Raw genomic sequence first — 144,179 nt, forward strand, 5'->3', positions numbered from 1 at the left:
GGAGGACTCAGGCAGGTGACAGGATGAGGAGAAGAACCTGTGGCAGATCACAGCACCATCAGGCACAACGGAGGCGCAAGCTGACAGCTAATTAGGAAAGACAGGGATTTCTCCCCATGTAACAGATGTTGTCTAATCAGTCCAGCTCGGGAGAGCCCAGCGCCAGCGACATTTCATGCACAATTTAACCATCTAAAAGGGATGAAATACTTAATGCATTGTAAGGCCAGCACAGCTGTTTCTCTCTCTCTCTCTCATCAGAATAAAAGAATCTCCCATGCAGTCCAACAAATATACATGTTTTATGTCCCTCCAACCAAGTGTTTATAATGCTATAATAGCTGATGGGGAAAATGAGCTTCTGCACATCTGCCAAAAGATTTCAGCTCTGTAAGTTACTAGTACAATGTTAATAGACCAACAGATAAACAGCAGAGTTTTGACTGGGTCTGTTTGACACTGCATAGCTTCTGTCTCACAGATAATCAGAGCAATTTGATTCTGAGCTTCTGTCTTGTCTGCACAAAGCAAAAGCATTATAATTTCAAACCATTTCAAGCCAGAACCGTCATGTCAATAGATTTGGAAACACAATGATTGCATATAAGTTTCATGAAACAAAGATATTTCTCCTCATGTCACCTTTTTCACAAAATAAAATTAGGGTCACAATCAGTTGTGATCCAGGATCAAATAAGAGTCTTAAAATAATTTAAGAGACTATTGAACAAAGCTTTTTAACAAACTATCAACAAGCTATAGGGGCTGCTAAACTGATGCATAGCCAGAATGAAGGGACTCTAAGGAACAAACCAACAACAACAGCCCACGCTGTATGAAAGGGCAGGACTATTGTAGGTCACAGATAGACAGACTCATAATGATGTCCCTTTCTTCCACGCCACTATCTACTCTTTCTCTCCCTAGCAGCCCTGCTATTGGCTGGATCCCATCCCCCTGATGTCCCAGCTGTGCATGTTTATCTGATGTTCTGGATGACAGGTCATCTGGCTGAAAGTTCCAACAATTGGAGAGAGAGAGAGAGAGAGAACCTGGCTGATGAAATCTATGCAGTTATCACGCTAGCCATTTCCTGTCAAACCCTCCGCTTCAATTTAAGGGTGCATCAATTTTCTGAGGAGGAAATCAAGGACGAGGAAGACAAGCAGAGCAGATAAACAGTGACAAAGGCACCTCTCTCTTTCTCAGCTCACTATTTTATTTATGATGGGTTGTGTGTGTGTGTGTGTGTGTGTGTGTGTGTGTGTGTGTGTGTGTGTGTGTGTGTGTGTGTGTGTGTGTGTGTGTGTGTGTGTGTGTGTGTACGTGTGTGTGTACGTGCGTGCGTGCGTCCGCGTGCACGCAGCCAGAGACCAGGCAGGCTGACGGCTTCATCAGACCCAGTGATACATCTCTGATAGCCAGGACGCAGTCAGTCTTCACCCTTGATGAAATGCTGCACTTGCCAAGGAGGATTTCCAACTCTGATGGCTTTCCTGGAAATCCCTGATAGATAGAAGGTGGGGAAGGGGAGTATGAGTGTGTGTGTGTTTACTGTTTGTCTTTGTCCTCACATCTATGCGCGCCTGTGTGAGTGTGTACAGTATGTGTCTGTGTGAGTGTGTACAGTATGTGTCTGTGTGAGTGTGTACAGTATGTGTCTGTGTGAGTGTGTACAGTATGTGTCTGTGTGAGTGTGTACAGTATGTGTCTGTGTGAGTGTGTACAGTATGTGTCTGTGTGAGTGTGTACAGTATGTGTCTGTGTGAGTGTGTACAGTATGTGTCTGTGTGAGTGTGTACAGTATGTGTCTGTGTGCCCGTACATTCATACGTGAGGGTTTGTGAGGGAGGGGAAGGAGAGGAGGGAGGGAGGGGAAGGAGAGGAGGGAGGGAGGGGAAGGAGAGGAGGGAGGGAGGGGAAGAAGAGGAGGGAGGGAGGGAGGGGAAGGAGAGGAGGGAGGGGAAGGAGAGGAGGGAGGGAGGGGAAGGAGAGGAGGGAGGGAGGGGAAGGAGAGGAGGGAGGGTAAGGAGGGATGGAGGGTAAGGAGAGGAGGGAGGGAGGGAGGGAGGGTAAGGAGAGGAGGGAGGGAGGGGAAGGAGAGGAGGGAGGTAGGGGAAGGAGAGGAGGGAGGGAGGGGAAGGAGAGGGGGAGGGAGGGATACTCTGTTAAACTCATTGGGTCCCATCAGTCTGAGGCTCTATCTGTGATTCTCCATGCAAGCTTTCAGCCTCCCAGTATAGTTACTAATGTCCTGTCCAGGAAGTGTACTGTACATCAAGCTGGCTCACTACAGGAACAGGAGATAGACTAGTGTCCTGTCCAGGAAGTGTACTGTACATCAAGCTGGCTCACTACAGGAACAGGAGATAGACTAGTGTCCTGTCCAGGAAGTGTACTGGTACATCAGACTGCCTCACTACAGGAACAGGAGATAGACTAGTGTCCTGTCCAGGAAGTGTACTGGTACATCAAGCTGCCTCACTACAGGAACAGGAGATAGACTAGTGTCCTGTCCAGGAAGTGTACTGGTACATCAAGCTGCCTCACTACAGAAACAGGAGATAGACTAGTGTCCTGTCCAGGAAGTGTACTGGTACATCAAGCTGCCTCACTACAGAAACAGGAGATAGACTAGTGTCCTGTCCAGGAAGTGTACTGGTACATCAAGCTGCCTCACTACAGAAACAGGAGATAGACTAGTGTCCTGTCCAGGAAGTGTACTGGTACATCAAGCTGCCTCACTACAGAAACAGGAGATAGACTAGTGTCCTGTCCAGGAAGTGTACTGGTACATCAGACTGCCTCACTACAGGAACAGGAGATAGACTAGTGTCCTGTCCAGGAAGTGTACTGGTACATCAAGCTGCCTCACTACAGGAACAGGAGATAGACTAGTGTCCTGTCCAGGAAGTGTACTGGTACATCAAGCTGCCTCACTACAGAAACAGGAGATAGACTGTCCTGTCCAGGAAGTGTACTGGAACATCAGACTGCCTCACTACAGGAACAGGAGAAAGCTTGGGCCGTTCTGGCTTGGACAAGGCTTAATAACTTACTAACTTATAGCTACTAGTTAGTGAGGTCAGACTGAGAGGGACTGGATGACTCTGAAGATGGACAGTAATGAAAGATGGCCAATAGAATACAACACAACTTTATTTGTTCATTTGTTACAACTTCTGCTTCTTCTGCTTTGCACTCCCATGCACCAACATATTGTTATGACCATTCCAAGATCCCATGTGTGAAATGCACAGACAGATCTCACTGACAGGACTAGAGAGATAGGAGGAATGTGGTTTACAGTAATCATCCCTAGAACTGGTAAGTGGACACTTACACCATGCTTCACTGAGCCATCTCATTTCACCTACCCAGGCAAGACACGTGTCATGACAATGACATCACTTGTCATAAAACTATTTGGAATGTAAATTAAATTAGTTCCAAATGGCACCTTATTCCCTATATAGTGCACTACTTTTGACAACAGTTCTATAGGCAAAAGAAGTGCACCGTAAAGGGAATATGGTGCCATTTGGGATATAGACATTTACATTCCTAATAGTCTAAATTAAATGTTTAGTGTTCTGCTGTATGGGAGCATTGTGAATGGTTTATGACCTGGGTTAAAGGAGGGAGGTGGGAGACTAACTACTAGATTGTCCTAATGTTGTGACGTCTCCCTCCGGGGGCTGGGCTTGTTAAGAGTTCCCGTGGTGACAGTAAACAGGAGAACCAGAGAGGAAGCGTAATTAGATGAATCTACTGCTATTGACAGACAACAGGAGACCCTCAAACTGATCAATATATAGACACACAGTGTTCACATTGTCCCAAATAACCAATAACTCCCAATAGTACTGTAGGACCAACTGAATTAGTTAGAATGAGATGAGTAAACCAGCTGGGATGAAAGTGATTCAATAGCCTATACCTTTATGTGCCAATACAAAGACAATATGCATAATGGGTTTCTGTGCTATACCTTGGCGCTGCCAATACAAAGACAATATACCTACGTGTGTCTGTAATATACCTTTACATGCCAATACAAAGACAATATACATAAAGTGTGTCTGTGCTATTGACAGCACAATGAGTAATGGAATATTTAGCTCGAAGAGAGACGAGCCTACCAGATGAGCTAAATGTCTTTTATGCCCGCTTCGAGGCAAGCAATACTGAAGCATGCATGAGAGCACCAGCAGTTCTGCACGGCTGTGTGATCACGCTCTCCGTAGCCGATGTGAGCAAGACTTTTATACAGGTCAACATTCACAAAGCCGCGGGGCCCAACGAATTACCAGGGTGTGTACTCAAAGCATGCGCGGACCAACTGGCAAGTGTCTTCACTGACATTTTCAACCTCTCCCTGTCCGAGTCTGTAATACCTACATGTTTCAAACAGACCACCATAGTCCCTGTGCCCAAGAAACCGAAGGAATCCTGCCTAAATGATTACCGCTCCATAGCATTCATGTCGGTAGCCATGAAGTGCTTTGAATGGCTGGTCAGGGCTCACATCAACACCATCATGCTGGAAACCCTAGACCCACTCCAATTCGCATACTGCCTCAACAGATCCACAGATGACGGAATCTCAATCACACTCCACATTGCCCTTTCCCACCTGGACAAAAGGAATACCTACGTGAGAATGCTGTTCACGGGCCTCCCGAGTGGCACAGTGGTCTAAGGCACTGCATCGCAGTTGCTAGCTGTGCCACTAGAGATCTTGGTTCCAGTCCAGGCTCTGTCACAGCCTGCTGCGACCTGGAGACCCATGGGGCGGCGCACAATTGGCCCAGCGTCGTCTGGGTTATGGGAGGTTTTGGCCGGCAGGGATGTCCTTGTCCCATCGCACTCTAATGACTTCGGGACGGGCGCATGCACGCTGACACAGTCGCCAGGTGTACAGTATTTCCTCCGACACATTGGTATGTCTGGATTCCGGGATAAACGGGCATTGTGCCAAGAAGCAGTGTGGCTTGGTTGGATCGTGTTTCGGAGGACGCATGGCTCTCGACCTTCGCCTCCCCGAAGTCCGTACTGGAGTTGCAGCGATGAGACAAGACTGTAACTACCAATTGGAGAGACAAAAAGTATTTTTTTTTAAAGAGAATGCTCTTCATTGCCTACAGCTCAGCGTTCAACACCGTAGTGCCCACAAAGCTCATCTCTAAGCTAAGGACCCGGGGACTAAACACTTCCCTTTGCAACTGGATCCTGGACTTCCTGATGGGCCACCCCCAGGTGGTAAGGGTAGGTGTCTGCCACGCAGATCCTCAACACTAGGGCCCCTCAGCGGTGCGTGCTTAGTCCCCTCCTGTACTCCCAGTTCATCCACGACTGTGTGGCCAAGCACAACTCCCAAACCATCATTAAGTTTGCTGATGACACAACAGTGGTAGGCCTGATCACCGACAGCGTTGAGACAGCCTATAGGGAGGAGGTCAGAGACCTGTCAGTGTGGTGCCAGGATAACAACCTCTCCCTCAATATGAGCAATAAAAAATGAGCTGATTGTGGACTACAGGAAAAGGCCCCCATTGACATTGATGGGGCTGTAGTGTTGTGGGTCGAGAGTTTCAAGTTCCTTGTTGTCCACATCAACAACAAACTATCATGGTCCAAACACATCAAGACAGTCGTTAAGAGGGCACAACAACACCTTTTCCCCCTCGGGAGATTTAAAAGATTTGGCATGGGTCCTCAGATACTCAAAAAGTTCTACAGCTGCACCACCGAGAGCATCCTGACCAGTTGCATCACCGCCTGGTATGGTAACTGCTCGGCATCTGACCGTAAGGCGCTACAGAGGGTAGTGCGTATGGCCCAGTACATCACTGTGGCCAAGCTTCCTGCCATCCAGGACCTATATACTTGGCATGTCAGAGGAAGGGTCAAAAAATTGTCAGACTCCAGTCAGCCAAGTCATAGCGTTGGGCCAGTAACCGAAAGGTTGCTGGATTGAATCCCCGAGCTGACAAGGTTAACAATCTGTCGTTCTGCCCCTGAGCAAGGCAGTTAACCCACTGTTCCCCGGGCGCTGAAGACGTGGATGTTGATTAAGGCAGCCCCCTGCACCTCTCTGATTCAGAGGGGTTGGGTTAAATGTGGAAGATACATTTCAGTTGAAGACATTCAGTTGTACAACTGACTAGGTGTCCCCCTTTCCCTTTCATGGACTGTTCTCCCTGCTACCGCACGGCAAGAGGTACCGGATCGCCAAGTCTAGGACAAAAAAGCTCCTTAACAGCTTCAAACCCCAAGCCATAAGACTGCTGAACAACTAATCAAATGGCCAACCGGACTATTTACATTGACCCCCCTGTTTTTACACTGCTGCTACTCGCTGTTTATTATTTATGCATAGAGCAAATTACCTCAACTAACCTGTACCCCTGCACATTGACTCGGTACCGGTACCCATTTGATATACAGTTGAATTCGGAAGTTTACATACACTTTGGTTGGAGTCATTAAAACTTGTTTTTCAACCACTCCACAAATTTCTTGTTTTGGCAAGTCGGTTAGGACATCTACTTTGTAGTCATTTTTCCAACAATTGTTTACAGACAGATTATTTAACTTATAATTCACTGTATCACAATTCCAGTGGGTCAGAAGTTTAGATACACTAAGTTGACTGTGCCTTTAAACAGCTTGGAAAATTCCAGAAAATGATGTCATGGCTTTAGAAGCTTCTGAAAAGCTAATTGACATCATTTGAGTCAATTGGAGGTGTACCTGTGGATGTATTTCAAGGCCTACCTTCAAACTCAGTGTCTCTTTGCTTGACATCATGGAAAATCATGGAAAAGACCTCCACAAGTCTGGTTCATCCTTGGGAGCAATTTCCAAATGCCTGAAGGTACCAAATTCATCTGTACAAACAATAGTAACAACAAACACCATGGGACCACGCAGCCGTCATACCAGTCAGGAAGGAGGCGCGTTCTGTCTCCTAGAGATGAACATACTTTGGTGCAAAAAGTGCAAATCAATCCCAGAACCACAGCAAAGGACCTTGTGAAGATGCTGGAGGAAACAGGTACAAAAGTATCTATATCCACAGTAAAAACAAGTCCTATATCGACATAACCTGAAAGGCCGCTCAGCAAGGAAGAAGCAACTGCTCCATAAAAAAAGACAGACTACGGTTTGCTCCTGCACATGGGGACGAAGATTGTACTTTTTGGAAAAAAAGTCCTCTGGTCTGATGAAGCAAAAATAGAACGGTCTGCCCATAATGACCATCGTTATGTTTGGAGGGAAAGGGGGAGGCTTGCAAGCCAAAGAACACCATCCCAACCGTGAAACACGGGGGTGGCAGCATCATGTTGTGGGGGACTGGTGCACTTCACAAAATAGATGGCATCATGAGGTAGGAAAATTATGTGGATATATTGAAGCAACATCTCAAGACATCAGTCAGGAAGTTAAAGCTTGGTCGCAAATGGGTCTTCCAAATGGACAATGACCCCAAGCATACTTCCAACATTGTGGCAAAATGGCTTAAGGACAACAAAGTCAAGGTATTGGAGCTGCCATCACAAAGCCCTGACCTCAATCCTATAGAAAATTTGTGGGCAGAACTGAAAAAGCGTTTGCGAGCAAGGAGGCCTACAAACCTGACTCAGTTACACCAGCTCTCTCAGGAGGAATTGACCAAAATTCACCCAACTTAATGTGGGAAGCTTGTGGAAGGCTACCCGAAACGTTTGATCCAAGTTAAACAATTTAAAGGCAATGCTACCAAATACAATTGAGTGTATGTTAACTTCTGACCCACTGGGAATGTGATGAAAGAAATAAAAGCTCAAATAAATCATTCTCACTATTATTATTCTGACATTTCACATTGTTAAAATAAAGTGGTGATCCTAACTGACCTAAAACAGGGAATTTTTACTTTGATTAAATGCCAAGAATTGTGAAGAACTGAGTTTAAATGAATTTGGCTGAGGTGTATGTAAACTTCCCACATCTGCTGTAGCCTTGTCATTGTTATGTCATTTTCTTGTGTTACTTTTTGATTAGTTTATTTAGTAAATATTTTCTTAACTCTATTTCTTGAACTACATTGTTGGTTAAGGGCTAATAAGCATTTCCCAGTAAGGTCTACACCTGTTGTATTTGGTGAATGTGACAAATATTTGAATTGATTTCACATTGTTTCGTGACAAGAGTCAGAGCACAAAATCAGAGCATGGTTTCTTCAATTCGTCCTTTGTGATTGTTGGCACTTGTATTTCCTACTGCCACTGACTGTGCTGATAACTTCTTTATTGAGGGAAAATGTACAGTACTTACTGCGACTGTGATATGTGGCTGTCTCACCTACCTATCTTACCCATAAGAGTCTAAGCCGGGGGGGGGGGTTCTACTAAACTGTATGGAATTTTTTTAAGAAGGTCATACCAAGGATCATTTAGCTATTTGACTTTGAATTCTAAGACCCCTTGAAGTATCCTAATAATATTTTGGCCTTACTGCTATTAGCCCATACAAACACATTGAATTACAGATTCACTACATGGAACAACAGGTAGTCCCAAAACAATATCATAACAAGGTTTGTTCTGAAGTGTCTGTCGTATATCTGAGAGATATAAGATCAGGATCATCCAAAAAGAAGATTAAAAAAATAATTCACTAACTAAGTCACTCTGGGAACGAGCTTCTGCTAAATTAATTAAATGTCAATGTAAATGCTGGCTATATTTTGTGCTTCTCTCTCCAGTCCAGACACTGATGGAAAAAAAGCAAGACATATTTCTGTAACCTGACGATGTGTAAAAAGTCAAGCAACAAGAGCTCTCTGACAAGTCCTCTGGGAAACCATATGAATGGGTCATTACAGAGAACGCTTGAGTGAGGTTGATTGGCCAAAATGGCCTCTCTAGTTGGGTAACCCTTGAACTGATTCAGAGTACAAACTCTGATTTTGAGTACAGACTCAGTGTACAAATTCAAAGTACAAACTTGGTGCACTAAAAGCCACCCTCGGTTGACAACAAGATTATAATGTCATGTAATATATTTTCCATAAACCAAAATCACAATGTTTAGGGAATAAATACTGTGTAAATAAAGACCTTCCTCAATTGATAGTATACTGTATTCAGAACAGAGAGCAGTGAGATTATACAGGATCTTATAGTGACTTTACCTTATACCGTCCCTCTGTGTGTGTGTGTGTGTGTGTGTGTGTGTGTGTATGTGTGTGTGTGTGCGCTGCATGTGTGTGTACATGTGTGTCTGCATGTGTGTGTCATATACGTGTAACCTATCTCTCCAGAACAGCACTAACCCAGCCGCCCCCCCAAAGCTCTTTCCTCAGACTAATCTCTCTCTCTCAATCACCCCAAGCTATTATTGATAACAATCCCTCCCTCTCTGATAGTCGCTGCCATTGACGTCTGACCCCTTTAGTATTTTCCCTCTATTCAGTATCACTGATGCTATAACTGCCCTACACTTATGCCTCTGCAGATAGAGTCCTGCATTGATTGGCTGAGTGACTGAGAGCCGATAAGATAGCTGCAGGGAACACAGTGCATAACATATAATAGATGTGATATTTTCAAGCCATTTAAGAATAGACTACTTCACAGTTAAAATCAGTTCAACACTGAAGATCTTCCATGAAAAAGGAGGTCAATATGTATTTTGTGTAATTTGAGACACAATTAGTTTTCCCAGCAAAATGAAAGGCACATGGTAATTGATGGCGCTCAGCTAAAGGTATGAATTGTTACAGCGAGGGCTTGTTGTGTACCTTATCTTTTTTAGGGGATTATTTGTGTCTTAACTAATGAGTGAGCTTTGCATCAACACTTGACTGTATGTTTGTTTTACTCCATGTGTAACTCTGTGTCGTTGTATGTGTCGAACTGCTATACTTTATCTTGGCCAGGTCGCAGTTGTAAATGAGAACTTGTTCTCAACTTTCCTACCTGGTTAAATAAAGGTGAGAAAAAAACATGTGCAAAACATTCATACTGTCAACAGGTAGACAGACACTAACACATACTTCACACTGTCAAACAACAGGCCTGATGTAAATCACTGCTACTCAGCTAGATAAAAAGATATAATTGCAGTCAGTGTACATTTACCATATAGTATATAGATGTTCTAAAGAAAACATTTCATTCAATGGACAAGTTATGATTTGAACTCAAATGACATAAATAATAACATTTTCTTCCTTTCAAAAATAATCTATTTTCTCAGAGTTCCCCAAGTTGACGACCACAAAGTCAGATGAAGAAAACATAGCAGCGACAGAGACATGGAGTGTAAATCCTTCGAAACATGAAAATAACGGACCAACCAACTTTTAGTGCGGAGTCGGCATGCAGAAGTTGATAGCGCAGGGCTTTTTGTCACGGGGCTGTCGGACGTTTAAGCTTTAAAAAATGCTATGTGTAGGTTGAGGTTAGTCACTGTCTGACCAACTGCACTGGGCCTCAGGGTTCACAAGCTGTAACAGGTGATTGCTCATACTAACAGCTCTTTGTGAGAGGCAGGGAGACGTTCATATTTGATGAATGATTCATTTGCGTTTTAATTTCTTCTGCCCTCTGACCTGTAAGGCAGGCTAATGTCTTTGGGGTCAGTACACACACACACACACACACAGACACACACACACACACACAAACACCCCACAGAGAGAGAGAGAGAGAGAGAGAGGGAGAGGGGGGGCGGAGGAGTCACATTTAATGGGATTACCGGGGCAGAGCAGGGCCGTTCCTAACCTCCCAGCCCACCCCTCCTCTCCCTCCCAAGTCCCAGTGTGCCAATCAGCCCCAGCAGTTCAGGGATCGCCACCTCTCTCTACTCTCTATCGCATCATGGAGAGTGCTTGTGTTAGCCCGGTGTGGGGACCCACTGCTCTCTAACCTCTTCACCACAGCAGCACTATGACTGGAGTGACCTCCGTTAGCAGAGAGAGCAGAGCTAACCGCTACCCCACCCAGAGGAGACTTAAACACGGCACCCTACTGGGTCATAGGCTAGTGATCTAACTATTAACCCAAACCTCTCGGCTCAGTCTGGACTCAATATGCACTGCCTTGTTCAGACATCCCTTCTTCCGCAATCACACTACCATCAGAGTCCTTTGGCTTGACCCCAAGATATTACTCTGACGTCTGCAGGAAGCAGTAGGTGCAGACAGTAGATTTGTGACAGGAAGGTCAAAGGTTGACTTCTCTAATGGGCTCTGGACTTATAGCGTGTCGTGATCCAGGCCGTGGTTGACTAAAACGGCAGCTTTTTCCCCTGCTGTTTGGATACGTTCAACAACACAGCCTGGCCAGTAGGCTGGTCCTATAACACATTCCTTCCACCCTTCTCTCCTTTTCCGGATTTCCCCCCGTCGCTGATCCCTCGGCGACGGCTTTGAAACGAAGCGGAAAATGGAAGCGATTTATTAACGAGACATTAGGGGCACTTTTTTTAATAACCTTCCCATCCTGCCCAGCGGGGTGCTGGGGGATTACACCACACAGGTTTCGGTGACACCAGAAAGGAAGTATCCCGCCAGGCGTGTGAAGAGTGCGGAGCAGGGCACAATGGCCGGCCCGGGGTTCTCACATCCCGCGCTGGGCCCTCACCCCGGGGGAAGGACAATGGGCTAAAAAGGCATGAATGTCCCTGCCCTTCCAGGACATAATGTAGGTGCTGCCACCAGGCTGAATGGGCTGACAGAGCAGCAGAGGAGGGAGAGAGAGGCACAAAGAAGGGCCATAATAAAGGAGATTCCTCGGGTCAGTAAAGCATTGCATTCACCTCTCCTCTAGGCCTCTACAGCTAGCTCTCTCTTCTGTTGGCTCTCTCTTTCTCCCTCTCTCTTTCTCTCCTGTCTTCACTCTCTCTCTTTACTGTCAGCTCTCTCGCTCACCTCTTTCTCGCTCACCTTTCTCTCTCACCTCTCTCTCTCTCTCTCTCTCTCTCTCTCTCTCCCTGTCTTCTCTCTCTTCCTCTCTCTCTCACACACTAGGCTGCATTCTAAAGCTACTAGCTAGATGCTGGATAGAGACAGAGCCAATGAGGTGGACTTGCTGCCCTGAGATCAGTGGGCATGAGGATAAGTTATGGGCAGCAGTAAGATAAGTATGAGGGTAAACTACAGACAGAATTAGTCCTAATACATGTCAAATATCTCAGCCTTTGACTCCTGTTTATTACTTACCAAATATTTGTGAATCAGTCTGAATTTTGTTCACAGATTTGTTCGGATGTACATAACAGGCTATTCAAGGAAAATCTATTTGTCATGAAATTGAACAGGAATTAGGTTGAAATCAGAAGTCTGTCTAGTGTTTCTGACAGATTATGGTCAGTCTCTGGAGAGAGGGTGTTTGACAAAGCACAGTTAGAGAGCTGCTCCACTCCCTTCAAAGCAGGAGGAAGGATTAGAGACATTCCTTCCTGGGTATCAGATGGCATATGTTCGTGCAGAGGTGTGAGAAATGAACAGCTTTACAACAACACATTACTTCCCCTGTTAGAGGCCTGTGCTTATTCACAACACTGTAATTACTAATCCTTTGTCTGTGTCCATCTGTAGCTGACATTTCCGTCAGTAGGTTATAGAATTCCCTATCAAAATTAAGTTGATTACATTTGCTTTACCTAGTTCAAAAATAGTACTGAACGTGTTATAACTTGTAAATTATGCTTCTAACTTTGTATATTTAAAAAAAAAAACAGCAATATGTTTATTATTTTCATTCTTCAACGTATTGAAAACATCAACCTAACCCATGAATGGCATTGACCACCAATACGTGTCACTGAGACTGAGTGCGTAATCTTTCAAATGTTTAGCCATTGTCTGATTCACTGGCCGGATGGATCAGATAATGGAAGGAGACAAGGGAGCTGTTCTCAGACAGACGCATGCCTTTAGCACACTTTAATCTGACTCAAGGAAATTAACTTACAACTGATCACCTTAGTGACAAAACGCTGCTGAGAAAGCTACTTTGCTTCCTCCCAATGGCTCCTGCAACAGATAATACAGTTTTATTACACAAAGGTCACTGGGGAAATTAACTTCTGGGCTAGCAAATAAAAGAAAGGCCCTGGCACTCAGAATAACAAGTATATACTGATTACATTGAATCAGGAGAATCCCAGTTCGATTGCGACACTGACCTTTCTGCCAACTCCAGAGAAGATCAGATACGTAGAAGGACAGGACAGCAGGATAGACCACAGCCACATTACAACCATATGTGTTGTATTGTGGGAATAATCAACCAGGGCAGCGACTACAAGGTAGATTCTACAAGTTATCAGTTTGAAAGTGGCTCGATTGTAATGCTTGGATTGAAAATTTGTGGTTTTTGGAGAGTCTTGAGAACACTAAATTGGATTAAGGATCATCAGTTGAATTCACAACAGAGAAAGTACAAAAAAGTGTACATTTTTTGGTTGCTGTTTTTTGTTTTAAGAGTCGGTTGCATTGGACATGTTGCTGTTCCTGTTTTTCCAACATTAATATAATGTATTTGACCACTACAACCAGGCTACCAAATTAATTATTTTTGATAAAGTGCAGTTTGTTTTTTAAACTTGAAACTAATACATCCCAGAATCATAGCACCCTTTCATTTAATCTTCTGGCTTTCATCGTGCTGATAGCAGGCAATCAATGTCTCCTTTGGTGTCTGTGATTCATGCTAACAGGTCATTGTAATACTCTTCACTCATTAGTTAGAAAGTAACAGAGGAGAGCACTTGCTGCAGTGAGGTATGGCTTGAAATAAAGGGAGTGATTTCACTGGAGAGAGAGGGGGAGAAAGAGAGAGAGAGGAGGGGGGGGAGAGAGGAGGGGGGAGAGAGGAGGGGGGAGAGAGAGAGAGAGAGAGAGGAGGGGGAGAGAGGAGGGGGAGAGAGGAGGGGGGGAGAGAGGAGGGGGAGGAGAGAGAGAGGAGGGGGGGAGAGAGGAGGGGGAGAGAGGAGGGGGAGAGCGAGAGAGGAGGGGGAGAGAGGAGGGGGAGAGAGGAGGGGGGGGAGAGAGGGGGGGGAGAGAGGAGGGGGAGAGAGGAGGGGGAGAGCGAGAGAGGAGGGGGAAAGAGAGAGAGGAGGTGGGGTGAGAGACGAAGGGGGGAGAAAGAGAGAGAGAGGAGGGGGAGAGAGGGGGGGGGGAGAGAGGAGGGGGGAGAGAGGAGGGGGAGAGAGGAGGGGGAGAGCGAGAGAGGAGGGGGAAAGAGAGAGAGGAGGTGGGGTGAGAGACGAAGGGGGGAGAAAGAGAGAGAGAGGAGGGGGAGAGAGGAGGAGGGGGAGAGCGAGAGAGGAGGGGGGAAAGAGAGAGAGGAGGTGGGGAGAGCGAGAGAGAGGGGGAGAAAGAGAGAGAGGAGGGGGGGAGAGAGGAGGGGGGGGAGAGGAGGGGGGGAGAGAGGAGGGGGAGAGCGAGAGAGGAGGGGGAGAGAGGAGGGGGGAGAGCGAGAGAGGAGGGGGAGAGAGGAGGGGGGAGAGCGAGAGAGGAGGGGGAGAGAGAGGGGGAGAGCGAGAGAGGAGGGGGAGAGAGGAGGGGGGAGAGCGAGAGAGGAGGGGGAGAGAGGAGGGGGAGAGCGAGAGAGGAGGGGGAAAGAGAGAGAGGAGGTGGGGTGAGAGACGAAGGGGGGAGAAAGAGAGAGAGAGGAGGGGGAGAGAGGAGGGGGAGAGCGAGAGAGGAGGGGGAGAGAGGAGGGGGGGGAGAGCGAGAGAGGAGGGGGAAAGAGAGAGAGGAGGTGGGGTGAGAGACGAAGGGGGGAGAAAGAGAGAGAGAGGAGGGGGAGAGAGGAGGGGGAGAGCGAGAGAGGAGGGGGAGAGAGGAGGGGGAGAGCGAGAGAGGAGGGGGAGAGAGGAGGGGGAGAGCGAGAGAGGAGGGGGAAAGAGAGAGAGAGGAGGTGGGGTGAGAGACGAAGGGGGAGAAAGAGAGGAGGGTGAAAGAGAGAGAGAGGAGGCGGGGAGAGGGGGAGAAAGAGAGGAGGGGGAAAGAGAGAGGGGGGAGAAAGAGAGAGAGAGAAACGTAGCATCAGTGTGATAATAGCCCTCTGAACTATTGCATGTTTCAATCAATGGAGACAGAAGTGAATAAAAAAGCCGGGAGGGAAGATTCACAGACATCGATCCCGTCTCAACACAGAGAGAGCCGACAATCTAAGATCTGGCCCTGTTAATGCTCCCAGTCATCCACCAAATCAATAGAAACTCATCCTTTCAATAGCATCCAATTATTAGCACAAAGTAAAGGCAGGCTACCACAATAAATCAGCAAACTTTATTGAAAAGAGACACAGACAAGATAAATGTTGATTGGAATGCAAATAATGCACAATACTGTGCTAAAAGATACAGCCTCCGATTTATTACTTACCATTTATTTGAGATGGTTATGTTTGATGAGATAGTAGTACAATTCAGTGACAAGTAGTTCAAGATGAATGAACAGAATGAATATGATCGTTCATCAATCTCTCCAACTCTAAGTCATAAACTTAATGTCAACAAATGATTTAAAAAGGGAACAGGTTTACCGCCGGCTTCTCTAACACCATCTCCATGATACTGTACTGTCAGTGTGTCTTTAGAGGCTTCTCTAACACCATCTCCATGATACTGTACTGTCAGTGTGTCTTTAGAGGCTTCTCTAACACCATCTCCATGATACTGTACTGTCAGTGTGTCTTTAGAGGCTTCTCTAACACCATCTCCATGATACTGTACTGTCAGTGTGTCTTTAGAGGCTTCTCTAACACCATCTACATGATACTGTACTGTCAGTGTGTCTTTAGAGGCTTCTCTAACACCATCTCCATGATACTGTACTGTCAGTGTGTCTTTAGAGGCTTCTCTAACACCATCTCCATGATACTGTACTGTCAGTGTGTCTTTAGAGGCTTCTCTAACACCATCTCCATGATACTGTACTGTCAGTGTGTCTTTAGAGGCTTCTCTAACACCATCTACATGATACTGTACTGTCAGTGTGTCTTTAGAGGCTTCTCTAACACCATCTCCATGATACTGTACTGTCAGTGTGTCTTTAGAGGCTTCTCTAACACCATCTCCATGATACTGTACTGTCAGTGTGTCTTTAGAGGCTTCTCTAACACCATCTACATGATACTGTACTGTCAGTGTGTCTTTAGAGGCTTCTCTAACACCATCTCCATGATACTGTACTGTCAGTGTGTCTTTAGAGGCTTCTCTAACACCATCCATGATACTGTACTGTCAGTGTGTCTTTAGATAACACCATCTCCATGATACTGTACTGTCAGTGTGTCTTTAGAGGCTTCTCTAACACCATCTCCATGATACTGTACTGTCAGTGTGTCTTTAGAGGCTTCTCTAACACCATCTCCATGATACTGTACTGTCAGTGTGTCTTTAGAGGCTTCTTAACACCATCTCCATGATACTGTACTGTCCATCTCCATGATACTGTACTGTCAGTGTGTCTTTAGAGGCTTCTCTAACACCATCTCCATGATACTGTACTGTCAGTGTGTCTTTAGAGGCTTCTCTAACACCATCTCCATGATACTGTACTGTCAGTGTGTCTTTAGAGGCTTCTCTAACACCATCTCCATGATACTGTACTGTCAGTGTGTCTTTAGAGGCTTCTCTAACTCCATGATACTGTACTGTCAGTGTGTCTTTAGAGGCTTCTCTAACACCATCTCCATGATACTGTACTGTCAGTGTGTCTTTAGAGGCTTCTCTAACACCATCTCCATGATACTGTACTGCCAGTGTGTCTTTAGAGGCTTCTCTAACACCATCTCCATGATACTGTACTGTCAGTGTGTCTTTAGAGGCTTCTCTAACACCATCTCCATGATACTGTACTGTCAGTGTGTCTTTAGAGGCTTCTCTAACACCATCTCCATGATACTGTACTGTCAGTGTGTCTTTAGAGGCTTCTCTAACACCATCTCCATGATACTGTACTGTCAGTGTGTCTTTAGAGGCTTCTCTAACACCATCTCCATGATACTGTACTGTCAGTGTGTCTTTAGAAGTTCAACACTATCCTCTCTTTAAGTTGCTAATCATTCTCTCAGCGGATTGGACCTAAACAGATGACTGGATGCACATGAGTGGCTCTCGTCTGATTGATCCCCAACAGCTATGAGTTGAGGGAAAACAACAGTTATTCATGTTCACAGTATAGGCTTTGAAGTCATGGAGATGGATAATTACATTAAAGGTGGCCATTTGAAGTTGTCATAGAGAACTCTCACTAAATATGACACTATTAAATTCTGTATGTTTGGATTTGCACACGCTCTCTTTGTCCTGTATGGGGGGTGGTGGGGTATAGGGGGAGGGGGGGTGTCATCCCTTTGCTGCCCCCCCCTCTAATAATCATTAATATCTCATCATAGTTTGTGTTAATTAAAAAAGCTGCAAAGTGAATTGGCGTTAAATGTAATCATGTTGGATCTAATGTTCCTTTGTGAGGATCCCATCTATCATGGCTCTGGTTATTGAGACTTGGTTTAATCAAATAGAGAGGGAAGTCTTCTCCCCCTTTATGTGGAATGATCAGTTCTACTTCATCATCTCATCTCACGCCGAGACACAACACACCACTTTTCTACCATCGACTAAGACTTGCCAATATTCATATTTGCAGAGCTAAAGAAATTATTTAAGTTGACACCAACAAACACATCGTAGGTAGTAGACATTGGATGGGAGTTTAGCAGCCACGTTTTGCATATTGGGAATCTTGGTTTGTTTGCCAGTGAGGTATTGTTCATCAGGATATGTGTTTGAGTAGTTTTATTAGGATGTATATGAGTTTGGAAGTTATAATGGTTTGGACAAGTATAGAGTGCATTCGGAAAGTATTCAGACACCTTGAATTTTTACACATTTTGTTATGTTACATCCTTATTCTAAAATGGATTAAATTAAATAAAAATCCTTACCAGCACACAATACCCCATAATGACAAAGCAAAAACTGTTTTTTAGACATTTTGCAAATATATTACAAACAAAAAATGGAAGTATCACGTTTATATAAGTATTCAGACCCTTTACTCAGTACTTTGTTGAAGTATCTGTGGCACTGATTACAGCCTCAAGTCTTCTTGTGTATGATGCTACATGCTTGGCACACCTGTATTTGGGGAGTTTCTCCCATTCTTGTCTGCAGATACTTTCAAGCTCTGCCAGGTTGGATGGGGAGCGTCGATGCACAGCTATTTTCAGGTCTCCCCAGAGATGTTCGATCGGTCCAGGTTCTGGCTGGGCCACTCAAGAACATTCAGGGACTTGTCATGAAGCCACTCCTGCGTTGGCTTGGCTGTGTGCCCTGGGTCATTAACCTTTTGGAAGATGAACCTTCACCCCAGTCTGAGGTCCTGAGCGCTCTGGAGAGGTTTTCATCAAGGATCGCTCTGCTCTGTACTTTGCTCCGTTCATCTTTCCCTCGATCCTGACTAGTCTCCCAGTCACTGCTGCTGAAAAACATCCCCACGGCATGATGCTGCCACCACCATGCTTCACCGTACATATGGTGCCAAGTTTCCTCCAGACGTGACGCTTGGCATTATGGCCAAAGAGTTCAATCTTGGTTTCATCAGACTAGAGAATCTTGTTTTTCATGGTCTGAGAGTCCTTTAGGTGCGTTTTGGCAAACTCCAAACGGGCTGTCATGTGCCTTTTACTGAGGAGTGGCTTCCGTTTGGCCACTCTACCATAAAGGCCTGATTAGTGGAGTGCTGCAGAGATTGTCCTTCTGGAAGGTTCACCCATCTCCACAGATGAACTCTGGAGCTCTGTCAGTGTGACCATCGGGTTCTTGGTCACCTCCCTGACCAAGGCCCCGATTGTTCTTGGGGACCTTCAATGCTGCAGAAATGTTTTGGTAACCTTCCCCAGATCTGTGCCTAGACACAATCCTGTCTCGGAGCTCTACGGACAATTTCTTCAACCTCATGGCTTGGTTTTTGCTCTGATATGCACTGTCAACTGTGGGACCTTGTATAGACAGGTGTGTGCCTTTCCAAATCATGTCCAATCAAGTTTTAGAAACATCTCAAGGGTGATCAATGGAAACATGATCCACCTGAGCTAAATTTAGACTCTCATAGCAACGGGTCTGAATACTTGTGTAAGTAAGGTATCTGTTTTTTTACTTTAAAAAAAATTTGCTCAAATTTCTAAAAGTGTGTTTTTCTTTGGCATTATTTAAGACATTTTTGAATAAGGCTGTAATGTAACAAATGTGGAAAAAGTCAAGGGGTCTGGATACTTTCCAAATGCACTTTGTGCCGGACCATTTTTAATAAAGAGTAGGGAAGGGTTATCCCCAAGGGGTTCAGGAGTGTTTGGTCTAACAATAATGGCTCCCGCTGTAGGATGGTCAGCCTACCAGCAACCAGCCAGCCACTCACTCTCTTTGATCCCCTACTGTCAGAGCTCCAGATAGATATGGATGTATTGACCTGGGTGGGACACAGTTACCATGAGACACAGTAATGTTGAGAAGCAACCAGATGAAGAGTAACAACTCCCAAATAAGTCAATTGAGTCGTCTGGACACTCAACACAAGGTAACAAATGGTTCTGTTATCGTAGCCTTGTAAAAAGTAAAGACATTGGTCTGACACTGCATAATGATATTGGCAATGTGCAAGATTGATGCTCATAGCATAACGTGCTTGGTGCTTTTTTCATATACATCATTTGGCTATTTTAATGATGTAATGTGTTTTCAAACTAAGTTTGTTGCTCTTTTGTTCCTATGTCCTTCACTTACTGTATGTCAATCAAGTCAATCATCGGCCTACTCCAGAATATTAGGCTAGCAAGCTAACAGAGATGCTAAGTGACTATACTAAGTGGCTATGCTACTATTATGATTAATCTGGTTCTTCTGGCTAATGTGGCGTTCACATGCTGTCGGGGTTAACGGAAGTTCGGAGTTCTCCACTGGGAAGTTTCACTTGATCAACCTTTAAAGTCGTAACTACAAGTGGGACACCCTGAGAAAATGTTGTTACTGGAGTTGCCGAGTTGTGACGTTTTCACTACTGATCTTTCACCTTTTCAACAAAAATCTGTTTTTGACAATAACAAACTTAGCAATGTGGATAATGTAGCTAGTTTAACCATATTGTCAATGTTAAGTAAGCTAGCTAACTTTATTATTAGCAATGTTAGCTAGCTTATCAAGCTAGCTAAAATCGTATTGGTTGAAGAATTGGTCTGACTTCAAAAGCACTTGAACACAATCAAGTCATACTAATGACTTCCCAATTCCAAGTTTCCCACTTCCCAAAAGCACACGAATGCAACATAAAGGCTATAGCTCTGTAATAATGAGGTGTCTTCTCAATACCCACTCTCGTGACACAGCATGAAATATATCAGAAATATATCCATTGTCCTTCATCCTCAATAACCAGGTGTCAAATCCCATATTCTTAGTGTTTTCAAGTCCTGTATTTATCAAAACAACAGTCCTGAGGGTTTCTGTACTTACTACCCAGACGATAAAGATCATGTCATTCACTTATAGGATAGAAGGAGAATGCTGTAATACTGTATACCATAGAATCTCTATGACCCATATACTGTATGGGTAGAGTTGACATGATTGCAAACATCCCTTTACAACATAGCCTAGTCTCCGTTGTGATAGCCTAGTCTCCGTTGTGATAGCCTAGTCTCCGTTGTGATAGCCTAGTCTCCGTTGTGATAGCCTAGTCTCCGTTGTGATAGCCTAGTCTCCGTTGTGATAGCCTAGTCTCCGTTGTGATAGCCTAGTCTCCGTTGTGATAGCCTAGTCTCCATTGTGATAGCCTAGTCTCCGTTGTGATAGCCTAGTCTCCGTTGTGATAGCCTAGTCTCTGTTGTGATAGCCTAGTCTCCGTTGTGATAGCCTAGTCTCCGTTGTGATAGCCTAGTCTCTGTTGTGATAGCCTAGTTTCCGTTGTGATAGCCTAGTCTCCGTTGTGATAGCCTAGTCTCTGTTGTGATAGCCTAGTCTCCGTTGTGATAGCCTAGTCTCCGTTGTGATAGCCTAGTCTCTGTTGTGATAGCCTAGTTTCCGTTGTGATAGCCTAGTCTCCGTTGTGGTAGCCTAGTCTCCGTTGTGATAGCCTAGTCTCCGTTGTGGTAGCCTAGTCTCCGTTGTGATAGCCTAGTCTCCGCCCTAATATTTTTGGTTAATGAGCCATAAAATATGTTCCTTTACTGTAATGTTGACCCCTTAATTATAAAGTATTGCTGCTATTAAAAACCAGTATATGTCATTCAGACAAAATAGTGGAGGAGGGGAGGAGGAGGGGATTAACATTGTTAATTTGTAAGCCTTCTCTCAATGCGATAAATCAACTACAGATGTAGGATCTTAATTTGATCAGTCTTTTCTTACTGATCTTTTTTTTTAGATAAGAAAATGGGATGATTATACAGTGCATTCGGGAACTATTCAGACCCCTTGACTTTTTCCACATTTTATTACGTTACAGCCTTATTCTAAAATTGATTAAATAAAAAAAATCCTTATCAATATATACACAACACCCCACAATGACAACGGAAAAACAGACTTTTAGAATTTGTGCAAATAAAAAATTACAAATAAATGAAAAATCACATTTACTTAAGTATTCAGACCCTTTGCAGTGAGACTCAATATTGAGCTCAGGTGCATCCTGTTTCCAGTATTCATCCATGAGATGTTTCTAGAACCTGATTGGAGTCCACTTGTGCTACATTCAATTGATTGGACATGATTTGGAAAGGCACACACCTGTCTGTATAAGGTCCCACAGTTGACAGTACATGTCAGAACAAAAACCAAGCCATGAGGTCGAAGGAATTGTTCGTAGAGCACAGAGACAGGATTGTGTCGAGGCACAGATCTAGGGAAGGGTACCAAAACATTTCTGCAGCATTGAAGGTCCTCAAGAACACAGTGGCCTCCATCATTCTTAAATGGAAGAAGTTTTGAACCACCAAGACTCTTCTTAGAGCTGGTCGCCCAGCCTAACTGAGCAATAGGGGGAGAAAGGCCTTGGTCAGGGAGGTGACCAACAACCCGATGGTCACTCTGACAGAGCTCCAGAGTTTCTCTGTGGAGATGGAAGACACTTCCAGAAGGACAACCATCTCTGCAGCACTCCACCAATCAGAGCTTTATGGTAGAGTGGCCAGATGGAAGGCACTCCTCAGTAAAACTGCCCGCTTGGAGTTTGCCAAAAGTTTGCCAAAAGGTACCTAAAGGCCTCAGACAATGAGAAACAATTTTCTGGTCTGATGAAACCCAGATTGAACTCTTTGGCCTGAATGCCAAGTTTCACATCTGGAGGAAACATAGCACCATCCCTACGGTGAAGCATGGTGGTGGCAGCATCATGCTTTGGGGATGTTTTTTAGCAGCAGAGACTGGGAGACTAGTCAGGATCGAGGGAAAGATGAAAGAAGCAAAGTACAGAGAGATCCTTGATGAAAACCTGCTTCAGAGCGCTCAGGACCTCAGACTGGGGCGAAGGTTCACCTTCCAACAGGACAACAACCCTAAGCACACAGCCAAGACAACGCAGGAGTGGCTTCGTGACAAGTCTCTGAATGTCCTTGAGTGGCCCAGCCAGAGCCCGGAATTGAAACCCATCAAACATCTCTGGAGAGACCTGAAAATAACCATGCAGCGGCTCGGGAGAGACGAAGGTTGAAAGTCATGCGTCCTCCGATACACGACCCAACCAAGCCGCACTGCTTCTTAACACAGCGCACATCCAACCCGGAAGCCAGCCGCACCAATGTGTCGGAGGAAACACTGTGCACCTGGCAACATTGGTTAGCGCGCACTGCGCCCGGCCCGCCACTGGAGTCACTGGTGCGCGATGAGACAAGGACATCCCTACCGGCCAAGCCCTCCCTAACCCGGATGACGCTAGGCCAATTGTGCGTCACCCCACGGACCTCCCGGTCGTGGCCGGTTACGACAGAGCCTGGGCGCGAACCCAGAGTCTCTGATGGCACAGCTGGCGCTGCAGTACAGCGCCCTTAACCACTGTGCCACCCGGGAGTAGCAAACATTTCTAAATATCTGTTTTTGCTTTGTCATTATGGGCTATTATGTGTAGATTGATGAGAGGGGGAAAACAATTTCATACATTATAGAATGAAGCTGTGACATAACAAAATGTGGAAAAAGTCAAGGGGTCTGAATCCTTTCCGAATGAACAGTACATCATGATCTGATCCACCTTCTATCTCACCCCCCCCCCCAAACACCACCTATCATCATAACACAGTGATTGTGTCCCAAATTGCACCCTATTCCCTATATAGTGCACTACTTTTGACAAGAAACTTGACAAAAGAGGTGCATTATATAGGGAATAGGGTTCCCCACTGTGTGAGCCTCTGCTGTATTAATGCACAGTGCTGTGGATGAGTGCACAAGAGAGTGGCCTGACTTTTAGTTAACGGTGTTGTGAGGGGGAAAAAATCAGATTAAACAATTAGTGTCAATTAGCCGGCGGCCAAATCATTCTGCAAACAATTGGTCTCTAGTGCCCTGCTTAATTACGGACGACTTTCAGCTCCTTATCACGGCGCGTCGCCCCGTGATTCATGTCCAACTCACGCCTGTCCCTCAAGCACCATCAATTATCCGCCAGTAAACAAATCCCCCAGAAGAAAAAATCACAACCACACCGGGTGGGATGCCTGATTAGCATAGCACCGTTTGCATCCTAAATGGCACCCTATTCCCTGGAGACCCTGGTCAAAAGTAGTGCACTATATGGGGAATATGGAGCAATTAGGGACCTAACCTCTGTTATTTATGCAGGTCTGGCTGTCCTGTCTCCTGGCTGTCCTGTCTCCTGGCTGTCCTGTCTCCTGGCTGTCCTGTCTCCTGCCTGTTCTGTCTCCTGCCTGTCCTGTCTCCTGCCTGTCCTGTCTCCTGGCTGTCCTCTCTCCTGGCTGTCCTGTCTCCTGACTGTCCTGTCTCCTGGCTGTCCTGTCTCCTGGCTGTCCTGTCTCCTGGCTGTCCTGTCTCCTGGCTGTCCTGTCTCCTGACTGTCCTGTCTCCTGGCTGTCCTGTCTCCTGGCTGTCCTGTCTCTGGTTGTCCTGTCTCCTGGCTGTCCTGTCTCCTGGCTGTCCTGTCTCCTGCCTGTCCTGTCTCCTGGCTGTCCTGTCTCCTGACTGTCATGTCTCCTGGCTGTCCTGTCTCCTGGCTGTCCTGGCCTGTCCTGTCTCCTGGTTGTCCTGTCTCCTGGCTGTCCTGTCTCCTGGCTGTCCTGTCCTGTGACAAAGATGGACAGTGGATGTAGTTAGTGTCCATCCTGCCCTGATGACAGAGATGGACTAGAGTCCATCCTGCCCTGATGACAGAGATGGACTAGAGTCCATCCTGCCCTGATGACAGAGATGGACAGTGGATGGAGTCCATCCTGCCCTGATGACAGAGATGGACAGTGGATGTAGTTAGAGTCCATCCTGTCCTGATGACAGAGATGGACAGTGGATGTAGTTAGAGTCCATCCTGCCCTGATGACAGAGATGGATAGTGGATGTAGTTAGAGTCCATCCTGCCCTGATGACAGAGATGGACAGTGGATGTAGTTAGGGACCATGACAGATAAGAAAGGAGTCCATGACAAGGAGGAGGAATAGTGACCTTCTGTGGCCTGGTTCTGGTTCTGGTACTGGTTCTGAATATGTATTGTACCGTGTGCATTTAGTCTGGGTTACAGCAATAAAGATGCACTTTAAATTGAGTTCAATAACTGTATAATCAAGTGTCCAAAAATGTTATGCACCGTATGCATTGCATCTGAAAATGTGTGAACGTAATGGAAAATAACATGTCAAACCAAATCAAATTTGATTTATCACATGTGCCGAATACAACCTTACCGTGAAATGCTTACTTACAAGCCCTAAACCAACCATGCAGTTAAAAAATAAAATAAGAGTTAAGACAAATATTTACTGGATAAACTAATGTAAAAAATAAAAGAACAACAATAAAATAACAATAACGAGGCTATATACAGGGGGTACCGGTACCGAGTCAGTGTGCGGGGTAGAGGTTAGTAGAGGTAATTGAGGTAATATGTACATGTAGGTACAGTTGGGGTAAAGTGACTATGCATAGACAATAAAATAATGAACAGCGAGTAGCAGCAGCGTAAAAAGGGGGGCGGGGGTTAATGCATATAGTCTGGGTAGCCATTTGATTAGCTGTCCTACAGTCTTATGGCTTGGTAGTAGAAGCTGTTAAGTAGCCTTTTGGACCTAGACTTGGGGCTCCGGTACCACTTGCCGTGCGGTAGTAGAGAGATCCGTCTATGACTGGGCTGGCTGGAGTCTTTTTGGGGTGGCTGGAGTCTTTTTAGGGCCCTCCTCTGACACCGCCTGGTATAGAGGTCCTGGATGGCAGGAAGCTTGGCCCCAGTGATGTACTGGGCCAGTACGCACTACCCTCTGTAGCGCTTTGTGGTCGGAGGCCGAGCAGTTGCCATACCAGGCACTGATGCAACCAGTCAGGCTCTCGATGGTGCAGCTGTATAACTTTGAGGATCTGAGGACCCATGCCAAATAATTTCAGTCTTGTGAGAGGGAATAGGCGTTGTCGTGCCCTCTTTACGACTGTCTTGGTGTGTTTGGACCAAATCAAATCAAATCAAATCAAATTTTATTTGTCACATACACATGGTTAGCAGATGTTAATGCGAGTGTAGCGAAATGCTTGTGCTTCTAGTTCCGACCAACATGATAGTTTGTTGGTGATGTGGACACCAAGGAACTTGAAGCTCTCAACCTGCTCCACTACAGCCCTGTCGATGAGAATGGGGGCGTGGTCAGCCCTCCTTTTCCTGTAATCCACGATCATCTCCTTTGTCTTGATCACGTTGAGGGAGAGGTTGTTGTCCTGGCACCACACTGCCAGGTCTGTGACCTCCTCCCTATAGGCTGTCTCATTGTTATTGGTGATCAGGCCTACCACAATTGTGTTGTCTGCAAACTTAATGATGGTGTGGTGACTTATGACTATAATACTATCTCTGTCTTCTATACTGATATGCACTGCACTAAGTTATGTGTATTTCTGCAATAAGCTATGTGCATTACTGCACTAATTCATGTGTATTAATGCACTAAGTCATATACGTTTTACTGCACTAAGTCATCTGTATTGCTTCACTAAGTCACGTGTATTGCTTCACTAAGTCATGTGTATTTCTTCACTAAGTCATGTATATTACTTCACTAAGTCATGTGTATTACTGCACTGCTTCACTAAGTCATGTGTATTTCTTCACTAAGTCATGTATATTACTTCACTAAGTCATGTGTAGTACTGCACAAAGTCATGTGTATTAATGCACTAAGTCATGTGTGTTACTGCACTAAGTCATGTGTATTGCTTCACTAAGTTATAGGTATTGCTTCACTAAGTCATGTGTATTTCTTCACTAAGTCATGTGTATTACTTCACTAAGTCATGTGTATTACTGCACAAAGTCATGTGTATTAATGCACTAAGTCATGTGTGTTACTGCACTAAGTCATGTGTATTGCTTCACTAAGTTATAGGTATTGCTTCACTAAGTCATGTGTATTACTGCACTAAGTCATGTGTACTACTGCCATATACAGTATAAATAAAGTTTCTGATATGTTATTCTGTAATGCTGCCGTTAGACTCTAGTCTTTATCCCAGTAGTTGTCAACATTGATAACTGGGGGTTAGGTTGGTTTGGAGATTATACAGACTGTCACAAAGGGGGGCGACGGGCCGCATCCTCGTCCATACCCTCTGAGACTGTGGCTGCATGTGTCATCCGTTGCAAATGACCATGGGGAGCACCTCAGACACACACACACACCACACACACGCGCAAAACATGTTGCGGGAAGAGACCGCAGCAGGCGTGATGACATGTTAAATTACCCCGGTGATGTATAGCTTAATGAACCCCTTGTGTTGATCAGGCTCCACATTAATCAACAGCCATGAACAGATTCCCTTGATAAACTGCAATTTCATTTAACCTTGGACAGCAACTTTAATAGCTTCCACAGGACAACTGTCAATACTTTCCTGGGTGTACAGTGATTAAATTGCAGGGCGAGAAGTGGGTCCCAGCTTCCTCCTCATACTCATCCCTCTATCCTCTCCCCTTCCTCCCTCCCCACCCCCCTTTACTTCAAATCACAGTTTGTACTTCCACACTTGCACAGTCTGCATGTGTAGGTGCCACGGGAAGTGAAAACAGAAAACAGACATTTCGTGAAATCATCAAAATAATCCAAAGATGTGCATTGTGGGTTTCTCTTTGACACATAAATGATGTTGTCATTCTAGCAACAGCCCATGAACATGACATGAATGTATTGCGCCCAAAGGAGTGAAAGAAAGCCAGCGAAACCTGTTAATGTTTTGGCAACCTACAAGACTGTGTTGCTGGGGTTACAAACCAACCTCACAGTTTATGTTTCTCTCAGCAAAGCAAAACATTGCTCCAAAATACCCCACACCACTTTGCTATTCTTCAAAGACGAAACAACACCAGAGACGTATTGGCTGCCACGGCAACACATATCCTTGTAGAGAAAATATAGATGTGCACCAGGATATGCTGTTTAAAAAGCACTGAAGCCAAAGATATTGACGCCAGTGTCCTTAGCCCAGTGGCCTTAGCCCAGTAGCCTTAGCCCAGTGGCCTTAGCCCTGTCATAGTGATTTTCAGAGGCATCCACCACCCTTGTCAATTGAGCAGAAATGATCAGCCTGGAGAGGCATGCTAGCTGATTAAAACCAATTGTCAGGGAAGGGAAGGACAAGGCAACCTCTTTACTGCATGATGAACTAACTACATGGAAGCAGACAATCTCCCCCCTCAGGGAAATCACTCCAGGTCTTAATTAAAGCATTGTGTTTTCGCTCAGCTTTCTGTATTATCACCACGTGTACGTACTTGAGAGAAGAATAAGGACGTTACCAGGAAACCAAGACATCAGATGAAGAGAGATGACAGCAGAGGACCGGCCCTGTTGTCTGTCAATGTAGGATAATAGAGAGGTGAAATGTTTAGTACACATTCAGTAACTAAAACTGAATAATGTTCTCCAAATGTGATAATTGTGTCACTGCTCACTCCCTCCTACTAGAATATGTTCACAGGTTGTAACAATTGATCCTCCGTCACAATAGAATATGTTCACAGGTTGTAACAATTGATCCTCCGTCACAATAGAATATGTTCACAGGTTGTAACAATTGATCCTCCGTCACAATAGAATATGTTCACAGATTGTAACAATTAATCCTCCGTCACAATAGAATATGTTCACAGATTGTAACAATTGATCCTCCGTCACAATAGAATATGTTCACAGGTTGTAACAATTGATCCTCCGTCACAATAGAATATGTTCACAGATTGTAACAATTGATCCTCCGTCACAATAGAATATGTTCACAGATTGTAACAATTAATCCTCCGTCACAATAGAATATGTTCACAGATTGTAACAATTGATCCTCCGTCACAATAGAATATGTTCACAGGTTGTAACAATTGATCCTCCGTCACAATAGAATATGTTCACAGATTGTAACAATTGATCCTCCGTCACAATAGAATATGTTCACAGGTTGTAACAATTGATCCTCCGTCACAATAGAATATGTTCACAGGTTGTAAACTTTCATCCAATGTTGTAGAAAGATTGACTTACCTGAAACGTGTGTGACATGGCGTTTCACAAGTCTATTATCACGTCCACAACATTGTTTCCCTGCCGTGCTGCAGCTCTAAAGTCACCACTAAGGCAATGTGAACATCATTGTTGATATCGATTCATTGGCTACAGTTCACAAGTATAAAGAACCTACCCATTGGGGCAAAAACTGGTTGAATCAATGTTGTTTCCACATCATTTCAACACAAACATTTTATGTGATGACGTGAGGTAATTTCGTATGTTTTTCACCCAACTTTCAACCTAAATCCAACAGCGTGACATTTTTGGTTGTTTTTTTTGGGGTTGTTTTCGTGTCAACTAATGTTTCATTAGTTGACAACTCAACCAAATGTAAATGAAAACTAAACTTTGATGTCTGTGCCCAGTGGGTAGCAAAGTACTTTCTAAGCTAGCCATACTTCAGTCCCCATCCGTTCCGTTCAGTGAACTAACAAAACAAAGTAATGTGTATCTATTGTGTTCCATGGGTGACGTAACAAGGAAAGCAAACATTTCTCTCCTCTCGCTCGCCTTCTCCACCCACACTTGAGAGGTGATGGGCGAACACACAGACTTCCATTATTATCCCACACGGCCAGAATGCCTGCAGGAGGATAATTAGAGAAAGTTGAAGGGCTAGGGCTAATCCTAGGTACTTGACTCTGTATGCCTGCCTCCCTCCTCCAGCCCGCCTGTCTCTTAGGCTGCCGCTCACACAGACAAAGTGTAACGCTTCGGCTCGCTGAATGCCAATAAGAGGACCTCGTGGCCTGCAGACGCACTAGTCAAACCAAATGGCAGCACAATATACTGTAAACTGCCTTATTCCTGGCAGCGCCTCAGACGCAGCAATCTATCGCTCCAGTCATGTACCAAACACACAGCTACTAGACATAGAAAAGAGTGAACAAGGCGTTATCAGCTAGGCCAACAGTTAATCAGGACTCGCTATGCGGATAACGCAACCACTTTGTATCTATCGTAGATGGCCAGTCATTTGCATGAACTGTGAAGCGTATGTCAAATCAGAAGAAAACAGTAACTTCACGCTGAACACACTACTGGAGAAGCTGTCTGAGTGTCTCCCAACAATGATACGTATTGATCCCGAAGTGAGAGTGAAACACACAGGCAGCTTGGGGGATCAACAGCGTGTGGCTTCATAGATAACAATTATTATTATATCATATACTGTATGTATGGACCATACAACCAACATTAAAGCCGAAATACGACCTGAAAGTAGCAACTAAACTTCCATAATGTCTCTTTTGTTCCTTCTGTTCCTTTCCCCTTGGTTCCTACAGTTGGATCTGCCCTACATGCCTAACAGCCAAAGCAGCTGGAGACATGCATCTAGGCTGAGGTACATAGTCCCAGTGACAGACAGGTGTTAAGAGTGATCATTAGCACACCATCACTGCCATCATGGTCTTACAGCCTCCCCCAGCCTTCACTTCAGCCTCTGGGGACATGTGTTGTTTAGCGTACAATTAGCTTGATATTATACATAGGACCAATTATGTCCATGTAAATTACCCAGTAGCTCTCTTGGTGTTGAATCTTTTCCCTGTAAACTTAGAAACGTACTGCGTTGCGTCAGCAACACCTGTGCAAGGAACAGAGAATAAGGTTCTGTTGTGGCTTGTTAAAACTCTAAAAATAGAACCATGGAGCTAACTAGGACATGGTCCGCAAGGAAGTAAAGCATTTATTAACTATCAACTATATTCCATTACCTAACTATTACATTGCCAAAGAAAAGCTCTTTTTAAAAATGAAACCTAAAACATTTTATTACACTATTTCCCACCTCCAAAAAAAGCTAAGATAAAAGGAGGATAAAAAGCCTTTGGAGGCCCCAGCCCCAATCCATTCATCCCTGAACCAAAGAGGTCCCGCTAGACAACACCGCCAGCAGCTGGCTGATCGATATGTCACAAAAGATCAGAGGTTAAGGCAGTCAAAAGATTGTTAACTAGCCATTTTATCTGCCAGACATTTATATCATTGTTTATGGTCCAGTGCTTCTCTTCAGTACCGGCCATGCTGCACACCTGTGCCTGGAACACTATGAGGGAACACTATTTTCCCACTGTTGATGACCTCCTGACCTGGCCCAGAAAGCTGCCTGCCACACCACTCTCTCTCTGACTGAAGTGACATCCCAGATAAAGTAGAGTACTTCAAAACCTGTACAAAATAAATAAAGAGAGTTGCTCTCTAAAATCTCCCAATACTGTAATGGGGAAACTCCAGAGTTTCAGCACACAGTGTCTTGTTCAGAGTTGGTTTACATGAAAACAAACATTTTGCATGTCTTTGAGAGCTTTTAAAAATATAATCATTATGATAGCTTTGCTTGGTTTTTGAGAATGCTAGCTACAGTTTCAATGTTATTTCTTAACAATGTCTTCAAGTTGTCTGATGTCTGTAATGGCTATACGTAGGTAAATCTAGCCAACTCACCGTGATAAGATATTTAGGAGCTTTTAAATCTCTTCTGAGCGGAGCACCACCCACTGATACTAATTTACTGACACAGAGTTGGATGGGATGTGAAAGCCACTGAAATAAACTCAATTGCACTGTATGTTGCATTGTTGCATGACACTGTGATTATAAAGTATATTTACTCTCAATCAAAATATGGTCATCTTCGTCACCCATTGGTGTGTGTGTGTGTTGTGTGTGTGTGTGTGTGTGTGTGTGTGTGTGTGTGTGTGTGTGTGTGTGTGTGTGTGTGTGTGTGTGTGTGTGTGTGTGTGTGTGTGTGTGTGTGTGTGTGTGTGTGTGTGTGTGTGTGTGTGTGTGTGTGTGTGTGTGTGTGTGTGTGTGAGTGTGTGTGTGTGTGTGTGTGTGTGTGTGTGTGTGTGTGTGTGTGTGTGTGTGTGTGTGATACTTGAGTGCTCGAGTGCAAACGTCTATACATGCATGTGAGTATCTCTGTGCATGTGTGTATGTGTTTCTATGTGTTTATGTGTACATGCATCTCTGAACCACAAAAGTATGCTGTGTATCACATGGGTTTGTTTGCTGCCCCGACTCTGTCTCAGTCTCTGTCTCTCTGTGTCCCTAGCTCTCTGTGTCCCTGGCTCTCTGTGTCCCTGGCTCTCTGTGTCCCTGGCTCTGTCCATCTGGATGCATTCCAAATGGCATCCTTTTCCCTATAGGGCTCTGGTCAAAAGTAGTGCATTATATAGGGAATAGGGTGCTATTTGGAACACACAACCTCTGTGTCCCTGCTGGCTTGCTGGGAGAGGGGAGGCCCTCAGTGAGTGTGGCTCACCCAGGCGGAGACAGGCTTCCTGCACATCCTTTGTCACACCATTTGGACCCTTGTGTCTGTGGCTCCACTGCTTCAGACCTACTTGGCAGCTCACAGGGCAGACAGACATCTGCTCCTCCTAACCTCCTGCATGGTGAACAGAGAGGAGAGGAGAGGAGAGGAGAGGAGAGGAGAGGAGAGGAGAGGGAGAGGAGAGGAGAGGGAGGAGAGGAGAGGAGAGGGAGAGGAGAGGAGAGGAGAGGAGAGGAGAGGAGAGGAGAGGAGAGGAGAGGAGAGGAGAGGAGAGGAGAGGAGGGAACCACCACTAGCCCACACCAGCAGTCAGTCAGTCAAAAACACTTGTGTCCCCATATCCTGTTCTGTCACTTGAGTTAACACCATGCTATAGATATGATCACATCTATGGGCAGAGTGAGTAACAATAGTGGAATAGTGGAGCCACTCAAACACACTGTCCTGAAATCCTATTATGTCACTTGAGATATATTGCATAAAATAACATATCATAGGCTAAGTATGGCAGGGTTGAAACATGGGTTTGATAGGCATCTGTAAGCCACCCTAGGACACTCAACTGTTTATTTCTCTTCATTTAACATGAGGTGGTGCCCCTAAAGCCACAAAATGGTTTTGTTTTTGTCATTCTTCCAAGACAATTATTTGCATGGTTTTATGCAAAGATCTAATTTCACCATGATAAGTCGACTAATTGCTGTGGCAAGCCTCAACCTGCAGTTTACTTCCGAGCATGGATCTTCAGCAGTAAGACCCTGAGATGATCAAGTTGCTTTGTAAATCACCACATTTAGAGTAAAGTTCTCCATCCCTTTCATCCGGCTACTTCCCCCTCAGACTCTCCTTCCCCTCATTTTCTACGCAGAATAATTCTAAAGAAGACAATATTGAGCACATTTTGTTTGTGCTCAGCGGCCCTGAATAACGCGGTCATTATGGCGGTGAAAGCGACAGGTTTGGAGTTTGATTTCATGATGGTAATATAGTCCATGCGTGTAGGAGAAAGAAAGCCCTAAATGGGGACATCTGTTCAATGTGACGTACAGTTAGTGGGGAGATAGGCGATCAGAAAGAACAACCTGTGCCCGGCCTCACCATATGAACTCAGGCCAACCCACCCTCACTGTGACTGGAAGGTTTATGGGAGAGAGTCTGTGCGCACAAATTGCCGACAAAGGGAATTGTTTTAATTGTAAAATCCGGATGGGTAAAACCACCCTAGTAAACATGTGAAAGTCAACTGACCATTTGGAAGTGTCCAATCTCTCTCTACCATCAATGATGTAGTTGTCCATCAGTGACATGTTGAAACATGTTGCATGGGGAACTGTGATCTTGCTGACCTATCAAATCAGCCTGCTTGATAATACAACCCAGCAATTTGTCAATGTGACATACCATGGTTTCCACACATGGGGACTTGTTTATAAAGATAACCTCTCCATCTTTCTCCATCATAGAAAAACGCAGCATCACATGTTTGCATCCCTTATGTTAGCTCTCATACCTACCTGGGATATTTAGGTAAGCACGTGACTGCGCAACCTTGTCAGTTGGCTTGAACACATGTTGTGATTAGACCACCGGTGGACGAGCAAGCCTCTCTCTCCTCAGTTATTCCTAATTAAACGCAATTCCCAAAGTACCATTTATCTTGCAGGAGACAGGGTCTACTGTTGTACCGCCTGCGGGTGGAGGGGATGCAGCGCTGCGCTCAGCCTCGAGCACTACAGACAGAAACATCGAGGGTCAATCGATATCAATATGGCGCCGAGTGGAGCACGGTATGTACGCCTCTATCTAGGCTACACATTGTATTTTTCAAATAATTTGGTGTATCTCTTTAACGTTTTTGGACTTTTTGTTGTTGTTGTCGTCATTTGAGCTAAATTGTTTCGGGAGAAATGACGTCAACTAATCAACTGATTGAGTTCTAGTATAGCTTCTGTTCTTATGGAAACTCTGTTTAGTTTTTTTTTATGGTTATCATAAATGTTAAATAGCATATTAGTGAGTTTTAAGTTTAATATTGGAGACCCAGTTTTCCCGAAATTATAAGCTAAATGAATGGGTTGCATTAATTAAGCTACAGGCAAGTTTTACAAATCTAAAGTTTGATTTATTTTCAAAGAAGGTTCTATTTCAAAATTTGCAGAAATTACAGTCAATAATAACCAATGATAAAATGTAAAACTGAGATGTGAAGAACTCAAAAGACGTGTTTTTAACATAGGCCTACTACAATTGTTAAACTATTTCTACAGTTATTGAATGAACACGAGAAATGATTATGTCAATATTAGACTGGTGCATAGACATGACACAGCACAACTGTTACTTAGGTGATATCAACGACATGTTTAGTAATCATTTTTAGTCCAATGCTCTCTGTTACTTAGCCTAGATATTTATTCATTTCATATTTTGTTTTTCCAGCACTATGGACACATTTTGACTGCACCTTGTTCGCTCTAGCAGCGTAAATTAAATCCAAAAAGCTGTTGTCCAATCGAAGAAACAGAGGAATTAATCAGATAGTCCATCTATCACACAGTGTAATAAAGGAAGAGACATGGGTTAGGCAGATGATGTGATGAATAATCCCTGGTCGTTTTAATTAACTTTTCGCTGTCTTGTAATGACCAAGCTGGTCAACAGACCCGGTCAATAAGCATGTTAATATCAAACATATAAAACTACGCATGATTAAAAACCTCCTGCGTTATTAAATTTGAAATTCAAATGAAATTTATGCTGCCAATGCACATTGCATGCTAATATAGCGAGGGGAAGAGAGAGAGAGAATGACAGAGAGAGGGAGAGCGACAGGGGAAAATGAGAGAGAGAGTCCCCGGGTTGTTATGGCCTTCAAGTCCCTGTTATGTAACGAACGGAAGCTATTATTATTATTATTATGTACATGTACTCAGCTACATGGGCTCATAACAGTTGAGATGTGATGGAACATATTCGATATTATCAAAATAGCTTTTAATTTTATATTTGATCGAATGTGTAAGATCCGCAAAGGCTGTACGAAAACAGACAGAAATGTGCATTGTATCGTTGTAATGCGCCTGTAGGCTACACTGTTTAATCTAAGATCCCATTGATTAATTATCAACGATATAATGAGGCTACACAGATCTCACCTGGACACACAAAACAGGGAAAGGTAAGAATGATTAAATTAAATGAAGCTAATTTCCTTTTATTTGAGATGTGGTCTGTTCTCCTTTATGCCTCCTCCATCTCTCTTTCTACACACACACACACACACACACACACACACACACACACACACACACACACACACACACACACACACACACACACACACACACACACACACACACACAGTAACTCCGTGGACTGATGTACCAATGTAAACGAACTACCTAAATGAAGTGTATAATTATTTTGTCATACTATGAAGTTAATGATAAAGTCAGTCATCTATTTTCTGGAATGCAGTGCATTGTAGTTTTAATCAAAATTGTCAAAATAATTGAATGCAATTACAGTAAAGTGACATTTTCAAAAAAGGTAATATTGGTCCTGCATGTGAAAACAGTGGAGTCTTTTGTAGGCTTCATAATCGTTGTTCGCATGAATTATTTAAAAGTAATGACAACAACATTAATGTAAAACTTCGAAGGGAAATACGCCACAGAGGGTTAGCTAAAACATCTGTGTCCTCAATGTAACACTGGTAGAAAGTGAAGCAAAAGCTTTGAAAAAAGGGATTTAAAATCTCCTAAATAGTCATATACAAATGTTTGATACCACTGTAATAACCACAAAATATAAATAACCATAACAGCAACAACAAATAATAACCTAATAACAATAATTACGATAACAATAAATAATAGCACAAGTAGTCTCATTTTAATCGTAAATAAATACAATTCCCAAATTTCCTCTTTCAAATTTGAATAAGTAATTATTTTCACTCTCATTTAACTTTACCTTCTTCCGTTCTTTTATTATGAAGAGGGTGGTGAAGGGGTGGAGAGCTGTCTGAAGTAGTCTACTGATGACCTCACGTTAGAATGTGGCAGTGTGGTGGTACAGAGGCGCTGATTGGTCGCCCGTGTCACAGCGGTACTTCAAAGCCGGAGAGGACCTACAATTGTGGTGGAATGGGCGGAACACATCATTGTATTGCACACCTCTAAAAAAACACTGCTGTGATTCATAAATATAAAAAGATCCTCTGAGGAGGGCACTTTTTGTGATGGCAACTTCACTTCTAGGGGTGAGTCTAAGGGGTTTCTTGCTGGTTTAATTAGTTATTTTATTGTCCAGCGGAGGGGATTAACATTGCTTCCGTCACACTAGGAAAGACAGTTCGTTGATTATGTTTTAAGCAAGTGGGTCACGAGTAAAAAGCTGAGATTCATTTCGCAACGACAGAGAGACGCGCGCGGGATATAACTTTCTACTGATGTGCACAAGACGCGCATGTTGTTGTACATGTCATATGTAACGTCATTTAATAGTTTTGTTATAGCTACATTTTGGTGCGTTCTATTTCATCTCAGTCTACAGGTATGTTATGACTCTGTTATGACTTGGAAAAGATGCCTGTTTAAACTGTCCCGCTAGTTGGCCTATTGCAAATGGAAATAGTTTACAAAGTAGCTTTTGCATTAGCACGGAATGAACTTTTCACCGACCAAATAATCATTGTTATTAGCCTACTATAGGAAAGGCTATTAGGCACCAACTGACCAAGCAAACTGAAAGGTTCGTTATCGATATCAACATGTTGTTTCTTGTCATTTCAGGAGGAGCCGAGGCTAGGATCGACTCCTTTAGCCATGTTGGCTGCGACATGCAACAAGATAGGGAGTCCGAGCCCATCACCATCCTCCATTTCGGATAATTCTTCATCTTTTGGGAAAGGCTTCCACCCGTGGAAGCGAGCCACCGCCAGCAGCTGCAGCCTTGGGTCCGGCCTGTCCGGTTTTGGAGTGTCCCGTAACGGAGCTGGTCTATCGGACTCGTTTGGCACCAACAGCTCGCCCGGATCCAGTGCCTTCTCCCTAACGTCCGGCAACTCATCCACGCCGCACTTTGGAAACGACTATTCTGTATTTCAGGCCTCCGTTACAAACAGTTCTCAAGAACCCAGCCATCAGCCCGTCTTCATTTCCAAGGTTCACTCCTCAGTGGACAGTCTGCAAGGCATCTACCCGAGAATGAGCGTTGCACATCCGTACGAGTCCTGGTTCAAGTCGTCCCATCATGGTATCCCCACAGGAGAGGTTGGCACCACCGGCGCGTCTGCATGGTGGGATGTGGGAGCGGGTTGGATTGATGTTCAGAACCCGAGTGGATCAGCTCTACAGTCCTCGTTGCACTCCGGTGGACTCCAGACATCGTTACACTCTCCTTTAGGGGGCTACAATTCCGATTACTCCAGCCTAAGTCACTCAGCTTTCAGTACAAGTCCCTCTCCACACCTTTTGACAACCGGACAACACCTGATGGACGGTTACAAGCCGGTGTTATCCTCTTATCCGGACTCCAGTCCGTCTCCATTAGGCGGAGCAGGGGGGAATATGTTATCTGGGGGGCCAACGGCCTCTCTAGCGGGGTCTCCCCGGTCCTCCGCACGGCGCTACTCTGGCAGAGCCACCTGCGACTGTCCCAACTGTCAGGAGTCGGAAAGGCTGGGGCCGGCAGGAGCAAGTCTGCGGAGGAAAGGGCTCCATAGCTGTCACATTCCGGGCTGTGGAAAGGTTTACGGCAAAACGTCGCACCTCAAGGCGCACTTGAGGTGGCACACCGGAGAGAGACCGTTTGTGTGTAACTGGCTGTTTTGCGGGAAGAGGTTTACGCGCTCTGATGAGCTCCAGCGACACTTGCGCACGCACACCGGGGAGAAAAGATTCGCCTGTCCGGTCTGCAACAAGAGGTTTATGCGGAGCGACCATCTGAGTAAACACGTAAAGACTCACAGCGCCGGGGGCTCCGCCGGGTCTGGCTCTGGCAGCGGGGGAAAGAGGGGAAGCGACACCGACAGTGAGCACAGTGCACCGGGGAGCCCTCGATGCCATTCCCCCGACCTGTTGCAAGCTCCCGAATCTACCCCGGGAACGGGAAACGAACGGCCTTTCTAAACTCTCTCGACTAAGTATAATATCTGAGAAAAACATATGATCTGAGGGAAATGGCTAAACTACAGTGGACATACGTCGAGTATGCGTAATTATGCTAATGTGTGCAAGTTGAGTTAATCAAGTGATTTAGACTACTGATCAAATGATATCTCCTAGTAGCCTATTGATGACGTGGGTGTACAGGTCAAATACAGTACTGGTAAAGTAATCCTGAAGGCACACTGGAACACTGGGGCACAATGTAAACACATCAGTGTTCTTCTAACGCACAGACTGATCCAACCGGGGAGGCCTATACTTTGGTGTATGTACCCTTTTGAGTGTTTTTACGCAACATGGTTATTACATGGGTATTACAATAAGCAAGAAATAGACAACGTTGTTCTATCACTTGGTGATAATATGTGTCCTGCAATATCGTGTTACTGCTGTGCTGACGTACTTTTATTCAAAACCAAACTGTGGCACTTTATTAGCCTGTTGAACACTGAGATGATCAGTACGCGTCCTTTTCGACGGCTCCTTTGTAAGGACAAATCACTGTAGCTAAACAGCGGTGATTCACGTTTTCTTTATGTCCTGATCTACCCTATCGAACACATCACCTGTTTATTATTAATAATGGCGGAAAGTTATATCACCTGTTGGTCAAACGCTCCACGGATACTATCAGAAAGAGCCTGTCCAAGTTTGTAATGAATACTTACATTTCACGTCACTGCAAGGCTGTATATAATGAGAAATGTAATAGCCTAGAAAATTATTCCGCACCAATGTAAAGGTGAGTTATGTATTTGTCCATGAGACGATTTTGTATAGTCATTTCTAGTTGTACATTTGGCTCTAGTAAATATCTGAACATGTACGGAAGTGTATTTTGACATTATTGTTTTATTTTGTTTTGTTTGTTTGTCAGGATATAAAAAATGTTATTGTGGGGAGTTATATTTAACCACGAGTTTTACTTGTATTTCTGAGTCTTTTAATAGACGCACTTTGAATTTATTTGTAAGAAGATTTCGAAATCATTCACTGTTTATTATTCTCATCTTTTAATTTAAGTAAGCATGTTGTAAAGTGACGTTAAATTCACAAGCATCATTTCTCAGAGACTGGCTTTCTAATTTAAGCCACTCAATAAAGTCGGTATGGATTCAGAATCAATTCGTTTAGACTGAGTTTGTTGGCTTCCTAATTGAAATTGAACACGTCATTGGCACAGTCGACAAAGCTATTCTCTGCCATTTAGAAGTAGGCTAAAATTGTTACTGGTAGAGCCCACCTAAAATGTTGCTATGCTGTGGCAATTTCATAAATAGTTGACATAGGCCGATGCTGCACGTTAATTTGTATGTACAATTACAAGTTCATTCAATCAAATGTCTTTGATTCTCCGATCTGCTGCTTCTTAAACAAATAAGAAAGTTCAAACAAACTATTTAATAGAACATATTCTTTCATCAGAATTTCATAGCCTAAACCATAGGTTTAGTTTTTCTTAATAAATTAGTATTAGCGCTGAGCTTTCTTTCTGTGATGTTTTACATCCAGATGTGCAAAACATTTTATATAAAAACAAATAAAATTCTATATTTGAATGTATGTAATGAAATTGTTATTACCGATGGGCAATTATAATTAAAGTATATAGAAAATTGTGTCACGCAGGTGACGTTTCCACGCCAAGATACGTGTCTGACAGTTTGGGTTGTTTGAGTAAACGAACATCCACATTAAAAACAAACATTTTAGCTGGATTGCATGACCATGTTTGAAAAATAAATACTGTAACTACTATTTTTAGTATTATAATTTTCTTGTGGTCCTATCTCATTTTCTGAACATAAAAGCTCGCGTCCAGATAAAGAAAATGCTGCGTGCTTAAAACCTGTTCCATATTGGGTTGCGAATGTAACGTGTCACTTTTAGAAATAGACAGAAGTATTTTTTCCATTCTAATATGTATAAGTTTACAGCACTTGTTAATTTGCCATAAGGTAATATGTATAGGATGTTATTAATATCAGCATTATTCAAACAAAACCAAATATAAAATGGGCAAAAGTCGGATGAAAAAGTTGAGGCGCAAAACTTTTATAGATCCGTCAAATAATTTCCATCATAATACTTATATTTATTGTAGTGCAAAACTTCTCTAGAGCCACAAAATTATTCCCACGAAATAATATATTATATTTATTGCTTAAAAAACTATAGTCTGTCTATAGTATATATTTCAGTAATCTCGGCAGTGGCACCCAGAACCAAATCAACTACTGGATTTGGGAAACAGTGCAGCGGTGCATGTTTCACCTGCTGTGGGAAAAATGTAGGCTACGTTAATATATAAAACTCTTAGAACTCTTAATAAAACAAATATGTAACGAAGTGAATACATTGGCAAAGAATAATACATGTCTCCCCAAATGTTTTAGGTTGACTTGACTGAGAAGAGCATGTACGATAGGGATAACTGGTTCATCGCTTCATGTTGGGCCTTTTGAAATAGGCCGACATCGTTTAACACCAAGCCTGGGACTATCGCGACTATTACGATTTTGATGACAACAAACATATTTTAACGTGTTTTTTAAAATCATTTTCTTATGGCCAGCTGTAGACTATTATTTCTGATTGAAATCGGGAGGTTGAAATACAATTAATGTTGCCACCATTCATTTGGGAATGTAAACCAAATAAGATCATTTCCATAACACTAGACTAAAACGACGTGGTCATATATTTCTACAATTATGCCACCTAGTGTTATTTAAACCTTCTTTTACAGTTGGAAAACAAGTGTCATTTTTACCGAAGTTAGCCGTGGTTGGAGATAGGCTACATTTAGCGGCATTTGAAAAAGGCCTCAAATCAAATGGAAGTCTTTTGAAAGTTCTACTACCCCACTAACGTGTTTCATTGGCAACGGGCGCCATCTTGTGTCCATCAGCCCTCTAGACTTCAGTAGTCTATTTAGTCTCATTTAAAATGAACGAGTTCCAAGTTTATTTGAAATTGTATTGACATATTCCCCACAATCTAATTTAGATTCTAGATGAATCATTATGTCACTTTAGAATCAGGGTTAAAAATGACATGTTATGGGATGTAATGTTTTATTTGAATGCATATTTACAAACAAGTAACAGCCTTACATAGTGTATTCATTTAAATATATAGATATTCTTCAAATGCATACTTTGCCTTTTAGAGCATAGTGTCCCTGTTTAAAATAATCAAAATATCACAGTATACAATAACATACAACAGTCTTCTGAACATCAACCTCTCACATTTACAGGTATACAACCTTTCCCAATCACTGCTTTTATCCAGTCATTTAACTGTGATAATGTGTCTTTCTGTTTTTCTTATAGAAATACATACTGTACCCGTTGTCTTCAGACAATGAAAGGTGCCATGGTCAAGAACAGTTCATTCATTCGAGGCAGCTTATCAAAACTTATTTTCGCTGATGTCCGTGCTCCAGCATTACTGCTAAAGTGAGTAATACAGTGAGTAACCCAATAGGCTACATTTCAGTGCACCACCTACATGTGATCAAACCAATTGACACTGAGACAGTTTGTATCATGCAATTGAACATCATTTTAGCAGTCCGTTCAAAGTGAGTTATGGCTGCCATATCATTATCCATATAGATTCCTTATTCTTTATACATTTTTATAAATAACCTTCATTTAACCAGGAAGTCCCATTATGGACAGGAGACCTCTTTCTCAAGGGGGACCTGGCTAAGAAGTGCAGCTCAATAAAAAGAGCTCACAAAACAACATTCAACAGAACAGTACATACGCTGCAAAACATCAATCTGAATATGAGTTAGTGGTTGACCTGTGCGTTGACCAGGGCATAGTAAGCCCCCCCTTTAGCCATGAGGTCAGTATGTGTACCCTGCTCTGTCACCTGACCATACTGAATTACTGCTATCTGGTCTGCGTTCTGAATGGTAGACAGGCGGTGGGCGATCACGATGCAGGTGCGGCCCTGCCGGGCGGCGTCTAAAGCCTGTTGGACAATCTGGGGGAGGGAGGGATAGGGAGAGAGGAAACAGAAAGACAGAGGTTATTTGGGAAGGAGGGAGAGGACATACTGTGTGAAGATAAGCTTTTGTGTGTGACCAGGCCATTAAGTAATTAATGAATTAATGAATAGGTAGAAAATGAGATGGCCGGCACTCAATGTCCATGTGACTTACCTTCTCACTCTCTGTGTCCAGGGCGGAAGTGGCTTCATCCAGCAGCAGTACTTTAGGCTGCCTGACCAGTGCTCTGGCGATGGCTATCCTCTGTTTCTGACCTCCAGACATCTGGGTCCCCTTGTCCCCAACCCTGGTATTGTATTTCTGACAAAAACAACACAATTTATAGTGTTTGTCTATATTGAACACTTTTAAAATATAAATTAAAATATAAAGTCATAACAGCCCGTCTTGGGCTAGTCAATAGCTATTCTATATGAATATCTGTAGAGACATTAGTTTAAGTTCTACTGTGACCTCACCAGTGACATTTTTTGGATCCCCTTTGAGAAGACTTCAAATATCATCCTACAGCTACAGCCTATCATGTCTCCTCCCATCTCCCTCACTATACTGTTACTATACCTCTGGCAGGCCCATGATGAAGTCGTGGATGTTGGCGTTCTTGGCTGCCTCCTCTATCTCATCCTGGGAGACCTCTCTGCTGTTGTCCCCGTACTGGATGTTCTCTGAGATGCTGCAGTCGAACAGGATGGGCTCCTGGGACACCAGGCCCAGCTGAGACCTCAGCCACGACAGGTTCAGGGTCTTAGTATCCAACCCATCCACTAACTGAGACACCACAATAATACCAGAGTTAGGTCAACCCCTTTATTAACTGAGACAACAATAATACCACAGATTTAGGCCAACCTTCACAAATATTAAATATTAAAATGCTAAAAAGTGGCCTAACAGTTTTACTATATTTGTTGCATTCCAATTCACAGTATACTGGTTTAGCACTTTGAAATAGTTTTGAAAGCGTGCTTTATATTACATTTATGATTTGATTATTTTTGGTGTTGGTCTCACCACTTGTCCTTCAGCAGGGCTATAGAAGCGCTCCAGTAGTTGTATGGAGGTGCTTTTACCACAGCCACTCTCCCCGACCAGGGCCAGGGTCTGACCAGGCCCCACTGACACGTTCAACCCCTGGAGAACCCTCACGTTCTGACGGGTCGGGTACGCAAAGTGGATCCCTCGGAACTCAATGTCCCCGACAAAGTCCGTCTGGAAAAGACAACATTTTTCTTCCAGATCATTGTCCCAGAAAAAACACAATGTTATATCATTGTTTTTATGTTTATATTGGAGTAACACATTATATCTCACTCACTGGCTTCTCTCCCTCCTCACTGTAAATGTCAATCTCTGGTTTCTTCTCCAACAAGCCAAGAATTCTCCCTGCAGCTGCTTTCGCTTTGGCAAAGTCAGGAGCAAAAGATGCTGATTCTCCTATATTCATGGCAGCAAATATGATCACAGAAAACACACTGCGAAAGAAAAGGACAATGTTGTACTATCACTGCCACTATATCGGCAGACCCTGGTCATGACCCAACTCAACGAGGCTGTCAGGGAGATTTGGGATATGCAAAAAACACACATGTGCATTAATACACATGTGTGAAATAGGACAAATATAAGCACCCACCAAATGAATGTTATAATTATATTATTACTATTATTTTTATATTACCGTGTAGTGACAATGTGGCAGCCAAGGGTTCTAGTCAGGGTTGGGGTACATTCCATTTCAATTGCAGTCAATTCAAAACCCAATTCCAACTCCACATTTTCCTCATTGAAAAGCATTGAAGACAACTGGAATTGGAATTTCAGTGTACTTCCTGAATTGACAGGAATGTAAATGGAATGTACACCAACCCTGGTGTGAATGTATTCATTTTAGATATAACAGTACCAGAATGTATACTCACAGGAAAACATTTTCATATTCTGTGTGACAGTGAGCAATAAGCCAGGACCCAAAGCGGAAGATTGCAGCATTGACCATGTAAGGGATTGCTTGGGCAACGGCAAATGTTAGTCCGTAGATGGGAGCCTTCACCAAACCGTTCCTGATGTATTCAGTTGAAATCTAATCAGTACTTGACTGTAGGTTATAAGGTCAAACAATCCAAAAGCTGAGTCTATAACAAAGTGAATAACTGTACTCTTACTGGTATGGTCTTTCTAGACTGTCCATGAACTTGTGAAAGAAGACGTCCTCCCGTGTCAATCCAACAACTGTCTTGAAGTTTTCAACAGTCTCTGTAGATATCTACAGAAGATGAATAAAGATTTATTAACGTTTTATTTGAACACATGGTATCACACACTGATATAGCCCACTGTCTCAAAGTGCATTGTAATTAGGGTTGCATAATAGCAGTAACCTTCCTGAAATTCCCTGGTTATCCAGATATCCTGTTCTAAGGTTTCCCTGATTTTCTGCTTAATCCCTCCTGATTCCGGAAAACCTATAACTGGGATTACTAGAAAATCCGGGAATTTTGGAAACATTACCGGAATTTTGCAACCCCCAATAGCAATAGAAAGTTGATGTTAACCTTCCCAGACTGCTCCAGGGCACCCTGGTCTTTGGAGGCGTGGCCTGCCATGGCCCTCATCTGAATGAAGTTGGCTCCAATGAGGAAGGGCACACAGGCGAGGATGAGGAGGGTGAGCTGCCAGCTGTGGATGAAGGCCACCACAATGGCGATGGTGAGAGCACAGACTGTGTTGGTGGCCAGACCCAACCTAGACCCAGTCGCCTGGTGGTGAGGAGAGAGGAAACAAGTAGGTTCCATCCATTATCAGACATTGCAACTCTAAAGAACGCAACTGTAAATACATAGAAGCATATGTACAGGTAGACATTTTTTAAGATTTGTACAGTAGAATGATTCTGAATTGACATCGACTTGATGTGATAGATTTTGATCGGTATCTCAATGTGTAAATCAGAGCATTGTGCTTACCCCTTTAACCAGGGATGCATCGGTGGCCAATCTGGTGGTTAGAACTCCCACTGCATTGTTGTTGTCATCAAACCATCCAATCTCCTGTAAGGAATGCATTTTAGCAAGGTTCTGAGGCAGAACACTGCAAAGTGGTAGTTCAGAATCGTAATTTTAGCAAGGTTCTGAGGCAAAACATCACAAAGTGGCATTTCAGCATCGTCCTTTTGCTGATATTATCAATACAGTAAAGTAAATTAGCAATGACAAGTCAGTCTTTTTAAATGTATGTACAATTGCTGAAGTATATATGTTCCCGCATGACAGTTTGTCCTACCTGTCTCATCATGGCATGGAATACCTGCCTCCTCAGCCTCATGGTAAGAAGCTCTCCTGATTTTCCAAACATGTAACCCTGAAACATAGAACATACAGCAGAAATATACCCAACCAGACATACCCACAACATATTAAAGGTTTGAGATAGTGCACTGTATAGGGCATAGGTTGCCATTGTGGACACAGTTTAGATCTATAAATTAGAAAACCTTTAGGAAGTAGGTGACAAAAGCCACTCCTCCGATGAGAAGGAAGAGCAGGGAAAACATCATGGTTTTCTGTCGTTTGACTTCCGGGTCAACCTCGGAAAACACCTAGAGAAGGTCACGGGGTGGAGAGAAACCCCCCCAAAATAGATAACAACAGAAAATGAAAAAGCTGCTTTGGAAAATAAGACCCAAAACCCTCTAACCAACGACCATCAAATAAATGATGTGGAAAAATAAGACCACCTCGTTTTAATCAAATTCAATGAAGACACCTAGGAAATGTGAATAGTCTCTGCAGTATTTAACAATGCTTCATATTCATATTATCAACACAAGGAGGTGGTCTTGTGAAACACTTACTCCAATGATCTTGGCGAAGATGATGGCGACACAGGGATAAACGGCTCCCCCCACCAAGCTAGACAGGGTTCCTACCAACATGTACGGCCACTCGGGCTTGTTCAAGGCCAGGATTCTGGTGAACGGGATGTCTGGAGCTTCATCTGGTTTCTTTTCCTTCTGTCATCAAACATTGTCATCAATGACAAAACTAAATGACCAAGGACCAACATGATGTAACAGATCTTATTTCTGATGACAATGAACTATCACTATATACAGTAGGGTGGCAGGTTCAAATCCCCGAGCCGACTAGGTGAAAAATCTGTCGATATGCCTTTGAGCAAGGCAATTAAACCTAATTGCTTCTGTAAGTCGCTCAAGATAAGAGCTTCTGCTAAATAACTAAAATGTAAATGAATGCAACCATACATTATAAACCTTACATTATATACCATTCATTATATTCACCATACATTATATGCCATACATTATATAATAGGTATGATGATAGTTTAGCAATAGCACTATAACAAAGCCATGTTCCTATATAACACATAAAGGACGTCATAAAGGATTATCTATGTAATAGTACCTTCTTGTCCTTCTTAGATTTCCTCCTGGTAGTCTTCATTTCCACACGGCCGCTGCTGATTGAGTTCTTTTCAAAGCCACCGTTTTCTATTCCTTCCTCGTTTCCCACTTCCAGCTCATCCATGTCAGATGAGTCATATAGGACAGAATCCAGATCCTCATATTTAGGAGGGTTATCCTCTTCCACAGGGTCCTCTTCATCTTCCTCTGGCTTCCCTTGACTCTGAACAACAGACAAGGTGTGATAGTGGATTTGAACATGTTACACACAGAGCCTGTTTATTACTGATCATTATTCATATAGAAACAGGCTTGATAAGGTATATTGCTCTGATACTGATGATATACGTCTCTAAAGAGGACTCTGATTTAGACGTTGGCTGATTCTACTGTTGAGGCAGAGTTGGGGCCCTGGTGGTCAAAAGCAGTGCACTATAAAGGGAATAGGGTGCCATTTGGGATGCAGTGAGCATGATAGGGTACCTGCTGCATGACCAGAGAGTAGTAAACCCCCTTCTTGGCCATGAGTTCCCTGTGTGTTCCCTGCTCCACCACCTCTCCGTTGCTGAAGCCAGCGATCACGTCAGCTGTTCTGATGGTGGACAGGCGGTGGGCGATCACTATTGTGGTGCGGCCCGCTCTGGCCTATGGGAATGGGAGGAGACAATATTGCCATCATTTGTTCCAAATCATTTTTTTCATTACGTCTTCATTTTTGCTGCGATGGATTCCAACAGGATCTCATGGATTCACTCTGATTCTTGACGTTTGTCAACTGCTGCAAACGTGAACTTGCAAGGCTGCAGTCAAACAAATCGAATCAGGCTATTAGGTTGCGCAAAAGCAGGTTTGAGAACAACCTTAACCATGGGTCTGGTCCTCAGGGAGGGTACTGACCTTATCCAGAGCGGCCTGAACGACCGACTCACTCTGGGTGTCCAGGGCGGAGGTGGCCTCGTCCAGCAGGAGGATCTTCGGGTTTTTGACCAGGGCCCGGGCGATAGCTATCCTCTGCTTCTGTCCTCCACTGAGCTGGGCTCCCCGCTCCCCCACCATGGTGTTCAGCTTCTGTTAACGCCACATGAAATGGGATGGAGATGAAATAATCATGTTTAAATTAGTCCATTTGGATAACATCATCACTATTTGGCCATTTCCTTACACTGTATACAATTTCAAAACATTTTTTTTTTAAACATTTCAATTCAACAGTCGCCATAGAAACAGAATATCTGCTGTCCTACTCACTTCAAATCATTTGTACACCATAGATCATTTAATGTATAATACATGTGAAACACTGAAGCCATTGTATGTACTCATTTGTCAGTATCCCCACGTACATCGGGGAGTTTGGAGATGAAGTCGTACGCGTTGGCCTCCCTCACGGCCCGTTCGATGTCCTCATCTGTGGCATCCTCTCTGCCATAGCGGATGTTTTCTGCAATGGTTGTTCCGAATAGCACAGGTTCCTGACTGACGATACCCATATTCTCCCTCAGCCACTTCACATTCAGGGTCCGGATGTCCCGACCATCCAGGGTAATCTGTCAACAAACCAGGGTCATATTCATTAGGCATGCAAAAGTATTTTCTATGCTCATACAGGAGTAATAAAGGTGGGAATGCTGTTTATTATTATTGTTGTTATTTATTTCTTATTTTGATTTATCAGGGGTGCTGCAGCAGCCTCAGCACCCCTACCACCCTCAGCTATGCAAACAAAACCAACAGCGTTTCTGACAAATTATATATCAACATTCCACAAGAGGGCACTACAATACTATTTTACTTTTTACTGAACTGAATTCAACACTAAACCTGATAAACCAGAACTTGGGAATGAGTGTACGCGAGTGAATGTTTGTGTGTCCATTACACGTGTGTGTGCATGTGAGTCTGTATGCACTATGGGTCAGGTGTTTGAACTTTAATGCGCTCGTGTACTGCATACCTCTCCTGAGGTTGGATCATAAAGCATGCGAGTCCTTCACTGGAGGCTGGTGGGTGGAGCTATTGGAGGACGGGCTCATCAAATGCACTTTAAACACACTTTGAATAAACCTTGATCAGATTTGTTCATACCTCTCCTGAGTCTGGATCATAAAAGCGCTGCAGTAGCTGAATGGTGGTGCTCTTCCCACATCCACTGGCTCCAACCAGAGCTATGGTCTTCCCACGAGGCACTGTCAGATTCACTCCTTGAAGAATCTACAGCGACAGGGAACACATCCCACAACGTATTTAACATGTATTTTTACCTGTCATTTTACAATTGTACGGCTTGTCATTTTGTTTTTGCTAATCCAACTGGAAACTGAAAATTCAACTTAGCTTCTTCCTTATTGTGCATTTTTCAAATCATTTGGAGACAGGTTAGTGTCTGGATCTGGTTCGACTACTTACTTTGACATCTTTCCTGGAGGGGTAGCTGAAGTGGATGTTCTTGAATTCAATGTCTCCTTTCACACAGTCTGGTTTGTGACCTTCCTTTGAACTGCTGTCTATGGGCCGCGGCTATGACAAACAAATCAACTCATCAACCGCGGCAGTAGGACAAATGTCTAAATTCGACTTGAGTTCTTGAGATCATGTTGTTCTGAGTGAGTTAGAGTGAGTTCATATGGAGTCAGTGCTATGGTGATTCAGGGGTTAAACTGAATACTTCCGGTACCTGGTCAATGGTATTGTAGACTTCATAGGCAGCACCCCGGGCTTTGGCGATGGCTTCCAAGTTAGGCGCACCCTGGCCCAAAGAGAACGCCCCAATCATCACTGAGAAGAAGACCTAAAAATAGCAGCAACAAAGAATGTAATGAAGAAAGGAATTATATTAATATCAGACAGAGTAACAGGTGTGAAGACATTGCAGAGGCCTCTTCACAATAAAATGGAAATGCATCTATTGGAAAATAGTAAATTCTTACTTAAAATCTTCCATAAAAGCTTACTGTAATGGTTTTTCCAATGGTGTAGTTTTCAGGCTCGTCTACAGAGAGCTTGGTCCCGTACCAGAAAGCCAAGGCGTACGTCCCAAATATGACAAACTGGGTGAAGCCCATGGACACGTTAGTGGTGATGGCCTTCTTTATTCCAAAGTTTTTAGCCTCCTCCAAGTTTCTTTCATACCTAAAATATATAGAAGACATGCCTAAATAGGGGAATGTGTCTTGATTTTGGTAGATCATATGAATAATTATGGAAAGATCCACAGTTTTATGCAACACATTAATTAGTTAATAACTGACTAACCTTTCCACAGCTTTCTTCTGTCCATTGAAAGCCACAACTGTCCTGATAGCCACCAGTATCTCTTCAGCTACCGCCCCCGCTTTGGCATAGGCAGACAGCTCCTTACTGGTCAGAGTGGCAAGTATCTGAAATCAAATACAAACTGTTCATGAATACGGTATCTTACAATGCTGATGTAAAAATGTCTTTATAAAAGAAATGTGATTGTGGAAAACTGAGAGGATTGGATAAGTATAAACTAGGGATGGATTTGGGATTGGGCACAAGAGTAGTGATGCGACCACTGTTTAGTGACACATATGAAAACAATATGGCACCTTATTCCCTATATAGTCTATTACTTTCAAGTAGTGCACTATATAGGAAATAGGGTACCATTTGGGATGAAGCTTTTGTCTTTGCAGATCATTGGTAGTCTTACTTTGGACCAGACGGCAGCAGATCCTGCCAGGAGAGGACTGACGGCCAGGATGACGAGGGTTAGCTTCCAGCCGAAGATGAAACCAATGATGAACCCTGACAAGAAGGTGCAGAAGAACTGCACGAACACACAGATCTTGTCTCCAAGGCCTTCGTTGATTGTGTTGATGTCACTGTAGAAAGTAAAAGTATTAAATTATTTATATTATAATAATTGACATTATTGAAACAATCTGTAGTTGCTCAATGTGATCATATATGCTAAAATATGACATTGTCTTTGATTTTTTTTTAAATCCCAATCATTCATTCAATGTATCAAACTCACTCTGTTAACCTGACGTTGAGAACTCCTATCTGGTGTGTATCAAACCAGGACATCTGTTGGTGGAGGATGGCATGGAAGTATTTCTCCCGGATCCGTTTGGTCTGTTTGGTGGCTGTCAACAAGAACAACATCACCTGAAAGGTCCCCAGCAGGAACACAGCACAACCGATCCCAATGAAGTAATAGGCATGTCTGGAAATTCAAATGTATGTATCACACAGTATGTTTTTAAGCAATAAGCAACGGGGGGGGTTATATGGCCTGTTCTTATGCACGATACAATGCAGAGTGCCTGGATACAGCCCTTAGCCGTGGTATATTGGCCATATACCACAAACCCCATTGCCTTATTGCTATTATAAACTGGTTACCAATGTAATTAGATAAGTAAAAATATATTTTTTTGTCATACCCGTGGTATACGGGCCAATCAGCATTCAGGGCTCAAACCACCCAGTTTATAATCAGAAATAAAAGCCACATTGTATTTACATGAGGATATAATTATGATATAATATATTGATAATGTGTGTCTGTTATCTACTGTACTCATTATCACTTGCCGAGTCATTAGAGCCTCTATATCAACTCCAGGAATTTGAATACATCCGTCAGTTGAGTTCAATAAAGCGCTGATCTCCTCCACAGTGAAATTGGCTATGGAGAAATGACAATACCAGTAGTCAATGTTCACAATCTGGCGTGCCTAACATATGATATGTGTAGTATAAAACATAATCCACAAATCACCATTATACATGGTGAAGATATGCCTAAACAATGCAACCCATAATAGAAATAATCACATATGTATCTCACTGTAATACATGGCCACAAAGGATCCCTGCACTTTATAGCCAATACACAGATGTAAAATCTTAATTTGAGCCAGTTTGCTACAGCAGGAAAATAATCCTGCAGCAACATGACAGGTGGATTATTATGTGGATTATAATTAATGGGCATTGAATGATGCTGGATTGGATAGCGGCCGTTTTACTAGTTCCTGACCAATTCTGCTGTTTAGTGGGGTTTTTTGCATATCCCCCTGTGTTTGATGCTCTGTTTTGTTAGGCTACATATACATTATACACATGTTTTACATACATGGCACTTTTTTTATGATCAAAAAACTATTTACATACCGTCAGGAGTCAATTATTGGAGTACACAATATGACATTTCATAGGAAGGAAGTAGAGTTTATAATACAATATGTTCTATATTATTCTCAGAAAATAAAATGTCGTCCCACCACTCACATTGTAGGTCTGTTGCTTGGTCAAGAGTTGTTGATATCTGATACAGTTTTACATAATACATCAACTGTATTTGTCCGAGCATTGTTTATCACAGCCACGGATCGCTCTATACAAACATTATCTTGAAAATATGATAACCATGTTTGTGGTGAGAGGATTGCAGGGGTAATCAAAGCACTAAGGATAACTTATTTTGTTGCAGTTAACCCTGCATAAATGATAATTTTCTGAACCAGCTGCAGTCATACATGGTACTTTTATACACAGTAATTACACAACAAATATATCTGTTTCTGGATTATACACATTACATTTTGGATAGATACTGGATATGTACTCAGACATCTATATAGTGTTTTCAGTAATAACTATCACTGATCATAAGCGTTTTAATCTCACCCCTCTGCTACTCTCAGTCCTGCCCACCTAAATGAAGAAGGCTTCAGGACGCCCAAGAAAGTCCAGCAAGCGCCAGGACTGTCTCCTAAAGTTGATTCAGCTGCAGGATAGGGGCACCACCAGTACAGAGCTTACTCAGGAATAGCAGCAGGCAGGTGTGAGTGCATCTGCACTCACAGTGAGGCAAAGACTTTTGGAGGATGGCCTGGTGTCAAGAAGGGCAGCAAAGAAGCCACTTCTCTCCAGGAAAAACATCAGGGACAGACCGATATTCTGTCAAATGTACAGAGATTGGACTGCTGAGGACTGGGGTAAAGTCACTTTCTCTGAAGAATCCCCTTTCTGATTGTTTGGGGGCATCTGGAAAAAAGCTTGTCCGGAGAAGACAATGTGAGCGATCCTGAGACCATTCATGTGTGGGGTTGCTTCTCAGCCAAGGGAGTGGGCTCACTCACAAATTTACCTAAGAACACAGCCATGAATAAAGAATGGTACCAACACATCCTCCGAGAGCAACTTCTCCCAACCATCCAGGAACAGTTTGGTGATGAACAATACCTTTGTATTGTTCATGCCAGGGCAGATTGCAGAAGTCTTGAAAAAGAAGGGTCAACACTGCAAATGTTGACTCTTTGCATCAACTTCATGTAATTGTCAATAAAAGCCTTTGACACTTATGAAATGCTTGTAATTATACTTCAGTATTCCAAGATATCTGACAAAAATATCTAAAGACACTGAAGCAGCAAACTTTAACATTTGTGTCATTCAAATCTTTTGGCCACGATTGTACATAGATGAATACATAAACTGCCTCTACCCTCTGTTCTGTTAGCGAACGTGCAAGAGAACAAACTGGACAAGCTCTTTTCGAGACTATCCTATAAATGGAACCTGAAGAACTGTAATATCCTATGTTTCTTAGAGTAGTGGCTGAACAAGGACACGGATAATATACATCTAGCTCAGGTAAGATCAATGGGGAGGTGAGTGTCTCTGTTAACAACAGCTGGTGAGTGATATTAAGGAAGTCTCGAGGTTCTGCTCACCTGACTAAGAATACCTTGTGATAAGCTGTAGACTATACTATTTACCAAGATAGCTGTGGATTTAACACCACAAGCCTAGAAGACGGTGTGTGCCCTCAGACATGGAGGGAGGCAAAGGTAATTCCGCTACCCAAGAATAGAAGAGCACCCTTTAATGGTTAAAACACCTGACAAGTCAGCCTGTTACAAGTGCTTAGCAAACTTTTGGAGAAAAAAATAGTTTGATCAAATACAAAGTTATTTTACAGAAAACAAATTAACAACAGACTTTCAGCATGCTTATAGGGATGGGCACTCAACATGCTCAGCACTGACAAATGGCTGATGATTGGCTGAAAGAAATGAAGAGTAAGAAGATGGTGGGAGGTGTTATGTTAGACTTCAGAGCAGCTTTTGATGTAGTGATCCTAACCTATTGCAGAGGATTTTCATCCGCTGCCTTATTATGGATTGAGAGTTACCTATCTAATAGAACACAGAGGGTTTTCGTTAATGGAAGCCTCTCTCATGCAAATTCCGTTGAGTGTGGTTTACCGCGGGGGCAGCCGGCTAGGGCCACTATTGTTTTCTGTTTTTACAAATGACCTTCCACTGAACTTGAATAAAACCTGTTTGTCTATGTACGCTGACAAAATCAACAGCATACACGTCTTCTGCAACAGTAAATAAATAACTGAGACACTTAATATAGAGATCCAGTCAGTTTTAGAATGGGTAACTAGCAATAGTCTGGTGATAAATATCTCAAAACAAAAAGCATTATTTATTTAACAAATCAATCAGTCAACGATAAACCTTGTTTAGATCTATTATTGAATAATGTGGCTATTGAGCAAGTTGATGAGACTAAACTGCTGGATGTAACCCTAGGTAGTAAGCTGTCATGGTCAAAACATATAGACTCAATGGTTGCTAAAATGGGAAGAGATCTGTCCATGATAGGGCATTGCTCTGCCTTCTTGATATCTCAGTCAACCAGACAGGTCCTACAGGCCCTAGTTTTGTCGCTTCTGGACTACTGTGGTCATGTGCAGCAAAAAAGGACATAGGTAAATTGCAGTTGGTCCAGAACAAAGCAGCACATATCGCACTTAGATGTACAGTACTTGGAGGGTAAGTGTCAGTAACATGCATATCAGTCTCTCCTGGCTCAAAGTTGAGGAGAGATTGACTGAACCACTATTGGTCTTAGTGCAAGGTATTGATGTGTTGAAGATACCGAACTGTTTGTTCAAGCAGTTGGAACACAGTTCGAACACTCATCGGTACAACACAAGACATGAACCAGAGGTTTCGTCACAGTCCCCAGGTCCAGAACAGAGGCTGTACAGTATTAAATAGAGCTGTGACTACATGGAACTCTATCACTCCAGGTAACTCAAGCTAGCAATAAAATCAGTTTAAAAAAACAGGTAAACGAACACTGTTACGCCCTGGTCTTAGTATTTTGTGTTTTCTATATTTATTTGGTCAGGCCAGGGTGTGACATGGGTTTATTTTGTGGTGTGTTTTTGTATTGGGGTTTTAGTAGGTATTGGGATTGTGGCTGAGTAGGGTTGTCTAGGAAAGTCTATGGCTGCCTGAGGCGGTTCTCAATCAGAGTCAGGTGATTATCGTTGTCTCTGATTGGGAACCATATTTAGGTAGCCCGAGTTTCACTGTGTGTTTGTGGGTGATTGTTCCTGTCTCTGTGTTTGTTGTCACAAGATAGGCTGTATAGGTTTTCACGTTCTGTTTGTTGTTTTGTAGATTTATGTTATTTCATGTATCGTTCATCTTCCATTAAAGAACATGAGTAACCACCACGCTGCATTTTGGTCAGACTCTCCTTTGACGGAAGAAAGCAGTTACAAACACCTTGCTGCACAGCCATTTTATATATTTTGTATTGTAATGTTAATTGCACTGTTTAGATCTAGATATTGTGTGTATGTACTGATACATAGGCTATGTGTGATGTTTCAAATGTATGCATTTCAGTCCTTGACTAATAATGTGCTGTACTATGTATGATGTTAGTATGTTTCATGTGGACCCCAGGAAGAGTAGCTGATGCTTCTGCAGCGGCTAATGGAGATCCTAATAAATGTCAAATACCAAAACAATGCTGGCACTTAAGACCGCAATCAACCAGCTGGATAGGACCATAAGCAAACAAGAAAATGCTCACCCAGAGGCAGCGATCCTAGTGGATGGTGATTTTGATGCTGGAAAACTGAAATCCTACCAGCATGTCACCTGTGCAACTAGAGGTGAAAAAAACTCTAAATCACCTTTACTCCACAAAGAGAGATACATACAAAGCTCTCCCTTGCCCTCCATTTCTGCAAATATGACCATAATGCTATCCTTCTATGCTCGCTTCGAGGAAAGCAACACTGAACCATGTATGAGAGCACCGACTGTTCCGGATGACTGTGTGATCACACTCTCCGTAGCCAGTATGAGTAAGACATGAAGGGCTCTTTTGCTCTCAAAACAGCCTCAATTCATCGGGGCATGGACTCTACAAGCTGTCGACAGCGTTCCACAGGGATGCTGGCCCATGTTGACTCCAATGCTTCCCACAGTTGTGTCAAGTTGGCTGGATGTCATTTGGGTGGTGGACCAATCTTGATACACATGGGATACCAGCAGCGTTTCAGTTCTTGACACAAACCGGTGTGCCTGACACCTACTACCATACCCTGTTCAAAGGCACTTAAATATCTTGTCTTGCCCACTGACTGCTCCCTGAGAACCAATGACATCGATTAAGGCAGCCCCCCGCATCTCTCTGATTCAGAAGGGTTGGGTTAAATGCAGAAGACAACAGTTGTGCAACTGACTAGAGATCCCCTTTCCCTTTCCTTGGCTGAGAAGGGAGAAGCTACCAGAAGGACAAGAGTCTCTACAGCACTTCACCAATCTTGGCTTTATGGGAGAGTGGCCAGATGGAAGCCACTCCTGAGAAAAAGGAACATGACAGTTGGAGTTTGCAAAAAAAAGGCACGTGAAAGACAGATCATAAGAGAAAAACATGCACAGCTCATCACCTATTTAACACCATCCCTACCGTGAAGCTTTTAAGTGGCAGGGACTGTGAGACTGGATAGAGGGAACAATAAATAGAGCCAAATCCTTGTTGTGAACATGCTTCAGAGTGTAAATTATCTTAGACTGGGGCGAAGATATTTTTGGGGGTGTACTTTTTACCCCAATTTTGTGATATCCAATTGGTAGTTACAGTGTAACTCGTTGCAACTCCCGTATGGACTCGGGAGAGGCAAAGGTCAAGAGCCATGCATCCTTCAAAATACAACCCTGCCAAGCCGCACTGCTTCTTGACACACTGCTTCCTTAACCCGGAAGCCAGCCGCACCAATGTGTCAGAGGAAACACCGTACAATTAGCGACACGAGTCAGCGTGCATGCGCCCTGCCCGCCACAAGGAGTCACTAGAGCACAATGGGACAAGGACATCCTGGCCGGCCAAACCCTCTCCTAACCCGGACAATGCTGGGCCAATTGTGCGCCACCTCATGGGTCTCCAGGTATCGAACCCGGGTCTGTAGTGACGCATCTATCACGGCAATGCAGTGCCTTAGACCGCTGTGTCACTCGGGGGGCTGGGGCAAAGATTTACATTCCAACAGGACAATGACTGCTGACAGAACCAGGAAGTGCTGGATTCAGTCAACATTCTCAGTGGGGAGGGGTGAAGTATATACAGTAAACATTCACAAGGTGGGATACACTAGCAGGGGGGACAGGGTGAAGTATATACACTAAACATTCACAAAGTGGTATACTCTGGCAGTGGGGACTGGGTGAAGTATAAACAGTAAACATTTTCTGCGTTGTTGGGAAGGATCCGCTCTATTTTTGGCTGGCGTTATGGCAGGGCTAGTGTCAAACTCACTTTCATTTGCAATTTCGACCTCTTAAAACCAGCGCTCTGCTATTGTTAAACTATTGCACAAGGATCGGTCATTTCCCTGTCTTGTTCCAGCTTGCTTGCGCTCAGATGGGAGGGGTGGAAATATTTGAGGTGCGTCCTTAAAAACATGATCAAAGTGCTAATTTCAGGGAGTGCTGGCAGGGATATTTAAGACCAAACAGAAGATGGTTTTACCGATTTAAACAGCGGATATCCAGCTGTGACTCACACTGCCCATATGAACATGGAACAAGAGTAATGGGCTTTTGGTGCCTGTATAGGCCTTCATAGTATTTAAAAACATAAAACACTATATTTTCCACCCATTTTGTTTTATTTTATTAAAAACCAAGCATAGCCTCCGATTCTGTCAATGAAGGCTGATTTATTTTTGTCCTGCCCAATGCAATCAAGTAGGCTAGTCAAGATTGTAAAAGGGTTGGAAGCAAATCTTAATCACCAAAGCTTTATTAAAAGATCAAGTTTGAGAGGAGTAATTATGGTGCCTGTAACTGTATTTAGACATTGCCTATTTAATACAAGTGGTTGTTTTGTTTCAAATGTGATTAGCTCTCTTTTTAGACCTTAGCTTATTGACAACTTTTGGCATGTCCATGCTCAGCCATAATGCAATTTACAGTAGGCCCTAGCCCCTATATCAGTGTGAATGCTATGTATTTATGTCCACATTGAAACCATGCAATTACTTAGAACAATGAAGACTGGAAACAAGTTCAAGTTGACCTATTTAGCAAAGAGAGGATAGGTCTACATTGTGTTATTTAATTTCTGTAAGCTGTTTAACACACTATAATGGACTAACTTTGGAATTGGAGTTAATTCCAAGGTGATACATAAAAGACCATAAATACACAACTTGAATAAACCATATATTTAGCCATTGAGCACTTTCTGAATGGCCAGTGAGGGGCCAAGCCTGACACACCCACAACTAGTTTAATCGTCAAAACTAAGCCCTTTCTCGCCACCGTCAGCACTGCGCCAATCATTTTTGGTTGTGAAAATAGAAAAATATTTTCCGACAAACCCCCAACCAAAAGCCCTACCGCCAGCATTTAGATTTACCATTGCATTAGGTTTGTTAAAATAGAGCCCTTGTCCTGCGACAGAGTGATCAAATTAAGATTCTACATCTGTACCTTGTCAAACAGAATATGTACCTGTAAGGTTGAGCTGCTGTCCACTTTGTACAAAGCTGTCGGTCATCTGTCCAAACACAACACACATAAGGGGCAGGGCTATCCCGTGGAGGGCAGCACATAGCAGGCCGATTATCATCAGGAGCACCTCACAACCAGTAGCGTAGCGGAACTGCAACCACAACACACATAAAAACCACAGTCAAATGCAGCAGACATTGGAATGACTGGAGAATATGAATCTTGTCATGATCACTTGTAACAAATTATCCCATTTTGACATATACTACATGTACTACAGTGTATGTGCAGATTGCCAAAAGATTAGTGTGTATTTCCTACTATTTCTGAAACCAAAATTAGGACATACCAACTGGAAAAATCCCACTGCTTTGGCTGGTTCTTTTTTCTTCCTTCTTGAAAATGAAACATAGATTCATGAGCAAACCAAAATATATTTAACAGTAATAGCACACTGTAATAGGAGTAAAGTAGGAATGGCAATGTTGCTTACCCGAGGCCCTTCTTTGGCTTGCATTCCGTGTCAACGGTTGGCTGCCCCTCTGTCATCCGCTCCTGAGGCTTCTTATCCTCATGGAAGGCCAGGTTGGGGTAGCCTTTTGCAAATACCTCTGAATCAATTACCAATGATCAATTAAACATAGAAATCATTTAGAAGACACTCTTTGTCCAGCGCGATTTAAAGGGAGGTTAAGTGCCATGCTAAAGGACACATGAACAGATTTATCACCTAGTCAGCTTGGGGATTCAAACCAACGACCTTTCTTTTACTAGTCCATTGCTCTTAACCACTAGGCTACCTGCCATCCAATGATACTGCCTGGTCTCATTGATTAGACATAACATAGTAAATGTACATTCGGGACACTCAAATTAGTATGTTAGCTAATCCTCCCCCTAACACTAAATGTAATCCTTTTAGCTAACCCTTCCCCTAACCATAATCCTTTTAGCTAACCCTTCCCCTAACCATAATCCTTTTAGCTAACCCTTCCCCTAACCATAATCCTTTTAGCTAACCCTTCCCCTAACCATAATCCTTTTAGCTAACCCTTCCCCTAACCATTATCCTTTTAGCTAACCCTTCCACATAACCATAACCCCTTTAGTTACCCTTCCTATAACCATAACTCTAACCGTAACCCTTTAACCTAATTTCAAACTTAACCCTAACCTTAACCCTAACTCCTAAACCTTACCCCAAACCTAGCTAACGCTAGCAAGCTAGCTAAAGTTAGCCACCTAGCTACCTAGCTAGAATTCGTAACATATCATACTTTTAGCAAATTCGGGAACATATTGATATTTTTCTAATTCGCAACATATAATACAAATTGTAATTCCTAACATGTCATACAAAATGGGTGATGGACATCCACAAAGTAATACATACCATACAAAACTTAACATATCATACTAAATTGATTTTACGATTTACATAGAGAATAATATGAAGTGCTCTGAAACCAGGTTGAACGACACCTCTCACTTTGGTGTACTGACTATACAGAATTATTTAATTTCACTTACTGATTATATCAGTCAACCACAACTCCTTCTAATCTACTCTTAACTTGGAATTCTATGCTAATAAATAAGACCTTAAATGATGTGAGACAGACAATACCCTCAGGGATGGTTGGTAGAGAGTCTGGCATGTCCCCATCCTCTCTCCCCATGGTGAATGAACTCAGACGCTGCGTTCCTGGAATTCAGAGAAAGCGATTTTATACTGTCATTTCAATATAGTAAATATGAGAATATTTGCGGACCCTAAATAAACGAGTTAATGTACATTTTGAAAAGTGAATAATGATTTCTGTACTAAACAATCTGAATGCTATGCTAGGGCGAGTTGAGGTTGGCCTTCATGTATGTATGCATGTTGTAGTACATGTTTTTAAGCTGCTTTTAACTAGACAACTTGCATGTAAATCAAGTTTAACTTGTGTAACGTCTATAAACTGTGATGTCATTTAGCAAATAATTACAGTAATGTATTTTAATGGAGGGTTCTTTCCGGAACCGGGAGGCCAGGGAGCCAGGGAGGCTGTACAAGGGTAATGCTCATCAACACTTGCTTTTCTTACTGCATCTCAAATGATTTTATATTTTCAATATTCATTATGAGACCATTAAATTGCAAATATTGGCAAATGTAGTATTATAGTAATAATATCTTTACATTTCTAATACCGTGTTAAGCTACATATCAAAAAGTGCATATTGGCTTTTACATCTTGTGGAACTAAGTTCAACATTTAAAATGAATGAATCACAATAAGAGGGGTTTTGTCAACAACAACAACAAAATTAAAGCTATGGAATATATTTTTTTAAAGCATGTTGTACCAAATATTGTAGTCTACAAACATAATGTGTACAGATGTGGGCTACTTACCTTCAGAGAATCCAGTATGAGCCTTTTAGACAATCCACAAGCTATTCTCTCAACATAATACCACCCTTACTAATTGTCAGATGAATGTAATCATTCTTTTGGGAGCTGGGAGATTTTATATCGCTATGCAGGACAGCATCATCATCAGGTGTCAGGTTACCTCAAGTTCAGGATCCTATTGACATTCCACACGGCTGGGGGAGGCGCTTCATGACACATTATACAATTCATCAATAATGACACTTCATGTCACTGATGGCATATTTCATAGACAGGTCATTTGATATTGATTTATTCTGTCTTCGATTTATGTGATAAGTGTATGAACTTTTGAATTGAAGTTCTTCTGACAGGTGCACTGTCACACCTCAAAGTCATGTGGTTGGCGTCATAGTTCTGCTTCTGTGGGTGTGACAAGCAACTTGTATAATGTGTCATAACCTTTGAAATGCATCCAAGTGCTAATCTGAAATTGTCCTCAACTAGGATCCTGAAATCTCAAAGGAAAAGAGAGACACATCGTCATTGTGAGCTTATTATTATAAATGTTGTTATTAATTTCATTAATGAATATTCAGCATACATATGTGTACCATTGTTCTAATGGCATGATGCATTCATTCAAATTATATTTGCCATGGCCTGCCAAGTGAATATTAGGGTAATCAACAACCTGTTTGAATATTCCACTTATTTTTTAACCTTTATTTAATTAGGCAAGTCAGTTAAGAACAAATTCTTATTTTCAATGATTGCCTAGGAACAGTGGGTTTATCTGCCTTATTCAGGGGTAGAATAACAGATTTTTAGCTTGTCAGCTCAGGATTTGATCTAGCAACCTTTTGGTTACAAGTTCAACACTCTAACCACTAGGCTACCTGCCTCCCCACCATGTTTAAATATTAGAATGATCAATAACATGTCTTAATATTAGGCTAATCATACCAATGTCCGAATATTATGAGGATCAATACAATGTTTGAATATTAGGATGATCATGTTTGGCCCCACTATGGGTCTTCTTCAGGACTATGGTTGCCCAAAACACTGGCCCCCCAAAGCCAATGGTAATGTCGTACTTCATACATTCATCCCATCACATATCAGTAAAAGTGGAATAAATATAATCCTTATAAGTGGAATAAGACCACTCTTACCAGCAGATAGTCTCCCATCAGACAACAATGTTTTTCGTTTTCAGAATAAAACATATGATTAAATTAGATGCCAACCTAAGAATCCTGTTTCTTGTTATTTTATGTCCAGAATAATATCTGGACCAAGACTTTAATTTAAATGAGCTTTGAAATGTTTAATTGTATTACTATTAACAATCTCGACCCAGTGATCAAGTCAGATTAATCAACCTGACATTGATCTGATTTTCCTTACTGATTTTTTCCACTACTTAATTGCGAATCTCAGGAAAATGTCATTACTTTCATGACATGTTAGTGATCGTGCTACTTAAGATAAATGAACTCTCCTAACACCATGTTGTTGAGGAACTACAGTATGATCTGGTTTCGGCACTGAGATATACCTGATGTGTAGGTGTGTGTGCACAACCGTGTGCGTGTGTTTGAATAATGCACAGGTCATGGCGAGAATGCAGAAGATGCTATCTACAATGCATGAGATGCTATCTAGAAAAAACAGGTTTGTCTGACTATTTGGAGAACTGTATTGTTCAACATGTATGAACTCTGAACATACTGGCTTGTATAACCATTCATTCCAGATGGAATTACATAAACTACTACCTTACTGTTTAATTTAGAAAAAGGGTCCAGGCTAACTATGTTCTCAACAACTGTTGGTCCCACTCTAGACAAAATGTAACTGTTAAGGCTTAATTGAAGCCCATGGACAGTAGATGCTGTGTTCATATTGCATTCAAATGCAACATTTGGAAAAGCATAATAAGTAAAGACCTTTTTATATCACAATGAATGTTTGCATATCAATTGTTTGTGAATCAGTATAGCTTAAAATATGAACATACTGTACTGTGAGAGTCAATACTAGCCTACACATGTGTAGGCCTAACATAGCACACAGTAAATTAACTTTCTTCACATTAAATGAACCTGCTATGGAATTTGAAGCACCAGGAACCTGCATCCACTAGGTTCCCTGGAGGTAAACAGTCCCACTGATATAATCTACAGGTGTAGGATCTTAATTTGATCACTCTTTTGTTGCTCAGAATGTATGGCCTAAATGTTTAAATCCTTATTTTGCTGTGACAGTATAGGTAAAATTAAGATTCTACATCTGTACACACTTTTAACTTTTAACCAGGTGAGAGGGCTTAACCCCTTGCCACTGTCACATCTACTCCCGCTCATGAGACTCACCTGGACTCCATCACCTTCCTGATTACCTTCCCTATATCTGTCACTCCCTTTGGTTCTTTCCCCAGACGTTATTGATTCTGATTTTGTTTCATGTCTACACTACTCGTATTTCATGTTTTGTTACGTTATTTATTAAATTCACTACCTGTACTTGCTTCCCGATTCTTAGCGTACACGTTACAGCCACGTGCAGGAGCCGTCAAGTTTGGACACATACTCATTCAGGTTTATTGACTGCGTGAATAAAGCCTTCATGGTCGAATTGCTGCAAAGAAACCAATACTAAAGGACACCAAATAGAAGACACTTGTCACATTTAAGCTATAACCCAGATGCAGACAGTTTTGAAGAAACAAAAGTTTATTCCTTAAACAGGGGCAGGCAAATGACAGGGCAAGGCAGGCAAGGGTCAATAATACAGAGAGGGTGTAAGGGTCCAGAACGCAAGGCAGTCTCAGGGTCAGGGCAGGCAGGGAAACAAACTGGCAACAGACAAACAGAGAACACAGGTATAAATACATAGGGGATAACGGGAAAGATGGGCGACACGTGGAGGAGGGTGGAGACAAACACCAATACAGGTGAAACAGATCAGGGTGTGACAGTACCCCCCCTAGGGGCTCCCCCTGACATCCTACCTGGGCGCATACCTGGTTGACCCAGGGTTCTGGCGTTGGAACTCAGAGATGAGACCCAGAAACAGGCGACAAAGGGCTGCGAGACATGGGTTTAACTCTAGATATATGAAAAGTAGGATGTATACAGAGGGTACGGGGCAACAGAAGACGAACAGCAGAGGGGCTAATGATCTTGGAGCATGGGAGAATGGTCTCGGACCCTGGGGGTGTAATCCGCGGAAATGGCGAAGAGGTCCGGGGCAAGTCAATAGAGAGACCAGTCAATAGAAAGATTGTGTCGCTGGAGCCAAAAGAATCCCAATACCACGGGAACCTGCAGAAACGTAACTAGCAGGAATCGGAGCGTCTCGCTGTGGTTCCCTGACACTCGTAGGTTGATGGGGGTGGTATGGTGGGTGACCCGGCCTATGGAGCGCATGTCCAGCGCTCTAACATCCATGGGAATGTAGAGGGGTTGAGTGGTATGCCCAGCTCAGACGCCAGGGTAACATCCATAAAGTTATCATTGGCCCCCGAGTAGTCGCCCCACAGCAGGATGGTAGCGGGCCACTGACACAGCCCGCTACCAAAACCTGTGGACTCTCCTTCACTGCAGCCGACGTGAGTAAAACATTTAAACGTGTTAACCCTCACAAGGCTGCAGGCCCAGACGGCATCCCCAGCCGAGTCCTCAGATCATGCGCAGACCAGCCGGTTGGTGTGTTTACGGACATATTCAATCAATCCTTATCCCAGTCTGCTGTTCCCACATGCTTCAAGAGGGCCACCATTGTTCTTGTTATACACAGAAGTGTAAAGGGATAAATAATATGTACATAAAGATATATGAATGAGTGATGGTACAGAACGGCATAGGCAAGATGCAGTAGATGGTATAGAGTACACTATATACATATGAGATGAGTAATGTAGGGTATATAAACATAAAGTGGCATAGTTTAAAGTGGCTAGTGATACATGTATTACATAAAGATGGCAATATGCAGTAGATGATATAGAGTACAGTATATACATATACATATGAGATGAGTAATGTAAGGTACGTAAACATTATATTAAGTGGCATTGTTTAAAGTGGCTAGTGATACATTTTTTAAACATACATTTCCATAAATGTCCATCATTAAAGTGGCTGGAGTTGAGTCAGTATGTTGGCAGCAGCCACTCAATGTTAGTGGTGGCTGTTTAACAGTCTGATGGCCTTGAGATAGAAGCTGTTTTTCAGTCTCAGGATATGTCGTTTTCAGTTTACATAGAGACAAACAGAGAACACAGGTATAAATACACGGGATAACTGGAAAGATGGGCAACACAGATGAAACAGATCAGGGCATGACAAGACTTGCTTGGGCCAAGAAACATGAGCAATGGACATTAGTCTGGTGGAAATCTGTTCTTTGGTCTGATGAGTCCAAATTTGAGATTTTTGGGTCCAACTGCTGTGTCTTTGTGAGACGCAGAGTATGTGAACGGATGACATTGCATATGTGGTTCCGACTGTGAAGCATGGAGGAGGAGGTGTGATGGTGTGGGGGTGCTTTGCTGGTGACACTGTCTGTGATTTATTTAGTATTCAAGGCACACTTAACCAGCATGGCTGCCACAGCATTCTGCAGCGATTCTCCAACCCATCTGGATTGTGCTTAGTGGGACTATCATTTGTTTTTCTACAGGACAATGACCCAACACACCTCCAGGCTGTGTAAGGGCTATTTGACCAAGAAGGAGAGTGATGGAGTGATGCATCAGATGACATGGTCTCCACAATCACCTGACTGCAACCCAATTGAGATGGTTTGGGATGAGTTGGACCGCAGAGTGAAGGAAAAGTAGCCAACAAGTGCTCAGTATATGTGAGACCTCCTTCAAGACTGTTGGAAAAACATTCCAGGTGAACTTGTTTGAGAGAATGCCAAGAGTGTGCAAAACTGTCATCAATGCAAAGGGTGCCTACTTTGAAGAATCTAAAATCTAAAATCTGTTTTGATTTGTTTAACACCTTTTTGGTTACTACATGATTCTATATGTGTTATTTCATAGTTGTGATGTCTTCACTATTATTCTACAATGTAGAAAATAGTCCAAATAAAGAAAAGCCCTTGAATGAGTAGGTGTGTCCAAACCTTTGACTGGTACAGTACTTCTTTCCATCCTAGCTGGTTTAGACATGTATTCATACATGTTGCTGGTCTGAAGTTCGCAGTTAGTGGCAGTTGTGAAGTAAAAAAATATATATAATAATTATAGTCTCTTCTAGCCCATAGACTGCTTTCAGTGCAATGAATCGCCTAATGTTGTAATTTGGGTAAACTATCTTCATGCAATTCGAACATGCTGCTGCCCCAAAGTTAACAGTTAAAAAATATTTGAAATGCTGAATACAGTCTCTTCTGGCTAATAGATGACTTCCAGTGGTTCTCAACCTTTTTTGGTTACTGTACCACCAATTTAATTTAGCTCTTACCGGAGTGCCCCTGAAGGAGCCCGTCATGTGCCATTTACCAGTAGGCCTATGGTCTCATGAGTCTTCTCAAGTACCCTCTGTGTGTAGGTCAAGTACCCGTAGCGGTCCAAGTAGACCTGGTAGGGAACCACTGATGTAAGTAATGTTGTAATTTGGGTGAACTATCCCTTTAATACAAAGTGATTCACATATTGCTACTTTCCACAGAGACTCTAGCCCCATTTATACCTGGTTCTAACATGCGTCCCTTGTCTTGATCTTGTCCACATTCAGATTGTGGCCACATTTTTAGACAGGTGTAGATGATTAACAGATGCATTAGGAACTGATTTTGATCAGATTTTATAAGTGTAAACGGATAAGATTGGGACAAGATCAGGACAAAGGATGCATGTTAGTGGCAGGTATAAACGGGCCTTATGATGATGTCCATGAACTCATTTTTGAGTAGCAAGGCTCTATATGAGGGGAAAGACATTTTCACTCAATGTACATTCAGTCAGTCATCTAGTAAATTTTTATCCTGGCACAACAACACTTTAAGAGCACCACTAGAGAGCAGACTTTAGTCAACTTTCTCAACAGCATAGTATCTAACTAGCATTGTGATGCAAGTTTGTTTAAGGATGACCAGTAGGAGGCATATCTGTCTCACTTCTTTCAAGTCATTGTCAGTAGAGTTGTCCTAAGCATCGACTACTACAGTACCAGTTTCAGGGGTATGATATGTACAATACTGAAATATTTGATCAATCATGTTTTATCAAAAAAAGTATTCATTTGAGGTTTGAGCACCAAAAGGGCATAACCTTAATCTGGAAGTGAAGTTTTATTTGCATTTTGCCTTTCACAATAATTGTATGTGTTACCCAGAGTTTTAAATAGGTGCTGTATGACCTCCTTTTCCCCATAAAAAATGAACAGTCATAATCTACTCAGGAGCGCTTAGTCGCATTCCTCCAACACCAGCTACTTTCAGAGACCAAGGTCAACACGACACCACACCGGCTCAGGCCACAATAATAGTGGTCCTGGCCACAATTCATCCACATCAACTTTTCATTGATTTTGGACATTGGGTTTGGATATTGAGTTTGCATATTGGGTTTGGATATTTAGTTTAGACAAGATATATGAGTGCAAACTCAACACCACAAACATATGGTATGCATTTTTTTGATATCTTTAAAAAATATATTTTTATTTCATCTTTATTTAACCAGGTAGGCAAGTTGAGAACAAGTTCTCATTTACAATTGCAAACTGGCCAAGATAAAGCAAAGCAGTTTGACACATTCAACAACACAGAGTTACACATGGAGTAAAACAAACATACAGTCAATAATACAGTAGAAACAAGTTTATATACGATGTGAGCAAATGAGGTGAGATAAGGGAGGTAAAGGCAAAAAAAGGCCATGGTGGCAAAGTAAATACAATATACAGTGCCTTGCGAAAGTATTCTCGGCCCTCTTGAACTTTGCGACCTTTTTCCACATTTCAGGCTTCAAACATAAAGATATAAAACTGTATTTTTTTGTGAAGAATCAACAACAAGTGGGACACAATCATGAAGTGGAACGACATTTATTGGATATTTCAAACTTTTTTAACAAATCAAAAACTGAAAAATTGGGCGTGCAAAATTATTCAGCCCCTTTACTTTCAGTGCAGCAAACACGCTCCAGAAGTTCAGTGAGGATCTCTGAATGATCCAATGTTGACCGAAATGACTAATGATGATAAATACAATCCACCTGTGTGTAATCAAGTCTCCGTATAAATGCACCTGCACTGTGATAGTCTCAGAGGTCTGTTAAAAGCGCAGAGAGCATCATGAAGAACAAGGAACACACCAGGCAGGTCCGAGATACTGTTGTGAAGAAGTTAAAAGCCGGATTTGGATACAAAAAGATTTCCCAAGCTTTAAACATCCCAAGGAGCACTGTGCAAGCGATAATATTGAAATGGAAGGAGTATCAGACCACTGCAAATCTACCAAGACCTGGTCGTCCCTCTAAACTTTCAGCTCATACAAGGAGAAGACTGATCAGAGATGCAGCCAACAGGCCCATGATCACTCTGGATGAACTGCAGAGATCTACAGCTGAGGTGGGAGACTGTCCATAGGACAACAATCAGTCGTATATTGCACAAATCTGGCCTTTATGGAAGAGTGGCAAGAAGAAAGCCATTTCTTAAAGATATCCATAAAAAGTGTTGTTTAAAGTTTGCCACAAGCCACCTGGGAGACACACCAAACATGTGGAAGAAGGTGCTCTGGTCAGATGAAACCAAAATTGAACTTTTTGGCAACAATGCAAAACGTTATGTTTGGCGTAAAAGCAACACAGCTCATCACCCTGAACACACACAATCCCCACTGTCAAACATGGTGGTGGCAGCATCATGGTTTGGACCTGCTTTTCTTCAGCAGGGACAGGGAAGATGGTTAAAATTGATGGCAAGATGGATGGAGCCAAATACAGGACCATTCTGGAAGAAAACCTGATGGAGTCTGCAAAAGACCTGAGACTGGGATGGAGATTTGTCTTCCAACAAGACAATGATCCAAAACATAAAGCAAAATCTACAATGGAATGGTTCAAAAATAAACATATCCAGGTGTTAGAATGGCCAAGTCAAAGTCCAGACCTGAATCCAATCGAGAATCTGTGGAAAGAACTGAAAACTGCTGTTCACAAATGCTCTCCATCCAACCTCACTGAGCTCGAGCTGTTTTGCAAGGAGGAATGGGAAAAAATTCAGTCTCTCGATGTGCAAAACTGATAGAGACATACCCCAAGCGACTTACAGCTGTAATCGCAGCAAAAGGTGGCGCTACAAAGTATTAACTTAAGGGGGCTGAATAATTTTGCACGCCCAATTTTTCAGTTTTTGATTTGTTAAAAAAGTTTGAAATATCCAATAAATGTCGTTCCACTTCATGATTGTGTCCCACTTGTTGTTGATTCTTCACAAAAAAATACAGTTTTATATCTTTATGTTTGAAGCCTGAAATGTGGCAAAAGGTCGCAAAGTTCAAGAGGGCCGAATACTTTCGCAAGGCACTGTAATTGCATCCGCGGGAGAAAAAAAAAGTATCTCTACGGTAATGACAGAACACTGAACCGACCTAGTTTCTGCTGCAGTTTCAGGTGTTGCAACACTCTTTGCGTAAATACAGGATTGCATTACGGATATTGTAGTTTATAATAAAGTTAAACCTGCTCATTTGAAGAGTAGCCTCATTGTTTTGAACTACTAGTCCCGGAATGCTTGTAGTTTCAAAGCAAACAGAAGCCGAGAGTTGTGGCGTGAAGGTGTAAAGATATGATTTGGTTAGTGTCTAAATAAGGCTATGGCGGAAACCTTATTACCATGGATCAAAAGTGAGATTCCCCGACATCTTTGATACACAGTTTGGCGAGACATGGTAAGTAAGTATTGTTACAATATTTCTGCTCTTTCTACCGACGCTGGAAATTGTAGGCAAGTGTGCAAATCTAGTAGCAGAACGGAATCATAACATTTGTATGAACATAGTACAGGTAGGTCTATCTTGTGTTTTAAAGTTTTACATCGACGCTATATATTTATTAATTATTATATATATATTTCATCTTACAGAACTACATAGCCACTGGTTTACCGAAGTTGAAGCGCACAAGCGAGCGTTTGTAATACACCTGTTGACTCTGCGGAAACAGTATTTTTGTAAATCTGGCATAGACAGAGGAGCACCATTTCTACATGTGAAAAAACAACTATTACAATAGTCATACTGTATGTAGCCAAATGTTGATGATGGTTTGTCGATGATGATGGTTTATTCAGTCTGTCTCTATATATTTCCTCAACGATAAGGTAGGCTATCCAACAGGTGCTCCTGAACAAGGCTTCTGTATTTCGACATAACGCGAAGGTGAAGTTCGACAGGAGGGTTGGCTACCCACCCACCCACACATTCAAGAATCGGCTTTGCGGAATAACTGATTGTTGAATCCCAGACAAGAGCAACCTGTTTGTGTGCACTCGTGTACAACCCAAATGAATTATTACTGACTCACTGCGACAGCAACATAGGGTATACATGAATGATAAGAAGTGTCCCTTTACGCAAACAAATTACAGCCTGAATGAATTCATGCTTTATGCTCTGTAAAATAGGTTACCTCAAACTAATCCCACAGGTAGCCCCAGGTAAAGAATCTCAGGTGTGAACCAGTGTGGAGGAAAATGACTAACAATGGCATAGGGCTGGGCAATCGGGCCCAAAAATATGAATTTGAGATATCGGCCAGCCCTACTACGGCACCACAAAACAACTTTAGGTAAACGAAAGAAACTGTAAGCCTATCTAGATATGTTGTTTCTCTGTGTTTTCATAGGCTTTTTTTTTAGATTCCGCTGTAGGCTACTTTATCCGTATTCTTAAACTATCATGTTTGTAGCCACGTTTTATAGAATAAACAGCCAGGGTAGAAAACCTATAACATTGGCCAATATATTTTAGCGACCTTAACTCGACACCTAGCGACCTTGTCAAGTGGTTCGGACCTCTTGGCATAACGGTTAATGTCTTGGCTTCACAGCCGCTGGACCCGAATTCGAGCCACGGCAACCCTCCGAATTCTGAAAAATATTATATAGGTTATACTGTGTACTCTATATTATTATGCCAACTGATTGCAATTTGAGGTGTAGTAATTGTGTATGTAACTTATGAATCTTAATGTTTACAGATTTAAAGATGGCAGCTGTCAGAGCAAAGTCATTTCGTCGCCAAGGAAGTCTCATTAGGAGCAAATCTGAGGGGACGTTGATTGATCTAGACGACACTGGAACGCTGAACATCAACAATTTAAATGGTAGCCTACTCTAACGTTTATGAAATATATTGTCTTTGAACTAGATGTCATTAATAGGTTTCCAAAAATCGGGTAACTTTCCCAGGTTTTCCAGAGATTCCAGTTGGAAGATTCACGGAATCAGGAGAGAATAAGCAGGAAATCCAGAAACAGGATTTTTGGAAAGCCTGGTAGTCTTGGGAAAGTTACTAGATGTTTGCAACCCTGGTTATGAAACAGGTTCAAATTGCATGATGTGTTTTGTACAGTAGCTCCTTTGAGTGGTACCCTCGTTTAAAATAATGCCTCTTTAAAGAGCAACAGCCAGTATTGAAGCCCATTCTGTGTGATTTTACCATGCTCTCATATGTATGTTTTATATTAGTAAGTAAGGCTTTGATTTGACACAGATATTTTGTATTTTCACAGGGAGTAGTTACATAATAAATCAAGTGACAAAACATTCTGAGTGGCCTGTGTTGCAGCCGGAGGTCAAACATGGAAGTCAAACCACAAATCCATTCTGGAACAAACTGTCTATATCCAATCCGTTTTTGGATGACATTTTACACACAAACAATGACAAAACATTAAGCAACGCTGATCTATCAGCACAGAAAGATGAACCTTCGACTCTGTTTGACAGTGAGAACTTTGACGCCAGTAGCACATCTTCGGACGAAACAAACTTTGTCCATTTTGCGGATACGAAGCAAAAGAGCATAAGACAATCAGGGAGATGGAGGAGTGCCTCGGATATTCTCGGCGACCAGGAGAGAAAGGAACCGAAAAGGGAAAACGGCCTCAAATTGTCAGCAGGCCCATTTCTGAATGCAGATTTTGAGTGGTTGAAAAATGACCGGGAGGCGTACAAAATGGCCTGGTTGAGTCACAGGCAGCTAACGAGGTCATGTCTTGACCTAGGCCTGATGAGTCAGAGCCCTGGATGGGCCCAGACCCAAGCCACCGACTCTCAGATAGTCTGCAAGATGGGTCACAGCGGAGGGTCACTACAGTTACCAGACTCTGATATTACCGCCCATATCCCAGAGGGCCATGTTCCTGCTGGGGAGGTTCAGGAGGTTGCACTGAAAGCCATCCTGGAGCCCCCTCACGGGCTGAACAACAACTACATGACAACCGTGAGTCCGCTCCTGGAGGTGAGTCTCAGCAACACGAGCGGAAAGGAATCCATCACGCTGGAAATGAAAATGGTCGCGGAGGTCAAGAAGGATCCGATAAGTCAGGTCATGACCACATTTGTGGGACTAGTGTCCAACAAGAGAGAGGGACCTTATCAGAAAGTCAAGGACTGTTACATTTACAAGAACATCATGCAGATGAATCTTCAAGACTTAAAGTCTAATTTCTATGTTATTGTAGCCGCAGAGGCCTCAGTTATCCAGCCCCCTGCTACATCCGTTTGGGATTACCTGGATCGTCAAGTCACCGTCGCCGTTTATGGCCCAAAGTATATCCATCCATCTTTCAAAGTGGTCGTGGTCGTCTCTTGCCACGATAACGTTCCACCGAGGCTTCCGTTCTCAGATATCCACAGGGGCAGCAGAAACTTGCCCCCTCTGGTGCTACAGCTCTGGGAGAAGCACCAGTTTAGCCCAGAGAGACTGAATGACCTACACATTGCAACTTCCGTCATAGCGTCAAAGTTCGAAGTCAAAGCCCAGGATAAAAGGAAAGAGGTGAAACAAGGGCTACTCAAACTGGGTAAAGTCATTCACCTGCCTCTTGAGCTGGCCAAGATGGGCAATGGGGAGATGGATTCCTTTAAACTATGCCTCCAGGTGAGGGATTCAAACAGCGTCACAGTAGCAGAGTTCCAGGTGTCTTCCCCTGCAGCGGCACATATTCGCTCTGAAAAGCGAGATCCCATGCGAAACAAAATGTGTCAATCGCTATCTATACCGGAGGAATCCGTCCCAGAGTTCCCCAAATTCTGGACCAGACCTGTGAAGGTGCAGTGTTACGGGGTGGCACTGAAGTCAGTGCTCCGTCAACCGCGAGTGGAGTACCTCCTGGAGTACTTCAAGGGTGACACAGTGGCTCTCCTCTCCAGAGAGACCGTGAGGTCGGTGGGCCAGTCCAAAGTCAAGGAGTGGTACATAGGCTTCCTCCGAGGCAGGACCGGCCTGGTCCATTACAAGAACGTCAAGCTCATCACCCGAGACCAAGTGATCGACTTCAACGGCACTGACTTCACCACCGAGACCCTCTTGGACAACATGGCACTGCCGTTCAAGAAGCTCACCTACATCTACTCAGACATCCAGACACTGGTGACTGAACACATCCCCAGCTGGAGGGGCTTCGCTGATGCCCTGGGCTACTCGAGCTTGTTGCTGGACACAATCACACGGAGACATGCTGAAACAGAGGCAGAGAAGGTGGCCTGCGTGCTGGAGAAACTGAAGGAGGACTGCCACACTGAGAACAGCAAGAAGAAGTTCCAGCACAAGCTCATGATCGTAAGTGTAGAAAGGACGGGGCATGTTTGATAGTATTCCGGTTTAGAGAAGAATCTTCAAACCAGCTTGACCTTTGTTTTGAATGACTTTTTCTCTTTTCCTAATGCGCTTCATTTGTTGCATTTCAAGTAAGTGTTTTATATGTTGCTTTTTCCATCCTAGGGTCTGTTGAAGATGGACTCTCAGGCTCTAGTGGCTCATCTGATCCAGAACACGGTCATCCTGTCCACAGCGGTGGAGCTGGGTATCAGGTGGAGGGAGCTCGCTGAGAGGCTGGGGAAACTCTCCAGTGCTCAGATCGCTGCTTACGAGGCACCACACCGGGGGAAGAGTGGAGAAGTTAGTGCCGTGGTTAGTTCATTTGGCTTTGTATTTGTTCTATTTAGGAAAATGTGTTGTTCTTAGGAGATCACCCCTTCATGATCTCATTGGATCAACAGATAATGATTAGGGAGGCTTTACCAATACTTTTATTTGTATAGTCCATTATAGATGTGCTGTAGATTTATTTCCACTGCTTTCATTGTACCATTTACACCCTGCGTATCCTGTGCATATGACGAATAAACTCTGATTTGATAGTTAGTTCATAGTTTGAGAATCTATCAACTGAACTGAACTTGTGGATCCTCCTCTCTCTATTGTAGTCTATGTGGAAACCTGCCTATGACTTCCTGTACTCATGGAGCCAGCTGTACGGAGAGGGCTACCAGGACATGATCCAGGACCTCCACCTGGCCCTAGACAAGATGAAGAGCCCAATCACCAGACAGTGGAGGCAGCTGACCGGGGCGCTAATCGCAGTCAACTGTCTGGAGATCCTCAGGGTCTCCGCCTTCCCCAAACCATAGAACCATAGAACCCCACTGAGGAGAAGAATGAGCACGCTGGAGAGCTCAAATGGGTAACAACTGTAGAACTGAGGCCACAGAGGCCCTTTGATCAAGCTTACTGCAGTTCCCACTATCTTTGAATATGGAGGTCCTTGTTACGATGCAGAGGGGGAGGCGAAGATGAAGTCAATGTTTGTTCTTGTATTGTGCCGTGTCTTTGCCCACTTTGTCAGAGTTTCTTCTTAGAGTTTAGTTCATGTCGTAAACATAATTATAGCTATATTTAATTATTCATTGTGGCTAGATACTTAAACTATATTGCTAGATTTTGTTCATACAAAGCCAGAAACAGTGTATGGACAGATTCTGTTACACAGGATGCAAATGAACATATATCTCAGCCATATTAACCATATGTATCTTTACATAAGTTTTATAAAGGCTTTGTTTTGATAATTTGTCTAACAGACATCTGCTTTCTTTGACATAATTTCTTAAGACAAAACAGCAGAAACTATATTGAGGTCTGTTACTTTGGGTTTTTCTGTTTGACACTAAGTGATAGCGCTTGTTATTGATTTGACATTAATAGTAAGGCAACATACAGTAGAGTTAGCACTTCCAGTTGTCACACGGTTTTATACCTTTTATATTTTATGTTACAATGTTACATGAAATCCCCCTAGTTTTTCATTACATTTTACATTTATTTACGTTTATTTTAGCTGTATTTACGCTAATTCTGGTTAAGGTTGGAAGGGATTACATTTGTTTTATCTGCCAGATCCAATCCTCAGTATTCAGATTGCTATTTTTTTAACTCTGTGTCTTAAGCCCATACACTCAAACCTTTTTCAGTGCATTTAGTTTTGTCTACTTGAAAATAGCATATTATGTTAAAATATATTTTAAATATGTAATATAATGTAAAACAACCTTGTTGTGATTTTTCTGAAATATAATATTTCACCATGTTGCTTTATAACTGAAATGGTGACCTGGTGTGTATGAAGTATGAATTAATCTCACTTACATTTTGACAGATAAGTAATATATGACTATTTTCAATGAATTGTCAACTAAAGTAGTTAATTGAGAAGAAGACCCATTATTTATGTTCTAGTTCATCACCAGGTTGTGAATCACATGTCTTGTAAGAGTAGCAGGGATAGTGAGCAGTAAGGGTCTGTGTCTTGCATTGTGGGTCGTGTAATAATGTGACAAGATACTACGAGTAGTGTCATGCAGTTCACTTTGGTCTCTAACATGTCACATCCGTTCAGTTAAAGATACATGACAATATTTGGTTTCCGTTAGGGACTTGCATTGACCCTAATACTGAAGTCTGTTCATACGGGGGGAGGATTGAAACGACTTGATTTACCATGGCAATAACGCTTTCATTACATAGGCCTAGATCACATTCTCTGTACAGACAGATTGTATCCACAGAGGAAACCCTTCAGTTAAAAGACCTAAAGCTGAAATTCATCTGAAATTCCTAATACTAACTCCCCAATTTATAACCAATACATCCTGTCCTTGAACCCTATATATGATTGAATCCTGTCCTTGAACCCTATATATGATTGAATCCTGTCCTTGAACCCTATATATGATTGAATCCTGTCCTTGAACCCTATATATGATTGAATCCTGTCCTTGAACCCTATATATGATTGAATCCTGTCCTTGAACCCTATATATGATTGAATCCTGTCCTTGAACCCTATATATGATTGAATCCTGTCCTTGAACCCTATATATGATTGAATCCTGTCCTTGAACCCTATATATGATTGAATCCTGTCCTTGAACCCTATATATGATTGAATCTTGTCCTAGAATTTCCTGGCTGTGTGTTTTCTGTTGACTTACTCTTGTTGACCTTTTTAGTTTGACTTTCTCTCCTCTGTTTATTTAAGCTGGTTTCAACTGAGAGTTGCATTGTATGGTCTTTAGTCTTTATCTGTTGGCGTTGGCAACGGGGAAGCTCAGGATGTCTGTCCTGTTTCTGTTCTGTATTACAGGTGAATGTTATGACTGCATACATTCTGGCTTAAAATAGAAGAACAAATAAATATACAGTATATCACAAAAGTGAGTACACCCCTCACATTTTTGTAAATATGAGTATATATTTTCATGTGACAACACTGAAGAAATGACACTTTGCTACAATGTAAAGTAGTGAGTGTACAGCTTGTATAACAGTGTAAATTTGCTGTCCCCTCAAAATAACTCAACACACAGCCATTAATGTCTAAACCACTGGCAACAAAAGTGAGTACACCCATATTGTGTGGCCACCATCATTTTCCAGCACTGTCTTAAACCTTTTGGGCATGGAGTTCACCAGAGCTTCACAGATTGCCACTGGAGTCCTCTTCCACTCCTCCGTGACGACATCACGGAGCTGGTGGATGTTCGAGACCTTGCACTCCTCCACCTTCCGTTTGAGGATGTCCCACAGATGGGTTTAGGTCTGGAGACATGTTTGGCCAGTCCATCACCTTTACCCTCCGCTTCTTTAGCAAGGCAGTGGTCGTCTTGGAGGTGTGTTTGGGGTCGTTATCATGTTGGAATACTGCCCTGCGGCCCAGTCTCCGAAGGGAGGGGATGATGCTCTGCTTCAGTATGTCACAGTACAGGTTGGCATTCATGGTTCTATCAATGAACTGTAGCTCCCCAGTGCCGGCAGCACTCATGCAGCCCCGGACCATGACACTCCCAACACCAGGCAAGACACACTTGTCTTTGTACTTCTCACCTGGTTGCCGCCACACACGCTTGACACCATCTGAACCAAATAAGTTTATCTTGGTCTCATCAGACCACAGGACATGGTTCCAGTAATCGATGTCCTTAGTCTGCTTGTCTTCAGCAAACTGTTTGCGGGGTTTCTTGTGCATCATCTTTAGAATAGGCTTCCTTCTGGGACGACAGCCATGCAGACCAATTTGATGCAGTGTACGGCGTATGGTCTGAGCACTGACAGGCTGACCCCCCACCCCTTCGACCTCTGCAGCAATGCTGGCAGCACTCATACGTCTACTTCCCAAAGACAACCACTGGATATGATGCTGAGCACGTGCACTCAACTTCTTTGGTCGACCATGGTGAGGCCTGTTCTGAGTGGAACCTGTCCAGTTAAACCGCTGTATGGTCTTGGCCACCGTGCTGCAGCTCAGTTTCAGGGTCTTGGCAATCTTCTTATAGCCCAGGCCATCTTTATGTAGAGCAACAATTCTTTTTTTCAGATCCTCAGAGAGTTCTTTGTCATGAGGTGCCATGTTGAACTTCCAGTGACCAGTCAGTATGAGGGAGTGTGAGAGCGATGTCACCAAATGTAACACACCTGCTCCCCATTCACACCTGAGACCTTGTAACACTAATGAGTCACATGACACCGGGGAGGGAAAATGGCGAATTGGGCCCAATTTGGACATTTTCACTTAGGGGTGTACTCACTTTTGTTGCCAGCGGTTTAGATATTAATGGCTGTGTGTTGAGTTATTTTGAGGGGACAGCAAATTTACACTGTTATACAAGCTGTACACTCACTACTTTACATTGTAGCAAAGTGTCATTTCTTCAGTGTTTTCACATGAAAAGATATACTCAAATATTTACAAAAATGTGAGGGGTGTACTCACTTTTGTGATATACTGTATAATATACTGTATGTACCTCCTTCCTGATATATTTACAGTCCTAAAGCAGTATGTTCTGTATAGTTTTAAACAATGGCTGTTACATTATAACTAGTGAAATATCTTGTAATTGAAATGATTTCTAGTTCATCTGTTGTAGACACCAGAGAGACAATGGTCTTATTCAATATCCTGGTAATATTCCATCCAGATAGTGGACCAGTGACATGTTACTGGGCCAGCATCAAGTGTAGATTAATTATGGAGCTGTGACACTTCATTTATACATGGGAAGACTACATCTCACTGGGCAAAACATCAAGTGATTGATGGATAAAACTCTGGGATTAATTGGGCGATCTAATTTCTCCCGCACTGAAATGGAAGTCCGGGCCGATCCCAGATTAGGCTGACCAAGTCAAAACTTTGCCATGCGAGGGCGGAGGCACAAAGAGTGCTGTAAAACACCAGAGTGGAGAATACACTGAAGTCAATTGCCCGCACTGAGTGAAACTTTAGATTGATTTATAAAGGGATTCTGTGACTCTGACCGACGCTTGAATGTGCACTTTAAAAGGGGCAATAGCTGAGATCCTATATTACAATTTAAGCACTATCGGACGGCTTCCCAGACAGATTAGGTCTAGTAATGGACTAAAAATACATCTCAACAGAGAATCTCCATTGAAAGTTATTTTTTGTCCAGGACTATATAGGCTTAATCGGTGTCTGCGAAAAAGGCCCTACGTGGTGGTAAATGTACAGTAGCAGTCAACGCCAACCCCTCATTCTGCACTGAGGAAACAAGAAATTGTTACTATGTATTTTCATATACAGTGCCTTGCGAAAGTATTCGGCCCCCTTGAAATTTGCGACCTTTTGAAACATTTCAGGCTTCAAACATAAAGATAAAAAACTGTATTTTTTTGTGAAGAATCAACAACAAGTGGGACACAATCATGAAGTGGAACGACATTTATTGGATATTTCAAACTTTTTTAACAAATCAAAAACTGAAAAATTGGGCGTGCAAAATTATTCAGCCCCTTTACTTTCAGTGCAGCAAACTCTCTCCAGAAGTTCAGTGAGGATCTCTGAAAGATCCAATGTTGACCTAAATGACTAATGATGATAAATACAATCCACCTGTGTGTAATCAAGTCTCCGTATAAATGCACCTGCACTGTGATAGTCTCAGAGGTCCGTTAAAAGCGCAGAGAGCATCATGAAGAACAAGGAACACACCAGGCAGTTCCGAGATACTGTTGTGAAGAAGTTTAAAGCCGGATTTGGATACAAAAAGATTTCCCAAGCTTTAAACATCCCAAGGAGCACTGTGCAAGCGATAATATTGAAATGGAAGGAGTATCAGACCACTGTAAATCTATCAAGACCTGGCCGTCCCTCTAAACTTTCAGCTCATACAAGGAGAAGACTGATCAGAGATGCAGCCAAGAGGCCCATGATCACTCTGGATGAACTGCAGAGATCTACAGCTGAGGTGGGAGACTCTGTCCATAGGACAACAATCAGTCGTATATTGCACAAATCTGGCCTTTATGGAAGAGTGGCAAGAAGAAAGCCATTTCTTAAAGATATCCAAAAAAAGTGTTGTTTAAAGTTTGCCACAAGCCACCTGGGAGACACACCCAACATGTGGAAGAAGGTGCTCTGGTCAGATGAAACCAAAATTGAACTTTTTGGCAACAATGCAAAACGTTATGTTTGGCGTAAAAGCAACACAGCTCATCACCCTGAACACCCTATCCCCACTGTCAAACATGGTGGTGGCAGCATCATGGTTTGGGCCTGCTTTTCTTCAGCAGGGACAGGGAAGATGGTTAAAATTGATGGGAAGATGGATGGAGCCAAATACAGGACCATTCTGGAAGAAAATCTGATGGAGTCTGCAAAAGACCTGAGACTGGGAGGGAGATTTGTCTTCCAACAAGACAATGATCCAAAACATAAAGCAAAATCTACAATGGAATGGTTCAAAAATAAACATATCCAGGTGTTGGAATGGCCAAGTCAAAGTCCAGACCTGAATCCAATCGAGAATCTGTGGAAAGAACTGAAAACTGCTGTTCACAAATGCTCTCCATCCAACCTCACTGAGCTCGAGCTGTTTTGCAAGGAGGAATGGGAAAAAATTTCAGTCTCGATGTGCAAAACTGATAGAGACATACCCCAAGCGACTTACAGCTGTAATCGCAGCAAAAGGTGGCGCTACAAAGTATTAACTTAAGGGGGCTGAATAATTTTGCACGCCCAATTTTTCAGTTTTTGATTTGTTAAAAAAGTTTGAAATATCCAATAAATGTCGTTCCACTTCATGATTGTGTCCCACTTGTTGTTGATTCTTCACAAAAAAATACAGTTTTATATCTTTATGTTTGAAGCCTGAAATGTGGCAAAAGGTCGCAAAGTTCAAGGGGGCCGAATACTTTCGCAAGGCACTGTACATGTAAAAAGAGGGATGGATATCACTCCTCTAGCTTGCAGGGGCAGTATTCTTTCCTTCTCTGCCAGACTGGTCAGCAGCATGAGAGACAGAGTTCATGTGTTGTCATGTGTTGCTGCCATGCTGTGTTGTTGTCTTAGGTCTCTCTTTATGAAATGTTGTGGTGTCTTAGGTCTCTTATGAAATGTTGTGGTGTCTTAGGTCTCTCTTTATGAAATGTTGTGGTGTCTTAGGTCTCTCTTTATGAAATGTTTTGGTGTCTTAGGTCTCTCTTTATGAAGTGTTGTGGTGTCTTAGGTCTCTCTTTATGAAATGTTGTGGTGTCTCTTGTTGTGATGTGTGTTTTGTACTACAGTTTTATTTTTTATTCCAGCGCCAGTCCCAGGAGAAAGCCTTTTGTCTCTTGGTAGGCCGGCATTGTAAATCAGAATTTGTTCTTAACAGACTTGCCTAGTTTTCAATAAAAGTTCATTAAAAAAATTAAAAAACAATCCCAGCGTTCAGATCAATTAGGTGGCCATTCAATGTGACGTAACCCAAGACAAAGCGGTCCTGTTTTCCGGGTGAGGTTAAAGCACGGGTGAGCAGGCAATAACACAAGGAGGACACCAAATCCAGTCCAGTTATCTGGCTTGTGTCCGACTGTTTCCTAGGAGAAGAGAGGAGGAACATAGAGGAGACATTTCGTTTTTATTCCTCACTATTAACATTAAAACATTTTCATCATAGGCAGAGCTAGAACCACAGTGTGTGGTTGAACATAGATACTAATCTGCCGTCCTGAGCTTCCAAAGTCATGACAGTTCTCTGATGTGACAGGCTAGAGAGACTACTGTCAGTCTGGATTTCCACCACAGGCCAGGATGTCTGCCTATTTAGTCATTGACATGTCCACACTTCCTGGGACAATTCCTCTGATTCACTTCCAATGTTTCAATAAAGAAACAGGTTGCTCAATTTATTACAAAAAAAAACAGATTAATCTGTTTAAATAATCAGTTTCCTTTTCAATCAGTTTCCTTCAATCACCAGTCACCACCATAGACCGGGAGATCTGCTTCATAGGAAACACTTTCACCATGTCTCATTTGAACGTGTACAAATGAAAGCCACTTTTACACCGTAATCTTCTGTCATTCAGGAAGTTCAAACAGAATTGATTGACTCAACCCTTCATCTAATGGTCTGGGCCTTTAGAATAACACCATGTAGGTTATTGTTGTACAGTAATAGTTACTTTGTGGTTTCCCTTCACTAGACATGTTGAAGCCAGGCAGGTAGTGTTGCCTGTACCTGGTGAGCTGTTCTCTGACACTCCACATTACTGGGAGCAGTGTAATGATGGAGGTAATGGCTGTAACATGCACTCACCTCCTCTCTGGGATGGCACAGATTGTCACGTGTGAGATGTCAACATGCCTGGCTATCACTCTCTTAGTATCATATAGGAAGAGACCGTGATCTATTGTCTATTTATTTAGGTCTGAGCTTACATGATCAAATATAGTTTCAGTGGCAGGGTTTTCTTCAGTTAAAGTAAACAGGAAGGAAGAGAAGGTCCTGACGGAGGTACGCAGCTTCCCTTTGTGAAGATGAAACAACGCACCTGACATGTTTCATAATCCGAGGTGTCAGGTTACAGTGTGTGAACCTGTTCTACATTTAAATGATGTCATGTCTCAAGCTCAAGAAATGTGTGAAACATGTCTGTCACGTTCTGTTTTTTAACCGTGCTCATCTGTAACGCAACTTCCTGTACATGTTGAGAGTAGGTTAGAGTTAATGGTCGATTACAGAGTTAATTCAGATATTGTAATGTACCGAGTCGACCCCTAAATCTGTGACAGATCATCGGTGCCCGTTGAATAAGACACACAGCTAATCCCCATGACCCTGTTTTGATGTTGGCATTACTGTAAATCACCGTCATTCTACTCATTGACGTCACATAATCAACCACATCAGACAGTGTCTCCTCTGCTCGGCCAGTTAAAGATGACGGCCATTTCCAAACACACAGGATGCGTCCCAAATGGCACCCTATTCCCTATATAGTGCACAACTACTGACCAGGGCCCATAGTAGGGCACTATGTATTGAATAGGGTGCCGTTTAGGATTTAGAAGGGACCCACTGTATTAATAGTACAGATAAATAAATAACGGATAAATAAAACCTTTTTTTTTTAAATGGTACAACTGTAGCTTGTATTTTTGAATACTGTTTCTTTTTCCGGTAACAAGAATTTGACTAAAGGATGCATCCTCTTCCACATACAACAACATACAACACTCATACATACATAATACAACACTCATACAACAACATACAACACTTATACATCATACAATAACATACAACATACAACACTCATACAACACTAACATCAACAGCATTAACATAAACTATATCTTGTCAAGTGTAAAAAGTAATGCTGCTTGACAACTTCTTTCTCCTGGTGTCTTCCTTGCATCGACAGTAGAGCAAGAACAGAACAACACACACAGAAACACACAAAACAGGTTGTCTGAGACTGTCAGCACCAAAAACATGGACTGTCTGTGTGAACTGAACACGAACACTGTCTGGAATGTATCTGTTGCCTGCCTGCTTATTGTTAACAAGCCAAGGGAGGATTCACCCGAGAGACTTCACCCATAGCAGCGAAACCAGAGGAGCAAAACCCCAAAATGCCCCCAGGCAAAACCAACCTGCAGAAAGAATGGACCAGCACTCTGCCTTTTCAGATTCAGTGAAGCAGTGCATTTTGAGATTAATGAGATATGAGTACTTTTGTTGAGGGAGCCTTTTATACTGTAGCCTTCCCATTCACTGTCACACTCTGTCCCAAATGGCACCCTTTTCCATTTATAGTGCCCTATGGGTCATGGTCAAAAGAAGTGTTCAATTTGGAATGCACACACTGAACATGGAGTGTTATCTCAAATCAAATCAAATTTTATTTGTCACATGCACATGGTTAGCAGATGTTAATGCGAGTGTAGCGAAATGCTTGTGCTTCTAGTTCCGACAGTGCAGTAATAACCAACAAGTAATCTAACTAACAATTCCAAAACTACTGTCTTATACACAGTGTAAGGGGATAAAGAATATGTACATAAGGATATATGAATGAGTGATGGTACAGAGCAGCATAGGCAAGATACAGTAGATGGTATCGAGTACAGTATATACATATGAGATGAGTATGTAAACAAAGTGGCATAGTTAAAGTGGCTAGTGATACATGTATTACATAAGGATGCAGTCGATGATATAGAGTACAGTATATACATATGCATATGAGATGAATAATGTAGGGTAAGTAACATTATATAAGGTAGCATTGTTTAAAGTGGCTAGTGATATATTTACATCATTTCCCATCAATTCCCATTATTAAAGTGGCTGGAGTTGAGTCAGTGTCAGTGTCAGTGTGTTGGCAGCAGCCACTCAATGTTAGTGGTGGCTGTTTAACAGTCTGATGGCCTTGAGATAGAAGCTGTTTTTCAGTCTCTCGGTCCCAGCTTTGATGCACCTGTACTGACCTCGCCTTCTGGATGATAGCGGGGTGAACAGGCAGTGGCTCGGGTGGTTGATGTCCTTGATGATCTTTATGGCCTTCCTGTAACATCGGGTGGTGTAGGTGTCCTGGAGGGCAGGTAGTTTGCCCCCGGTGATGCGTTGTGCAGACCTCACTACCCTCTGGAGAGCCTTACGGTTGAGGGCGGAGCAGTTGCCGTACCAGGCGGTGATACAGCCCGCCAGGATGCTCTCGATTGTGCATCTGTAGAAGTTTGTGAGTGCTTTTGGTGACAAGCCAAATTTCTTCAGCCTCCTGAGGTTGAAGAGGTGCATGTTTTCGTTGCAGGCCGTGTCAGTGGCACTGTATTGTCCTCAAAGCGGGCAAAAAAGTTATTTAGTCTGCCTGGGAGCAAGAGATCCTGGTCTGTGACTGGGCTGGATTTCTTCCTGTAGTCCGTGATTGACTGTAGACCCTGCCACATGCCTCTTGTGTCTGAGCCGTTGAATTGAGATTCTACTTTGTCTCTGTACTGACGCTTAGCTTGTTTGATAGCCTTGCGGAGGGAATAGCTGCACTGTTTGTATTCGGTCATGTTACCAGACACCTTGCCCTGATTAAAAGCAGTGGTTCGCGCTTTCAGTTTCACGCGAATGCTGCCATCAATCCACGGTTTCTGGTTAGGGAATGTTTTAATCGTTGCTATGGGAACGACATCTTCAACGCACGTTCTAATGAACTCGCACACCGAATCAGCGTATTTGTCAATATTGTTATCTGACGCAATACGAAACATCTCCCAGTCCACGTGATGGAAGCAGTCTTGGAGTGTGGAGTCAGCTTGGTCAGACCTCAGCGTGGGAGCCTCTTGTTTTAGTTTCTGTCTGTAGGCAGGGATCAACAAAATGGAGTCGTGGTCAGCTTTTCCGAAAGGGGGGCAGGGCAGGGCCTTATATGCGTTGCGGAAGTTAGAGTAACAATGATCCAAGGTCTTTCCACCCCTGGTTGCGCAATCGATATGCTGATAAAATTTAGGGAGTCTTGTATTCAGATTAGCCTTGTTAAAATCCCCAGCTACAATGAATGCAGCCTCCGGATATATGGTTTCCAGTTTGCAGAGAGTTAAATAAATTTAGTTCAGAGCCATCGATGTGTCTGCTTGGGGGGGATATATACGGCTGTGATTATAATCGAAGAGAATTCTCTTGGTAGATAATGCGGTCTACATTTGATTGTGAGGAATTCTAAATCAGGTGAACAGAAGGATTTGAGTTCCTGTATGTTTCTTTCATCACACCATGTCACGTTAGCCATAAGGCATACGCCCCCGCCCCTCTTCTTACCAGAAAGATGTTTGTTTCTGTCGGCGCGATGCGTGGAGAAACCCGCTGGCTGCACCGCCTCGGATAGCGTCTCTCCAGTGAGCCATGTTTCCGTGAAGCAAAGAACGTTACAGTCTCTGATGTCCCTCTGGAATGCTACCCTTGCTCGGATTTCATCAACCTTGTTGTCAAGAGACTGGACATTGGCAAGAAGAATGCTAGGGAGTGGTGCACGGTGTGCCCGTCTCCAGAGTCTGACCAGAAGACCTCCTCGTTTCCCTCTTTTTCGGAGTCGTTTTTTTGGGTCGCTACATGGAATCCACTCCGTTGTCCTGTTTGTAAGGCAGAACACAGGATCCGCGTCACGAAAAACATATTCTTGGTCGTACTGATGGTGAGTTGACACTGATCTTATATTCAGTAGTTCTTCTCGACTGTATGTAATGAAACCTAAGATGACCTGGGGTACTAATGTAAGAAATAACACGTAAAAAAACAAAAAACTGCATAGTTTCCTAGGAACGCGAAGCGAGGCGGCCATCTCTGTCGGCGCCAATTCAGAGAGTAGTGTTATCCCATTCAGAGAGTAGTGTTATCTCACTCAGAGAGTAGTGTTATCCCATTCAGAGAGTAGTGTTATCTCACCCAGAGAGTAGTGTTATCTCATTCAGAGAGTAATGTTATCTCATTCAGAGAGTAGTGTTATCTCACTCAGAGAGTAGTGTTATCTCACTCAGAGAGTAGTGTTATCTCACTCAGAGAGTAGTGTTATCTCACTCAGAGAGTAGTGTTATGTCACTCAGAGAGTAGTGTTATCTCATTCAGAGAGTAGTGTTATCTCACTCAGAGAGTAGTGTTATCTCATTCAGAGAGTAGTGTTATCTCACTCAGAGAGTAGTGTTATCTCACTCAGAGAGTAGTGTTTTCTCACTAAGAGAGTAGTGTTATCTCACCCAGAGAGTAGTGTTATCTCACTCAGAGAGTAGTGTTATCTCACTAAGAGAGTAGTGTTATCTCACCCAGAGAGTAGTGTTATCTCACTCAGAGAGTAGTGTTATCTCACTCAGAGAGTAGTGTTATCTCATTCAGAGAGTAGTGTTAAATGCACACACTGATCATGGAGTGTTATCTCACTCAGAAAGTAGTGTTATCTCATTCAGAGAGTAGTGTTATCTCACTCAGAGAGTAGTGTTATCTCACTCAGAGTAGTGTTATCTCACTCAGAGCGTAGTGTTATCTCACTCAGAGAGTAGTGTTATCTCACTCAGAGAGTAGTGTTATCTCACTCAGAGAGTAGTGTTATCTCACTCAGAGAGTAGTGTTATCTCACTCAGAGAGTAGTGTTATCTCACTCAGAGAGTAGTGTTATCTCACTCAGAGAGTAGTGTTATCTCACTCAGAGAGTAGTGTTATCTCACTCAGAGTAGTGTTATCTCACTCAGAGAGTAGTGTTATCTCACCCAGAGCGTAGTGGTATCTCACCCAGAGAGTAGTGTTATCTCACTCAGAGAGTAGTGTTCTCACCCAGAGAATAGTGTTATCTCATTCAGAGAGTAGTGTTATCTCATTCAGAGAGTAGTGTTATCTCACTCAGAGAGTAGTGTTATCCCATTCAGAGAGTAGTGTTATCCCATTCAGAGAGTAGTGTTATCTCATTCAGAGAGTAGTGTTATCCCATTCAGAGAGTAGTGTTATCCCATTCAGAGAGTAGTGTTATCCCATTCAGAGAGTAGTGTTATCTCATTCAGAGAGTAGTGTTATCTCATTCAGAGAGTAGTGTTAAATGCATACACTGGTCATGGAGTGTTATCTCATTCAGAGAGTAGGTTTGTAGGGTTTAGCAGTGTGAACATCAAAGTCTGCCTCTGTAGAGGGAAGTGTTTTGTTATATCGTGGCAGGTGCTAAAAATAGCCAGCCTCTTACTATGTCAGACTAAGTTGTTCTCCAGGGCTTGGAGTAAAGGATCAGGTTGGAAGGGTTTGTCAATTATTATGCAACATTTAAGGATTGGTTTCCTGGACACAGATTACGCTTATTCTTGGATTCAAATATTTTTGTCCAGGTCCAGGCTTAATCCGTGTCTGGGAAACCAGCCCTACAACATGTTACTGGGTCTTATACTACACAGGAAGTAATCCTACTACATATATTTCATAATGCCATATATTTTTTTTAACACTACAGTTTAAATATAATTAAGCAATAAGGCCCGAGGGGGTGTGGTATATGGCCAATATAACACAGCTAAGGGTTGTTCTTATACTACACAGGAAGTAATCCTACTAGGAGATGATTGTGGACTTCAGGAAACAGCAGAGAGGGAACACCCCCATCCACATCGATGGAACAGTAGTGGAGAGGGTAGCAAGTTTTAAGTTCCTCGGCATACACATCACAGACAAACTGAATTGGTCCACTCACACAGACAGCATCGTGAGGAAGGCGCAGCAGCGCCTCTTCAACCTCAGGAGGCTGAAGAAATTCGGCTTGTCACCAAAAGCACTCACAAACTTCTACAGATGCACAATCGAGAGCATCCTGGCGGGCTGTATCACCGCCTGGTATGGCAACTGCACCGCCCTCAACCGTAAGGCTCTCCAGAGGGTAGTGAGGTCTGCACAACGCATCACCGGGGCAAACTACCTGCCCTCCAGGACACCTACACCACCCGATGCTACAGGAAGGCCATAAAGATCATCAAGGACATCAACCACCCGAGCCACTGCCTGTTCACCCCGCTGTCATCCAGAAGGCGAGGTCAGTACAGGTGCATCAAAGCTGGGACCGAGAGACTGAAAAACAGCTTCTATCTCAAGGCCATCAGACTGTTAAACAGCCACCACTAACATTGAGTGGCTACTGCCAACACACTGTCAATGACACTGACTCTACTCCAGCCACTTTAATCATGGGAATTGATGGGAAATTATGTAAATATATCACTAGCCACTTTAAACAATGCTACCTTATATAATGTTACTTACCCTACATTGTTCATCTCATATGCATACGTTGATACTGTACTCTATATCATCGACTGCATCCTTATGTAATACATGTATCACTAGCCACTTTAACTATGCCACTTGGTTTACATACTTATCTCATATGTATATACTGTACTCGATATCATCTACTGTATCTTGCCTATGCTGCTCTGTACCATCACTCATTCATATATCCTTATGTACATATTCTTTATCCCCTTACACTGTGTATAAGACAGTAGTTTTTTTTTGGAATTGTTAGTTAGATTACTTGCTCGTTATTACTGCATTGTCGGAACTAGAAGCACAAGCATTTCGCTACACTCGCATTAACATCTGCTAACCATGTGTATGTGACAAATAAAATTTGATTTGATTTGATTTCTTAAACATGACGCAACGCGGAGGGCCTGGATACAGCCCTTAGCAGTGGTATATTGGCAATATACCACAAACCCCCAAGGTGCCTTATTGCTATTGCTACCAACGTAATTAGAACAGCACAAATACATGTTTGTGATACCCATGGTATATGGTCTGATTTACCACGGCTTTCAGCCAATCAGCATTCAGGGTCTTGAACCACCCAGTTTATAATATGCAATAATGTGCACAAAATAAATTCAAAAATGGATTAATTCAGCTATATACTGTAACATTGGACCATACAAGCTATGTAATTGACAATAACTTTCTTCTTAAAATAAATGACACTAATTTTCTAAATGCAATTATCAAACATATCAAGTATTATGTATTGTGCATTAGCCTATGCATTATGCATTGATTGGGTGTTTAATTTAAGATCACTATTTTTATCTCCTTAGGGGCAATTCATGGGATTCGTTAATTATATAATCTTACTCGCTAGTTACCTTAAATCACCCTCATGTATATAAACTGCACACATGCGCGCTATAAGACGTCAAGGAAGTCACGTGAGTCGCGAGCACTGCAGCTGTGGGCAAGAAAAGTTTTGAGAGGATGGCAACTGGCGAGAATGACGCGTGTCTGTTCTACAGCAGATCAAACACGCATACGAGCAGTCCACAGAGCTGTACAGAGCAAATCCTGATAAATCCATGTAGTCTATGAAAAGATATAATTTAGAATACCTTATAAAGTCTAACAGTGGAGTATTTTTCAGAGGGAACGTGTAAGTAGCCCGTACATGGTGGATCACTTGGTGGTTACTGGATAGAAAACATTCCCTCGCGCAAAAATCCACCTGTGTAATTTTGATTAATGGATTAATGCTTTTAGCGCAAAAACCAATACTCGCTGCTGTTTGGGTGGTTCGAGGGGGTGACCACCACCACCTCTTGAATGACCCGCTGTGAAGGAATGAGTGATGCCGGACAGAGGATGTAACATCTGGAGTCTGGTGGTACTGTCGGTGTTGGAAATGGGGCTCGGTGCGTCCAGCATCGCCCTCGGGGTGTTCGGCATCATCCGAGTCCGGTCGGTTCACAAGCTGCAGCTGGGGGATGCCTCTCCTATATGGAGCGGAATTTGTGTAAGTCAAATAATTCAAATTTGCAATATTATTACCTCTATTGTTAATAGGAGGGAGGGTATAACTTCTTATTTCCCCCCAGTTTCTCATCTGTGGACTATGTGGGATGGTGTGTGCAAAGAAGAGGTCAGGATTGATTGTAAGTTGATTTTAATACGACGGATTTAACGTGGGTACACTCTTAGAAAAACAAGTGCTATCTAGAACCTAAAGGGGTTCTTTGGTTCCAGGTATAACCCCTTTCCACTGAGAGTTCTACCTGGAACCCAAAATGTTTCTCCTATGAGGACAGCCAAAGCCACACTTTTTTTCTAATATTTTTTTTTCTAAGAGTGTACAGTGCATGCAGTGCATTGTTGGGGTTAGAGCTGGCGAGAAAGGCATTTCACTGTACTTGTGCTTGAAACACACCTAGGGCCAGTGGTGTAAAATACTTCAGTTAAAATACTTTAAGGTACTACTAAAGTTGTTTTTTGGGGTATCTGTATACTTTATATTTTTGACTACAGTTATTTCACTACACTCCTAAATAAAACCATGTCATGTTTACTTCTATACATTTTCCCTGACACACAAAAGTAGTTGTTACATTTTGAATGCTTAGCAGGATAGAAACATTTTCAAATTCATGCACTTATCAAGAGAACATCCCTGGTCATCCCTACTGCCTCTGATCTGGCAGACTCACTAAACACACTTGCTGCGTTTGTAATGTCTGAGTGTTGAAGTGTGCCCCTGACTTTCTGTAAATAAAAGAAAAACAAGAAAATTGTGCGGTCTGGCTTGCCTAATATAAGGAATTTGAAATGATTTATACTTTTACTTTTGATACCTAAGTATATTTTTAAAATGACATTTACTGTTGATACTTAAGTATATTTAAAACCAAATACTTTTAGACATTTACTCAAGTAGTATTTTACTGGGTGACGCACTTTTACTTGAGTCATTTTCTAATAAAGTATTTTTTACTCAAGTATGACAATTGGGTACTTTTCCCACCACTGCCTAGGGCCAGCTGCATAAGGAACATAAGCGGTCACTTGGGGCCCCAGGCCGCTAGAGAGCTCAGTCAGGATCTCAACTTACTGTTGACAGTTAACTTTACTATAGTAGAATACACAAGGTGCAAGTTCAACATGTGGTTGTGCATCAGCAGTTTTGCTCTTGTTTTGTTAGTCACTGACAGTCACTCGATTAGCCGTGTCAGCGAAACATTTTTAGATTGGTAAATTAGTCTAGCCAGCCATCTAAACATATAGTAATAATGCCTGAATACCAACCAGGCATGCAGGGCACGTGCCCAGTGGCCCTGACCTGCAGGGGGCCCCCATTGTTTTGTTAGTCACTCTCACTCAGATATCATTAACATGGCATAAATCATTGCAAAATGTGTAGAACTGTATGAAATTAACTTTTAAACTGCAAAACTGTCTCTCCATCCTAAGGCAAAATGTGTAGAATTGCTAAAAATGTGCTTTAAATCTCTCTTCAGATGATCCTATTTTCAGCCTGCTGTATCTGTGGGTTGATCAGTGGGATCCTAAACTTCCAGTTTGTGCGTGTGGTGGCAAAGCGTCCCGATGCCCTGCCCTCCCTCTACCTGGCCATCATGGTGCTGGCCTGCCTGGGCATCGGAGTGTCCATCCTGTTTACCTGGCTCACCTGTCGTCTGGCCAGCAGTGAACAGCAGAGGATGTACCTGGAGAGAGAGCTGTCTCTGCACCATTCCCATGAGATGAGTGAAAAGGTGAGCTCAGATAAAACATGAACGGAAAACTGAAAAAGTGAATGGCCTGTCATTTCTGTCACTATGTATTTCTAAAGCAGTGGTTGCCAACTCCGGTCCTCCAGTACCCTCAACTCCGGTCCTCCAGTACCCTCAACTCCAGTCCTCCAGTACCCTCAACTCCGGTCCTCCAGTACCCTCAACTCCAGGTCCTCCAGTCCTCCACCCTCAACTCCGTCCTCCAGTCCTCCCAGTACCCTCAACTCCAGTCCTCCAGTACCCTCAACTCCGGTCCTCCAGTACCCTCAACTCCAGTCCTCCAGTACCCTCAACTCCAGTCCTCCAGTACCCTCAACTCCGGTCCTCCAGTACCCTCAACTCCGGTCCTCCAGTACCCTCAACTCCGGTCCTCCAGTACTCCCCTCAACTCCGGTCCTCCAGTCAACTCCAGTCCTCAACTCCGGTCCTCCAGTACCCTCAACTCCGGTCCTCCAGTACCCTCAACTCCGGTCCTCCAGTACCCTCAACTCCGGTCCTCCAGTACCCTCAACTCCGGTCCTCCAGTACCCTCAACTCCGGTCCTCCAGTACCCTCAACTCCGGTCCTCCAGTACCCTCAACTCCGGTCCTCCAGTACCCTCAACTCCGGTCCTCCAGTACCCTCAACTCCTCCAGGTCCTCCAGTACCCTCAACTCCGGTCCTCCAGTAGCCTCAACTCCGGTCCTCCAGTAGCCTCAACTCCGGTCCTCCAGTAGCCTCAACTCCGGTCCTCCAGTAGCCTCAACTCCGGTCCTCCAGTACCCTCAACTCCGGTCCTCCAGTACCCTCAACTCCGGTCCTCCAGTAGCCTCAACTCCGGTCCTCCAGTAGCCTCAACTCCGGTCCTCCAGTAGCCTCGGTCCTCCAGTAGCCTCAACTCCGGTCCTCCAGTACCCTCAACTCCGGTCCTCCAGTACCCTCAACTCCGGTCCTCCAGTACCCTCAACTCCGGTCCTCCAGTACCCTCAACTCCGGTCCTCCAGTACCCTCAACGCTACACATTATTATTGTAGCCCAGACAAGAACACCTGATTCAACTTGTCAACTAATCATCAGGCCCTCAATGAGCTGAATCGGGCATGTTTGTCCGGGGCTACAAGAAACATGTGTCCTGACGGGGGTACTGGAGGACTGGAGTTGGGAACCACTGTTCTGAAGAGGGATATGAATGCACCACAGGAGGTTGGTGGAACCTTACTTGGGGAGGATGGGCTCATGGTAATGACTGGAGCAGAATGAGTGGAATGTTATCAAATGCATCAAACTCGTGTTTTCCATGTGTGCATGCATCTGCTCCGTTCCAGACATTATTATGAGCCGTCCTCCCCTCGGCAGCCTCCACTGGAGCGAACCTATCTTTAGTCGCTCTGCATAAGACTGTCTGCTAACTAAAATGATAAAAAGTCCTAATTGAGAAGCTCATATAACCCTGCTGTACTACTGTTTATTCCAGGAGTTGGCTGAGAGATCTGAGAGAGCAGCCAGCATTCCCCAGATCTCCTTCACTGGAAAGTCCTCACCTCCATTGTCATTAGGCTGAAGTCCAGCTGTGTTACTGTATTCAAAGCATCATGGAGACAATGTTGGTTCCATTCAACACCAACGGTTACAGGGGACGGGATCTCTTGCAATGAACTAATACACAAAGGAATCAACTGAAGTTACGTCATCACTATGAGAAGGCGCTGTGAGATTTGACAATCGGCTTACTAGTGACGATGTAGGCTGAATGATGCACCTGGATAGTCCCCAGACATGGATTTGGGGGACATGGAAACAGCAGGTAGAGGGGACAAAGCTATGGCACATCCAAAGGCTCAAAAAGAACAACTAAACCACTTGAGATTGTCAGTGTTGAGATGGTGAAAGACATAACTGCTTCAGGGTTTGACTGGTCATAGAGATCATGTCATACAGTGGAAGTTGTTTCCAGTACTATTATTTATTTGAATTATTATTTATGTATTTATTATTTGTTTGTTTATTCATAAGCATGAAAATATAATAAAATCCCATCTGTGATAGGTTTTTACAATTTAGAGCATTATAATGAATTAAAGGTTTAATGATGGAGTTGGATGATGAGTACGACGGATGATGATGAATGATGATGACTACGATGGATGATGATGGTGATGACGACTACGATGGATGATGATGGTGATGCCGACTACGATGGATGATGATGGTGATGACGACTACGATGGATGATGATGGCGATGACGACTACGATGGATGATGATGGTGATGACGACTACGATGGATGATGATGGTGATGACGACTACGATGGATGACGTTGATGACTATGGTGGATGCTGTTGATGTTGATGACTTTATTGTATCCATTAGGAAATTCATTCTATATGCATTAGTATATTTTGCAGCAGACCACAACCAGTAGGAGGCAGTAGTGATAGTTATATTCCCCCACTAGAGGGAGCACTCCATCTCCTTTTCACTTATTCTCTGTACCAAACGGCACCCTACTCCCTATATAGTGCACTACTTTTGACCAGAGCCCTATGGTCAATAGTGGTGCACTATATAAAGAATTGGGACTCAGAGTTGAATCTTTTAGTCGAACATTTGAACAGAATAATAAATATGGAAAGTTATGGATAAATGAGCAGAGTGGTGCTGACAGATTGAAATTGTAGTCCTACTTCCTGTGTATCCCTGAGCAAAGCCCTTAACCTGAAAATATCCAGTCCTATTTATGGGAATGCTGTCCAGAGAAGATAAGCAGAGTATGGAAGGACAAGGAAAAACATTCCATGAATTTACATTCATGTATTCTCTTACCGACTCCCTCATCCCTTGCAAAGTAAGAATACAGATTATGGGTTACGTCCCAAATGGCACCCTATTCCCTACACAGTGCACTACTTTTGACCAGGGCCCATAGGGAGGGTGCCATTTGGGACACGGAGAGACTGTATCCCAGGAAGCTGTGAGAACCACCAGAACTTCCTGTAAAGTGAAACCTGGTCCTTCCATGGCCACCCCTCCTCTCATGGGGACATTGGACAGGGTAAGACCTCCCAAACAAAGCTCCCTTCAAGGTCCTCACCCAGTTCTCTGTCCCAGAAATCTGTTGCCACGGTGAACCAGGTGGGGGTGTGGCAGACTGACTTCTAGGTTTTTACTCTTTCCCCTTTTTGGTGAAAAACTTCAAAATGCTGTTTCACCTGGCTCTAGTCCTAACTGACTGACTGACCAACTGACTGACTGTTTCACCTGGCTCTAGTCCTAACTGACTGACTGACCAACTGACTGACTGTTTCACCTGGCTCTAATCCTAACTGACTGAGCCAGGTGACTGACTGTTTCATCTGGCTCTAGTCCCAGCCAGATAACTAACTGACTGTTTCACCTTGCTCTAGTCCTGACCAGTTAACTGACTGACTGACTGGCTGATTGGTTGACTGGCTGGCTGACTGACCGACTGGCTGACTGGCTCACTATCTGACTGGCTGACTGACTAAATAACTGACTGGCTGACTAACTGACTGGCTGGCTGACTGTATCACTTGGCTCTACTCCTGGCAAGCTAACTGACTGACTGACTGACTAACTGACCCGCTGCCTCACTGGCTGAGTGACTGGCTGACTAATTGTCTGACAGACTGGCTGACTGGCTGCCTCACTAACTGGCTGACTGACTGGCTGACTAACTGACAAACTGACTGGCTGACTAACTGACAAACTGACTGGCTGACTGCCAATAACAACTTCTTTTATTATTCATTGGTATTTGTTTTTCCTTCATGAGAGACTTCTGGGGAAGAGCTCAGACAGACATATGCCATCTTTGATGTTTTCAGGGAATGTTGAGTGAGTACTACAGTGATGGATCAGTGGATCTGTTCAAATGACACCCTATTCCCTTTGTAGTGCTCTACATTTGACCAGGGCCCATAGGGCTCATAGGACCCATAGGGCATATGTAGGGAGCCATTTGAGATCTACACAATGTTCCCCCGGTGGTGAGGTCCATACTGTACTGTATGACTGTCTGTCTGCCTATGTGTTTATCTGTCTGTCTGCCACTGTGTCTGTCTGTATGTGTCTGTCTGTCTGCCTGTGTGTGTGTCTGACTCTGTCTATAAGTCTTTCTGCCTATGTGTCTGTCTGTCTGCCTGTTTCTGTTTGTCTGCCTCTGTGTCTGGCTGTCTGCCTGTGTCTGTCTGACTCTGTCTATCTGTCTTTCTGCCTGTGTGTCTGTCTGTCTGCCTGTTTCTGTTTGTCTGCCTGTGTCTGTCTGACTCTGTCTATCTGTCTGTCTGACTATGTTTCTGTCTGTCTGACTATCTGTCTGGCTGCCTGCCTGCCTGCCTGTCTCAGAAGGGAGTGTCTGATGATATATGACTGAAGGTTAATCGTGGAGCCACAGAAAGAGCCAGCCCCCACAATATTTGGGAGGTGATTTATACACTGAGCAGACTGAGCAAGAGTCCCAAATGGCACCCTATTCCCTACATAGTGCATGGTGCCCAATTGGCCCTGGTCAAAAGTAGTGCACTAAAAAGCGAATAGGGTGTCATTTGGGATGCATCCTGAGTGTGTTTGTGTGAGTGTTGTTCTTTCTGCACTGAATGTCAATGTAGATTTTTTTTAGGTGAACAACAGACATCCCACAGGTTCAGCCACAAGTGTTCTGTGATCATACAGGTCTCATTTTACACTCCGTGCTTGACTTGGACTGAAATACGGGCCGCTACTCATTTTGGGTGCTGGTAGCGTTTATATGTAGGTGCAATACTTCTGAGGTTATATTCAACAGGAGGAAGAGGAACACAAGCAGAATAACATTAGAGGTGCCTGTACTTAGTTCCAGTGAGTTCCTGCCATTATCAAGTACTGTTTACACCTGATATTTACTTCTATCATCACTTATATACTGTACTGGACGTATATGTGGTATCGTGTTGATTACATAACTCATGTTTTTTTGTCCTTTGGTTAATATTGTACTATCGACTGTAGTATTCTTTCAGTCGTGTGAGAGCGAACAGAAGATTTTGGACTGAGAATTAGACTGCAGTATACTGTCAATCCAATGGGTGGCACTATCCTATTGTGAGTAAAACTATTTCTATCCAACATCCCCATACATCACAAGCTGCCCTTAATATACACAGCTGACATGTGCTGTTTCCATTGTATACCACAGGGATTGATGGGGTTTGATTGAGATAGAGTCTATCCCATCATGACTTGTAGTCCAAGAAAAGGGCAGGGTTTATTCATAAAGTAGAGGGCATGACCAGAACCAGTAAAACGTTTGGACACACCTACTCATTCCAGTGTCTTTTATTTATTTTTACGGAATCGTGTATTAACCAAAAAAGTGTTAAACAAATCTAAATATATTTGAGATTTGAGATTCTTCACCCTTTGCCTTAATGAGAGCTTTGCACACACTCTTGGCATTCTCTCAACCAGCTTCATGGAATTAATTTCATATAACAGGTGTGCCTTGTTAAAAGTTAATTTGTGGAATTTCTTTCCTTCTTAATGTGTTTGAGCCAATCAGTTTTGTTGTGACAAGGTAGGGGTGGTAAACAGAAGATAGTCCTATTTGGTAAAATACCAAGTTCATATTATGGCAAGAACAGCTCAAATTCGCAAAGAGAAATGACAGTCCATCATTAAATCAAATCAAAGGTTATTTGTCACATGTGCCGAATACAACCTTACAGTGAAATGCTTACTTACAGGCTCTAACCAATAGTGCAAAAAAGGTATTTGGTGAACAATCGGTAGGTAAAGAAATAAAACAACAATAAAAAACAGGCTATATACAGTAGCGAGGCTATAAAAGTATCGAGGCTACATACAGACACCGGTTAGTCAGGCTGATTGAGGTAGTATGTACATATAGATATGGTTAAAGTGACTATGCATATATGATGAACAGAGAATAGCAGTAGCGTAAAAGAGGGGTTGGTGGGTGGGACACAATGCAAATAGTCCGGGTAGCCATTTGATTACCTGTTCAGGAGTCTTATGGCTTGGGGGTAAAAACTGTTGAGAAGCTATTTTGTCCTAAACTTGGCACTCCGGTACCGCTTGCCATGCAGTAGTAGAGAGAACATTCTATGACTGGGGTGGCTGGGGTCTTTGAACATTTTTAGGGCCTTCCTCTGACACCGCCTGGTGTAGAGGTCCTGGATGTCAAGCAGCTTAGCCCCAGTGATGTACTGGGCCATACGCACTACCCTCGTAGTGCCTTGCGGTCAGAGGCCGAGCAATTGCCGTACCAGGCAGGCAGTGATGCAACCAGTCAGGATGCTCTCAGTATTGCAGCTGTAGAACCTTTTGAGGATCTCAGGACCCATGCCAAATCTTTTTAGTTCCTGAGGGAAAATAGGCTTTGTCGTGCCCTTTTCACGACTGTCTTGGTGTGTTTGGACCATTCTAGTTTGTTGTTGATGTAGACACCAAGGAACTTGAAGCTCTCAACCTGCTCTACTACAGCCCCGTCAATGAGAATGGGGGCATGCTCAGTCCTCCTTTTCCTGTAGTCGACAATCATCTCCTTAGTCTTGTTTACGTTGAGGGATAGGTTGTTATTCTGGCACCACCCGGCCAGGTCTCTGACCTCCTCCCTATAGGCTGTCTCGTAGTTGTCTGTGATCAGGCCTACCACTGTTGTGTCGTCTGCAAACTTAATGATGGTGTTGGAGTCGTGCCTGGCCATGCAGTCATGGGTGAACAGGGAGTACAGGAGGGGACTGAGCACGCACCGCTGGGGAGCTCCAGTGTTGAGGATCAGCGTGGAAGATGTGTTGCTACCTACCCTCACCACCTGGGGGCGGCCCGTCAGGAAGTCCAGGATCCAGTTGCAGAGGGTGTTTAGTCTCAGGATCCTTAGCTTAGTGATGCGCTTTGAGGGCACTATGGTGTTGAACTGTAGTCAATGAATAGAATTCTCACATAAGTGTTCCTTTTGTCCAGGTGGGAAATGGCAGTGTGGAGTGCAATAGAGATTGCATCATCTATGGATCTGTTTGGGCGGTATGCAAATTGGAGTAGGTCTAGGGTTTCTGGGATAATGGTGTTGATGTGGGCCATTACCAAACTTTCAAAGCACTTCATGGCTACGGACGTGAGTGCTACAGGTCTGTAGTCATTTGCCAACCTTTTAAAGCACTCCATGGCTACGGATGTGAGTGCTACAGGTCTGTAGTCATTTAGGCAGGTTGCTTTTGTGTTCTTGGGCGCAGGGACTATGGTGGTCTGCTTGAAACATGTTGGTGTTACAGACTCAATCACGGACATGTTGAAAATGTCAGTGAAGACAACTGCCAGTTGGTCAGCACATGCCTGGAGCACACGTCCTGGAAATCCATCTGGCCCCGCAGCCTTGTGTATGTTGACCTGTTTAAAGGTCTTACTCACGTCGGCTACGGAGAGCGTGATCACACAGTCGTTCGGTACAGCTGATGCTCTCATGCATGCCTCAGTGTTGCTTGCCTCGAAGCAAGCATAGAAGTGATTTAGCTCGTCTGGTAGGCTCGTGTCACTGGGCAGCTTGTGGCTGTGCTTCCCTTTGTAGTTTGTAATAGTTTGCAAGCCCTGCCACATCTGACGAGCGTCGGAGCCAGTGTAGTATGATTCAATCTTAGCCCTGTATTGACGCTTTGCCTGTTTGATGGTTGACGGCATAGCAGGACTTCTTGTAAGCTTCCGGGTTAGAGTCCCGCACCTTGAAAGCGGCAGCTTTACCCTTTAGATCAGTGAGAATGTTGCCTGTAATCCATGGCTTCTGGTTGGGGTATGTACGTACAGTGACTGTGGGGACGACGTCCTCAATGCACTTATTGATAAAGCCAGTGACTGATGTGGTGTATTCCTCAATGTCACCGGAAGAATCCCGGAACATGTTCCTGTCTGTGATAGCAAAACAGTCCTGTAGTTTAGCACCTGCTTCATCTCACCACTTTTTTATAGACCGAGTCACTGATGCTTCCTGCTTTAATTTTAGCTTGTAAGCAAGAATCATAGAGTTGTCGTCGGATTTACCAAATGGAAGGCGAGGGAGAGCTTTGTACGCGTCTCTGTGTGTGGAGTACAGGTGATCTAGAATTTTTTTCCCTCTGGTTGCACATTTAACATGTTGATGGAAATTTGGTAGAACTGATATGTTTTCCTGCATTAAAGTCTCCAGCCACTAGGCGCGCCGCCTCTGAGTGAGTGGTTTTCTGTTTGATTATTTCCTTATAAGCTGACTGACTGTTGTCTTAGTGCCAGCATCTGTCTATGGTGGTAAATAAACAGTCACGAAAAGTATAGCTTAAAACTCTCTAGGCAAGTAGTGTGGCCTGCAATTTATCACAATATGCTCTACTTCAGGCAAGCAAAATCTAGAGACTTCCTTAGATTTCGTGCACCAGCTGTTGTTTACAAATATGCACAGACCCCCCACCCCTCCTCATGTGCTGTTCTATCCTGCTGGTGGAGCATATATCCCGCTAGCTCGTCATTCAGCCACGATTCCGTGAAACATTGGATATTACAGTTTTTGATGTCCCGTTGGTAGGGTATTCGTGATCATACCTCGTCTAGTTTATTGTCCAATGATTGCACATTGGCGAGTAGTATTGACGGTAACAGCAGCTTTCCCAGTCGCCTTCTCCAGGTCCTGACCAGGCATCCGGATCTTTGTCCTCTGTACCTTTGTCGCTTCCTCTTGCAAATAATGGGGATGTTGGCCCTGTCGGGTGTTTGAAGAATGTCCTGTGCATCTTGCTTGTTGAAGAAAAATCTTTGTCTAATCCGAGGTGAGCGATCGCTGTCCTGATATCCAGAAGATCTTTGTCTAATCCGAGGTGAGCGATCGCTGTCCTGATATCCAGAAGATCTTTGTCTAATCCGAGGTGAGTGATCGCTGTCCTGATATCCAGAGGCTCTTTTTTGCCATAAGATACGGTTGCAGAAACATTATGTACAAAATAAGTTACAAATGAATTAGGTCAGTCAATCAGGAAAGTGTAAAGAACTTTGAAAGTTTCCTCAAGTGTCACAAAAACCATCAAGCACAATGATGAAACTGGCTCTTATGAGGACTGCCACAGGAAAGGAAGACCCAGAGTTACCTCTGTAGCAGAGGATAGAGTTAACTGCACTTCAGAAATTTCAGCCAAATAAATGCTTCACAGAGTTCAAGTAACAGACACATCTTAACAACTGTTCAGAGGAGACTGCGTGAATCAGGCCTTCATGGTCAAATTGCTGCAAAGAAACCACTACTAAAGGACACCAATAAGAAGAACATACTTGGTTGGGCCAAGAAACACAAGCAATGGACATTAGACCGGTGGAAATCTGTCCTTTGGTCTGATAAATCCACATTTTCGATTTTTGGTTCCAATCTCCATTTCTTTGTGAGAGGCAGAGTAGGTGAACGGATTATCTCTGCATATATGGTTCCCACGTCAAGCATGGAGGAGGAGGTGTGATGGTGTGGGGGTGCTTTTAGTGGCACAATTAAACAGCATAGCTACCCCATAATTATGCAGTGATATGCCATCCCATCTGGTTTGCGCTTGGTGCGACTATCATTTGTTTTTCAACAGGCCAATGACCCAACACACCTCCAGGCTGTGTAAGGGCTATTTGACCAAGAAGGAGAGTGATGGAGTGCTGCATCAGATGACCTGGCCTCCACAATCACATGACCTCAACCCATTTGACATGGTTTGGGATGAGTTGGACCGCAGAGTGAAGGAAAAGCAGCCAATAAGTGCTCAGCAAATGTGGGAACTCCTTCAAGACCGTTGGAAAAGGATTCTAGGTGAAGCTGGTTGAGAGAATGCCAAGACTGTGTAAAGCTGTCATCAAGGCAAAGGGTGGCTACTTTGAAGAATCTAAAATGGAAAATATGTTTTGATTTGTTTAACACTTTTTGGTTACTACATGATTCCATGTGTGTTATTTCATAATTTTGATGTCTTCACTATTATTCTACAATGTAGAAAATAGTCAAAATAAAGAAAAACCCTTGAATGACTAGGTGACTGGTGCTGTATGTTGTGGTATCAAAAGACAAGGAACTGATTGGAACATGCACTTTGTGTTCCTGTCTATTCAGTCTGAATGAGCTCTTTATGTCTGTGTTGATAAAAAGAGGTCAAAGGCATGAGAACAGTATCCCGTGTCTAATAGCATGTTATTTTGGATTGTCCTTTGCTATTATTTCCTCTGTTTTCCTTTCTCTCCTAGTAATCCACTGCCTCTCCATTTGCTCTCTGTAAGAAGTTTTAATCTGCAAACTCATAGAGATTAATGGTTCTTCATAATCTTTTGGAATTTGTGGGTTTACTAGAGTCTAGACAAAACTACATTTTCACTACAGTTCATTTCAGCCAACCTGGGAAGAAGAACGTTGCCAGAGGGTGTAGTTCTGGTTTAAAGGGGCAATCTGGGATTGGTACATCCATATTTTAACTTTTACATTAATGATGTATAGTCTTTGCTTTTATTTGAATCTGAGATTTTCCGGGGCCTCTCTTATGAGTCCATTAACAGCCTGTAACTAACACCTCGAAAATGTACCAAATCCATTTATTAACTAACAAAAAAATGTACCTTCAAAACCGCTATCTGTCCAATAACACACCCATAACATTGCAGGAAGACAGGATTCTGAGGTGTGGCACCCTATTCCCAATATAGTGTACTACTTTTGACAAGAGCCTTATGGGCCCTAGTCAAAAGTAGTGCACTATATAGGGAATATAGTTCTATGGGCCCTAGTCAAAAGTAGTGCACTATATAGGGAATAGGGTTCTATGGGCCCCGGACAAAAGTAGTGCATTATATAGGGAATAGGGTGCCATTTGGGACACAGACCTGTTGTATACAGAGGGGTTTTGCTTGTTAGTATGTGTAACCAGAGTCCTTGGCCTCTCGAAGCCTGATTACCGTCTTTGAGCTTGAGTTTCAGAGGCTGACGTGTCTAAGAGACATCCACAAATCACAGTTCTGAACAGAAGCATTCTTCTGTCCTCTGGGGTATACGGGGCTTCGTCTGGTTCCCCTCTGTGATATATGCTGAGGCCAAGAAGTCATGTAGCTATTAATTTATTAGCCTCTTGATTTATGTACACTATAAAAACACTGGTAGTGTCTGCCCCATCCCTCCATCCCTCTATCCCTCCATCCCTCCACCCCCATCCCTCCATCTCTCCCCACTCCTCCTCTGTGTACATTATAAAAGCACCAGTAGTGTCTACCCCATCCCGCCATCCCTCTATCCCTCCTTCCCTCAATCTCTCTATTACTCCTCCTCTGAGTACTCTAATCATTTTGTGACAGATGATGTGAAGGTAGAGAAAGTTCAACAATTAGACCAAATGAAAACAGTTAATGTATCACTCTGGTAGTTGTGTACTGTGGAAGGTAATGGATGAATGTTAAGACCAGTGCATGGAAGCAGACCTCTGACAGAGCAGAGTATAACACATGTACTGTGCATTATGTGTCTCTGAAATGGCACCCTATTCCTTATTTAGGGCACTACTTTTGAGCAGAGCCTATAGGGATCTGAAGGGCACTTTATAGCGGATAGAGAGCCATTTGGAATGCAGCCTGTAGATGGTGTTGAGTCACTTGTTGATCTGTCCTGAAACCAGCCTCTCATCAACTCCTCATTAATCAGTCAGCTGTTATACACCAAAGACAGACCAGGAACAATTAAGAGAACATTTCAATTCCCTTAGTGTTACACGTAAATAAATGACCATTCCTACAGTGCCATAAAATTACAAAAAAGATTTACCACTTATAATATTACTATTACTAATTAAGTATTATGTATATTAGTATTACTAATAATGAGTATTTCTAATAATGAGTATTACTAATAATTAGAATGAATTATGTGTGTTAATAAGAATAAGTATTACTAATGATGAGTATTAATAATAATTAGTATTTCTAATAATGGGTATTACTAATAATTAGTATAAATTATGTGTGTTAATAAGAATAAGTATTACTAATGACAAGTATTAATAATAATTAGTATTTCTAATAATGGGTATTACTAACAATGAGCATTACTAATAATAAGTATTAATTATGTGTTTTAATAATAATGAGTATTTCAAATAATGAGTATTACTAATGATGAGTATGTCTAACAATGAGTATTACTAATAATGAATATTACTAATAATGTGTATTTCTAAAAATGAGTATTTCTAAAAATTTGTTTTTCTAATAATGACTATAAATACATATGAGTTTTTCTTGAGTATTTCTAATATTGAGTAATTCTAATATTGAGTATTTCGATGATGAGTATTTCCATAATGAGTATTTCTATAATGAGTATTTCTAATAATGAGTAGTCATTATAATGAGTATTACTACAAAACTATGTACAAGAGTTAGAACATACAGTAGTATAAGAGGTGGTCGTACTTTTGACAAGTTAGGGGTACTGTAGATCCTCCCCCTGATCTGACTGGAGGTACTGTAGATTCTCCCCCTGATCTGACTAAACAGTATTGGGAAGGGAGCAGTGTCCCCCGGGACCACCGCTGGGAATGGTGAAAATCTGTCGCTCCAGCCCTGTGACTCACTACAGGGAGAGGAAATGTGAAGTGTTTGGAAGTCTGTTTGTGAGTAATCGTTGTGGTTTGCTGGGTCATATTCACATCCTTGGACACTTCACTGTGCTTCTCTCACTCTCACTTTTTCCACCAGCCAGCCACCTACACACCACTTAAAGAGATATCCTCACAACATAGCCCTTTGATAAGTTGGAGGAGAGTCTAACAGCAGCCTCTGGATTTTGAAATTCAATGGAAGGCCGCACAAATTTTTTCCTTCACAGATTTGTTTGTCAAAATCGTTTGTTTGTCAAAAACTTGTGGTCCAGAAAAAAGGCAGTTATGTGATAATGTATAAGTCCAAAATAGGAATTTTCACACAAACAAACTCAACTGAATGAAAAAATGGGCTCTAATGTATGTTTTGTTAGATCATACAGTAGATGATGTATGTTTTGTTAGGTCATAATGATGAGGACAGGGCAGACAGGTTTTGCTGAGGTATCAGACAGGTTTTGACAGTAGATTATGTATGTTTTGTTATCAACATAGACTAATGTATGTTTTGTTAGGTCATAATGATGAGGACAGTAGATTATGTATGTTTTGTTAGATCATAATGATGAGGACAGTAGATGATGTATGTTTTGTTAGGTCATAATGATGAGGACAGTAGATTATGTATGTTTTGTTAGGTCATAATGATGAGGACAGTAGATTATGTATGTTTTGTTAGGTCATAATGATGAGGACAGTAGATTATGTATGTTTTGTTAGGTCATAATGATGAGGACAGTAGACTAATGTATGTTTTGTTAGTCATAATGATGAGGACAGTAGATGATGTATGTTTTCTTTGGTCATAATGATGAGGACAGTAGATTATGTATGTTTTGTTAGGTCATAATGATGAGGACAGTAGATTATGTATGTTTTGTTAGTCATAATGATGAGGACAGTAGATTATGTATGTTTTGTTAGTCATAATGATGAGGACAGTAGATTATGTATGTTTTGTTAGGTCATAATGATGAGGACAGTAGATTATGTATGTTTTGTTAGTCATAATGATGAGGACAGTAGAATAATGTATGTTTTGTTAGGTCATAATGATGAGGACAGTAGATGATGTATGTTTTGTTAGGTCATAATGATGAGGACAGTAGATTATGTATGTTTTGTTAGGTCATAATGATGAGGACAGTAGATTATGTATGTTAGGTCATAATGATGAGGACAGTAGATAATGTAGGTTTTGTTCAGTCATATTAATGCGTTGGAGTGGAAAGAGTTGATTATGTCTTTCACCAGTGCAGTGTACATACATAGTGGAACTGGAACCCACAGAAAGGCAGAGTTTTCACAGTCCCTGCCCCAAATGGCACCCTATTCCCTTTATTGTGCACTTTTTTAGACCAGAGCAGCCTTACAGTATCCAGAGGGCTCTGGTCAAAAGTAGTGCACGATATAGGGAATGGGACTAGAATCTGCTCCTCTACTACTGCAGTGTGGAGCCACACATTCCTCTTTACCTTCCCTGACCTCCAGAGTGGCCGTACAGGACCAGATGGTCTGCAGAGCCAGGGGCTCCACGTTACACTAGAACACTGCTCTAATGTGTTCACCAGACACAGACCTTCACACTGCTCTGTGTTCACCAGACACAGACCTTCACACTGCTCTGTGTTCACCAGACACAGACCTTCACACTGCTCTGTGTTCACCAGACACAGACCTTCACACTGCTCTGTGTTCACCAGAACTTCACACTGTTCTGTGTTCACAAGACCCAGACTTTCACACCGGTCTAATGTTTTCACCAGACCCAGACCTTCACACTGCTCTCTGTGTTGACCAGACCCAGACATTCACACTGCTCTCTGTGTTCACCAGACACAGACCTTCACACTGTTCTGTGTTCACAAGACCCAGACCTTCACACCGGTCTAATGTTTTCACCAGACACAGACCTTCACACTGCTCTGTGTTCACCAGACCCAGACCTTCACACTGCTCTCTGTGTTCAACAGACACAGACCGTCACACAGCTCTGTGTTCACCAGACCTTCACACTGCTCGCTGTTTTCACCAGACACAGACCTTCACACAGCTCTGTGTTCACCAGACCTTCACACTGCTCTCTGTTTTCACCAGACACAGACCTTCACACAGCTCTGTGTTCACCAGACCTTCACACTGCTCTCTGTGTTCACCAGACACAGACCTCCACTACTGTTTGATGATAATAGGCGTAAGGACATAGTACATAGCTGGTGATGCACTTTGTTGGTTTGAAGGAGCATCTAAGAGTCCATGAAAAGCAGCATATAAAACCCATGTGTTGTTATTAAAACCTAATGGCCAGAGTTGTTGCTTCTTGAGTGGCCATGGCTTGAGGATCATGTCAAATGATGTGTCCAGGTACAGAATCAATGTAATTCCTCTAGTCGTACTGTAAATGTGAAACAGTCTACATGTTAGCTGACTGTGTCCTTGTCCACAAATGCACCCTATTCCCTATGTAGTTCATTACTTTGGACAATGGCTCTGGTCTTGTGCACTAAATAGGGAATAGGGTGCATCCTGTATGACACACCATAGAGAGAGAAGCTGTCTAAGCTGGGTGGTCAGACAGGATCACTGGACCGCGACTCCACGGTCACCACATTAACGTGTTCCAATCAACAGCTCCTTAGAAACACATTGTGAAATGGACATCATGAGTGTGAATTGAGGAGAGTGAAGATAAATCACACATAGCGCTGTCCCTCGACTCCTCGCCGGCCACTAACGTCTGTCAGTCAACAGAGGGAGAATAAGGTAAGCGGGCCTCCCAAATGACACCCTATTCCTGGAATAAAGCTCCATTTGGGACACCCTCAACAGGATGAGGGGGTCTGCGTTCCAAAAACAACACGATGGGAGAGGAGAGGAGAGGAAGCCCATTGTGTCATGACAGATTGGTCTAACTTGGGGAGGAGGAGGTCATTTCTCTGACAAGCTTGGAAGAGCCGAGAGGAGATGAGAGGGGAGGGGAACTGGATTTTAGTTGGAGACGGAAACTTAGTCTGCATACCAAATGGCATCCTATTTACTACTATTAGTGCACTGTGTAAGGAATATGGAATAGAGCACTATGTAGGGAATAGAGGAATATGTAGGGAATAGGGCACTATGTAGGGAATAGGCTGCCATTTGTGGCACAGCGTGAAGCTCACAGCTGCAGTTCAGGGGAGAAGTGGTGGTGTCACCGTCTCACATATTTAAGATGGACCGCTAGGATACATTTTTGGGATCTCTTTGATATTTCTCATGGTGTAAATGGTTCTATTTCTCATGGTGTAAATGGTTATATTTCTCATGGTGTAAATGGTTCTATTTCTCATGGTGTAAATGGTTGTTTCTCATGGTGTAAATGGTTATTTCTCATGGTGTAAATGGTTCTATTTCTCATGGTGTAAATTGTTCTATTTCTCATGGTGTAAATGGTTCTATTTCTCATGGTGTAAATGGTTATGTTTCTCATGGTGTAAATGGTTCTATTTCTCATGGTGTAAATTATTCTATTTCTCATGGTGTAAATGGTTCTATTTCTCATGGTGTAAATGGTTATGTTTCTCATGGTGTAAATGGTTCTATTTCTCATGGTGTAAATGGTTATGTTTCTCATGGTGTAAATGGTTATATTTCTCATGGTGTAAATGGTTCTATTTCTCATGGTGTAAATGGTTCTATTTCTCATGGTGTAAATGGTTATGTTTCTCATGGTGTAAATGGTTATATTTCTCATGGTGTAAATGGTTCTATTTCTCATGGTGTAAATGGTTCTATTTCTCATGGTGTAAATTATTCTATTTCTCATGGTGTAAATGGTTCTATTTCTCATGGTGTAAATGGTTCTATTTCTCATGGTGTAAATGGTTATGTTTCTCATGGTGTAAATGGTTATGTTTCTCATGGTGTAAATGGTTATATTTCTCATGGTGTAAATGGTTATATTTCTCATGGTGTAAATGGTTATATTTCTCATGGTGTAAATGGTTCTATTTCTCATTGTGTAAATGGTTGTTTCTCATGGTGTAAATGGTTCTATTTCTCATGGTGTAAATGGTTCTATTTCTCATGGTGTAAATGGTTCTATTTCTCATGGTGTAAATGGTTATGTTTCTCATGGTGTAAATGGTTATGTTTCTCATGGTGTAAATGGTTATGTTTCTCATGGTGTAAATGGTTATGTTTCTCATGGTGTAAATGGTTATGTTTCTCATGGTGTAAATGGTTATGTTTCTCATGGTGTAAATGGTTATGTTTCTCATGGTGTAAATGGTTCTATTTCTCATGGTGTAAATGGTTATGTTTCTCATGGTGTAAATGGTTATGTTTCTCATGGTGTAAATGGTTCTATTTCTCATGGTGTAAATGGTTCTATTTCTCATGGTGTAAATGGTTCTATTTCTCATGGTGTAAATGGTTATGTTTCTCATGGTGTAAATGGTTATGTTTCTCATGGTGTAAATGGTTCTATTTCTCATGGTGTAAATGGTTATATTTCTCATGGTGTAAATGGTTATATTTCTCATGGTGTAAATGGTTATATTTCTCATTGATCAGAGTAATGCACTATAAAGGGAATAGGGTGCCATTTGGGACGTACGTACCCCTGGTGTATCATGTTGGAAACTCACCACATTCACATTCCCATTCATCACATGCTATGGTCCAAAATATGAATGTTTCCAATATTACCAAGCAAGTTTAGAGCAGGTGCAATAATGGTTCATTGTTAACTTCTCACAATTGTCAGAAGGCACAAATAGTGACTATACTGCCTCGCTGTGTGTCCATGATGTAACGTGTTGCCCTAACCCGATCTGCCTTGTTTTCACAAGGCATGTTTACTTGGTTGGGGAAAACATATAAACAAAGATTTCGAGGAAGAGAGCCATGTGCCCCTTCAAATCTATTGTCTCTGTGGAGAGAATCACTCAGGAATAATAAACATGGGCTGGAGAGGCAGCTTCAAACACCCCTAGGGGAAAGGCTTTCACTGTGCGTGTGTGTGCGTGCGTGTGTGCGTGTGTGCGTGTGTGCGTGCGTGCGTGCGCGCGTGTGTGCTCCAAAGTAAAAGGGGGAAAGCATACCGTGGGGATCCCAGCTCTTCCCAGACCTCCCCTCACCTCTGGCTTCCAAGCTGTGAAAACATGCTAAAGGTTTGTTGGGGTTCGGTGGCCAATAAGGTGTTGATGTATGGTAGAGCTGTCTGAGATCCCAGTGAGCCATTATAACCACAGGCTGCTGTCGATAGAGACCAGACATCTTCCTACTGCTCTACACAGATATGGTAGAGTCTATTCTACCAAGATCTACAAACCATACAATTATGGTAGAGTCTATTCTACCAAGATCTACAAACCATGCAATTATGGTAGTCTATTCTACCAAGATCTACAAACCATGCAGATATGATAGTCTATTCTACCAAGATCTACAAACCATGCAGATATGATAGTCTATTCTACCAAGATCTACAAACCATGCAGATATGGTAGAGTCTATTCTACCAAGATCTACAAACCATACAGGTATAGAGTAGATTCTAGTCTACCAAGATCTACGAACCATACAGGCATAGAGTAGATTCTAGTTTACCAAGATCTACAAACCATACAGGGAAAGTGTAGATTCTAGCCTACCAAGATCTACAAACCATACAGGTATAGAGTAGATTCTAGTCAACCAAGATCTACAAACCATACAGGTATAGAGTAGATTCTAGTCAACCAAGATCTACAAACCATACAGGTATAGAGTAGATTCTAGTCTACCAAGATCTACAAACCATACAGGCATAGAGTAGATTCTAGTCTACCAAGATCTACAAACCATACAGGTATAGAGTAGTTGCTAGTCAACCAAGATCCACAAACCATACAGGTATAGAGTAGATTCTAGTCAACCAAGATCTACAAACCATACAGGTATAGAGTAGATTCTAGTCTACCAAGTTCTACAAACCATACAGGTATAGAGTAGATTCTAGTCTACCAAGTTCTACAAACCATACAGGTATAGAGTAGATTCTATTCTACCAAAACAGTGTTCCAATCTGTCTTTTTGTATTGTTTAGTACAGAAATAATGAAAGCAAGCTCCTAGTGATGCACATTGACAAACCACTATGCCATATGACTGATTGGTGACTGACTAGGTCGAGGTGTCTCTCTGTGTCCAATGCAGTGGGTACTCTGAGCCATGCCAGATCTGAGGGTCTTTTTCTTGGGCAGTCTGTCTGGGACTTGGTTAGAGTTCTGCTAAAGCAATACATAGCCAACCAAAACGATTAGCCTCTCCCAGCATCAAAGCCCTGTGTTTTTAAAAGGCTTCTTTAACAGCTTACTTCAGGAGCTCTGACCCCGGCTCACATCCAGACTGGTTATAAAAGCCTGTCTTCATCTTCGCCTTGCTCTAATCTAAACCCCACATCCTCTCCTCTCTCCCCCGACCGACTGCCAGACTGGCCGCTATCAAACACCCAGATATGATGTCTGAGTTTCTCCTCGGAATGCGACGTTTTGAGACTATTGAGGTCATTTGGTTGAATGAATTTGAGGTGGAAAACCGCTGTCATCCAACACAAGAGCCTGACCTTGTTAGTTGGCGAGGCCCGAGGGGACTTTATCCTCCATGCTCTGCCTGCCTCTTTGAAGACAAGGCCCCTGTCTTTTCTCAACGCTAGCAGCTGATCCATCTTCCCTCTCTGGCGTCCCACTCGGTGTGGTCAACCTAATGGAGTGAACAGGAATATCACTGGCAATTGTGGGGAGACTTATGTTATGGAGAGACCGTGCAGGGTTTGTTATTTCTACAGATATGTGAGTAGGTTAAGAGAGAGAGAGATAAGGCTCAGCAGATAGATTAATAACAGAGGAAAGGACACTAGTCCCTGTGGGCTGTGGGCTGTGGTGGTGAAGGCTGGAGGATACCAGTCCCTGTGGGCTGTGGGCTGTGGTGGTGAAGGCTGGAGGATACCAGTCCCTGTGGGCTGTGGGCTGTGGTGGTGAAGGCTGGAGGATACCAGTCCCTGTGGGCTGACTCTGGCTGTAGTGGTGAAGGCTGGAGGATACCAGTCCCTGTGGGCTGACTCTGGCTGTGGTGGTGAAGGCTGGAGGATACCAGTCCCTGTGGGCTGTGGGCTGTGGTGGTGAAGGCTGGAGGATACCAGTCCCTGTGGGCTGGGCTGGTGGTGAAGGCTGGAGGATACCAGTCCCTGTGGGCTGGTGGTGGGCTGAGTGGTGAAGGCTGGAGGATACCAGTCCCTGTGGGCTGTGGGCTGTGGTGGTGAAGGCTGGAGGATACCAGTCCCTGTGGGCTGACTGGGCTGTGGTGGTAAAGGCTGGAGGATACCAGTCCCTGTGGGCTGACTCTGGCTGTAGTGGTGAAGGCTGGAGGATACCAGTCCCTGTGGGTCTGACTCTGGCTGTGGTGGTGAAGGCTGGAGGATACCAGTCCCTGTGGGCTGGCTGGTGGTGAAGGCTGGAGGATACCAGTCCCTGTGGGCTGACTCTGGCTGTGGTGGTGAAGGCTGGAGGATACCAGTCCCTGTGGGTCTGCTGGCTGTGGTGGTGAAGGCTGGAGGCTGGTCCCTGTGGGCTGACTCTGGCTGTAGTGGTGCAGGCTGGAGGATACCAGTCCCTGTGGGCTGACTCTGGCTGTGGTGGTGAAGGCTGGAGGATACCAGTCCCTGTGGGCTGACTCTGGCTGGTGGTGAAGGCTGGAGGATACCAGTCCTGTGGGCTGACTCTGGCTGTGGTGGTGAAGGCTGGAGGATACCAGTCCTGTGATCTGACTCTGGCTGTGGTGGTGAAGGCTGGAGGATACCAGTCCCTGTGGATCTGACTCTGGCTGTGGTGGTGAAGGCTGGAGGATACCAGTCCCTGTGGATCTGACTCTGGCTGTGGTGGTGAAGGCTGGAGGATACCAGTCCCTGTGGGCTGACTCTGGCTGTGGTGGTGAAGGCTGGAGGATACCAGTCCCTGTGGGCTGACTCTGGCTGTAGTGGTGAAGGCTGGAGGATACCAGTCCTTGTGGATCTGACTCTGGCTGTGGTGGTGAAGGCTGGAGGATACCAGTCCTTGTGGATCTGACTCTGGCTGTGGTGGTGAAGGCTGGAGGATACCAGTCCTTGTGGATCTGACTCTGGCTGTGGTGGTGAAGGCTGGAGGATACCAGTCCTTGTGGATCTGACTCTGGCTGTGGTGGTGAAGGCTGGAGGATACCAGTCCTTGTGGATCTGACTCTGGCTGTGGTGGTGAAGGCTGGAGGATACCAGTCCTTGTGGATCTGACTCTGGCTGTGGTGGTGAAGGCTGGAGGACACCAGTCCCTGTGGGCTGACTCTGGCTGTAGTGGTGAAGGCTGGAGGATATCAGTCCCTGTGGGCTGACTCTGGCTGTGGTGGTGAAGGCTGGAGGATACCAGTCCCCGTGGGCTGACTCTGGCTGTGGTGGTGAAGGCTGGAGGATACCAGTCCCTGTGGGCTGACTCTGGCTGTGGTGGTGAAGGCTGGAGGATACCAGTCCCTGTGGGCTGACTCTGGCTGTGGTGGTGAAGACTGGAGGATACCAGTCCCTGTGGATCTGACTCTGGCTGTAGTGGTGAAGGCTGGAGGATACCAGTCCCTGTGGGCTGACTCTGGCTGTAGTGGTGAAGGCTGGAGGATACCAGTCCCTGTGGGCTGACTCTGGCTGTAGTGGTGAAGGCTGGAGGATACCAGTCCCTGTGGGCTGTGGTGGTGAAGGCTGGAGCTGGACCCGGTTCTGACTGCAGGCTGGAGGATACCAGTCCTTGTGGATCTGACTCTGGCTGTAGTGGTGAAGGCTGGAGGATACCAGTCCCTGTGGGTCTGACTCTGGCTGTGGTGGTGAAGGCTGGAGGACACCAGTCCCTGTGGGCTGACTCTGGCTGTAGTGGTGAAGGCTGGAGGATACCAGTCCCTGTGGGCTGACTCTGGCTGTGGTGGTGAAGGCTGGAGGATACCAGTCCCTGTGGGCTGACTCTGGCTGTGGTGGTGAAGGCTGGAGGATACCAGTCCCTGTGGGCTGACTCTGGCTGTAGTGGTGAAGGCTGGAGGATACCAGTCCCTGTGGGCTGACTCTGGCTGTGGTGGTGAAGGCTGGAGGATACCAGTCCCTGTGGGTCTGACTCTGGCTGTGGTGGTGAAGGCTGGAGATTACCAGTCCCTGTGGGCTGACTCTGGCTGTAGTGGTGAAGGCTGGAGGATACCAGTCCCTGTGGGCTGACTCTGGCTGTGGTGGTGAAGGCTGGAGGATACCAGTCCCTGTGGGCTGACTCTGGCTGTAGTGGTGAAGGCTGGAGGATACCAGTCCTTGTGGATCTGACTCTGGCTGTGGTGGTGAAGGCTGGAGGATACCAGTCCTTGTGGATCTGACTCTGGCTGTGGTGGTGAAGGCTGGAGGATACCAGTCCTTGTGGATCTGACTCTGGCTGTGGTGGTGAAGGCTGGAGGATACCAGTCCTTGTGGATCTGACTCTGGCTGTGGTGGTGAAGGCTGGAGGACACCAGTCCCTGTGGGCTGACTCTGGCTGTAGTGGTGAAGGCTGGAGGATACCAGTCCCTGTGGGCTGACTCTGGCTGTGGTGGTGAAGGCTGGAGGATACCAGTCCCTGTGGGCTGACTCTGGCTGTGGTGGTGAAGGCTGGAGGATACCAGTCCCTGTGGGCTGACTCTGGCTGTGGTGGTGAAGGCTGGAGGATACCAGTCCCTGTGGGCTGACTCTGGCTGTGGTGGTGAAGGCTGGAGGATACCAGTCCCTGTGGGCTGACTCTGGCTGTGGTGGTGAAGGCTGGAGGATACCAGTCCCTGTGGATCTGACTCTGGCTGTAGTGGTGAAGGCTGGAGGATACCAGTCCCTGTGGGCTGACTCTGGCTGTAGTGGTGAAGGCTGGAGGATACCAGTCCCTGTGGGCTGACTCTGGCTGTAGTGGAAGGCTGGAGGATACCAGTCCCTGTGGGCTGACTCTGGCTGTGGTGGTGAAGGCTGGAGCTGGACCCGGTTCTGACTGCAGGCTGGAGGATACCAGTCCTTGTGGATCTGACTCTGGCTGTGGTGGTGAAGGCTGGAGGATACCAGTCCTTGTGGATCTGACTCTGGCTGTGGTGGTGAAGGCTGGAGCTGGACCCGGTTCTGACTGCAGGCTGGAGGATACCAGTCCCTGTGGGCTGACTCTGGCTGTAGTGGTGAAGGCTGACCAGTCCCTGTGGGCTGACTCTGGCTGTGGTGGTGAAGGCTGGAGCTGGACCCGGTTCTGACTGCAGGCTGGAGGATACCAGTCCCTGTGGGCTGACTCTGGCTGTAGTGGTGAAGGCTGGAGCTGGACCCGGTTCTGAATGCAGGCTGGAGGATACCAGTCCTTGTGGATCTGACTCTGGCTGTAGTGGTGAAGGCTGGAGCTGGACCCGGTTCTGACTGCAGGCTGGAGGATACCAGTCCTTGTGGATCTGACTCTGGCTGTAGTGGTGGAGGCTGGAGCTGGACCCGGTTCTGACTGCAGGCTGGAGGATACCAGTCCTTGTGGATCTGACTCTGGCAGTGGTGGTGAAGGCTGGAGCTGGACCCGGTTCTGACTGCAGGCGGGAGGATACCAGTCCTTGTGGATCTGACTCTGGCAGTGGAGCTGGACCCGGTTCTGACTGCAGGCTGGAGGTCACCAGTCCTTGTGGATCTGACTCTGGCAGTGGAGCTGGACCCGGTTCTGACTGCAGGCTGGAGGTCACCAGTCCTTGTGGATCTGACTCTGGCAGTGGAGCTGGACCCGGTTCTGACTGCAGGCTGGAGGTTACCAGTCCTTGTGGATCTGACTCTGGCAGTGGAGCTGGACCTGGTTCTGACTGCAGGCTGGAGGTTACCAGTCCTTGTGGATCTGACTCTGGCAGTGGAGCTGGACCCGGTTCTGACTGCAGGCTGGAGGTCACCAGTCCTTGTGGATCTGACTCAGGCTGTGGTGGTGGAGGCTGGAGCTGGACCCGGTTCTGACTGCAGGCTGGAGGTCACCAGTCCTTGAGGATCTGACTCTGGCAGTGGAGCTTGGACCCAGTTCTGACTGCAGGCTGGATGGACCTGGATGGACCTGAATGACCTGTTGGGGGGCTGTTAGTAATCCTCTGGGCTGGGTCACTCAGGACTGTCAAGTCAAGTTGCATGAATCACCATTATACATTTAGACAATCACCCCTCCTACTCACTACTCATAAAGACAAAGAGTGGATTTGTATTATGGTGGTGAGGGATGGGACACTCAGTTTGTGTTATTCCTTTATGTAACCTGTAGTGTAGGAGACAGTTACATCCTGAAACCATTTTTACCACACAATCAAAAATAAAGAAGGAAAACAATTATTAAGAAAAACTCATATGTAACGGTTAGATGTGCAAACCTCTTATCTTATCAAAACACAGAATGCCCTTGTCCAACTTAAAGAGTTGGCTGGACAGACATAGTGGGTCGGAGCTCATATCCACTTGCAAAGAATCAGCACAAAGTCAGCACTAATATTCAGAAAGAAAATACTATGAGCATGCTTTAACCCTGAAGGGAGCAGCTTGAGTTTATGGAGCCTCATTTGGTGTACCTGTTAGCAAAATAAGCATGACAGGACAGGACTTATCTTGGTCCCTATTCAGTGTCCTAATGACATGACTAACTTACTACCTCTCGTAATATCCACCACTGACAAATGCTATCTCATTTTAAAGGTTATTATGGCTCCTAAAGGCCTGTCTTTATTAAAAATCAACACCAGGCTGTCTGTGTGTCCTCTGATGACATCATATTCTCATGAAACAGCTGTGTTTTCTCAGAGTCACTTCTTCTGCCGCAGTGAGGGGAACACTGAGGGGGAGATCTGCCAAAAAGACTCAAATAGATATGACCCTTTATACTAGTTTTATGGTTGTGTCCCAAATGGCACCCTATTCCCTATATTGTGCACTACTTTTGACCAGGACCCATGGTACACTACATGTAGGGAACAGTGGTTCAACATTTCATTACATTGTTGTGTAACTATGGGAGTTATATAATATGTTTCCAGTAAACTGGGGATTGTTTTAGCTGTACCAGGAACTGTCAGGGACCTTTTAAACAATGGTTCTCTCACGATTGTGCATTATGGAGTCCTGGGTTAGACTACTGATCTGACTATCAATCAGGCATTATGGAGTCCTGGCTTAGACTACTGATCTGACTATCAATCAGGCATTATGGAGTCCTGGGTTAGACTACTGATCTGACTATCAATCAGGCATTATGGAGTCCTGGGTTAGACTACAGATCTGACTATCAATCAGGCATTATGGAGTGTTAGACTATGATGTGTTAAATCATTTTATTTAGAATTTGTAAAAATACTTGTATTTTAACAGCAACAGTTCCAACCTAGACTTGTTTTCAACAATCATCGCTACAGTAAGATGTACAGTAGGACTGCATTTGTCATCTTCATCTGTACTGTTACTTAGGGCTGCACTATCAGTATCTAGCTTGCTTTGGGTAACGTTAGCTATTAGCTGAGTACGAGGGGGTTGTTGGAAAGAGAAACTCGCATCTACTTCTATGAGAAATCGTGCTCCCTTATTTCTGCTTATCATCACCTGTTATAAAATGAGAACAATGCCTTGCTAGTTGACTTACTCTTCCACTGTCAAAGCCCTGTTTCCTGAAGCATTCTCCCCTGTTCTGAAATAACTCTCTGGGTTCACCGTCATGCTGTGGATGTTTGGTCAGGACGTGTCGTTTAAATTTGTTTGTTTTGAGAGAATCATTACTAAGCACTTCCCCGCACAAAACACATTGCGGGCAATCCTCGCTATTTCTCAAAGTTTGTACAAAACCAAGAGTGAGAAACTCATCGCTGTATTTGCGTTTCATGACGATTGAGCTCAGTCAGAACTTGTGGCTAGCTTGAGTCCATTTGATGACAGTGGTACGTGATGGAGAGAGGGAATGACAAGTCAGCGGCGGACAGCACATCATCTGCTGTTGAACAACAGAGCTGCAGCGTGTGGGTCGCAGAGTGATGTTCACGAAAACTGCAGAAAAAAGACCCGGTAAACGACGAAGCATACATCTTCCTCCCATTCGAGCAGCTGTCAAACAGAGCTGAGATACCGCTGCTAAACAGTGAGTGCATTTACACTTGGCCAGCTCAATTCCAGTAATTAGTTCAATAATGATACATTTAGTCTGACACGTCGCGAACCACTATTAACAGGTCCACAACGCTTCGGGTCGCGACCTATACTTTAAGAAATGCTGGGTTAGACTACTGCTGACTTTCAATCCAGTTTATGTTGCTCTTCTTTTTGTCCAGTTTACTGCTTTGTTAATTAACATTGTAGGTTTTGGAACCTATTTATATCAAGATCAAAGAAAAGCCCTCACCTAAAGCAAAACAGCGTAATATTATTGTCTGCCTCCTCACTGCAGAATGTGATGTTTTCCATAATCACGGTAATAGCTCGACATAATTTACTGTACCCTGACGACAACATCAGGCTAAGTAATGCGGTAAGGATCAGCACCATGGACAGGGCTACACAGGCAGGTAAAGTCACCTGGTGAGGGGACCTGATGCTCATAGACTCTTCAAATCTACTGAAATATCACTGGTTGAATCTTTAGTCTCAGTGCTAAATCATTCTGAAAACGTTTATGATTCTGGAGAAGAAAAAAATATATTGTAATGTCCTGACTAGATCACAAAGGAACAATTGTCCAGATAGAGAATTGAGTTTACGAATGTATGGTTTATTAACCCAACTTTACGCAGGCTACTGTTTGGCCGTAGCCCACACCAAATAAATGAAGGATACCCTATAAAACAACCGTGACCTTCTCTTGTGAAGGCCAGACGTAAGAGAGAGAACAAAGGCTAAACCTGGTCTTAACTTCCAATGTTCCACCCCCCTGCCCAACCCCCCTCCACGCCACTCCACCAACCACCAGGATGCCCGGCATCAGAACATTCCAGGCATTCCCGTGATTGGCAGATAGCAGGTTGATTGGCATAGCAGACCCTGCAAACACTGGGTACTGGTAAGTTCAACACAACCAACTAATAGCCTAACACATAACACACAGCCTGCTGATGCGGGTCGCTACAATATTTTAGTGAACCTTTATTTTGACAGGGAGTCCCATTGGGACCCAGGCCTCTTTTTCAAATGAGCCCTTAAATTGTTGGCAAATCGCAATAATATTTTAAGTCAAAATGTATGGATGTTCCTGGATACTGGCACTTCAGTTTGGCCCCTAACATGTCAAACAGATTAAATTAAATGATTGGTCAGGACAGGTCACAGTTAACCAACCTCGGTGTAAGTAAGGTATGCCCTAAGGTGTCTCCCTGTCTGTCCCCCAGTCAGAACAATGATTCATTCTGAGCCCTGGGCCCTGGCTGGACGCTGGTTTCAATGAATGGTCACTGGTGTTGTGACCTCTAACCCTGCCTGCCCTCCTGCTTCCTGCTCCCCTATTGGTGCTCCTGGGGATTCTAGAACCCAGAGAAGGTAATCCTCTTACTATGACACAAGATGGATATTGTTTATTGTTTACCACCCCCACATCCTGGTAAATATTTCTTACAGACAGAGAGGCCTTTTATATAGGGGCACTGTCCTCCAAGAGTTGCAGAATTTCCTCTGCACTTCAGTTTTCTCCTCAATTCACCTTCATTAGAGGGTGAGGTAGCAGCTGTGTTAACTTACCTTTTATATGGGAGCCCACATGTAGCCTAGGCTACAACTTTAACCAGGACTAAGCATTCATACTGTATGTTACAAAATGTAATAAATGTGATTGACTTCATTAATATTTGATTGTAGTATTTATGAGATAGCTGTTTTTGGTTTAGATTTCTGTATTAAGCTAAATGACTGTAAATGAGACATCACTTTTATAGCATGGGGGAATATCTTCCAATTAGAAACGCTATAGAGCAGGGATACCGTCCTGTAGGTTTTAACTCCAACCCTGTTCCTGGAGAGATACCGTCCTGTAGGTTTTAACTCCAACCCTGTTCCTGGAGAGATACCGTCCTGTAGGTTTTAACTCCAACCCTGTTCCTGGAGAGATACCGTCCTGTAGGTTTTAACTCCAACCCTGTTCCTGGAGAGATACCGTCCTGTAGGTTTTAACTCCAACCCTGTTCCTGGAGAGATACCATCCTGTAGGTTTTAACTCCAACCCTGTTCCTGGAGAGATACCGTCCTGTAGGTTTTAACTCCAACCCTGTTCCTGGAGAGATACCGTCCTGTAGGTTTTAACTCCAACCCTGTTCCTGGAGAGATACCATCCTGTAGGTTTTATCTCCAACCCTGTTCCTGGAGAGATACCGTCCTGTAGGTTTTAACTCCAACCCTAATCTAGCACACCTGATTCTAATTAGCTGATTGATAAACTGAACCAGATCAGTTACTACTGGGGTTGGAGTTAAAACCTACAGGAGGATACTCTCCAGGAACAGGGTTGGAGTTAAAACCTACAGGAGGATACTCTCCAGGAACAGGGTTGGAGTTAAAACCTACAGGAGGATACTCTCCAGGAACAGGGTTGGAGTTAAAACCTACAGGAGGATACTCTCCAGGAACAGGGTTGGAGTTAAAACCTACAGGAGGATACTCTCCAGGAACAGGGTTGGAGTTAAAACCTACAGGAGGGTAGCTCTCCAGGAACAGGGTTAGAGTTAAAACCTACAGGAGGGTATCTCTCCAGGAACAGGGTTGGAGTTAAAACCTACAGTACTCTCCAGGAACAGGGTTGGAGAGCTCTGCTCTAGAGTCTAGAGATAAAGATAATGATAGAGGTATATGCCCTCTTGTGGACAATGTAGTTACAGTCTTCTCAAGAGAGCTTCAACAACACTGATGCCCATGTAGAATTGGAGTTTCAACAACACTGAAGAATTGTGGCTATAGAGGACTATGATATTGTTGGACTCAAACGCATCTCTAGTTTCCAGAATAAGGGGCTAAAAGTAGTACTGCAGTAGCCTAGTCAACAGAAAGTATGGGCTAAGTCTCATATTAATTTATAAATACATGGATTCCAGTTAAGGACACATTTAAATGCCCTTAAATAAAAAATATGTCAGTTTACTCTCATCCAGGATCATTCTCATCCAGGATCATTCTCATCCAGGATCATTCTCATCCAGGATCATTCTCACCCAGGATCATTCTCATCCAGGATCATTCTCACCCAGGATCATTCTCATCCAGGATCATTCTCATCCAGGATCATTCTCATCCAGGATCATTCTCATCCAGGATAATAACCTCGAAAACTGTTTAGGTAAATTAAATGTTGGGTCAGCAGCGGGTTGCCAGTTGTGTGTTTACAGGTGGTGTGTGTGTGGTCTATTGGATACGCTCTACTTGTGCGCATGAATGAGCCAGCGTATAATGATCATGTTTATCCAAACTAGAGGAATATAAGAATAACGTTTAGGTATTCATCGTTTGGCTCCATATCGTGTTACTGTTTACCTTTAGTGTTTAATTTAATCTTGAATTACAACATGGTGCATGGCATACATTGAGTTAAAATCTAGATTGTTTGTTGCGCGTAAAAACAAATATTGCATTCAACGATTAAACGTATTTATGTTTTACCTAATAGTGTCATTACACATAAGCATATTAAATGAGATTCAAATCAAACAAAATGTGTTTCTTTGATAAGCCTATCCAATTTATATTCTAGGCTATACAATACCAATCCCGCCATTGATGAAGTACGCTTTCAGCGGTCTCCGACTTTGTTTTCAGCAGACCATGCAGCGAGAGGAGTTCCTCATAGTTCCTTGCTCGCGCCCACCCCTCTTTACACGTAATATACTTTATTGGCCAATCCTCTCTCTCTCCAAATCTTTACGCCATACAGGCTATAAGAACTCCGTAACTTTCTCAAGTATCAGAAAACATTTCTTGTCTCGGGATCCCATGTATGGATACTTTATTATTGGTGTCTGGCGGTGAATCGAAGGCGCAACTGGAAATAACCGTTAACTTGATGCGTGGATCATTCGGACTGACTGTCGCTTGTCTGTCTTCTAACTGAGGGGTGATGTCTGAGGAAATGACCGGGGAAGAGTCGAGCTCCCCAGGCTCTCCACTAGACAGTCTCAGCAACAGTGAGGGGGAACTGGATAGGCAACCGAAGAGATGTGGGAGGAAAAGGACATCAAGCAGGAAAAACGGGGAGGATTCAGATAGCCCTACCCCTGGGAAAAGAGGGAAAAAGTCAAGCAGCAGCAGTCCACATTCTTTCGAAGACCTACAGACGCAACGAGTCATGGCGAACGTGCGCGAGCGGCAGAGGACGCAGTCACTCAACGAAGCTTTCTCGTCTTTGCGGAAAATTATCCCCACTTTGCCTTCAGACAAACTGAGCAAAATACAAACCTTAAAACTTGCTGCCAGGTACATCGATTTCCTGTACCAAGTTCTGCAGAGCGATGAATTGGACTCCAAAATGGCAAGTTGTAGTTATGTGGCTCATGAGAGATTAAGCTATGCGTTTTCTGTATGGAGGATGGAGGGCGCTTGGTCCATGTCAGCATCTCACTAGCTCACGGCCGAAGAGCTGTAGTCCAAAATGGTATGCTCTGTTTTCCAACTCATTGTCTTACTTTTTAAGACCGTACTACATTGCAACCATTTCAGTTGATGTTCGTTGTACAAAAATGGCTAAATACAAAAACAATCACTTTAGGCATATTGGCCTACTACATTTGACTATAGCCTATTTGGGCTATTGTTTTGTTTTTTAACAATATCAGCTTAAATAGTGTTCTACTTTAATAGACTATTGTACTTTCCTGGATCTGTGAGTCATACTGCAGCCATAAACAAGTCTAGGTTGCTGTGTTTTGTTGAGCTTTTTCGTAGTCAGGCGTCAATAATTAATCGTCTTTTTTATAATTGTTCTGATCTGCAGGTGACAGCTGATTCTGCTTATCAATATGACAACGGGGCAATTCTGGAGAATAATGCTGGAAACACACAAAGCTGCGGTTTATGGGAGCAAACTTTGACAACCATTTAAAACCAAAAAGGACAGGGCGTGGGGAGAGCACTTTGCCTGGGAAAGGCCCGCGTTTGGACGACCTGGATCTGCATTCGAGTGCTAGGCTACTACACTACTACATTTATTGTTGACGACGAATGTTACTTGGAAATGTATGTTTTCATGCATGTCTTTGACTCTGTGGACCGTATTCTGTGGAGGTTAAAGGGCAGCATCGACGCATTTGTCTCAGTTTCCGTGTGAGACTTTCGATGTGGACTGACTGCGGTATTATAGGCTAATGGGTTGAAATAATGTGTCGCCAACCTGTGCGAAAATAATTGAGGTTATTATTTTCAGAATACATTTATTTATTTATTGATGACACGTGTTACATGAGGAATAGATCTTATGTCTGAAATGCATTCCTATTTTTATTATTGTTGTGTAAATAATTGTATATTTTCCGCAATAAAGTAAATGATAAAACAAAATGATTTCCCTTTTTACTTCATTAATTAAGTTTCAACCAAACAAGTATGGTATGATTATACAAATCTAAATGTCCTAGGATCGAACAATTGTCAAATACTTTAGTAATTCCCTCTTTTGATGCAAACATGCAATCTTATGCAGCAGAGTTATCTGGTAGGCTACCAGTTAGGCTACTTCGACTTTTATTCTGACACAAATAGTTAATAAATTGGCGGTAAGTCTTCACATTGAAGTGAATGTTTATAATGTGTCCTGCTCCAATCCACAAGTGGACCATGCTTAACATTCACATTTACGACAACAACTTTCGCAGAGATCATTCAGTAAGAGCGGTGTATGAAATGTATTAAAACCGTGTCCACCTGGGAAACGTTTCACGGTTGTTTTTGGCATGGTCTTATAATCAACATAATCACGCTTCATCTTAAACCAACATACTCCTGAAATGCCTCCGAATATCGGATTTCTCTCGACCCAATGGGACTATAGGTTATGAAAGACAAAATAATCATAATATTTATTAGGTTTGTTTTGTAGCAATGAACGGACATCGTTGGAATAATGTATTATTATTATTATTATGAACAATATTATTATTAGCCTATTTGTAAAATAAACCAGACTACTGCTTTAATTATTATTGTATAGTAGTAGGCAAACTTTGCCGTTTATAACTGTGTAGCAACACTGTGTGCGTCACTAAAGCCTATAGTGTTGACATTTGCTATTATTACATGTTCCTGATGAATGAGGTTATTCCATGTTCCTGATGGAGGTTATTACATGTTCCTGATGAATGAGGTTATTCCATGTTCCTGATGAATGAGGTTATTCCATGTTCCTGATGAATTAGGTTATTCCATGTTCCTGATAAATTATGTTTTTCCATTTTCCTGATACATGAGGTTATTACATGTTCCTGGTAAATGAGATGATTCAATTTCCTGATAAAGGAGGTTATTCCACGTTCCTGATAAAGGAGGTTATTCCACGTTCCTGATTAATGTTCCTGATAAATGAGATTATTCAGTGTTCCTGATAAATGAGGTTATTCCACGTTCCTGATAAAGGAGGTTATTCCACGTTCCTGATAAATGAGTTTATTCCATGTTCCTGATAAATGAGGTATTTCCATGTTCCTGATAAAGGAGGTTTTCTGTGTTCCTGATAAATTAGGTTATTCCGTTTTCCTGATAAATTAGGTTATTCTGTTTTCCTGATAAATTAGGTTATTCCACGTTCCTGTTAATGAGATTATTCCATGTTCCTGATACATTAGATTATTCTGTGTTCCTGATAAATGAGATTATTCCATGTTTCTGATAAATGAAGTTACTCAATGTTCCTGATAAATGAGGTTATTCGGTCTTCCTGATAAATGAGGTTATTCGGTCTTCCTGATAAATGAGGTTATTCGGTCTTCCTGATAAATGAGGTTATTCAGTCTGCCTGATAAATTAGGTTGCAAATCGACATGATTGATCAGTTGCGTGAACTTTCTTCTTTCTTTAATGAGAAATGGAGAATAGTTTTGCAAAAGCTGAAACATACTAAATTAATATAGGCCTATTCAATTGTGATATATATTGATATGCGATTCATAACACCTTAAATCGTGATATTGCATATAGCCTAGTATGTAGCCTAGACGATGTAGCAGGCCTATTGTAATTGACTGTCTGTATTATCTTAGGCTACTTCTAATCTATTCACAAAGAGTCATGTTACTTTGCTAAATGTAATAGGCTACTGATGCGAGACAGAGTAAAATATTAAGCTTGCGTTAACAAATCTTGTTGGTGGGTTTTATTTTCTGTCTGTGGCTTTCATATAAACATAAACTATTTAATAAATCGAACTGATGAGCGCACGTTATTTCCCATATGGCGGGCTATAATAGCAAGCGCTCAGGCTAAAGCTCCTGCAAACCGCCTGTAAATCAAAGCACGTCTAATGAATTGATCCCCATAACGTTGTCCCCATATTCTTCACCTATTTATTTGACGTGAACGGGTGTTGATAGATTATTAGCATTAGCATGTATTAAAGGCCACGTGTATCAGTTGTAGATGCTGTGCAAACATGTCCCTTTATGGCAGATAACGCAGAACAACTGATTGTCAATCTGAGATCGCAGGCATGTTCCCTCAGAATACATGTGCAATCAAAGTATTGCATAGCCTGCAGTTACTGCCCCTGGACGCTTAATCTATCCATCCGTTTGTTGAATCTGGAAAAGTATTTTGGACTCTTCAACCCTCCTGAAGTCGTTTAATTCAAAGCACGTGTCCGTTTGAAGGTGTGCAATTGGCTTGTGAGGCATGTATGGAATTCCCAGATGTCTATGAAATTCAAGGCGTCTCTGGTAGGCCCTGTAGGCTAGTGTGAGGTGGTGGAGTATACAGCCAGCATATATGAAAGTCTCCTATACACAGCTTGCTTTTATGGACACAGTCACTGCAGAATCACAAAAAAAGTTCCAAAACGCAAAATAGAGTTATGTGACAACTAAAAACCTGAATGCAAAAGATAAACCTAGTCCTTAGCCTACCTAAGAACACAACTTGCTTATATGAACATCCAAGCTGTTCCCGTTGACAAGCAAAATAGCTTAATTTGAAGTCAACAAACTCTCTCCAACTCAGAAATGTAATACAACTAAGAGCAAGTATACGTTCCTGTGTTTGAGGAGAGGAGTTGGTAACGGACACGACGCAGAGAGAGGCACCGAATGAAACCTATTCTGAACAGATGTTAGTATTTTACAAAAGTCACGTGAAATGAACAGATGTTGTTGTAGAACAGGGACTCGCCTTGGTTCGAGAGCATTCCTCGACAGAAAGGCTTCGAAATAAGATCGGAGAGAAGCATTAGCGTTCTATTCACAACAAAAAACGACTCAGCACATCGTGTGGGTGATAATAGATTACCACGGGCCTCACCTGCGATGGAACCTCGGTCTACGTCCCATAGGAAATCTATCAAACTAAAATGGACGGTTCCAACCGCGCAGGAATTTGCTGGAGATGGGGGTAAGAGAATATAGCATTTGTTTTATATGTGCTGGGAGAAGGCCTAAAGCAATCGACGTCAATGTTGTTAACCAGTATTATGTAAGTTGTTTTGATAATGGCAGGATGCAATACCGTATCCCAGTGGTTGTTGGAAAGACGCCAAATAACGTCTGATAGTTATTGAAACGCGCTTATCTATTGAGATGGTGAATATAATATAGGCCAGGCCTGTGTGGAATTGTACTTTGGTACAAAGGGTTAGTCTGAAATGGGCCTTCAATACGACCTGCAGTGAGTTTCCTGCTCTTCGTTGACTGCTAAACCTTAGCCAGTACTTTGCAGAGTTTCTTTTCTTAGAAAATCGGGATGCAAAATGCTACCTCTTTGTTAGAAAATGGGGACGTAAAATGTTCGATGACAAATATGTGGTTTTGAAAAGGACAAGAAAATAAAATCAATCTATCATAAATCAATATAATACAGACTATTGTCTGTGTTGACCAATAACGGAATGTTTTCTATAAGGGTTGAAGTAATTGTGATGTTCCTAATAAGCAAATGATAGGCCTACCGAATATATCATTTAAATGCAATGTAAGAATGAAATAACGTGATTTTAAAAGAAAGATGTGAGATAATCCCACATCCCTGTAGTCTCGGTTTATATCACTGGGTGCCAATAACTGCATCAGAAAATGAGTCTTGAATAACTAACTGCATACAGTGGTAACAGTTGTTCATTATCTCCAGAATGCATTCCTTCCTTCGAGGATATATGGCTTTCTGATACTGTATGTACTATTCTATATTCAGTTCATTCGTTTCTTAATAGGATTTGGCCCAAAGTAAATTACATAAAATAATATTTTGGCCTAAAATACATTTTATCAAATTGTTATTTATAATTATACACAATTTATTATGATGAATATTATGATTGTTATTATTATTATTATTATTATTATTATAATATAATTGACACACAAATGGGGGGAGGGGTGCCTGAGTTCTGATATAGCAGGGGACTAGGTCAAGTGGACAGTTTAAAGAATGGCTGTGACATACGTGAGAACAGGTGGAGTATAGACCTATTCTACCATGAGAACAGGTGGAGTATAGACCTATTCTACCATGAGAACAGGTGGAGTATAGACCTATTCTACCATGAGAATGGGTGGAGTATAGACCTATTCTACCATGAGAACAGGTGGAGTACAGACCTATTCTACCATGAGAACAGGTGGAGTATAGACCTATTCTACCATGAGAACAGGTGGAGTACAGACCTATTCTACCATGAGAACAGGTGGAGTATAGACCTATTCTACCATGAGAACAGGTGGAGTATAGACCTATTCTACCATGAGAACAGGTGGAGTATAGACCTATTCTACCATGAGAACAGGTGGAGTATAGACCTATTCTACCATGAGAACAGGTGGAGTATAGACCTATTCTACCATGAGAACAGGTGGAGTATAGACCTATTCTACCATGAGAACAGGTGGAGTATAGACCTATTCTACCATAGCCCGCTTTCCTAATAGCACACAATCCTTTCATGAATAGCATAATCTACTATTCCAATGACGCTATTTTCAATGGCTAAATATGTACACACCCATTATAAATGTTGTGAAACATATAAACATTCTCAATGGCCAAGTCGTTCAGGGCCGCATCAAAACTTTCCGTGGTGAAGAACAGGACAAGTCGGTCCAGGCCGCATCAAAACTTTCCGTGGTGAAGGACAGGACAAGTCGGTCCAGGCAGCATTAAAACTTTCCGTGTTGAAGAGCAGGACAAGTCGGTCCAGGCCGCATCAAAACTTTCCGTGGTGAAGGACAGGACAAGTCGGTCCAGGCAGCATTAAAACTTTCCGTGGTGAAGGACAGGACAAGTCGGTCCAGGCAGCATTAAAACTTTCCGTGGTGAAGAACAGGACAAGTCGGTCCAGGCCGCATCAAAACTTTCCGTGGTGAAGGACAGGACAAGTCGGTCCAGGCAGCATTAAAACTTTCCGTGTTGAAGGCCTACTTGTATTTTTCCTTCCCTTTTCCTTTATGATTGTTATCCCGTTCTGTTGTGAATGTTGTATTATATGTTTTCTATAATTTTATGAATAGTTAATGCAATAAACATTGCTGTAACATGAAGTGAGTCGGTAGATGCAACTTGATCATAATGGGGCGGCAGGTAGCCTAGTGGTCAGTAGGTCAGTAGTTGGACTAGTAACCGAATGGTTGCAAGAACAAATCCCGGAGCTGACAATGTACAAATCTGTCGTTCTGCCCCTGAACAAGGCAGGTAACCCACTGTTCCTAGGCCGTCATTGAAAATAAGAATTTGTTCTTAACTGACCTGCCTAGTTAAATAAAGGGAAGATTACAAATAATAATATTGACAACCCAGTGGGCACGCCACGTCATTTCAACGTGGACAATTGGGTAATATTTGGTTGAGACGTTGATGAGATTACAACCTTTATTTTCCCACTCAAAAATACACCCAAAAGATAGTTGAATTTCCAATGTGTTGTCACTATGCGTACAAAACGTACAAAATCATTTTAGACCCAAGCCACCCTCTGTACCCGGACTTTGAACTACTCCCCTCTGGGCGCAGGTATAGGGCACCCCTCAGCAGGAAAAACAGAACTAGACAGTCATTTGTGGTGTGATATAGGTGTGTGTGATATCCCTCCTAAATATCTCGGGCTAATGTTCCTATCGACACAGTAAGGCCAGCAGGCTAGTTTTTAAATATATATATATATATATTGGTATGTAACTGTTATGAAAGTTGTATTGTGAATTTAGTTTTGTATTTAAACGCTGCTTTAAACGTGTACATGGCACTGCAACACAGTTTGCCCATGGGGATTATAAAGTCAGTAAGTAAGTAACTACCACGAAATTCCAATCGAAAAACAATGTCAGATGTTTTGGTTTAATTGTCAACCAAATGTCTATGCACTTTAAAACATTTTTAAAAGCACAGCAAAATTAAAATGGGAATTCAATTTGAAATATATATTTTATTTATTCAGCATTAAGGTGTTATCACTGTGTTTAATATATTAGCAGAACCGAATGACCGGGATTGCAGTTGAGATGACATTAAAAGTACATGGCGCAAGTGATCGTTAGAGATTCTGCGCAGATTATTACAGCAATTGTGAAGCTCTAAACAGACCTGCATAGGTCACGCATGCTATCTTCAACATGCACACGTTATAATGTTTACACAAGAATACATGTATAGGTCATGCATGCTATCTTCAACATGCACACGTTATATGTTTACACAAGAATACATGTATAGGTCATGCATGCTATCTTCAACATGCACACGTTATATGTTTACACAAGAATACATGTATAGGTCATGCATGCTATCTTCAACATGCACGGGTTATATGTTTACACAAGAAGACATGTATAGGTCATGCATGCTATCTTCAACATGCACGGGTTATATGTTTACACAAGAATACATGTATAGGTCATGCATGCTATCTTCAACATGCACGCGTTATATGTTTACACAAGAATACATGTATAGGTCACGCATGCTATCTTCAACATGCACGGGTTATATGTTTACACAAGAATACATGTATAGGTCACGCATGCTATCTTCAACATGCACGTGTTATATGATTACACAAGAAGACATGTATAGTTACAGTAGCCTCAATGTGGCCATGGATGTGTGACTAATTTTAATGTTGAATGTTACATTCGTTTGTAAAAATAGCCTTAACTTAATATTACAAATGTAATATTGAATTGTCTTTGGTTGACAATGCAACCAGATATCAACATTTAAAGGAGATGTATCTACTGCTTGGATAGTTCCATCTGAACCACTGGCTTAATCACAGTCTTTCACTTATATTTTTGGTTGAGTTAGAGAGGTGAATCCAACATACAGTGTAATTTGTTAACTTGTGGACAAATTAATATGCAATTTGTTGTATTTCAAAAGTGATATTGATTAGTCTTTGGTTGTCAACACAACCAAATATCAGCATATGAGATATGCACCTTCTGCTTGGATAGTTTCATCTGTGCCACTGACTTAGTCTGGCTTTAATTACAGTTGTCTACAATGAATCATTGATATGTTGTATTCATGTCTCCATTTCATCCAAAAATCTAATTTAAAGAATAGGACTAAATCAAATAAAATCAAACTTTAAATGCACTTTAAAAAGTTTGATTTGATTTAGGCCTATTCTTTAACACAGATGTAGGTTAAAACCCTGGATGGGAGACCAAAGAGTAGCTGTAGATAGATACATCAATCCTCCAGTAGGAGGTGCTGCCCAGTGGAGTTAAGTTGAAGATCTGACGTTGTTTTGAAGGTACACGGTCAATCCATATTTTATCCAAGGTTTGTCTATGTTGAAGTTTGTTTACCATGATGACATAATCCTGTAGTTCAAATTTCACCCTTAAAACAACAGTTTTAAGTTTTACTTTTTTCAAATCCAATGTATTTTCCACATAGATTCCACATCACAATACCTTCACAAATTACGTTGAATCAACCTTGATTCAACCACTTTGTGACCAGTGGGGAACTTCAATTTCCACTATATCCTCGCTGATTATTCAGCAATAATATGTAAAGTGATAATATGCTTGAAAAATATAATTGATTGACGAATGTAACAATTTAGATTGAATGGAAATATCTGACAGAATACATTGCATTGACGAATAGACTATGACGAATAGACTATGGATATATTGCAGGGCAATGGACTTGACGATATTTTGTTTGGTGGATTTAACTGTGGGCCACATGTGCAGACTGCAGAGCTGAGACCTAGTGGCATCCCAAATAGAAACAGGTACAGACTGCAGAGCTATAAGACCTAGTGGCATCCCAAATAGAAACAGGTACAGACTGCAGAGCTAAGACCTAGTGGCATCCCAATAAGAAACACGTGCAGACTGCAGAGCTAAGACCTAGTGGCATCCCAATAAGAAACAGGTGCAGACTGCAGAGCTGAGACCTAGTGGCATCCCAATAAGAAACAGGTGCAGACTGCAGAGCTAAGACCTAGTGGCATCCCAATAAGAAACAGGTGCAGACTGCAGAGCTAAGACCTAGTGGCATCCCAATAAGAAACAGGTGCAGACTGCAGAGCTAAGACCTAGTGGCATCCTGATAAGAAACAGGTACAGACTGCAGAGCTATAAGACCTAGTGGCATCCCAATAAGAAACAGGTACAGACTGCAGAGCTATAAGACCTAGTGGCATCCCAATAAGAAACAGGTACAGACTGCAGAGCTATAAGACCTAGTGGCATCCCAATAAGAAACAGGTACAGACTGCAGAGCTGAGACCTAGTGGCATCCCAATAAGAAACAGGTGCAGACTGCAGAGCTATAAGACCTAGTGGCATCCCAATAAGAAACAGGTGCAGACTGCAGAGCTATAAGACCTAGTGGCATCCCAATAAGAAACAGGTGCAGACTGCAGAGCTACGACCTAGTGGCATCCCAATAAGAAACAGGTGCAGACTGCAGAGCTAAGACCTAGTGGCATCCCAATAAGAAACAGGTGCAGACTGCAGAGCTGAGACCTAGTGGCATCCCAATAAGAAAAAGGTACAGACTGCAGAGCTGAGACCTAGTGGCATCCCAATAAGAAACAGGTGCAGACTGCAGAGCTATAAGACCTAGTGGCATCCTGATAAGAAACAGGTGCAGACTGCAGAGCTAAGACCTAGTGGCATCCCAATAAGAAACAGGTACAGACTGCAAAGCTAAGACCTAGTGGCATCCCAATAAGAAACAGGTGCAGACTGCAGAGCTGAGACCTAGTGGCATCCCAATAAGAAACAGGTGCAGACTGCAGAGCTATAAGACCTAGTGGCATCCTGATAAGAAACAGGTGCAGACTGCAGAGCTAAGACCTAGTGGCATCCCAGTGGCATAAGAAACAGGTGCAGACTGCAGAGCTGAGACCTAGTGGCATCCCAATAAGAAACAGGTGCAGACTGCAGACTGCAGAGCATCCCAATAAGACAGACTGCAGAGCTATAAGACCCAGTGGCATCCCAATAAGAAACAGGTGCAGACTGCAGAGCTATAAGACCTAGTGGCATCCCAATAAGAAACAGGTGCAGACTGCAGAGCAGACCTAGTGGCATCCCAATAAGAAACAGGTGCAGACTGAGCTGAGACCTAGTGGCATCCCAATAAGAAACAGGTACAGACTGCAGAGCTGAGACCTAGTGGCATCCCAATAAGAAACAGGTGCAGACTGCAGAGCTGAGACCTAGTGGCATCCCAATAAGAAACAGGTGCAGACTGCAAAGCTAAGACCTAGTGGCATCCCAATAAGAAACAGGTGCAGACTGCAAAGCACTCCAACTATGTGAGGATTCAACAAAGGACCGGTGCAGACCAGGGCTGGAGATAAGATCAAAGATACAGTATTTCAATCCAGACAAGGCTTTGGTAGACAGGAGACCACACACACACACACACACACACACACACACACACACACACACACACACACACACACACACACACACACACACACACACACACACACACACACACACACACCCTGAGGTTGTAAGTCTGCTGATTGTTTGAATATTGAAAATCTATGAATAATTAATTAACGAAACCCCTCATATTCAGTCCAGATGTGCTGCTCTACAAGATAAATATCTAACATTGCAATAATTAATTTGGTGTTGTCCACATATAGTTGCTATACACCAGCTTACATTGACACATCCTCCAGTGTCAGAGAGATCACCTCAGGGTCTCTGAAAAAGAAAGGACCTGTCTCATTGGTTCCTGCACTCTTAGCTGTATATTATGGAAGGTAAGACAGAGACACAAAGCTATGATTATTATTACAGACAAAGTGAGACTCATCCAGCAGAAATGAAGAGTAAGGCCCCTGGTTGCATCCCAAATGGTACCCTATTGCCTATATAGTGCATCCTTTTTATCTATGGACCCTGGTCAAAAGTATTGCACTATATAGGGAATAGAGGGCCATTTGAGACTCCCACCATCTCCCCTGTAGCTCTGTACTGTTCTAGAAGGTAAGGGGAGGGCTTGTTGAATATGCTTTGCTGTTGTAGGAGCAGTGTGGATGTGTGCCAAATGTCTTCCTATTGCCTGTATAGTGTATTATTTTTGACCTGGTTAAAAGTAGTGCACTATATAGGGAATAGTGTTCCATTTGAGTCACAACCTCTAGCTGCCTTGTGCTTTACAATGAAAAACCCTGAGAGCTGTGTGGAAAGGCAAGATGTCTATGAGGTTTACTAAGTGGAAGAAGCTCTGACATGGCATGAGTTGTTTCTGTATTTATTCACTTACTTACATGCATTTACCAGGTAAGGTGTTTGAAAACATATAGTTACAACAACAACTTGGGGAGGAGGATAGGACAGGGATTGAATGAGCCCATTGGAAGCTGGGAATGAGTAGAGGTGCACATCCACAGTGCACTAAATGTACGATTTCAGCACTGAGACTAAAGCCTATATCTTTATTGTGTCATTCAACTGGAGAATGTTTGAGTAAGTAGTAGTCATTTTGATAAGCAGGCGTATTCATGAAAGCAGTGCTGTACAATACGACAGATGGGGATGACTGAACCTTTCCATTCCCGAAGAGATGGACAAAGTATTGCCTGACTGGATGACCAATGAAAAATCTATTCGGTCTTTTCCTCCAAGGCCTTTTCATGTTTGATTTACAGATCTCAGATCATTGTTTCAGTATAACTGAAACCATATTGAGTCAGTTCCAAATGGCCCCCTATTCCCACATACTGTAGTGCACTACTTTTGACCAGGGCTCATAGGACTCTTGTCAAAAGTAGTGCACTATGTAGGGAATATGGTGTAATTATTTGACCCATATCATGTCAGCCTTGGAGGAAAGCTTGTTTTCATTAGGATTTCCCTTGGATTTGTGAATCGATGTATAGCTGGAGAGAGAGAGAGCTGCTTTTCTCTCAGGTGGGTTGGTGAGAGAGTTCATCAGAAGGGGATCATGGTGCTCTCCCAGAAGCTTGGCTGGTGCCTAATTGTGAATTCAGACAAACAAAAGGTGTGATGGGTTCGCAGTCAAATCCATGTCGCATGAAGCTCTTTTTCACTGCATCAGGAATAGCGTACACGGACGTTTTGGCTTTGCAGCCTTCATCAGTGTGAAGAGAGAAAATGAAGCAGACCAGTTAGACTGGCCTTTTTATAAGTCACATGTCCTTACAATACAATCAAAGAATACAGACATTTTTAGAGAAATGTTCCAGAAATAGATGATCAAATTAGGCTTTTTGAGGAAAAGTCAACATGACTTTCAGGTAGGTCTCAAATAACCAATACAATCTAATTTGGCAGTCGATGTATAAAGTTATGGTAAATTAAATACCTTCTTGCTACACTTTGCATTGTTTAGTTTAATGAGCTATGTTGAGAGAGAATTGACTAAAGCAAGATTTGCATACTTAATTTGCTGGTCAGAGGAAAGGCCAATTCATTTGGCCCCTCAATTGAATTGGCCTTTCCTCTGACCAGCAAATTAAGTATGCAAATCTTGCTTTAGTCAATCTGAAGGCACACAGTATGTTTGAGTTGGCAAATGACAGATTCCAGCACAACAATTCACCAAGAATAAAATGTCTGAATCAAATCATAACAGGTCAGTGTTTCATCACAGTGAATGGTACATAGGTAATCCAAAGTGACTGAGTAATTGAAACGTGGCATCAGATTGCGTCCAGAGCCCTGCGTTCTCCCTTCATAGCTGCCCAGAGAACAGGCTAAATGACTGGTTCACCACTGCACCTTGTGCTTACGCTAGCTGTGTGCGCCGTGTGCCACCCAGGCTGCAGACAAGACACGGATCAGGGTGCTTTCTGGGGAATACACAATGATGTCACAGACAGGAAATGGCTGGGAATGACTTGGCACCTTGAGGTAGCTGGCTCGCCCCCCATTGGCTCAGAGGCCACCCTGGAATAATAAACAAGCAATCAGGAGGCAGCACGAGAGTACACAAAGGCACTGCAGACGTTCATGGATGATAAAGGCTGATTTTTCATTTGAGGGGGATGATTATTTGTGTTCTCCGGTAAATACAGGGCCCCTCATAGGAGGCGTAAACACACATATGAAGGGAAAAGCGGTTTCGGCCCCAAACACAATGATTTAAAATGTTCTTGTTTATGTCCAACCATGATTAATATAGGCTGCTATATATTTAACCAGAGTTACAGTTTTGAGAGCGTAGCAGAAATGTGATTTTCTGGGGAAGCAGAGAGAAACACCTCCTTGGTAAATGTGAACTGTTTGGCTCTTAAAACTGTTTCAGTCTTTTGGATGTGTTATCATACCACCTTCACATCCAGCCAGTCTGCACAACGCCGCTAGTCCTACAACACATGTGGCGATGGTTTGAGTCATGTTTCCAATGCATTTGTAGTCAAATCAGATCATGTCAAAGGGATTCTGTGCACTATATTTTAAGAATTGAAAGGAAGTTACTTTAGGGAAAGGGAAAGGGGGATACCTAGTCAGTTGTACAACTGAATGTCTTCAACTGAAATGTATCTTCCACATTTAACCCAACCCCTCTGAATCAGAGAGGTGCCGGGGGCTGCCTTAATCAACATCCACGTCTTCGGCACCCGGGGAACAGTGGGTTAACTGCCTTGCTCAGTGGCAGAACAACAGATTTTTACCTTTAACATGGGCCTGTGATGTATTTTACTGAACAAGTGCCTCAGGGTCGGCCAGGAGAATGTCAAATGGGGTGCCTACCGTACAGTAATATTAGTTTGTTAATGAGGTAGTTTCAACCGTACAGTAATATTAGTTTGTTAGTGAGGTAGTTTCAACCGTACAGTAATATTAGTTTGTTAGTGAGGTAGTTTCAACCGTACAGTAATATTAGTTTGTTAGTGAGGTAGTTTCAACCGTACAGTAATATTAGTTTGTTAGTGAGGTAGTTTCAACCGTACAGTAATATTAGTTTGTTAGTGAGGTAGTTTCAACCGTACAGTAATATTAGTTTGTTAGTGAGGTAGTTTCAACCGTACAGTAATATTAGTTTGTTAGTGAGGTAGTTTCAACCGTACAGTAATATTAGTTTGTTAGTGAGGTAGTTTCAACCGTACAGTAATATTAGTTTGTTAGTGAGGTAGTTTCAACCGTACAGTAATATTAGTTTGTTAGTGAGGTAGTTTCAACCGTACAGTAATATTAGTTTGTTAGTGAGGTAGTTTCAACCGTACAGTAATATTAGTTTGTTAGTGAGGTAGTTTCAACCGTACAGTAATATTAGTTTGTTAGTGAGGTAGTTTCAATCGTACAGTAATATTAGTTTGTTAGTGAGGTAGTTTTTAATGTACAGTAGTATTAGTTTGTTAATGAGGTAGTTTCTACCGTACAGTAATATTAGTTTGTTAGTGAGGTAGTTTCAACCGTACAGTAATATTAGTTTGTTAGTGAGGTAGTTTCTACCGTACAGTAGTATTAGTTTGTTAGTGAGGTAGTTTCAACCGTACAGTAATATTAGTTTGTTAGTGTACTTCCGTAGTGTTTGCTATGTACTTCCGGCGCCGACAGAGATGGCCGCCTCGCTTCGCGTTCCTAGGAAACTATGCAGTTTTTGTTTTTTTACGTGTTATTTCTTACACTAGTACCCCAGGTCATCTTAGGTTTCTTTACATACAGCCGACAAGAACTACTGAATATAAGATCAGCGTCAACTCACCATCAGTACGACCAAGAATATGTTTTTCGCGATGCGGATCCTGAGTTCTGCCTTACAACCAGTGTAACCGAGTGGATCACATGCAGCGACCAAAAAAAAAAAAACGACTCAGAAAAAGAGGGAAACGAAGCGGTCTTCTGGTCAGACTCCGGAGACGGGCACATCGTGCACCACTCCCCAGCATTCTTCTTGCCAATGTCCAGTCTCTTGACAACAAGGTTGATGAAATCCGAGCAAGGGTAGCATTCCAGAGGGACATCAGAGACTGTAACGTTCTCTGCTTCACGGAAACATGGCTCACCGGAGAGACGCAATCCGAAGCGGTGCAGCCAGCGGGTTTCTCCACGCATCGCGCCGACAGAAACAAACATCTCTCTGGTAAGAAGACGGGCGGGGGCGTATGCCTTATGGCCAACGTGACATGGTGTGATGAAGGAAACATACAGGAACTCAAATCCTTCTGTTCACCTGATTTAGAATTCCTCACAATCAAATGTAGACCGCATTATCTACCAAGAGAATTCTCTTCGATTATAATCACAGCCGTATATATCCCCCCAAGCAGACACATCGATGGCTCTGAACGAACTTTATTTAACTCTCTGCAAACTGGAAACGATTTATCCGGAGGCTGCATTCATTGTAGCTGGGGATTTTAACAAGGCTAATCTGAAAACAAGACTCCCTAAATTTTATCAGCATATTGATTGCGCAACCAGGGGTGGAAAGACCCTGGATCATTGTTACTCTAACTTCCGCGACGCATATAAGGCCCTGCCCCGCCCCCCTTTCGGAAAAGCTGACCACGACTCCATTTTGTTGATCCCTGCCTACAGACAGAAACTAAAACAAGAAGCTCCCACGCTGAGGTCTGTCCAACGCTGGTCCGACCAAGCCGACTCCACACTCCAAGACTGCTTCCATCACGTGGACTGGGAGATGTTTCGTATTGCGTCAGACAACAACATTGACGAATACGCTGATACGGTGTGCGAGTTCATTAGAACGTGCGTTGAAGATGTCGTTCCCATAGCAACGATTAAAACATTCCCTAACCAGAAACCGTGGATTGATGGCAGCATTCGTGTGAAACTGAAGGCACGAACCACTGCTTTTAATCAGGGCAAGGTGTCTGGTAACATGACTGAATACAAACAGTGCAGCTATTCCCTCCGCAAGGCTATCAAACAAGCTAAGCGCCAGTACAGAGACAAAGTAGAATCTCAATTCAACGGCTCAGACACAAGAGGTATGTGGCAGGGTCTACAGTCAATCACGGACTACAGGAAGAAACCCAGCCCAGTCACGGACCAGGATGTCTTGCTCCCAGGCAGACTAAATAACTTTTTGCCCGCTTTGAGGACAATACAGTGCCACTGACACGGCCTGCAACGGAATCATGCGGTCTCTCCTTCACTGCAGCCGAAGTGAGTAAGACATTTAAACGTGTTAACCCTCGCAAGGCTGCAGGCCCAGACGGCATCCCCAGCCGCGCCCTCAGAGCATGCGCAGACCAGCTGGCCGGTGTGTTTACGGACATATTCAACCAATCCCTATACCAGTCTGCTGTTCCCACATGCTTCAAGAGGGCCACCATTGTTCCTGTTCCCAAGAAAGCTAAGGTAACTGAGCTAAACGACTACCGCCCCGTAGCACTCACATCCGTCATCATGAAGTGCTTTGAGAGACTAGTCAAGGACCATATCACCTCCACCCTACCTGACACCCTTGACCCACTCCAATTTGCTTACCGCCCAAATAGGTCCACAGACGATGCAATCTCAACCACACTGCACACTGCCCTAACCCATCTGGACAAGAGGAATACCTATGTGAGAATGCTGTTCATCGACTACAGCTCGGCATTCAACACCATAGTACCCTCCAAGCTCGTCATCAAGCTCGAGACCCTGGGTCTCGACCCCGCCCTGTGCAACTGGGTACTGGACTTCCTGACGGGCCGCCCCCAGGTGGTGAGGGTAGGCAACAACATCTCCTCCCCGCTGATCCTCAACACTGGGGCCCCACAAGGGTGCGTTCTGAGCCCCCTCCTGTACTCCCTGTTCACCCACGACTGCGTGGCCATGCACGCCTCCAACTCAATCATCAAGTTTGCGGACGACACAACAGTGGTAGGCTTGATTACCAACAACGACGAGACGGCCTACAGGGAGGAGGTGAGGGCCCTCGGAGTGTGGTGTCAGGAAAATAACCTCACACTCAACGTCAACAAAACTAAGGAGATGATTGTGGACTTCAGGAAACAGCAGAGGGAACACCCCCATCCACATCGATGGAACAGTAGTGGAGAGGGTAGCAAGTTTTAAGTTCCTCGGCATACACATCACAGACAAACTGAATTGGTCCACTCACACAGACAGCATCGTGAGGAAGGCGCAGCAGCGCCTCTTCAACCTCAGGAGGCTGAAGAAATTCGGCTTGTCACCAAAAGCACTCACAAACTTCTACAGATGCACAATCGAGAGCATCCTGGCGGGCTGTATCACCGCCTGGTATGGCAACTGCACCGCCCTCAACCGTAAGGCTCTCCAGAGGGTAGTGAGGTCTGCACAACGCATCACCGGGGGCAAACTACCTGCCCTCCAGGACACCTACACCACCCGATGCTACAGGAAGGCCATAAAGATCATCAAGGACATCAACCACCCGAGCCACTGCCTGTTCACCCCGCTGTCATCCAGAAGGCGAGGTCAGTACAGGTGCATCAAAGCTGGGACCGAGAGACTGAAAAACAGCTTCTATCTCAAGGCCATCAGACTGTTAAACAGCCACCACTAACATTGAGTGGCTACTGCCAACACACTGTCAATGACACTGACTCTACTCCAGCCACTTTAATCATGGGAATTGATGGGAAATTATGTAAATATATCACTAGCCACTTTAAACAATGCTACCTTATATAATGTTACTTACCCTACATTGTTCATCTCATATGCATACGTTGATACTGTACTCTATATCATCGACTGCATCCTTATGTAATACATGTATCACTAGCCACTTTAACTATGCCACTTGGTTTACATACTTATCTCATATGTATATACTGTACTCGATATCATCTACTGTATCTTGCCTATGCTGCTCTGTACCATCACTCATTCATATATCCTTATGTACATATTCTTTATCCCCTTACACTGTGTATAAGACAGTAGTTTTTTTTGGAATTGTTAGTTAGATTACTTGCTCGTTATTACTGCATTGTCGGAACTAGAAGCACAAGCATTTCGCTACACTCGCATTAACATCTGCTAACCATGTGTATGTGACAAATAAAATTTGATTTGATTTGATTTGATTTGAGGTAGTTTCAACCGTACAGTAATATTAGTTTGTTAGTGAGGTAGTTTCAACCGTACAGTAATATTAGTTTGTTAGTGAGGTAGTTTTTAATGTACAGTAGTATTAGTTTGTTAGTGAGGTAGTTTTTAATGTACAGTAATATTAGTTTGTTAATGAGGTAGTTTCTACTGTACAGTAATATTAGTTTGTTAGTGAGGTAGTTTTACCGTACAGTAGTATTCATTTGTCAGTGAGGTAGTATCTACCATACAGTAGTATTTGTTTGTTAGTGAGGTAGTTTCTACCATATAGTAATATTAGTTTGTTAGTGAGGTAGTATCTACCATACAGTAGTATTAGTTTGTTAATGAGGTAGTTTCTACCGTACAGTAATATTAGTTTGTTAGTGAGGTAGTTTTTACCGTACAGTAGTATTCATTTGTCAGTGAGGTAGTATCTACCATACAGTAGTATTTGTTTGTTAGTGAGGTAGTTTCTACCATATAGTAATATTAGTTTGTTAGTGAGGTAGTATCTACCATACAGTAGTATTTGTTTGTTAATGAGGTAGTTTCAATTGTACAGTAATATTAGTTTGTTAGTGAGGTAGTTTCTACCACACAGTAATATTAGTTTGTTAGTGAGGTAGTTTCTACTGCATAGTAATATTAGTTTGTTAGTGAGGTAGTATCTACCATACAGTAGTATTAGTTTGTTAGTGAGGTAGTTTCAACCTTAAAGTAGTATTAGTTTGTTTGTGAGGTAGTTTCAATCGTACAGTGATATTAGTTTGTTAGTGAGGTAGTTTCTACCGTACAGTAATATTAGTTTGCTAGTGAGGTAGTATCTACCATACAGTAGTATTAGTTTGTTAGTGAGGTAGTATCTACCATACAGTAGTATTAGTTTGTTAGTGAGGTAGTTTCAACCTTAAAGTAATATTAGTTTGTTTGTGAGGTAGTTTCAATCGTACAGTGATATTAGTTTGTTAGTGAGGTAGTTTCTACCGTACAGTAATATCAGTTTGTTAGCGAGGTAGTTTCTACTATACAGTAGTAATCATTTGTTAGTGAGGTAGTTTCAATCGTACAGTAATATTAGTTTGTTAGTGAGGTAGTTTCAATCGTACAGTAATATTAGTTTGTTAGTGAGGTAGTTTTTATAGTATAGTAATATTAGTTTGTTAGTGAGGTAGTTTTTATCGTATAGTAATATTAGTTTGTTAGTGAGGTAGTTTCAATCGTATAGTAATATTAGTTTGTTAGTGAGGTAGTTTTTATCGTATAGTAATATTAGTTTGCTAGTGAGGTAGTTTTTATCGTATAGTAATATTAGTTTCCTGGCCACCTCTCTTCCTGTCCTGCTATAGCCCGGTCCTGGCCCCCTCTCTTCCTGTCCTGGTTTAGCCCGGCCCTGTCCTGGCCTGGGGGTAATTAGCTAGTGTAATGACGGCGGCCATGGCCCCCCTATCCCTTAGGTTCCGCTCTCTCTCTCTTTCTCTCCCCGGGTGCTAATCCCCCTGCCTTCATTAACCTGCCGGCCCAACGTCCCCCACAACACAGCACATAGTGATACTCATGTCACCCTGATAACTGATGTGTTGTTACAGCATTACAATGATCTCCTTCTTCCGTCCTCCTAACATGTCAGGGAACTTTTTTTGCGAGCTATTTAATTGCGAGCTAATTTGGAACCAATCTCAACAAATGGGGGAGTATTAGAGGAAGCAGAGAAAATTGAGGCAGGCATGAGCTGAGCATGAGCTGAGGCATCTTGATCTTATGCAGAGGCTTGTTTCAGAGTTATAAACGCAAGGATGTTGTTTGAGTGATGATGGAAAATAGTCAATGGTATGTTTATTATTTTATTTATTTAACCAGGCAAGTCAGTTAAGATAAAACTATTATTTACAAAGACGGCCTACCCCGGCCAAACCCGGATGATGCTGGGCCAATTGTGCGCCGCTCTATAGGACTCCCAATAACGGGCAGTTGTGATACAGGAAGAAGCCACTGCTCCAAAACCACCATAAAAAAGCCAGACTATGGTTTGCAACTGCACATGGGGACAAAGATCATACTTTTTGTGAGAAATATCCTCTGGTTTGATGAAACAAAAATAGAACTGTTTGGCCATAATGACCATCGTTATGTTTGGAGGAAAAAGGGGGAGGCTTGCAAGCCGAAGAACACCATCCCAACCGTGAAGCACGGGGGTGGCAGCATCATGTTGTGGGGGTGCTTTACTGCAGGAGGGACTGGTGCACTTCACAAAATAGATGGCATCATGAGGTAGGAAAATTATGTGGATATATTGAAGCAATATCTCAAGACATCGGTCAGGAAGTTAAAGCTTGGTCACAAATGGGTCTTCCAAATGGACAATGACCCCAAGCATACTTCCAAAGTTGTGGAAAATGACTTAACGACAACAAAGTCAAGGTATTGGAGTGGCCATCACAAAGCCCTGACCTCAATCCCATAGAAATTTGTGGGCAGAACTGAAAAAGCGTGTGTGAGCAAGGAGGCCTACAAACCTGACTTTCTTTTTTTACCTTTATTTAACTATGCAAGTCAGTTAAGAACAAATTCTTATTTTCAATGACAGCCTAGGAACAGTGGGTTAACTGCCTGTTCAGGGGCAGAACGACAGATTTGTACCTTGTCAGCTCGGGGATTTGAAATTAAAACCTTTCGGTTACTAGTCCAACCCTCTAACCACTAGGCTACCCTGTCAGGAGGAATGGGCCAAAATTGTGGGACGCTTGTGGAAGGCTACCCGAAACGTTTGACCCTAGTTAACCAATATAAAGGCAATGCTACCAAATACTAACTGAGTGTATGTGTAATGGATGTGAAATGGCTAGCTAGTTAGAGGTGTTCGTGCTAAATAGTGTTTCAATCGGTGACGTCACTTGCTCTGGGACCTTGAAGTAGTAGTTCCCCTTGCTCTGCAAGGGCCGTGGCTTTTGTGGAGCGATGGGTAACGATCCTTCGTGGGTGACTGTTGATGATGTGTGCAGAGGGTCCCTGGTTCGCGCCCGGGTATGGGCGAGGGGACGTTATACTGTTACATATGTAAACTTCTGACCCAGTGGGAATGTGATGAAAGAAATAAAAGCTGAAATAAAAAATTCTCTCTACTATTATTCTGACATTTCACATTCTTAAAATAAAGTGGTGATCTTAACTGACCTAAGACAGGGAATTTTTACTAGGATTAAATGTCAGGAATTGTGAAAAATGGAGTTTAAATGTATTTGGCTAAGTTGTTTGTAAACTTCCGACTTAAGTTGTGTATGTATGTATGTATGTATGTATGTATGTATGTATGTATGTATGTATGTATGTATGTATGTACGTACGTACGTGTGTGTGTATATGATGCAATATTTAGGAATTGATACCCGCTAAAAAAAATATTGGGGGATTGGAAGTGTCTTCGGGTGTAGTTCTTACCATTATTTTTGGGGGACGTTTTATCTTTTGTTCTTTGTTTTGAGTGGTTGTTAGGGCGACAAGCCAGGCTTTAGTGTTCTAGTATCTATGAGTCACCAGCATCTCTGTCCTCATTTCCCAGCAGGGGCGTTTGTGAAGCAGGTCGTCAACAGGCTGACTCATCACATATGGCCCCAGAACCGTGTCCTTCTGCCAAGATGACACTACACAGGATATAGTCCACATCATCAGCCACCTGGTCAGGTGACCCTGATAACAACAACAACAACAACAAGGAACAAACAAAAGTTGATTGGATGGTGTAAGAGATGATCCTGACTGCAAGTTTCCATTGTGGTCCGACTGAATCTACCAATGGATATCCTGGTGTATCTGCTTCTGGACTGAACAGGGCTGGAGAGGACCACAGTTCCTCTCAACAAATAGGCCCACATCAATGAACTTCTCCAGATGAGACCGTGTGGAATACTGATGTGATACTCATACATGCAAAATGCTACTACAGGATAGAATAGCATGGAGAACTTTATGACACAAACAACAGTCATACTGAAGCTAACATGGACAAGTTTGCAATGATGCAATATTTAGGAATTGATACCCACAAAATAGTGGGTGGATGATCACTAGTTACAATAGGGAAATTGCACACACTTTCTTTTTAAGATTATATTTATAGATGTTATGTTTTACAAGTATTTTTTTGATTATGTTATAGCTTATAAATAC

General features: G+C 43.0%; 5 protein-coding genes and 1 long non-coding RNA gene across 19 annotated transcripts; 5 read left to right on the forward strand and 1 right to left on the reverse strand.

The window, feature by feature from the left end:
• Positions 1–32,417: 32,417 nt before the first annotated feature.
• sp8b (sp8 transcription factor b) lies at positions 32,418–39,351 on the forward strand. Of its 3 annotated transcripts, none has more exons than XM_024389096.2 (2): positions 32,418–33,840; positions 36,850–39,351. In XM_024389096.2, exons 1-2 carry the CDS (start codon positions 33,757–33,759, stop codon positions 38,185–38,187), a joined length of 1,422 nt encoding a protein of 473 aa, XP_024244864.1. In that variant the 5' UTR covers positions 32,418–33,756; the 3' UTR covers positions 38,188–39,351. The 3 variants fall into 3 exon arrangements, with proteins under 3 accessions (XP_024244864.1, XP_024244855.1, XP_024244872.1); XM_024389087.2 differs by lacking the exon at positions 32,418–33,840 and adding an exon at positions 35,741–36,610; XM_024389104.2 differs by lacking the exon at positions 32,418–33,840 and adding an exon at positions 35,741–36,317.
• Positions 39,352–41,284: 1,933 nt separating this feature from the next.
• On the reverse strand, positions 41,285–61,042 carry abcb5 (ATP-binding cassette, sub-family B (MDR/TAP), member 5). 10 transcript variants are annotated; one of them, XM_042317170.1, is made up of 29 exons: positions 60,888–61,041; positions 60,114–60,191; positions 58,980–59,082; positions 58,836–58,878; positions 58,487–58,637; positions 51,240–51,333; positions 50,677–50,868; positions 50,350–50,521; positions 49,929–50,053; positions 49,628–49,805; positions 49,351–49,464; positions 49,083–49,193; positions 48,762–48,887; positions 48,020–48,223; positions 47,574–47,744; positions 47,160–47,321; positions 46,678–46,899; positions 46,104–46,262; positions 45,744–45,848; positions 45,533–45,610; positions 45,217–45,300; positions 44,806–45,009; positions 44,416–44,516; positions 44,173–44,313; positions 43,569–43,725; positions 43,265–43,462; positions 42,815–43,021; positions 42,407–42,553; positions 41,285–42,228 (listed from the first exon to the last, which is right to left on the reverse strand). In XM_042317170.1, the coding sequence occupies exons 2-29, from the start codon at positions 60,163–60,165 to the stop codon at positions 42,031–42,033; spliced, it is 3,999 nt and encodes a 1,332-aa protein (XP_042173104.1). In that variant the 5' UTR covers positions 60,166–60,191; positions 60,888–61,041; the 3' UTR covers positions 41,285–42,030. The 10 variants fall into 10 exon arrangements, 9 of the variants coding, with proteins under 9 accessions (XP_042173104.1, XP_042173103.1, XP_042173102.1 ...); XM_042317169.1 differs by having other exon boundaries at positions 58,836–58,881; XM_042317168.1 differs by having other exon boundaries at positions 58,980–59,097.
• An 8,409-nt stretch (positions 61,043–69,451) lies between these two features.
• On the forward strand, positions 69,452–76,615 carry macc1 (MET transcriptional regulator MACC1). 3 transcript variants are annotated; one of them, XM_042317163.1, is made up of 5 exons: positions 69,452–69,900; positions 71,095–71,220; positions 71,629–73,682; positions 73,845–74,033; positions 74,330–76,615. In XM_042317163.1, exons 2-5 carry the CDS (start codon positions 71,103–71,105, stop codon positions 74,531–74,533), a joined length of 2,565 nt encoding a protein of 854 aa, XP_042173097.1. In that variant the 5' UTR covers positions 69,452–69,900; positions 71,095–71,102; the 3' UTR covers positions 74,534–76,615. The 3 variants fall into 3 exon arrangements, with proteins under 3 accessions (XP_042173097.1, XP_042173095.1, XP_042173096.1); XM_042317161.1 differs by having other exon boundaries at positions 69,452–69,789; XM_042317162.1 differs by having other exon boundaries at positions 69,453–69,785.
• A 12,779-nt stretch (positions 76,616–89,394) lies between these two features.
• Positions 89,395–93,828, forward strand: tmem196b (transmembrane protein 196b). The gene is made up of 4 exons (XM_024412491.2): positions 89,395–89,981; positions 90,064–90,120; positions 91,477–91,731; positions 93,203–93,828. The coding sequence occupies exons 1-4, from the start codon at positions 89,817–89,819 to the stop codon at positions 93,287–93,289; spliced, it is 564 nt and encodes a 187-aa protein (XP_024268259.2). The 5' UTR covers positions 89,395–89,816; the 3' UTR covers positions 93,290–93,828.
• A 27,460-nt stretch (positions 93,829–121,288) lies between these two features.
• Positions 121,289–121,990, forward strand: twist1b (twist family bHLH transcription factor 1b). The gene has a single exon (XM_042317165.1). The coding sequence runs from the start codon at positions 121,457–121,459 to the stop codon at positions 121,958–121,960; it is 504 nt and encodes a 167-aa protein (XP_042173099.1). The 5' UTR covers positions 121,289–121,456; the 3' UTR covers positions 121,961–121,990.
• A 3,591-nt stretch (positions 121,991–125,581) lies between these two features.
• On the forward strand, positions 125,582–143,991 carry LOC121845611. The gene is made up of 2 exons (XR_006082656.1): positions 125,582–125,925; positions 143,572–143,991. It is a non-coding gene; the product is annotated as an uncharacterized LOC121845611 (long non-coding RNA).
• The last annotated feature ends 188 nt before the right edge of the window (positions 143,992–144,179 follow it).

This window comes from Oncorhynchus tshawytscha, unplaced genomic scaffold (assembly GCF_018296145.1).
Source record: "Oncorhynchus tshawytscha isolate Ot180627B unplaced genomic scaffold, Otsh_v2.0 Un_contig_107_pilon_pilon, whole genome shotgun sequence".
Taxonomy (NCBI): domain Eukaryota; kingdom Metazoa; phylum Chordata; class Actinopteri; order Salmoniformes; family Salmonidae; genus Oncorhynchus; species Oncorhynchus tshawytscha.

Coding starts and splice junctions, on each gene's coding strand:
- sp8b (XM_024389087.2), top strand. CDS start 36,524: ATGTTGTTGTACATGTCATATGTAACGTCATTTAATAGTTTTGTTATA. Junction 36,611..36,849: donor TATTTCATCTCAGTCTACAG/GTATGTTATGAC, acceptor TTGTCATTTCAG/GAGGAGCCGAGGCTAGGATC.
- abcb5 (XM_042317166.1), bottom strand. CDS start 60,165: ATGGGGAGAGAGGATGGGGACATGCCAGACTCTCTACCAACCATCCCT. Junction 46,900..47,159: donor ACTCTCTGGTCATGCAGCAG/GTACCCTATCAT, acceptor TCTGTTGTTCAG/AGTCAAGGGAAGCCAGAGGA. Junction 43,022..43,264: donor GCCCTGCTGAAGGACAAGTG/GTGAGACCAACA, acceptor GTGGTGTCTCAG/TTAGTGGATGGGTTGGATAC.
- macc1 (XM_042317161.1), top strand. Junction 71,221..71,628: donor GAACATCAACAATTTAAATG/GTAGCCTACTCT, acceptor GTATTTTCACAG/GGAGTAGTTACATAATAAAT. Junction 73,683..73,844: donor TCCAGCACAAGCTCATGATC/GTAAGTGTAGAA, acceptor TTTCCATCCTAG/GGTCTGTTGAAGATGGACTC.
- tmem196b (XM_024412491.2), top strand. CDS start 89,817: ATGCCGGACAGAGGATGTAACATCTGGAGTCTGGTGGTACTGTCGGTG. Junction 89,982..90,063: donor CTATATGGAGCGGAATTTGT/GTAAGTCAAATA, acceptor ATTTCCCCCCAG/TTTCTCATCTGTGGACTATG. Junction 91,732..93,202: donor CCCATGAGATGAGTGAAAAG/GTGAGCTCAGAT, acceptor TGTTTATTCCAG/GAGTTGGCTGAGAGATCTGA.
- twist1b (XM_042317165.1), top strand. CDS start 121,457: ATGTCTGAGGAAATGACCGGGGAAGAGTCGAGCTCCCCAGGCTCTCCA.